Raw genomic sequence first — 143958 nt, 5'->3', positions numbered from 1 at the left:
TTTTTTCAAGAGGCGACTGGACTTTCTGGTTTTTCTTTTGAAGACCTTTCACTTCTCATTCAAGAAGCTTCTTCAGCTCTGACAGGATAGTGGGGAATGGAAGGATTTATACTCCTTACAAACAGCTGGTCATTTGCATCCTTTTTAGAAGGTCCGTTGAAGCACTTGAAGGTTTATCTGTGTCCTGGGGACACCTGAGTAGTGTTTCTGGTTCCTTATTTTAAATTCTTTCTTCTGCATGCCAGAGTGGGGAATTCCCCAAGGTACTTTTTCAAGGGGCAGCTGGACTGCCTGGTTTTTCTTTTGAAGATGTTTAGTTCCCCACCGTCTAGTCAGAGCTGAAGAAGCTTCTTGGATGAGGAGCTAAACATCTTTAAAGCAAAACCAGAAAGTCCAGCTGTCTTTTTTTTGGGGGGGGAAGGCACTTTTGGGGTCATTGGTGCTAATTCAAGTTATCTGAGAGATGCCTAAGGCTATTTAGCTAAGAACCGTATGAATGAGCCCATTGCAACAGCTCTGATCCGTCTTTTTTTTTTTTTTTCCTTTTAAACCGTGCTACCAATTAAAATGCAAACACAAAAAAAGCTTTTCCAACTTTTGAAGCTGGATCCTGAAATTCAGAGTTGCCCCATTCTCGCGGTGGTGAGAATAGGCATGCTGGTTTGTGGGCGGCTGGGCTGCTCAGCCCTCTTTGCAGGCTTTTGCTTTCAGGAATGCTCAAAAGTAGGGAGGAGAAGGTGGAGGAGGAATTGGGCCTGGGCCAACCCTCCCTTCCAGAAGCTTCATCGCCCATTTGCAGGACCATATGGAAAGCGGGTGATCTCAGTTATAAGAAATCTTTCCTAATTTTTGTAAAAAAAAAAAAAAAAAACCAGATTGTTTCTGTCTGCATAACAGAAGCCTGTGTTTAATAATGAGGGTAGTGCTAATTTTTCTGCTGTTCTTATTACTGATCCGGCTCCTGCTGGCAGTTCAAAGGAAGGTGCCTGCACTGAACCATTTCAGGAGGATGGGGGAGATAAACAGCCCATTTAATTATCCCCCCACTGATAGAAATATCCTGGGCCTGGATAGCAAGGAGGAATGGTATCCACACACCAAAAGGGGAAGTTTGTTTTAGGGTAAAAATAATTGTTGTCTGCAGTAGCTCAAATAAATATTGTAGAAGCAAAGAGAAGGGAGCGCGAGAGAAAAGAGGCTGGCGTTCAGACAAGAGACAAAGGAAAGGCGGCCGGGAAAAGCACAGGAAGGAAAGCAATTCTCCGGTCTGGAAAAATAAGAGAGTTTTTAAGCAAACATTGATGTCCGGTTTGGGACCCTGGCAACTTTCAGACTGGTGGACTTCAATTCCCACAATTCTCTAGCCAGAAACTTTCGATTACAATTGAGCCCAACAATTCCGTTGCTGAGCAAGATATTTGTTAAATGAGTTTTGCCCCATTTTTGCCACATTATTAAGGGAATCGTGCAGTCATTAAGCAAATCTGCCCCCCCCCCCGCCGTTGACTTCGCTTGTTGGAAGCCAATTGGGAAGGTTACCAATGGCAATCACAAGGCCACCAAGACAATGCAACTGTCATAGATACATGCCAGTTGCCAAGCGCCCAAATTTTGATTGTGTGACTATGGGGAAGCTGCAGAAGAACAAGAGTTGGAAGGAACCTTGGAGGTCTTCTAGTCCAACCCCCTGCTCAAGCAGGAAACCCTACACCATTTCAGATAAATGGTTGTCCAATCTCTTCTTAAAAACCTCCAGTGATGAAGCACCCACAACATCTGAAGGCAAGTTGTTCCACTGGTTAATTGTTCTCACTGTCCCGAAATTTCTCCTTAGTTGCTTTCAGTTTCCATAAGTCGCTTCTTGTCTTGATTTCAGGTGCTGTGGAAAATAGGTTGACCCCCTCACATATGGGAACACTGCTATTGTGTCAACAATCATAAGTCACTTTTTTCAGTGCGATTGTAACTTCAAACATTCACTAAACAAATGGTTGCAAGTTGAGGACTACCTGTAATGAAAAATGCCAACCAGAAGGCATCAATTTATTATTTTATCCCACAGGTTATATTTATATATCAGGAAGCAAGAGATATATATTCCAAATCATTTGAAGCCTGCACTCAAAAAAAAATCTCACACCACAAGTTGTAGCTCAAACATTGAAACCTGCTTCTATAATGAGCCATTTGAGCCAAGCTGCACTAAGGCCTCAATAGAACAATGAGATACAACAAAAAAAGAAGATATTAGAGACAAAGAACACGAACTCACAGACCAAGACTCACAGATGAGAAAACTGCCCAAATTTAAATCTGAACCACAGTCGCCACAGCGGACACTCATCTAGTTTCGGGTATGTATTCAGCTTTGTTGCATTTTCCACATCATTATAGTTGTGCTTTTAAAGTTGTAGCTTGCAGAATCTCATCTGCCATCATCAGGCTTGTGTATTGTGTTCATCTGTGAGTCAGACTTTCACAGCCGTTTCTGTTTTAAATTTGGGGCTAGCCTACTTCTGTGCCAGAATGGTTTTTTCTTCATCCTGATTGGTTGGGAGTCTTTGTCTGTGTTTATTGGTCTTGGAGTTTGCTGTGTTCTGCTTGATTGGTGTTTCTAATATCTTCTGTCTGTTTTGTTTCGAAAGCACCAGCCTGAAGATAGCGAGTGGGACCTTGTCGAAAAGTCGCCAAGATACTCTCAATCTTACACGGGAAAAGACCCGAACACACCAAAACCTGCACACACACACACACACACACACACACACACACACACACATATTGTCTAAATGGATTTGCAAGAGGAAACCTGTTCCAAACATCTTGATTGTTGAAAAACTAATGGTCTATGTGGCAAAACCTCTGCCTGTCCAGTTTTTCCCTTACAAAAGAAAGCAAGGGTACCTGTTTTACTTTTAGACAGGTGGCTAGTATTCCATTTAATAGCTCACTAAAACATGGTTTCATTAAATTCCTTTCAGCGCCTTACCTTTCGGTGTAGCTGCATTGATTCTCCGCTCCCTTCAACCTCTCCACCGCAAATTTCTCATTACTGTCCTAAGTTCTGTTCGTGTGAGTTTGCTCTTTATGTAGTAATAAAGAGTACGTTCTGTTTCATTTAACTGGTACATAAAACGGAATTCATTTTACACTTTCTACATTTCTGCTCAGCAACCCTAAGTGGCTGCCTTTCCAGATCTCTCCCAGCCCCATTGCTATCTCTTTCACTTGAACTTTGGTGCAATGGGTGAAGCCAGCAGAAATTTTAACATTTGATGTAACTTATTCAGCAAACCATAATTAAAACTATCCATGGCTTCGCCCATGGTATGAATCCAGAAACTGAACCCGTTCCTTATGTTGAATACAATCTCAGGCTGTGATTCTCGTATGCTGCTTTCCAGCTGAATGAAAGCTTTGAAGTTTATTGTGTGTGATTTACATCAAAACACAAAACCAACCATTCTTTTTCTGAAAATTGTTATGACAAAACCAAACGATAAAAAGCTACAAGTGCACTTTAAAAAAACAACGACGTGGTTTTCATATTGTACAGTATGAGCACTGGGTCAACTCATAAAATATGTCTATGGTCGTTTTAGATATTTTTTTGGTTTCCAACAGAAAGGGAGGGGGGAAAGGGGTTTGAAAGAGCAGTGAGGCAACTGGGAAATCGAAAGTGCATTCCATACATAGATTTTCAGAGATAGTAACTAGGTGACTGAAATTTCTGCTGGGCAAAAATCTAACTGGAGAACATGATGGATGACTCTTGGCTATGGATGTGTCTCATTGGAGAATATGAATTACAATACACCCAGGGGGTGGGGGGAAAACCAGGGTCAAGGGTGACAATGAATTATGTGTCTCAGAGTCGGCTACACCCAGACAGTGCCGGATATGTTAACTCCCAATAAATCCTTTTGAAGTTTTGGAAGTTTGGCTTGTGATTTAATTGGGGTAACTTCAGGAATCCTGACACACTGTTGAAATCTTTCTGCAGTACCCAAAATCTAAAACATAGCACACTGGTGGGTCAGTACATATTATTTGCTAGGTGGGGAAATTGGTGGAGACAGCATAGAGTTTAAAAGGAAACGAGTGGATGCAATTTTTCCTAAAAATTCTCATCTTTCACACAAGGCCGTTATAATTGGCATATAAAAACGAAAGTTCACAGATTGATTAAATTTAATACCTATGGTGCCTGCAGTGTTTTAAACTTGAGGATATCTTTAATTAAGCAATTAAGAGCTCCGAACACAAAGCGTGCAATATTAAAAAAAAAAATCCTGAATATAGAACGAAATTTGCACTGAAAAATATCCATTCAAAGTTGCTTTGGAGATATATATGCCTCTCAAGAGACAGGATCATTTTCCTTTCCTAGGAAGACATAAGCAGAATTTACTAGCATCCAATAAATTCTTTTTCAGTGTATATCAGCAGCTAAATATGTCAAGCCGAATTGTGCTCCCTTCCTTGGTCAGTGAAAGAAAGCTGAACAGAAATCAAGCATCTAAAGAAAAATACTTTGCAAACCCCTTTGATATGCAAATTAAATTCTCTTTCTAAATTGGTCAAACATGATGTCCAATCACAATCTACAGCTTAGCAGGATCCAGGCCTTGCATTTAAATGATTGGTAAACATTTCTTGAAACTAATGCAGTCTTTGGTTCTACAAATTCTTCATTTATTAACTGCTCACTGGGGCTGTAATTGTTATTTGGATGAAGGAAGTTCTAGAGGATGAGCTTTAAAACTGTACCATTCATCACTTGTTTGTCATTTTCTTATTGTTTCTGTCTGATTATCTTACCCTTGAAGGAGCATCCATTTAATTCTCTCTGCTTTGGAAAAAGACATATCCAAAGACACGTCTCATTTACCAGGTTTTAAGGGACGCTGATGCAATTTGTTTTTAATTTCTCTCCTTCCCTCTTATATCTCTGTTTGCTTCGACTCTGTGTCCATATTGCTGCTCTTAACACAAGGTATTTTAACAGAATAACAAGAGTTGTGGAAGGGACTTGGAACTCAACCCCATTTCAGATAAATGGTTGTCCAATCTCAAACATCTCCAGTGATGGAGCACCCACAACTACTGGAGTCAAGTCATTCCATTGATTAATTGTTCTCATTGTCCTCTCATTGTCCTTAGTTCTAAGTTGCTTCTCTTCTTGTTTAGTTTCCATCCAGTTGCTTCTTGTCCTGCCTTCAGGTGCTTTGGAGAATACTTGACCCCCCTCTTCTTTATGGCAACCCCTGAGATATTGGAACACTGCTATCATGTCACTCCTAGTCCCTGTTTTCATTGAACTAGAAACACCCAATTCCAGCAACCATTCTTTATATGTTTTAACCTCCAGACCAGAGGTGGTATTCAGCCAGTTCTGACAGGTTCTGGAGAACCAGTAGTGGAAATGTTGAGTAGTTTGCAGAACCAGTAAATACCACCTCTGGTTTGCCCCGGCCCCCATCTATTCGCTGCCTCCTGAGTCCCAGCGGATCGGCAACCATGAACTAGGAAAATGTCTTCCACCAGGTTTAGTTTGGCGTTGACATACCGGGCCTAAGACAAAGCCCTGAGGTACCCCACTGCATAATTCCCTCCATGTAGTTCCATTAAAGACTACATGTTGAATGCGGTTGGTCAGCCAGTTATAAATCCACCTGATGGAGATTCTATCTAGCCCACATTTTTCCATCTTTTATTTATTTATTTATTTATTTATTTATTTATTTTATTTTGATTTGTCAATCGCTTACAAGATAATAGGTATAAGTATATACATAGTTATGAATACATGAAATGGGTACATATAAGAAAAATAAAAGAAAGGGGTGAGGTCAATAGTAGACAGTTTAAGGTTAAAGTTTTTGGGGTTGGGGAAGAAACCACAGAGTCAGGTAGAGTATTCCAGACATTGACCACTCTGTTTCTGAAGTCGTATTTCCTGCAATCAAGTTTGGTGCAGTTAACCTTGAGTTTGTATCTATTGTGTGCTCTTGTGTTGTTATGGTTGAAGCTGAAGTATTCATTGACAGGTAGGACATTGCAATGTATGATTTTATATACCATACTTAGATCAGACCGAAGGCGGCATAGTTCTAGGTTTTCTAGGTCTAGAATTTCAAGTCTGGTGGCATAAAGTATTCTGCAACGAGTAGAGGAGTGGAGAACTCTTCTTGTGAAATATTTCTGGACTTTCTCAACTGTGTTAATATCAGATACGTAATGTGAGTTCCAGACTGATGAGCTGTATTCAAGTATTGGTCTAGCAAATGTTTTGTATGGTCTACTTAGTAGTGTGATATTACCAGAGAAGAAGCTACGTAGGATTAGATTAACAACTCTTAATGCCTTTTTGGCTATGTAGTTACAGTGGGCTCTAGCACTTAGATCATTAGAGATGAGTACTCCAAGGCCCTTTACAGAGCTTGGATCATCAACCAGGTCTTGACTATTCAGCTTGTATTTTATTTTCTGATTTTTTTTGTCAAGTAGTTGGTCTTTTGAAACAGAAAAAGCAGTATCTCAGTTCAGATCAATGCATACTGCAGCACTCATCTTTTTTGTATTTTCTGTGGCTACACTTTTGGGCTGACTACAGCATATTTCTGTTCAGTGTGGAAATGAGTCATTTTTAAGATGATAATCCTAGACCGGGAACCGAAGCAGCTGCCTCATGCATGGTGAGGCATCCACCATTCAGAATGGCCCCAATTCCAGCCATGACTATTAATCATGGAAATACCCAATTCAGAAGACGCACTGCTTCAAATCCTCCCTTCTCTCAAGAAGGGGGAACCCCCCCCATTTCTGTTTTGGGGAACCTGCCATTCCATGAGGTAAGGTAAGAGATGGGGATGTGAAACCAGGAACACATGACAGTTATTCCTCATTTTATGTCCTCCAGTAGAACCAGATGTGAAACCAGGAACACATGACAGTTATTCCTCATTTTATGTCCTCCGGTGGAACCAGAATTTCCGTTGTTAAGTAAGGCAGTTGTTGAGTCACACCCAATTTTTTTTTGCCACGGTTGTTAAGTGAACCACTGCAACTGTTAAGTGAATCATGGTGGTCATTAAGCAAATTATAATGTCAAAACAAAATAGTTACCCTTGAAAACCAAGGACATTTCCACAGGTGGCTGAAGAGAGGAGGAATGAAGTTTCCAAGCAACCAGACAGCACCCTGATTGGACCATGTTGACTGATTGTTTGGGAAAGAAGGGAAAACTTAATTAGATGAAAACCGTGGGAACTTTTAGAGTCGGTTTTCACCAGTCTGTGCCCATGTGATATACCCAATAAAGTTGTTCTTTGAGGAACCTGCTTGCCTCAGAGTTGTGTTTGCTATGGGTGTATTACTTGGAACCCTGACATATAAAACATGTTGAATTTTGCTTTGTTTGGAAGTATGCACACTTGCTCCAAAAAAGAGAACTTCCTGGATTACTGAAAGAATGGTGGGAGGCAGAGGTGGTCTTCAGCAGGTTCTGACCAGTTCTGGAGAACCGGTAGTGGAAATTTTGAGCAGTTCGGAGAAGCGGCAAATACTGCCTCTGACTGGAGATTTTACCATATCCTTCCCCTGCCATGCTCACCAAGCCACGCCCACAGAACCAGTAGTAAAAAAATTGAATCCCACCACTGGTCTTCTGAGTTGTGCCTTTTGAAGCGGCCATCCCATTCTGTGAAACCAACCTTGAACAGCTCCTTCCCTCTGGATTTACATTCCTTGAATACAGCTGGTCATTTACATCCTTTCAGAGGATCATTGAGGCCACCTGGAGGTTTCAACATCATCCTTTCAGAAATTAGAGTGGGCCTCCACTCTTTCGGAAGGCCCTGAGACGTGGTTCCACCAATGGGAGAGGAACCCAGAGTGGGATGGATGGAGCCCATTAAAAGGCAGATATGAGCGTGTGTTGTTGCCAAGAGGGAGCGTGGTTGGGTTATTATTTTATTATGTATTATTCTTTTTATTTCTTACACAGGACATTGTGTTTTTATTTTCTATAAGTAGCCTAGAGTCACCCATGAGCGAGTAGGCGGCTCCATAAATTTTCCGAATAAAATAAATAAAACAGATTTCAAAAGCACCCACCAAGCCAAATGTTTGCTAATTCCTCCATTAAAAGACCTTATTGTAAACCATCCACGACAGATTTAAAAAAAACTCGCTGGTCTCTGGTGATGTTCTCTGCAGCGGGAAATTCATTTGGGCTATAGCTCAACCTTCTTTCCCTCCCACCCACCCCAAAGAACATTAGGACAAGAGCTATAAAAACAAATGAAGCTTTTCTCCTAGATCAGCCTCAAATTTTCACTCAAGTACTTATCTTTCCTCTTGGCAAGGAATATTAATTATATTAGCATTATCAATCAGAAAACATCATTAAGGCAGTTACGGCTGAAGGTCTGGTTTAATAGTCCTCAGCTAATACACTCAAAACTCTTACCTTGCTTAAACCAAAGTACTTCTGTGTATATATGTTCAACAGTACTCTGGTTTTCAGAAGTACTCTGGTTTAAGCAAGGTAAGATTTTATTTACACACACACACATATATGTATGTATGTATGTATATAATCTACATACATGTATACAACATAGGCAAAATGAACTGGAAGAAACAGTTTTTTTATATATATGAAAGAATGTGGCACTCACATACACGCAGACACATACACACATATGCATACATACATGCATACATACACATATATTTATATCTTTTATAAAGAACATTTTTCCTCCCGTTCATTCTGCTGATGCTACATACATATATGTAGATGATGGAGCAGTTATTTGCATCTGACCTTTTGCGGGGGGGAAAAAAACGCTCAAGGAACGTGGGCAGAGCTGGAAACCATTAACATCCATTGCTTCCTATTGCACAGACAATACAGGCGAATATTTTGACTCCTAGTTCACAAGCAGTGGGGTTGCAAGGTGGGTGGATTGATTAATCGGTTCGGTTAGCTAATTAAAAATCTTCTCAGCAGCTAAATATTTTGACTTCTAGTTCAGAAGCCAGGTTGCAGGGCGGGGGATGGGGGGGGAGTAGATTGATTAATCGGCATGATGAGTTAATGAAAATGTGAGTGAATTAACAATGCTTTCAACAGCTAAATAGGAATCACTAACATACATGTGTATGTATGTATGTATGTATGTATGTATGTGTATATATATATATATATATATATATATATATATATATATATATATATATATATATATATATATATATATATATATATATATATATATATATATTTAGAATTTAGAAATTTAGAATTTAGAATTTAGAATTTAGAATAGACCTGGAAGGGACCTCGGAGACCTACTAGTCCAGCCTCTGCTAAAGCATGAGAACCTATACAATCTCAGACAAGTGACTGTCCAATCTCTTCTTAAAACCCTCCAGTGATGGAGCACCCGTGATTTCTGGTGGCAAGCTGTCCCACTGGTTAATTGTCCTCACTGTTATGAATTTTCTCCTTACTTCCAGGTTGCTTCTCTCTTTGATTAGTTTTCAACCATTCTTTCTTGTCCTGCCCTCTGGTGCTTTGGAAAATAATGTGAACCCCCCCCCCCTCTTCTTTGTGGCAGCCCCTCAAATACTGTTGAAGAGGTATTTGTATATCTATATGTATATTGGCAGACTTCAGGAGCAGAAGAAAACAACGATTGCCATACTTCCTGTTCTGGATTGTTGATGTTTTGATGAAATATTATTCCTCCACTAAAGCTCCTCTAGGTAACTCAGGGAGCCTGGCCAACCGAACAGTAAGTCAAAATCATGGAAGGTTGAACATGAGATACATTCCTACTCTGTCTGGAGGGCAGAAGCACAAACCACAATGATGACAGGGGCTACAAACAACCAAGACTGAAGACCTGAACTTGAGACCTCCTTGCCAAAAGCTGGCTAGTGTCAACCCTGAAGCTGAAGGCAACTTGGAACTTCACACTGGAGCGAGGGATAGGGAGGGTGGGGGGGATTAGTGAGATAGCTGGTAGTCCAAATAAAATACTTTCTCAAGACTTTCTCCTGGGAACCAAGGACGTTCTCACACCTGGCCGGAGGAAGGAGGAGTGATGTCACCAGACCAGCAGGGGCTGCCGTGATTTGGGCCATGTGTGACTGATTTGTTTAGGGTTGAGGGAAAAACTTTTATTTTTACTTGGGTGAAAACCAAGGCGCCTCTCAGAGTCGGTTCTCGCCAGATATGTGCCAATATGATGTTTCCAATAATGCTATTCTTTGAGGAATTCACCTGCCTCGGAGTTTTTGCTTACAATGGATCTATTACTTGGAACCTTAACAGATAACAGATAATCAGAGTTGGAAGGGACCTTGTAGGTCATCTAGTCAAACCTCCCGCCCAAGCGGGAGACCCTACACCATTTCTGGCAGTCCAATCTCTTCTTGAAAGTCTCAAGTGATGACGCTCCCACAACTTCCGAGGGCAACCTCTGTTCTGTTGGTTGATGGTTCTCCCTGTCAGTAAATTCCTCCTTATTTCTAGGTTGAATCTCTCCTTGTTCAGTTTCCATCCATTATTCCTTGTCTGGCCTTCAAGTGTTTTGGAAAATAGCTTGACCCCTTCCTCCTCTCTGTGGCAGCCCCTAAAATATTGGAGCACTGCTATCATGTCTCCCCTGGTCCTTCTCTTCACTAGCCTAGCCATGCCCAGTTCCTGTAAACTATGCTTCATATGTTTTAGTCTCCAGTCCCCTAATCATCCTGGTTGCTCTTCTTTGCACTTTTTCTAGAGTCTCAACATCTTTTTTTATAATCTGGTGAACAAAACTGGATGCAGTACTCTAGGTGTGGTCTTACTAAGGCTTTATAGAGCAGTATTAGTACCTCACTTGATCTCGATTGTATCCCTCTGTTAATGCAATTTAGGGTTGCATTGGCTTTTTCGGCTGCTGCTGCACACTGCTGGTTCCTATTTAGCTGGTTGTCCACTAAGACTCCAAGATCCTTGACACTTAGCTCTTGGGCAATTAAAGGTTGGTGGGGTGAGACTCAGAGAGGGGGGAACAAAATGGGACATCTTGGATAGGTTCCTAGAAGATGGTTCCAAAGGTGCTTTTCCAAAAGGGAAAGTGGATATTCATTCACCCTCCCCTCCAAAACATGTTGCTTCCCATCCAAGAACCTTTTTCAGTTCTTCAGTTTCCAAAGGAAAAAAGAATCCAAGAAAGTCCAGCTTGCCTTTTGGAAAAGCACCTTTGGGACAACCATGACCTAGATGATTGAGAATCTCCATAGACATTGTTTCTTGAAGATGATGGACAACTTCAACAGGAGCCTTCCACCCTTCCTTCATGGTGCACACCCCACGGATGTTGCACAGATGGAATGACCCACTCCACAAACACTCCCATCAGCTGTCAAGGATTCTTTTTTTCCTTTTTCAAAATCTGACCTTCTAAAGAGCCAACCTTGATTCAAGAAGGCTTTCTTGCACCTTCAAAGCAGGGTTGCCTGAGATGCATGTGCCCCAGGAAGCCAAGGAGATAGATCCTTCAGAGTGGCTTAGGGGTCTTGACAAATCCTAGCTTTAGGTCTCACTAGGGGGCTTTCGTTTATTATTATATTCAGATTGTAGTACTTTACTGCTTGGCTGTTCTTTGTATTTAGTCAAGCCTGCTTTTTTAAAATAATAATAATAATAATTTATCAGAAGGCTGCTGTAGACGGGTGGAATTCCTGCAGCGCGCCAAAAGAGACAGAAACCAAATCAGAATTAAGAAAATCATTCTGGCGTTTTCTCATGGTTGGGATTTCTTTGAAGCCACACAAGTGGGGTAACTTTATGGGGAAAGGACAGGGGTGGGATATGACAGGGTTAACTACCGGTTCGAGATTTACGAGCTTCCCTGCAGGCTGCGAGCTGCGCGCCTGTAAATCATCATCAGCATTCTGTGTGCAGAGAAGCAGCCTTTGAAACAGTCCTCTTTTCCTGCTTTTTTAACTGCGGCTGTGCCTCGTTTGGCAGCTGAAGTTGAAAAATCAGGAAATAAAGATCAGGTAAGAGCCCGGGTGGGCAGGTGGGCAAAAACATCAGCAGACATAGAACTGGTTCTATGTCTGCTGCTCTTCAGAGCTACCAGTTCTACAGAGGTGGACAGAACTGGTAGAAATTCACCCCTGGAAAAGGAGATATATCGGCTGTTTGTTGTCTCACTTGGCAAGGTGGGTCCTAGCTTCTCCCCAAAGTTTTTAGTCTCAGGAGTGTGATGTGCCAAACACATGCGGCGGTTTGATGATCTCAGTGGGGCTTCCTTTCCGTTAGATCTGCACAGAAAATCACTCCACAGAAATCTCTAAATAGGTGCACAGATAAATCTCCCATGGATAAATACATACACATGATCAGTATAAACTAAAGCACCACAAGCAGAGGTGGTATTCAGCAGGTTCTGACCAGTTCTGGAGAACCGGTAGTGGAAATTTTGAGTAGTTCGGAGAACCGGCAAATCCCACCTCCGACTGGCCCCTCCCCCACCTATTCTCTGCCTCCCATTGAGTCTCAGCTGATCGGCTGGGTCTTCTTTGGTTGCCCTGCACAGGAGAACGGAGCTGGAAAACAGGTTAGTGTGGTGGGGAGCCAAGGTGGGATTCAAATTTTTTTATTACCGGTTCTATGGGCATGGCTTGGTGGGCGTGGTAGGGGAAGGATACTGTAAAATCTCCAGTCAGAGGTGGGATTTGCTGGTTCTGCGCTCTACTCAAAATTTCCGCTACCAGTTCTCCAGAACTGGTCAGAACCTGCTGAATACCACCTCTGGTGGGGAGGGAATGGGGATTTTGCAGTAATGTTCCCCTGCCACATCTACCAAGCCATGCCACATCTACCAAGCCATGCCCACAGAACTGGTACTAAAAAGTTTTTGAATCCCAATATTGAGTCCACAAGGTGCATTATTTCACACCCAGCTACCACAGAGGTGTATTTTTAAAACCTGCATTCTAAATGCAGTCATTTATATCCAGCGTATTTTCAGTCACAGCTACAAGCTATTCTGATTTGTAATTCCGCAGAGGCCAAGGGATTGCAGTGCTCATTTCCATTACAAAGCCAAAGAACCAGCACGGTCCAAAGACGTCTCCGTGGTCATGTGGCCGCCATGACTAAATGCCAAAGGCACACGGAACGCTGTTCTCTTCCCACCAAAGTGGTCCCTATTTTTCTACTTTCATTTTTTACATGCTTTTGAACTGCTAGGTTGGCAGAAGGTGGGACAAGTAACGGGAGCTCACTCCATGACATGGCGCTAGGGATTCGAACAGCCAAACTGCCAACCTTTCTGATTGAACAAACTTAGCCAGTGAGCCACTGCGTCCCTCAACAATACAGGTAGCCCTCAGCAATTCATTTTGTGACCATTCAAAAGTATAACGGCACCGAAAAAAAGTGTAGCATCCCCATAGTCCTGTGATCTAAATTTGGATGCTTGGCAACTGACTCACATTTATGATGGTTGCAGGATCCAAACATGATCCCCTTTTGCGACCTTCTGACAAGCAAAGTCAACAGGGAAGCCAGTTTTATTGAACAACCGTGATTCATTGAACAACGGCGGCAAGTAAGTCGTAAAACGGGGCAAATGTCTCACTTAGCAACGGAAATGTTGGAACTCAGTTTGTGGTTGCACGTCAAGGACTACCTGTGATCAAACTTTCTGTGTTTCTGTTCAGGGTTTATCTTATGACCTTGGAATATTCCTATGCCCAATTTTCCTTTGCTTTCAAGAATAGTTTAAATAGTTCCTCTGAACTCAGTCACCTTACTCTGAAGGTTTAGAAATCATTTACAAGTGTTTAAACTTATGCCTCACAGAAAAGTTTACTCTTTGTAACAAAATGTTTTTTAACTTTTATCCATGGCAAACATTACATCCAACACAATTGCATCCAAAGTTGTTAAAATGTATAAATGTCAGACTGCATAATGTTAAGCTAAGATTTGTAAACACTTCTATGAACAAGGGTGGTGTGATTTTCACTTAGTTCTAAACCACAGGAATTCACACCTTATGCTAAATTAAGAAAGTGAATAAACAGCCTATAAAAAGTATACTATTTATGAATGAGGCCAGGCGCTAGGCAGCTAGGCTCCATTAAATTAAATATAGATGTATGCCACGACTGGGTCACACATCATTCTAAACTACAGTTTGTTTAATCGTTGTTTATGGAATAATTAGCTAAATTCAAGCTATTTTGGTCTAGTGTTACGGTTATGGTCACTGTAGCTTGATAAATAAATACGTGGTTAAAAGTAGAAGCTAGCTAATCCAATCATTAATATAGAGGGTAGTCCTTGATTTACGAACACAAATAGAGCTGCAAATTTTTGTTGGTGAGACATTTATTAAGTGAATTTTACTCCATTTTACAACTCTTCCCTCCGCGGTTGTTAAGCAAACCATTGCAGTTGTTAAATTACTGATATTGAGAGAAGCAACCTGGAATTAAGGAGAAACTTCCTAACAGTGAGGACAATTAACCAATGGAACAGCTTCCCATCAGAAATCGTGGGTGCTCCATCACTGGAGGTTCTTAAGAAGAGACTAGATAGCCACTTATCTGAAATAGTATAAGTTCTCCTGCTTGAGCAGGGGGCTGGACTAGAAGACCTCCAAGGTCCCTTCCAGCTCCTATCCTATCCTATCCTATCCTATCCTATTATTTCCTAATTCTACTCTACTCTACTCTACTCTATTCTATGTTCTATTCTATTCTATTCTATTCTATTCTATTCTATTCTATTCTATTCTATTCTACATTCTATTCTATTCTCCATTCTATCCTGTCCTGTCTCTATCCTATCCTATTTCTGTTCTGTTCTATTCTATTCCTATTCTCTATTCTATTCTATTCTATATTCTATTCTATTCTATTCTATATTCTATTCTATTTTCCATTCTATCCTATCCTATCCTATCCTATCCTATCCTATCCTATCCTATCCTATCCTATCATTTCCTAATTTTACTCTACTCTACTCTACTCTACTCTACTCTACTCTACTCTACTCTATTCTATTCTTTTCCATTCTATCCTATCCTATTCTTTCCTAATTCTACTCTACTCTACTCTACTCTATGTTCTGTTCTATTCTATTCTATTCTATTCTATTCTATATTCTATTCTATTTTCCATTCTATCCTGTCCTATTCTATCCTATTATTTTCTAATTTTACTCTACTCTACTCTACTCTACTCTACTCTATGTTCTATTCTATTCTATTCTATTCTATTCTATTCTATTCTATTCTATTCTATTCTATTCTATTCTATTCTATTCTATTCTGTAAGATGTATTTATAAAATGTCCATCTTCCTTATCTTTAATTTCTATTTTATCATTATTTGTTTCTATTCCACATGAATCATATCCATTCCATTACATTCAATTCCATTCCCCATTTCTAATTCTGTTCTGTTCTGTTCTTATAGACGTCAAGAGGTTAGGGAAGAAGGGTTCATCCGTTGACCAAGAATCATTTTTATGGCAGCCTTACCCCCAATAACCTCCTCAATCTAATATCCTTTTACAATCCCTATTTCAAAATTGGAACTGTCTCGCCTCTTTTTTCTTCTAAAAGAGGTTTGCCGGCTCCACTTCCCAGCCTGCTCCCAGTTACCTATTCCTTATCGCCGCTCAGACCGGAAGCCATCTATGTAAGTAGCAAAAATGGTCCCTGAAGAACCGTCCTCCCAGGATATGGTTCTTCAACAAGTAGCTGTGCTTAGAAGGCCTTTTTGCTAACCTTCCCAGCTACAAAAGACTTCGCACCCAGAAAGAAGAAAAAATACCGAACTTTTTAACACAATACAGTGCCTACATAGGTACGTGGGTGTGTTGTGGTTTCGGGGAAAGCTGAAATGATTCATTTCACCTCACCTTTTTTGGAGGAACTTTCCCATAACCGGAGGGCAAGAAAGCATTGTGTGTGTGTGTGTTTGTGTGTCTGTGTGTGTGTCTGTGTCTGTGTGTCTTCCTGGGAAAAGTCCCCATGCCTGCAGGCAAAAACACCCCGTCATCTGTAACTTCTGGAGGTATATATACAAGCGTCTATGCACATCCATCATGCTATTGCTTGTCAAGGGAGCGGCCTTGGGCAAAGCACAGAAAAGGAGCAAAAATTGTAAGCCCTCAAAAAGTTTAATTTATAGCAGGGAGTTTAGTTTAATTTACTTTTATTGTCATTGCACCTCGTACAACGAAATCAAACACCATCTTCAGTGCACATCATGACCATGACCATGAAAATAAACACAAACACACATCCTTCATCTTTCACACATTGAACTGGAAACCCCCGACACCACACCAACACTGCACTAGACAGCAGAATTCAATAGAGTTACTGCCCTGGGATAGAAGCTGTTTTTCAGCCTATTTGTCCTTGTTTTTATTATCCTGTACCGTCTGCCAGATGGTAATAGTTCAGAAAAAGGGTTCCCAGGATGAGATGGATCTTTGAGAACGTTTTGAACTTTGTTAAGGCAGCGGGAGCTCTAAAGCTCTTCCAAAGAGGGGAGAGAGCAACCTATGATCCTCTGGGCAATGACATTAATTCTTTGGAGTGCTGTCCTATCTGCCACTGTGCAATTGGCAAACCATACAGAGGTGCAGTAAGTTAAGATACTCTCTATGGTGCAGCAGTAGAAGGTCACCAGCAGTTTTTCATGCAGTCGTTGTTTTCTGAGAAGTCTCAGGTAGTCTAATCTCTGCTGGGCCCTTTTGACCAGGGCTGCAATGTGAGCATCCCAGGTCAGGTCCTCTTTTATGGTAACACCCAGAAACTTAAAACTGCCCACTTGCTCCACTTGGTCTCCATTGATAAGCAAGGGCTGGATGTCTGATTTGTTCCTTCTATAATCCACTATAAACTCCTTGGTTTTATTGGTGTTGAGGACCAAGTTATTGTCTCCACACCACAAAAGCAACCGGTCCACCTCATCTCAGTAGGCAGGCTCATTCCCCCGCCACCCCCGGAGATAAATCCCACCACTGTTGTATCATCTGCAAATTTAGCAATAGTATTACTAGCGTGAGTGGGAATGCAGTCATGCACATAAAGAGTATAGAGTAAGGGACTCAACACGCAACCCTGTGGTGTACCAGTGTTAAGAATAAGGGCTGAAGAGGTATGATTACCTAAGCTGACCCACTGTGAGCAGCCAGACAGGAAATCCATAATCCAAAGGCAGATTGAATTAGAAACCCCAAGGTCCAGAAGTTTCTGCCTTTACAACGCCTCCTGTTTCAACCACCTGGTCCATCACTTCATCCATTGGCTCTTCTTCTTTAAAATCTTTTTGGTTTTGATGATCTCTTCAATTCCATCTTGCCATAAATTCATTGATCTTTTTGTCTTCATCCATCCAATATATATATTCATGTAAAAACAAAAGTTGTTTCTCTTTTACAGATCCTCCCTCCCTCCCTCTTTCTTTGTTTCCTTCCTTCCCTCCCTCCCTCATTCTTTCTTCTATCTCTCTCTCTCTCTCTTTCTCAATATACATGAGAAATATTGCTTTATTTCTGATTCTCTGTTTGCATGTTCCAGGGTATTTGTACCAACCACAATCACCAGTAATGGAGTACCCACAGCTCCAGGAAAAATTCATAGCTCCTTCCTTCCTTCCTTCCTTCCTTCCTTCCTTCCTTCCTTCCTTCCTTCCTTCCTTCCTTCCTTCCTTCCTTCCTTCCTTCCTTATTGAAATTCATACTTTCTCTCCCTGATAGGGAAAGACATCCCTGATAGGAATAAATAAAATCAATTTCTCTATTTGAGCTTTGCCCTTAACTTTTCTTGTTTGTACCTGATGTAAGTTTGGGTTTCTACAAAGAGATCTACTCTGTGCCCTGAGTGAGACTCTGACAGTTAACCTATACATGGATGACTGCAATTTTCAGAGTTTATATCTGATGAAACGTAATCTGTTCACAAGCTGCTGGGTTTACACAATGCCCTAAGTTATGCTTGGCTGGGTAACTCAGCTGGTGTGTTTCTGTAATGTGTGTTTCAGTAAGTTATGCAAACTTAGCCTCTACTCTCTGACTCATTTTTTCAGCCCTTTCTTCCCCATTTTATGGACTTTATTGATACAATGTCTTCTGTGTACATGGGTATATATGCAAAAAACTGGGATCCACGGGAAATCTCTGGGTGATCTGCAGTAGGACAGCGAGGGTTGGTTTCCCAGATATCAAAATGACTTTGTTCACACATTATGCAAAGCTGTGACTTAGTTTTCTGACTATACTGTAATTGCTTAAATTTGTATCCAGTAAGCCAAGGTTTACTAATATGTCAATTGTTCTGTACGGTCATTACCATTCTTGTAGAACTGCGCAGTGATTGGCCAAGACGCACGGCGAGCTGATTGGTCGAGCGAGCCGCACTGATTGTCCCGCCGCGAATCTCCCGCGATTGGTGGAAACTAATCGCAGGAGATTCAAAGCGGTGCCATTGGCCGCGGCCGCCGTGGCCAAGGAATAAAAGCCGCCGCTTTTCTTTCGGACCCGGGCCGATCTCGGGAATCAATAAATGAGCTGAACTAAAGTCACTGGTTCCGAGTCTCTTTCCTTGCGACGGACACAACATCAATGAAAATTATAGTCATCCAGGTAGAGTTGTCTGTAAGTTGAATCGTGGCAAGTGGATTTTATTCTTTCTTGATTCAAAATGTTTCACTGTTTTTCCAAGTAGCTTCATGGGGTTCTCCTAACCATCTTACTACTTACTCTTACTCAGACTCAAGTAATAAGCACTTAGATTTACATGCTGCTTCACAGTGCTTTACAGCCCTCTCTAAGCAGTTTACAGAGTCAGCCTCTTGCCCCCAACAATCTACTTCCTCATTTTACCCACCTCGGAAGGATAGAAGGCTGAGTCAACCTTGAGCCTGGTGAGATTCGAACTGCCAGATTGTAGTCAGCCGGCAGTCAGCAGAAGTAGCCTGCAGTACTGCACTCCAATCAATGCACCACCAAAAAGCTATAGTACTGGGATAAGCAGTGAAACATTTCAGACAAAAAAGAAACGAAATCCAGTGAGCATGACTCAACTTCCTGACATGGTTTATCAACTACAGAAGATTCAAACAACACTGGAAGCCGTCAACACAGAAACCATGTTGCCTTTGTAGGTTATATGAATTCAGCAATGGTTCCCTGAAGATTATAGTCTTGAAATGAAGAAATGGAGTGGAAGAGATTGGACCATCCCATCTCTATTCTGATACAGAAAAGAATTTTTTGGTTTTAGTGTCTTCCATTTTACCTTCCTATTTTTTGGTCTCACGCCCAGTGGTGGGATTCAAATTTTTTTACTAAGTTCTGTGGGCGTGGCTTAGTGGGCATGGCTTGGTGGGCGTGGCAGGGGAAGGACATTGTAAAATCCCCATTCCCTCCCCACCCCACTAACCTGCTTTCCAGCTTTGTTCTCCTGTGGAGGGCAACAAAAGAAGACCCAGCCAATCAGCTGGGACTCGGGAGGCAGAGAAGAGATGGGAGTGGGGCCAGTCAGAGGTGGTATTGGCTGGTTCTCTGAACTACTCAAAATTTCCGCTACCGGTTCTCCAGAACTGGTCAGAACTGGCTGAAGACCACCTCTACTCAGACCCCACTGGAACTTCTAACAATCCACCCTCCCAAATCTTCTCATTCCTAATACAATGGGCTACTACACGCCCCCCCCTCCAAGTAGCTTACAGGTTAAATTCAACCTTGCTTGGAGTACAGGGATTGGAAGATGGAGGAGTGTGATGGTAAAAAAGAAAAAGCTATTTTTTTTCATGCATTCATATGCAAAGCGCCCTTCATTCTCTATAACTTTCTATTTCCTGATTATATTATTATAGTGTAACAAATAGAACAAAAGAAAGCTGTTTCTTTTACAGAGGAAGGCTGGTTAGGACATTGCTGGCTAAGTGTTATTTTCACGCTGCATACCTTATGCCCCGGTTCGAAGGCCAGACCCTGGCAGGCTTGCAATGGAAAGCCAGCCCTGGAAGATACATAATGACACACCTATGCTCACCATCCACGCACTCTCCTCTCCATCTCTTAGTGCTTTGGTAGGGGTGGGTGGAGGGGAAGGACTTGCAATTTTGCAGGTAGCTGGAAATAAGAATGAAGTGGATAGGCTGGAAAACGTCTGCTTGCTGAGACAGAACCATCATAATCCATCAATCTAATAGAGAACGTAAGCCACTATTAGACTTTTTTAAAAAAAAATATTTTAATTAAAATACCTGTGTCTGGCATTCTTGGCTTGAAAGCCAGATGGATGGCACATTACGGAGAGGTGGAAGAGCAATACAACGGAAAGGAAGCCGACAAAGGGATGTCTCCACCTGAAGCCTTTTGCCAACCCATCTTCTTGCCTGCTTTGCTCAGCTACTGCCTGAAAGATGGAATAGAATATAGTAACAGAGTTGGAAGGGACCTTGGAGGTCTTCTAGTCCAACCCCCTGCTTAGGCAGGAAACCCTATAGCATTCCAGACAAATGGTTATCCAATCTCTTCTTAAACATTTCAAGTGATGACGTTCCCATAACTTCTGGAAGCAAATTATTCCACTGATTAATTGTTCCCACTGTCAGGAAATTTCTCCTAGGTTGCTTCTCTCCTTGATTAGTTTCCATCCATTATTCCTTGCCCGGCCTTCAGATGCTTTGGAAAACATCTTGTCCCGCTCCTCTCTCTGGCAGCCCCTCAAATATTGGAAGACTGCTATCATGTCTCCCCTGGTCCTTCTCATCACTAGACTAGTCATGCCCAGTTCCTGCAACTGTTCTTGATATGTTTTAGTCTCCAGTCCCCTAATCATCCTGGTTGCTCTTCTCTGCACTTTTACTAGAGTCTTAACATCTTTTTTATATTATGTTGACCAAAACTGGGTGCAAAATTGCACCTATCACCAGGTGAATGTGAGTTCTAGTGCCACCTCAGGCATGAAAGCCACCTGGGTGACTTTGGGCCAATCAGGTCATAAAACATGGCAAAATTTGCTTAACCAACCTCTTGCTTTGCCCAATTTTTGTTGGGCCCAATTTTTGTCATAAATCAAGGACTCCGTAGAGTGCTTTAAGCTCAAATGAGGCTGTTCTAGCTTAGTATAATGCGTATATCAAGCAAATACTCTATAACCTACTCACATATAAAGTGGTCATTAAAAAACCTCTTGGGGTAAACAAGCAACCTTTGCAAAGTTTCAGCTGAAAATTCCAACCCAGCATTTCAGCTGTCCCCATAAATTTACATTTTTATCTGTATCCAAAGCCGCTGTCTCCTCTGGTTAGCTTATCTCCTCCCTTCATGATTAAAAAAAAAAAAAGGTTACAGGGCCGGGTTCAGCTGTGATATTCATTCTCCCCGTGTCCCGAACTGCTTTGCAATTCCTGAGGTCAACGTTGGCTCAGGCTATGAACTATGTAACCCACCTGGATTATTATAAATTGTATATTTTCCCATTTCGATAGTCGGGTGGGAATTCCAATTAAAGCACTCCTAATGTTGTGAAGGTCTGACCGGCCTGCTTCCTTTTCCACTGGAAGGTTTTTCAAGATAAGGTTGCCTATCAGGAATATTTTTCTTTCCATCATTTCCCAGGTATAGACATTTGGGACAAACGTGGGTGCAGAATGACAAAAAAAGCTCATGCATATTTTCAGTTGCCAGGGGCTTCTGTGGGGAGGTATGGTGCAGCACACATCCACTTCTTTACAAATGGAGTTTTCCTTTCCAGATGCCTACAGGGAACACCTGTCCTCTGCAAGGAACTTTTATGGTAACCAAACTGCGGAACCAGTAGAAATTGTCCGTTCAGAGGGAGGAGAGCCGAGTGCAATATTTTCAGAAGTCTACCCACCACCCATCTTTGCAGTCAAGAGAGCAGAGCACGAGAAAGACTAAGCCAGAGGTGGGTAACTTGTCGGACCTGTGGACCAGTGGTGGGATTCAATTTTTTTTACTACCGGTTTGGTGGGCATGGCTTGGTGGCCATGGCAGGGGAAGGATACTGCAAAATCCCCATTCCCCCCCCCCACTCTTGGGGGAAAGTTACTGCAAAATCCCATTCCCGCCCCACCCCACTAACCTGCTTTGCAGCTCCGTTCTCCTATGCAGGGCAACCAAAGAAGACCCAGCCAATCAGCTGGGACTCAAGGGGAGGCAGAGAATAGATGGGGGCGGGGCCAGTCAGAGGTGGGATTTGCCAGTTCTCCAAACTACTCAAAATTTCTGCCACCGGCTCTCCAGAACTGGGAACTTGCTGAATACCACCTCTGCTGTGGACTTCAACTCCCAGAATTCCCCAACGTGGGGAATGCTGGAGTTGAGATCCACAAGTCTTAAAGTTGCCATGTTTGGAGATCCCTGTCCTACAGTAATGCATTTCCCAGTTTATAGGAGCCAACTGAAAACCCTAAAAAAGGCTGTCTTATAAATCCTAAAATTGCCAAGGTTGGATACCCTTCCCATAATATATTCTGGCTGGGGGATTCTGGGAATTGAAGTTGCCAGGGATGGACACCTCTGGTCTAAACCCTAAGAGCAACACAACCACTGCATGTGCCCATCACACTCATTTTTTTCGAAAGGCAGCTGGACTTTGGTTTTCCTTGAAGACTTTTTCGTTTCTCATCCAAGGAACTTCTTCAGTTGCCTTTTGCAAAAGCACCTTTGGCGCAACCATGACCTGGATGACTGACAATCTCCCTAGACATCATACCTAATGGTTCTCTTTTCTTTGGCTTAGCATGTTGTGTGTGCCTAACTACCTGGTTTGTCAACATGGTTGATGGCAGAAAAGTAGACATCCTTGTTGGTCCAAGATCCCAGGAGGCCATTCCAAAAAGTACATACAGGTAGTCCTTGAATTATGACCACAATTGTGACCAGAATTTCCATTCCTAAGCCAGGACTTTGATAAGTCATGCACAATTATATGAGTTTTTTTTGCTATTGCTGTTGTGCGTATCACTGTGGAAGGAAGGAAGGGAAGCAGCTATAGCACTTAGACTTATATACCACTTTGCTGTGCTTTACAGCCCTCTCTAAGCAGTTTACAGAGTCAGCCTCTTAGCCGCAACTATTTTTTATTTATTTATTTATTTTATTTATTTGATTTGCCAATTGTTTACAAGATAATAAGTATAAGTGTATACATAGTTGTGAATACATGTATGATTTTATATACCATGCTTAAATCAGACCGAAGACGGCGTAGTTCAATTTTGGGTCCTCGTTTTATCCACCTTGGAAGGATGGAAGGCTGAGTCAACCTTCGAACCTGGTGAGACTCGAACTGCCAAATTGCAGGCAGGTGGCAGTCAGCAGAAGTAGCCTGCAGTACTGCACTCTAACCACTGCACCACCATGGCAATCATATGACCCCAGGAGATTGCAACTGTTGTAAATACATATTTACTGACAAATGTCAGTAAGTCACTTTTTTTCCAGTGGTGTTTTAACTTTGAATGTTTGCTAAATGAATAGTTGTAAGTCAAAGGTTACCTCTATGCAGAAAGTCAAGAATGGAGAAAGAAGAAAAAGTAAATTTTACGTGCATTGCATTCAAATGAAACGAATCAAAAACACTTGACAGGATGAGGCCATGCATTTAATAACTGTCCTGTTTGTCCTCTTAAAAAAAAATCTTCCCTTTGTTGGGAACACTTGCAGGAACTCAGGGCCGATCCAAGTTGTGAACTTGCTGGCTTGTAGGTTGTGTGAACCTTGTAGTTGTGGTTGACTCAAATAAAAGTAAACAAATGAAAATGAAAGATCAGCTGCTCCTTCTCTTTTTGTTAATGAATGCCTTTGCTTCCAAGCTCTGTCTATGCCCAGCTTTGGTTTTGCAGCTTGGACTCTGACATGCAAACTCTTGGGTCAAGAGGCCTCTCTATCAAGCCAGGTATACTTCCTGGAACTTTGGCCGTGAAGGTGATAAAGAGAACCAAGCATTAAACCTTGAGTCCTGTGCTGCAGGTGAGGTTATCGATTGACTCGGCAAAAGGTTGTCTTTGAAATTCCACCGGAGGGGAAAAAAATCTATAAGTAACTGCATTACAAATTGCAGGGAAAAACCTGCATTTCGGATCAATCCCTAAGGAACTGCATTGTAATTCTTTTATAAAAGGGCTTGTTCTGCAAAATACCTCTGTAGTATTCCCCGAGAACAAAAAACCATGGAATTTCTCTGAAATATGGGACTGAATGGTCCAACATTCTGAAAGGAATATTCTCGTGCTTGAAGCAGATGCCCTGAAAAATTTGAAGTGAGAAAAAAAAATTCTCTGGAGCACCCAAGGAGTTGCATTTCTTGCAAAATTGTTGCCACAGTTAGGAAGTATCTCCTATACAGCTCCTTTGCAACATGGATTGCAACATGACTACATTTTAGGACATTTTTGCTGAAAAGCAACACTTACCGCTAGGTTTGCTTAATGAGTGGCACAAAACAGGTCATAAAATTGGGTCAGTCATGTGACTGACCTGTTTAATGACCATTATAGTATGCAAACACATTGGGCAGGCTCCTTGGTCATTTGTTAAGGACTACCCCTATCTACATGTGAATTTGGGGGAAGGACTTCTGTGTTAAGCATTTTAAATCTTTATCTACATAAGTTTAAGCCACATTTATGTGTTGTCTTGGAGACGAATCTTCCTTCTTTCTGCCAAGGCCACCTTTTATACTCTGTCTATAGACATTGGTTGGCGATGATGGAATTAAGACAGAAGGATGCAGAAAAGGCACTAGATTGGAAACACAGATAATCCTCAATTTACAGTCACACCTGAGATCAAAACCCTAAGCTTTTATAAACTCGTTTAATTTTTCTGAGAAAGATGAAATGATTCAAGCTGCAATAATAAAACACTAATTAGGCCTCAGCCAAGAAAGATGGCACTCTCTCACATCTGCCTTTTAACACGGTTCTGGATTATTGCAACCTACATCAGATAAAAGGGTTTCTCTCGCAACCTTTGAATTCCTTCCAGATAGCTAGCTTAAGCTGTTTTGGTATGAGATGGGCAGCAAATAAATTTGATAAATAAATAAAGTGGGCTATTTGTAGATGCAATTTCAAGCAAGCAAACAAAAACCTTTCCCCAACCCAGCTGTGATTGTATTACCATCTGGGAATGACCTTATGCAAGAAAAGAATGGTTATTCTTTTATTCTTTATTACTGAGGTTGAATGTCTATGGAGATTCTCAGTCATTAAGGTCATAGTTTTCCCATCAGGCTTCTGAATTGTGTTCGTCTGTGAGTCAGACTTTCACAGCCGTTTCAGTTTTAAATTTGGGGCTAGCCTATTGCTGTGCCATGGTTTTTTCTTCATCCTGATTGGTTGGGAATCTTGGTCTGTGTTTATTGGTCTTGGAGTTTGCTGTGTTCTGCTTGATTGGTGTTTCTAATATCTTCTGTCTGTTTTGTGGGTTTTTTTGTGTCTTGGTTGGCTGGCAACATTGTGTTCCTGTATTGGAGGCTTTTAGTGCAGCTTGGCTCCGAGTAAATGGACAGCTATCATTTATTAGGAAGATACACACACACACACACACACACACACACACACACACACACACACATATTCCTTAAGTTTTATGCGGGTACTTACATGTATGGTATTCAGCTTTGTTGAGGTATTTTCCCATCGCATTATAGTTGTGCTTTGAAAGTTGTACCAGCGTTTGGCAGAATCTCATCTGCCATCATCAGGCTTCTTGTATTGTGTTCAAACAGAAGCCTGATGATGGCAGATGAGATTCTGCCGAAACGTTGGTACAACTTTCAAAGCACAACTATAATGACGTGGGAAAATACCCGAACAAAGCTGAATACCATACACACACACACACATGTAAAACCAAAATACCCCTCACGCATCATCACGAAATTTCCAGAACCGCCAAGCCTACAAACTTGAAATTTGGCTCATATGTTCCTGTTGGCTTCTAAGTGCTCACTAAGAAAGGATTTTTCATAATGACCATCAGAGCATTAGTATTGTGTATATTATTATTATTAACATGCTCTGATGCTAAGGAGTTCTACTCCCCCTCCCCACCTGAAAAGAAATCTGCTTCAAATGCAAAACACAAGCCTAGGAGAGGAGTTTCTGTTTCAGAGCAGCAAACAGCTTTAGTGCAGTACAGTTGAGCTAAGCCACGCCCAGGCTCCTTGCTGTCTCCTTCTTGCTCACACAGCAAATACTGTTTCAGTTTCCAAACAGCCCTCAACTCTCTCACACACTGACAGGACACTAGCCAGAGGAATCCCGATGGATGCTGGTAGGCAGAGGCAGAATTTCCCCCCCTTATTTTCCTCCCCATAGTTTCGTAGCGAGTCTATCCAGTGATCAATGAAACCAAAGCTCCAGCTGCGTCCTCGTCCTGTCCTGTTGCGGGGGAAACTCCCCCAAAGTCTCCCTGATTGGTTCCTCTAAATAGGGGCGGGCGTGATTGAAAGAAAGAGGGGGAGGGAAAGCCCCTCATCCTTCGTTGGCTTCTTGGCTGAGCGCACTGTCTGTCTTCTTAGCTCCCGCCTCCGCGTGGCGCGCTTAGCCAACCTAGCGGCGTGGGGGCGGAGCGATCGTCAGGCTCCTCCCCCTCCCGATGACGAAAGCGCGGCTGGTGGCGCCGCCGCGGTCTGCGCGCGGCAGTTGCTCCTGGGCGGCGGTGCGGGATGGAGGCGTTCGGGTTGTCGCGAACGGGAGACGCTCTCCGGGCGTCGGCGATGGGGCGCTGCGGCCGGTCGCTTCTGTGGCTGTTGCTCCTGTGTCTCGGCAACCCCGCGGCCACGCTGGCCGGCTATATCGAGGTAGGCGCGGGGCTACATCGAGGGCGGCGCCGAGACCCCCCTCTCTGCCCGAATGGGCTGCTCAAAGCCTCGCGTCCCGACTTGGAGGGTGCGACCATCACCCGCCGGGAAAGGGGCGGGGGCAGCGAAAGGTCGCTGCGCTGTGCGCTTTCCTCTCCTTGGACGGTCCCACTTTGGGAGGGGGCTCCTTACCTTGCATGGGGGGGTGCGGGTATGATTTGCACGGCTGCCCAAGGACGAGGAACCCACCCACCCCCATTGCTGGCTGCGAGCGAGGGTCTCTCCTCTTTCTGGGTGCCCCGTTGGATGGCGATGAAACCCGGGTCTCTTTTGGACGTCAGTTGGTCCCGGTGCACGGAGCTTCCCAGGAGGCTCGGAGGTGTTTTAAAAACTAGGCTCCCCATTCACACATTTCCCGCCCCCCAAAGCCCTTTCCCGGCTGCTCTTTCCCGATTCTGCAGCGTATTCCTCACCTGCAATCCCAACCCTTTGCTTTTTGCAACCTCTCGCCTCCTGGAACACACAGGCACACTCCGGAGATTGCATATGCACCTGTATATGAATGTATCGGAAGGCGAGTAGGTTGCAAAACTATACATGTATATGTATGTATGTGTGTATGTATGTGTATAGATAGGTAGATTATATATGTGTGTATGTATATATGTATGTATGTGTGTATGTAATGTACATAAATAGAGAGAGGGGAGAGTGAGGGAGAGCATATATAAAGAGATAAATATATACAGATGATTAGTAGATAGATATAGAGGATGGGGATAGAGGAATAGATAGATAGGTTGATAGGTGATAGATATGGATATGGAGAGATAGATGTAGAGTTGCAGATGTATAAAATCAGACAAGGGAGTTGCATGTATATATATCATTTTGCAACCCACTTGCTTGCTGCTTTTTATATGCATATGCGCTTCATCATTTTAGCCATTGACAGGAGAAAAGCCTCCTCTGCATTTTCCAACCAATATGGTCCTGACATATACACATGCACATAGATATGTGCAATGTGTGTGTATGTGCTCAGGAGGTGCCTGTTACAAATCTCTCTTTGTGTGCGTATGGGTATGTGTGTGTATATGGGAGATACATATATGTACGTACATACATACATACATACATATCACACACACACACACACATATCCCCCCCTTCTCACTTGGTGGCTTCTCCATTTGCCTAAAGCCATTTCCCAGCTTCAGCTTTGCACCTTCAGGTGTTTTCCCACCTCCCACCCCCTTCCTCCCACTACAAAGGTGGTTTTATGCCCCCCTTTTCAGGCAGTTCAAAAGAGCCTGAGCAGGAAAAAAGAAGAAGTAGGGGGGAAAAGTCTCCCTTTCCACTCCTTCATCTTTTCACCCTGCTAGTTTCACCAGGCTGTCGGGATGACAGATAAGTGCGAGGCAAAGGTGGGAGGCCCAGATGCTGCGTACACCCGATGGATTCCCTGGTGGGATTTCGCAGGGTAGTGGTGACGAAGAAAAATGCAGTTCAAATGAATGAATCCTTGTTGTTGCGATGAAGAATCATTGTCTTGTGTTGGATGTCTTGGGGCGGAGTTGGGGAGAAGAGAAGTTAACCTGTTTCTGTAACATTTGTAATGTCCTTCCTGACTAACCCAGGCTGAACAATGCTGCAGCATCCATCCTTCTCCCGAAATCTCCTTGAAAAATGTACTTTTCCACTTTCCTGGAGGCAGAATTATTTGCATTTTATTGATCTGCCAGGACTTGTCCCCCTGGTTTGTTCTCTGTGTTTAAACAAATATGATCTTTTTATAGCTCTTTTTTTAAAAAAAACAAACCCAAGTGTTCTATATTTATTCAGAGTTGTTGTGATAATTTAATAAAATAACCCGGCCAAATTCAATTACTGGATTGCACTTAAACTACTGCTGTGGCTGTTCAGTAGAGCAAGCTTGCTTCTGATTTTGGTGGTACTGTTTTTTTCCTTCCCCCCTCGGGCCATTTTATAACCGGATTTTGCCTGTGTTTGTGAAAGCAGTTTAGGGTTTTCTCTCATTACAATGTCCCTGTGGGTCTGTTTTCTTTCGAGATGTATGGAAAAGTCACGGGGCCGTTGTGTGCTTTATAAAGCAAAGGTTGCTGGAATCCTTTCAGGGATGATCCTAATTGGGTGGCTGAATGCAGTGTCCTTTTTTTTTTTTCATAAAGCTTTTTTTAAATCAAGTAGTAGAGCTTAAATCAGCAAAGCTTCAGTGGTGTATGAAGTATGTTGCATTTGCTATCCCGAGATTGGTTACAAGAGTTAATCGCCAAGAGTCTTTTGTTTTACCTTGTATGTATGTGCGGACATATTTATGAGGAGTGACCTCTGCATTCTTGGCACGAGAACAAGAAATCTGGTTTCAGATCAGTCTAGAAGCTTGCATTAGGAAACCGTTCGCAGGGGAAAGCATCTGTTTCATTAACCTGATGTTATCTGGTGAACAGAGCTTGGCTGTTTTCCAGTATCGGCTCTGCCTACCGCATTGGCTTCCAAGCTTCAGATTTACTAAAGAGAATAATTAAGGCATACCAATATCCTTACTCTGATGCTTGGACGCCCTTAAATCTCCCTTAAAGCTTATGGGAGACATTCCTGTGTGGTTAAAATGGCTTTCAGCCCCAAACTGCTTTAGGGATAAAGAAGAAGTAGCAGCCCAATTCTCAAAATGAAACACCTCCCTTAAAATGGAAGCTCTTGCTATTAAAGAGTTCTTCAGAGGGTGTAGAAATAACTTTTTTCCCTCCTCACACCTTGCAGAGCTAATTCTTCATGCCATGTTTGAAATATTCTCGGGAGATTCTGCTTGTGATTATTATCTTACGCAACAGATCTCTGTAGCATATTTGAGCTGAAGATGGGATCCTCTTCATGTTTTGTTCTTTAAGATCCTGTGGCATAGTGTACATAGGCCGGTACGCTGATATTTTTGCATAAATTAATTTCAGCCCCTTTCAGGGTTAATTCTTCATACCATGCTTGAAATATTCTTAGGAGATCCTGCTTATGATTATTGCCTTATGCAATAGATCTCTGTGGAATCTTTGAATTGAAGAGAGGCCCCCCCTCTTCCCACTTTGTTCTTGGAGATCCTGTAGCATGGTGCACATCCTTATAATTTTAGGACGATGGGATTTTATTTTCCCTTTAAAACTTGGCTGGAGAAAGGATTGATTTCCCCAGCATTTGCTTGCAACACGGTGGCGATTCGGTGGTCGTTTGAAGATCACTCTCAAAAATTACTCAGCCAGGTTGATAACGCGGCACGCTGAGAACAGGATGCAGGATTCTAGCAAAAGCCCCTATCGGGTTGCTTGGCACGGGTAACATGCCAATGGAGAGCTGTCCGGCTACTTCCTGATGGGGAGATTAAATCTCAGCACCTGTTAAAACCTTCCAGCGGTCTGGCATTTCCCTTCTTTGAGCAAAACAGCAAGCTCAGCTGCTTGTGCATATCCTGTCTAGATGCCATCTCTCGATTATGAACTGGTGGCCTGAACTCTTATTTCCTTCCTGGGTAGCTTTGATTTAGAAAGAAACTCAAGCTGAGCTTACTTTCATAGGATTGAATAAAGGGGTGCTGTGTTTTTCTCCCCATTAGAGCTCCTTTGATTCACTGATTTGGCCTAAGCATTGTTGGGTAGATTTTTTTCACCTGGTTTTCTCAGCTAAGACGTCTCGCAGCAGGTCGGGCATTAATCTGTTTAACGCTAACACGTCTGTTGCTACTTCATCCTCTGTCTGAAAGTACATGTATGTGAAGCTTAATCCTTCCTGCATAAATATTCATAGCAGACGTTCTTGGTTTTGCTGCTTCGTTTATGAATATTAATAACTATTCCCTCTTTTTTTTTATTGGAATGTTTCTGTTACAGATGCAATGCCCCAGCAAGGTTTACGGGGCCTTATTGCATTTACGGTATTTATATCCTGTTTTCTCTGACAGCCTTCGAACAGGATTATTATTATTTTTTTCTCCTCTTCACCTTTTGAAACATTTTTGTAACATATAGTAGGCTGGGCTGAGTTTTGTGGCCAATTGAGATTCTGATGGGAACTTTTTGGTCACAACTGGACCTTTTGATCACCCTAAACAGTTTTAAAAATGTGATGACAGAGAGCTAGGATGCAGTAAAATGAAATATTACTTATATTTAAAAAAAAACACTGCATTAGGCTGCAATTCTAAATCACTCTGGGCAAAACATCACCTGGATAAAAATAAAGCAGTCCTTTGGCCAGCTCTCTAAACCTGTTGAAGACAATGGATAAGGGGTAAAGTCTTCCATGAAATCAAATAAAATCAAACTGAATTTCTTTTAGTTCATTCAGGAGGAGAGTTGTACTGTTTTTTCCAGAGTTTCTGGTCAATAATTCACAGGTACCTGCCAGTTGGCTTAGCTGGGGGGCTTATGGGAGATGTATATCAGTAGCCAGTGGAAGCATGATAAACCTTATCTCTCCTTCCTTCTGCATTGGTGCTGCCCAAGAAAAGCATTTGCTGTTGCAAACTGAAATACAAGAATAGACCAAATGAACCAAACTGGATGTTTACCAGCTGGGCTATTAATACAGTTTAGAGCTGTCATGAAATGGAGATTAGCTCCCTTGAGACAGATCTTTTATACGTGGAGTGCTTTGAAGAGGTTAAAATCAAATTATTGACCAAGAGTTGCTGTTTTTATTTGGGAGCACATTGTTTTCTGTGCCTGTGGCTTACCCAATGGCCTGCCTCATTTTAATGGGATGCTTGAGAATCTGCAAGATGGCATCCCAGCGAAAGGAGAGAGTCCAAATTGGGGATAGCAGTTCTATTTGGGTGTAGCAATAACTCCACATTGTTTACTTTGACAGCACCGTGCCTAGGCCTTCCCTTGTAGTTACACGTTTCCAGTATGAGCAAGCTGATTATATTGACTTCTGAAGAATGGATGATTCTCCTGGCACACAATGGGCCTAGTTGGGAGGGAGATGCAAGCAGGGAATTAGCTTGGACTCACTGTGTAAACACAAAAGAGGGCAAGGTCTGATCTCTTCCTTGCCACATAATGCCTTTGGGCGTTATCTAGCCTTTCCTAGGTGAAAGTTGCCCATTTGGGGAGATTCCTGTACTATAGGTGGAGAATAATAAAGTACAGATAGTTCTCCATTTACAACAGTTCATTTAGGGACTATTCAAATTTACAAAGGCACTGAAAAAAGTGACTTATAACCCATTTTTCACACTTTTGACCTTTGCAAAAAAAAAAGGTTGTAAAATAGGGCAAAACTCACTTAAACAAATGTCTCACTTAGCAACATAAATTTGAGGCTCAATTGTGGTTGTAAGTCAAGGGCTACCTATATAGCTAGTTTGAACTCTGCACATATAGGTCTGGTCATTCATTCCTGACAGTATCCTTTAGAAATTATATCTTAACCCTCACAGAAATGGTGGTTAATTATTACAGTTTTTAAAAATCCTACCAGTGGAATTAACAGTGTGTTAGCATGATGGACATATTAGCTTCCTGATGAGGGGTTGCTTTTTTGAAAGATGCTGGACAGGTAGAAGATGGATGGCCCATCAAAAACGCGATGTGTAGGTTAAATCGGGCCTTCCAAATCAGAAATGTCAATTTGTTTATGGCCCTTAGCTGCGGTGCTTCAAGCATTCAACCTCTTTTATAACACACAGCTCATTATGTTCAATGGCCTCATAAGTTTTGAGCCAGTAACTTTACCCTTGAAGTATTAACAAGTGATGTACAGCTCTTTGCTACTTCATTATTTCCCTTTTCACGGCATGCATTTAGGTTTAGTCCCCATTCTTAAGAAATTCTCTTTTTTTTCACGTCCTCACTGCATCTTTCGTGCGTTGTGATCCAGAATGGTCCCAGGCAGTCTCCTAAAATACATTTTGTTTCTTACTTGTCTGTTTTCCTGCACTTCGTTGGAGTTTCCATGGCATTATAAAAAGTAAACCAGTCTGCGGGTCTCTAATGCTTCAGTACTTGCCTTATCCTACCATAAATTGTTTGAATTTTTAAGCCAAGAGCCAAGGGTTCTCACCAATGAAAGCTTGAGTTAGGACCAGGGCCAGCATTTTCTGACGCTGAAGTTTTAGAAAAAGTTGAAACAAGCATCCTTTTATTTAAGTGGTGAATAGTATTAACACAAACTGGTTCGGTTCCTCAACAGGCTTAAACAACTTTAATTGTTTAATTGAACGTCTACCACCTGATTTTTTGATACAGCTGTGACGCAGGAGGTTACAGGCATACAATGTCTTCTCGATTTGTTCCCAAGTTCTGCGCTTTGTTGCAAGGGAACAATTCACTGTGAGGAAAGGAGGGTGTTGCATTCTTTAAGGAATTAGTGAAGAAATATTCTTCATATTTTGGTGTCATTACAAAGTGACATTCTTTTGTAATATCGTAGTGGGAGATAGGAGTAACTAGGAAGTTATATGCCCCAACGGATCTTAGTATCACAATAGAAAATGAACGTTATTACATCTGCTAAGATGTTCCATTACTCACCTGATGAACTCTCTCTCCCTCTCTCTCTCTCCTCTCTCCCTCCCTCTCTCCCTCCCTCCTTTCTTTCTTTCTTTCTTTCTTTCTTTCTTTCTTTCTTTCTTTCTTTCTTTCTTTCTTTCTTTCTCTCTCTCTCTCTCTCTCTCTCTCTCTCTCTCTCTCTCTCTCTCTCTTCTTTCTCTCCCCCCTCTTTCCTTTTCTTTCTTTCCCTCCCTCCCTTCCTCTTTCTTTCTCTCTCTCCTTCCTTCCTTCCTTCCTTCCTTCCTTCCTCTCTCTCTCTCTCTCCCTCTTTCTTTCCCCCTCTCTCCCTCTTCTCTCTCTTTCTCTCTCTTCTTTTTTTATCCCTCCCTCCCTCCCTCCCTCCTTCCCTCTCTCTCTCACACTCAACATTGGTTCTAAACAGAACTGTCCAGGATTGCCAAGTAATTTCCAGCTTAGGCCACGGACTACCCTTTCCTGAGGCCCTAGCCATCTTCTTTGTAGTCTTTTGTCTCTGCTTTGGGCTGAAGTACAGTCAGGAGAGCCAATTCCTTTCCCCCAGATTTGCTCAAACCTCTGAAGCGCCTGAGGGTCTCCCCTCACCGTCCTGCTGCTACAGCCATCAAGTTTATTTTTCTGCCCGTCATTGTTTCTCCTTTGCCCTGCGTAGCGTTTGCAGAGCCAGACCCTGTTGAGAGCAGCAGTTGGCTGAGGTCTGAGTGAGATTCTAGGAGCCAAAAAGGATTAGACACAAATCTCTCCAATACCAGAGAACAAGAAGAAAAAGAATAATAACAACATTTGGGATGTATTTTATCAGTGGCTAGATAGAAGAGTAAGAAATTGAAGTAATGATTTGTTATAATTGATTATTTTTTAAAAATAAGTTATATTATGAATATAATTTGGTAAGAATTGAGTTTTGCTTTTAAAGATAGCCTGGAAATGAAACTAAAAATTAAATAATAGAATAATAATGAGATAATAGGATATGGAATGTTGACTAGAATACAATATGAATGTAAAGTTAGGAGGAAAGGATTATAGATATTGTGCATATGATATATGTACCAAACCAACACTGTATAATTGAAAGATGGTTTTGTTCATTATAAAAAATTTTAAAAAAGCTTTTTTTAAAACAAATAAATAAATCCCCCAATAAGTTTCCCCCCACACCTCTCTCACAAGTTGTGAAGGTTTATCTTCTTTATAGAAATCAGAGGTGGCCCATCATATCTGCATCCTTCTACCTGGCATTTACCAGGTATAACCAATTGGAATGGAATGGAATAGAATAACAGAGTTGGAAGGGACCTTGGAGGTCTTCTAGTCCAACCCCCTGCTTAGGCAGGAAACCCTTCACCAGGGATCTCCAACCGTGGCCACTTTAAGCCTGGCGGACTTCCACTCCCAGAATTCCCCAGAAGCTGGCTGGGGAATTCTGGGGGTTGAAGTCCACCAGGCTTAAAGTGGCCAAGGTTGGAGACCCCTGCCCTACACCACGTCAGACAAATGGTTATCAATCTCTTCTTTAAAACTTCCAGTGTTGGAGCATTTACAGAACATTTACAGATTAGAGCAAGGGTCTCCAACCTTGTCAAGACCTGTGGAATTCAACTCCCAGATGGCTGACTGAGGAATTCTGGGAGTTAAAGTCTTAAATTTGCTAAATCTGGACATCCCTGGATTGGAGCGTTTTTCGCCTTTTCAAGCTTTTGGGAAGTGTAGAGAGTTGGAGTGTAACACAACTGGACAAAACTAGGCCCAGATCTTTTGTGTGCAAGAATCTTCATGACTTTATATTGATGTGGACAGAAGTGAGCATTTGAATCTATTTGTGTAACTTACGAGCCCGCAATTTAGGTCCTAAGTCACTACCGTCGTAAATTATGCCTTATTTTACAATCTTTTTTGCTTGTTAAATGAACCCATTATACACTATGGACCATTTGAGAAAGCATGACATATGTGTAAAACTGAATCTATCAACTGCAAAGTAATAGGGTGAATTAGATGATTTTGTTAAAGCAGGAAAACCAATTCTACATTATTGCCAAAACAATACATAGTCGTGGATATGTTCACCAGCGGCTGAGGCTGACCCAGAGAGCTTTTACCTTTAGTTTTTGGGCCCCTGAGTAAAGTAATTTTACTTGCTCCAAGTTGTTTGTCCTAGGAATGATTTTCCAGATTACGTGTAGAAAAGCATGTCTGATTGTGATTTATTGTTTTTGTTTGCTACACGGTGGTGAGATTAGGCATCGTGATAAGCCACATAATACAATTGGTTAGGTTTTGGTTTAGCATTGCTATGCATACCCAACCACCATGGTGTGTATATAAACCAGGTTTTCAGATAGTTTAGACCAGGGGTGTCCACAAGTCTTAAAGTTGCCAAGGTTGGACACCCCTGGTTTAGACTAACCAATACATGGACTCGGAATGGTTAACATTTGTAGGAAATGCTACACTTTTGAACATTGTTGATTGTTAGAGCTTGCTCACCACTATGATTTAGCTGAGAGCAAGCTATGTTAGTGCTAGGTTAGCGCTATGGTTGCTCACGTTTAACACCTTGCCTAAGGAAGCTCCATGGAGGAGAGATTGTATGCCACATTTCACCACCGAATTGACTTGGAGAGGAAATGGGAGGAGACGCTTAAGTTGAGTAAATTAGGATTGCTCTGATTTTCAGAGACAACCCACAAAGCTTCCTCTGTTGAGGGCAAAGCATTAACCAGGCAGCGTAGCGGCTTCTCTTGTTTTCTTTTCCTTTCTAAAGAAATGTCTGCAGTCCCAATACAAAATATGCTGTTCTTCTCATTGGCTACGTCCGCTTCTGCATTTTTGGGCCTGCGTGTTTCATTATTATTTGGTTTCACTGATTGACATCTTACGCTGCTCCCTGTAACTGCTTGGTTTATAATGAAGTTGTTCTTTCCGGTCCTTACACCATCTTAAGGCAGGGGTCCCCAACCACCGGTCCGCGGACCGGTACCGGTCCGTGGAACAAGTCCTACCAGGCCGCTGGTTTGCTGGGCGCCGCCATCTTGTTTTGATGAAAAAGTGCTTCCGGTGAGCTTTTCCGGGTAGAAAGCCATTTCTACCGGAAAAGCTCACCGGCAACGCTAAGCGCCGCCATCTTGTTTTGATGAAAAAGTGCTTCCGGTGAGCTCACCGGAAGCACTTTTTCATCAAAACAAGATGGCGGCGTCCAGCTGATGTCGGTACCGGGCCGCGCCATAAAAAAGGTTGGGGATCACTGATCTTAAGGGATAACAGAACACAAATGCAGAGAGCAAAGTAAAATTAGGTTAGACACAATCAGTATTCAGACTCCTGTTTAGAATTACGAGGTTTTCTCCACTTTATTACAATGGGAAATGGAGATCTTGAACAGGAGATTAATAGCTGCTCGGCAGCAACTGATGTCTGTGTGGCCAGAAAAACAATTAAAGGCACTCCTCATGTACGTAGAACTATTTCAAAAGCCTATTCATAAAGTACTTAACCAACATTTCATGCCATTGTCCAATAGAAATGCGCAACTGGAGATTACATCTGTGCATTTCATTAATCAAGATATCTTGGTGGCCAGTGCCATTTCCCTCTAGGGGATTAGAAATTTGGTAATTTACATGCCAACATGATTCTTGCAAAATTCTTGTGAAATGAAACATAAAAGACATTTAAAAAAAATGTCATTGTTTTATTAGCTTCCTTCCACCTGAGACCTTTAAAAAAAATAATAATTGTGTTGAATCCTGTTAGGGTGACAGTTCTTAATGGTGCTATTATTATTGATACTTGTTTGAAACATGCTTGATATTAAAAAGATGTTTCGTGACTTCAGTAGAATCTACAAATATATATAGGGAAAAAAAAGTCGTGCCTGGCCATACCTGTCTTTTGTTTTGATATTCCTAGAAAGAATGTTCTGAATTTGCTTTAAAATCTCGGTAGCAACAGCACTTGAACAAGTAGTCCTCAACTTAGGACCACAACTTATGAGCCCAACCTTTATGTTGCCAAGCGAGAAATTTGTGAAGTGAGTTTTGCCCCATTTACGACTCTCATTTTCGCTTTCGCTCCGTGAATCAGTACAGCTGTTAAGTTCAGTAACACGGTTGTTAAGGGAACCTGGTTTCTCCAGGTTGACTTGATTTTCAGAAGGTTGCAAAAGGGGATCACATCACACACACACACACACACACACACACACACACACACACCCGGGGACCCTGCAACCGTCGTAAATGTAAGTCAGTTGTCAAGCATCTGAATGTCAATCACGTGACTGTAGGGTTGCTGAAATGGTCATAAGTGTGGAAAAATGGTTATAACTCACTTTTTCCACGGAAAAACCTCTCTCCATGGAACCTGGTGCCCAAAAGGTTGAGGGGGGCTGCTGCTTTACAGCCTTCTCTTGTGATTTACAGTCAGCATCTTGTCCCCAATGATCTTGGTCCGAGGTCTCCAAACTTGGCAACTTTTAAGACTTGTGGAATTCAACTCCCAGAATTCAACTCCCAAAGTGTTAAAAGTTGCCAAGTTGGGGGACCCCGGACCTGGGTCCTCATTTTACCGACCTGGAAAGGATGGCAGACTGAGTCAACCTTGAGCCGGTCAGAATCGAACTCCTGGTTGTAGGTAAAGTTAACTTGCAATACTGCATTCTAAGCAGTGTGCCACCACAGAAAGAACGGGAGGGAGGGAAGGAAGGAACAGCAATAGCATTTAGACTTACATATGCTTCATAGGGCTTTCCAGCCCTCTCTAAGCAGTTTACAGAATCAGCCTCTTGCCCCCCAACAATCTGGGCCCTCATTTTACCCACCTCGGAAGGATGGAAGGCTGAGTCAACTTTGAACCAGTCAGGATCGAACTCCAGGCTGTGGGCAGAGTTAGCCTGCGATACTACATTCTAACCACTGTGCCACCACAGAAAGAAAGGGAGGGAGGGAGGAAAAGAAGGAGGCAGAGGAAGAAAGGAGGGAGGGAAGAACAGCAATAGCACTTATATACCGCTTCATAGTGCTTTTACAGCCCTCTCTAAGCGGTTTACAGAGTCAGCCTCTTGCCCCCCAACAACCTGGGTCCTCATTTTACCCATCTCGGAATGATGGAAGGCTGAGTCAACCTTGGGCTGGTCAGGATCAAACTTCGGGCTGTGGGCAATGAGTTAGTCTGCAATACTGCATTTCCTTCCTTCCTTCCTTCCTTCCTTCCTTCCTTCCTTCCTTCCTTCCTTCCTTCCTTCCTTCCTTCCTTCCTTCCTTCCTTCCTTCCTTCCTTCCTTCCTTCCTTCCTTCCTTTCTTATATACCGCTTCACAGTGATTTTACAGCCCTCTCTAAGCAGTTTACAGAGTCAGCCTCTTGCCCCCCAACCACCTGGGTCCTCATTTTACCCACCTCGGAAGGATGGAAGGCTGAGTCGTCTTTGAGCCGGTCAGGATCGAACTCCAGGCTGTGGGCAGAGTTAGCCTGCCATGCTGCGTTCTAACCACTGGGCCACCAGGGCTCTTGGTACGTGACTCTTTTGTCTCCAGTGAATTGATTTTGCAGAGCAGAGCTCCTGTCTGTTATATTATTTTGTCATAGCCAAAGTAAACATTCCTAGTTGAGCCCATCACTTGTTGCCAGGACTTTAACTCCTGTTATTTCTAAATGCCTGAGCATGGAGAACACACACGGTGTCCTTGTCATCTTTTGATCCAGTGTGGTCAAGCGTAAACATATCAACACTGAAATTTGTTTGATATACTGGTAGTCTTCCGCTTAAAATCACGTGTTCAGTCACCGTTCAAAATCACAACAGCATTGGAAAAAAAAAAAAAACCTGACTTACAACCAGCCTTCACAACTTGCAAACTTCATAATATCCCCCCACAATCATGCGATCAGAATTTGGGTGCTTGGCAACCAGCATGTAGAGGTAGTCCTTGACTTAAAAACAACAGTTCGTTTAGCGACCGAAGTTAACAACGGTACTGGGAAAAGGGACTTACGACCATTTGTTTCACACTTAACAACCGTTGCCGCATGTTTCTGTGAACGTGTAATTTAGAATATCAGAGTTGGAAGGGACCTTGGAGGTCTTCTAGTCCAACTCCCTGCTTAGGGAGGTAACCCTATAGCATTTCGGACAAATGGTTATCCAATCTCTTCTTAAAACATCTCAAGTGATGAAGCTCCCACAACTTCTGGAGGCAAGTTGTTTCACTGATTAATTGCTTTCACTGTCAGGAAATTTCTCCATATTTCTAGGTTGAATCTCTCTCCTTGATCAATTTATTTATTTATTTTTATTTATTTATTTGTCAATATAACAGAAACAATATAACAGAAACAAGAATAAACATAAGTCCCCAATTATTAGTTCTTATTTCTTGTATTTAAACTTATGTTTATTCTTGTTTCTGTTATATTGTAAGCTTTTGACAAATAAATAAAATAAATAAATGAATAAAGTAAGTTTAAATACAAGAAATAGGAACTAATAATTGGGGACAATAGGACAGTGACAGTAGGCACAATTGTGCGCTTATGCATGCCACAATTTCCATCCATTATTTCTTATTTGGCCTTCAAAGGTGCTCTGGAAAATAGCTTGACCCCCCTCTTCTCTATGGCAGCCCCTCAAACATTGGAAGACTGCTATCCTGTCTCCCTTGCTCCAACATCTCCAGTGTTGGAGTATTTACACGTTCTGGAGGCAAGTTGTTCCACTGATTAATTCTTCTAACTATCAGGAAATGTCTTCTTTAGTTTTATATTTGGACGCTTGACAACTGGTTCATATTTATGATGGTTGCAGTGTCCCTTTTGCAACCTTCTGACAAGCCAAGTCAATGGGGAAGCCAGATTCCCTTAACCATCATGTTACTAACTTAACAGCTTCCGTGATTCACTTAACAACTGTGGCAAGAGAGGTCGTAAAATGGGGCAAAAGCTCACTTAACCAATTTCTCACTTAGCAACATAAATTTTGGGCTCAGTTATGGTCGTAAGTGGAGGACTACTTGTATTTACAGCGTTTGCATTGTCCTGGGGTCATGTGATCGTCATTTACAACATTCCCAGATGGCTTCTGACCGAATCTAGGGGGCGGGAGGCTGATTCACTTAACAACCAAATGACTCATTTAACAACTGCAGTGATTTGCCTAGCAATCATGGCCCAAAAGGGTTATAAAATTGGGTGCGACTCACTTAATAACTGCCTTGCAAACTGATGGAAATTCTGGTCCCATTTGTGATCCTATCTATCCGTGGTGATGGGCTGGAATTCACTTCCAGCTGCTCTGTTTATCTTACTGGCATCCATGCAGATGTTTCTCAGTTGTCAGAATGGAATGGAATGGAATGGAAGAATGGAATGGAATGGAATGGAATAGAATAGAATAGAATAGAATAGAATAGAATAGAATAGAATAGAATAGAATAGAATAGAATAAGGAAAAAATAGAGTGGAATAGAATAGAGAATAGAAGAGAGAAGAGAATAGAGAAGAGAAAAGAAGAGAAAAGAGAATAGAATAAGGAAAGATAATAGAATAGAATAGAATAGAATAGAATAGAATAGAATAGAATAGAATAAGGAAAAAATAGAGTGGAATAGAATAGAGAATAGAAGAGAGAAGAGAATAGAGAAGAGAAAAGAGAATAGAATAAGGAAAGAGAATAGAATAGAATAGAATAGAATAGAATAGAATAGAATTCTCTATTGGCCAAGTGTGATTGGACACACAAGGAATTTGTCTTGGTGCAAATGCTCTCAGTATACATAAAAGAAAAGATACATTCGTCAAGAGTCAAGAATCATCAGGTACAACACTTAATGATAGTCGTAGGGTACAATGAGCCATCAAATCATACTAAGGAAACAGTCAATATAAATCGTAAGGATACAAGCAACAAGCAGTATCTAAAGTAATGAGTGTCAGGGTTCCAAGTAACAGACCCAACGCAATCAAACCTCCGAGGCAGCCGTGGGATTCTACCCGTTCCACTACCAGTTTGATGATCACAGGCCCGCGTGCAGCTTTCCCTACACCAGCTGAGGCCTGCAGCACCAATCAGCTGAGGGGATAATGAAGAGAAAAGCGCACGGGCGGGTGGGAGGGCCAATCCTGTGCTTTTTTCTTCTTTCTCCTCTGATCATTGGTGCCTTTTTCTTTCTTTTTTTTTTCCTACCGGTTCAGTTGAACCGGGCCGAACCAGTAGCATACCACCACTGCTCTAAGGCTTAGGTGTTCCTCAGTGCAGATTTATTAGGCACGTCATAGTGGCACATCTGGTGGAAACCCGACCCTGAAGGTCCCATGGTTCCCCCCCAAAAAAAATTAAAAAGTCAAACATTATTTTCCTCAATCCACATGTCCATCACAGGGTCCAATCCAGTCACAGCCCCAATTCCAGTTGGTTTCAGTCTGTGCCTGCCCAGCACCTGGTGAGAACGTCCTTGGTTCTCAGGAGAAAGAATTTTGTTTTGGCTACCCCTCCCCCAGCTACCTCTTATCCCCTCTCTCCCATTCCCACAGCTCCAACCAGGCTTGCTGTGGCAAGAAGATGCTCCAAAATGGCTTCAGGGTTGACAATTAGAGCATCTTTTATACAGGTAGTCCTCCACTTAACGACTGCAACTGAGCCTGAAATTTCTGTGGCTAAATAAAACATTAGTTAAGTGAATTTTGCCCCATTTTACGACTTTTTCTTGCCACAGTTATACCGAATCATTGCGGTTGTTAAGTTAGGAACACTGTTGTTAAATGAATCCGGGTTCCCCATTTGACTTTACTGGTCAGAAGGTCGTAAAACGTGACCCCAGGACACTGCAACCATCCTAAATATGAATCAGTTGCCAAGCATCTGAATTTCAATCACATGATTTTGGGGGGGGTGCTGCAACGAGTGTGAATGAGTGTGAAAAACGGTCATAAGTCACTTGTTTTCAGTGCCGCTGTAATTTTGAACAGTCACTAAATGAACTGTTGTAAGTTGAGGACTACCTGCACCCTTCCAGCTATAAACTGGAAAACCATTTCTTTTTACCACCAGATCTTCATCATTTTTTTTTTTTTTAACGAGAATGATCTTTTTTAAAATGGCTTGGCTGTTTTCGATGCGTGGTCCAGAAATGCTATAGCATTGATCACTGTGCCAGTCAATGTTTTCTGGAGCTAATGGAGATGGGAGTCCACTCACTAGGTTCATTTCTGGGTTTCTTTCAGATGGGGGTGAAAAAAGTTAACTAGCCACGTCTCTAAAAAAAATAAAACCCGTTTTTTAAACTTTTCTTATTGTAGAAGGAGACAGCAGATAGAGAGGGATATCAGGTTGCAAGGTTGTTTGTTGATTATTTTTTTCCGGTTTGGCCAAGGTAGAGGAGGATATACATAAATTTAGGCTGTAGCGAAAATTGCTTCTAGAATTGTCCTGCCAGCAAGCCTTTTTCATGGGGGATAAATGGAGGTTATGGTCAGCAGCTTGGCACTCTGCCTGTGTCGCTTGGTTTCCAAAAAGATGCCCCTGCTTTGCCATGGGAATTCCTCCTGATGTGTCAAAGTGCCTCCTTGAATCTGAAAACCCTACCTAGTTCTAATAAACGGGAAGAAGATCATCCATCTAAGACGGGGGTGGGGGAACTATGGCCCTTCGATGACTTGTGGACTTCCAACTTCCAGAATTCCTGGAAGATTTTCTTGCAATCTTTGAGTGACTCCAGCTTGATCAGTTGGGAAACTCTCTATGCTCTACAGCAGGGGTGTCAAACTCAAGGCCCGCGGTCTGGATTCAGCCCTCAGGATACTTAGATCTGGCCCGTGCGGCCGCCCTGGAAACCACGAAGGACCGGCCCGCGGTGCCTCTGCCAGCGAAAACAGAGCTTGCAAGGGCCATACGCAGCCCTCCCGAGCTTCGTTTTTGCTGGCAGAGGGTTGCAGGAGGCCGTGGCAGCCGAAAATGGAGCTCGGGAGCCTGTTTTCTCTGACAGAGCGCTCACGCCATCGCAACGCTCCCGACACGAGTGACGTCGAGCTGGCAGAGGGCTGCAGGAGGACCCCCCCCCCGAGCCCTGGCCGGGCCACCACAGATGTTCCCTGACACGAGGGAAGTTGGGCTGGCCATACCTACCCCGCCCCCAAGGTCATACATAATCCTGATGCAGCCCTCGATGAAATCAAGTTTGACACCCCTGCTCTACAGTCTACTACACCACAGCCAGGGAAGTCAGTTGACATAACTTCTCAGAAGTTTTTTTATTTTTATATGTGTGTGTGTGTGCGCACACACGCACACACACACACACACACACACACATATACATATACATATACATATACATATACATATATGCATGTGTGTATATAAACCCAAACAGTAGATGACTGAAATTAACATAAAAATGGGACGGTAAAGATTCCTTCTGGGCAAAAACTAGGCTACCAGCAGGAAACGGTAGCCAATCTATTCTGATAATTGGGAATTACCATCAGAAAACAGGGCTGGCTGACCTGTTTTTTTTGCCAGCCAGCAAGGAAAAAAATATGAGTTCCTTTTTACTTGCTGACATCCTGAGCAGGCTTGTAAAGAAAGGCACAAGGATATTATTCAATGGTACAAGTTTGCCATGCTATGTCCTGCTTTGCTAGAGATCCCTTGATGCTGGTTAAGAGTTTCTGTAGATTAGTATTTCTCCACCTCAAAAACTTTTAAGCTATGTGGACTTCAACACCCAGAATTCCCCAGAGAGTCATGCTGCCTGGAGAATTCTGGGAGTTGAAGCCCATTCATTTTTAAGCTGCCATGGTTAAGAAACACTGTTATAAACCATTGCTGGAAGAATAATACAATATATTATGACCTAGAGCGGGTGTCAGCAACCCGCAGCTCTGGAGCCGCATGCGGCTCTTTGGGCCCTCGGCTGTGGCTCCCTGTTGGGTGATCCTACCATTGGCCCATGCCCTCCCAGTCACTCCTCGCCAAGCTTGTGAAGGTAAAACACAAAAAATAGAAATGAGAAGGAGGGAGGGAGAGAAAGAGACCCATTTCCCACAGAAAACACCGGGAGTCACAAACCGTGGCTAGGCGTGTGTGTGTGGGGTCATGTGACCGGGTGGGAGTGACATTGAGTTGGCCATACCCACCCAGGTTTTGTGGCTCCTGGTGTTTTGTTTTCTGTGGGAAGTGGGTCCAAATGGCTCTTTGAGCGTTTAAGGTTACAGACCCCTGACCTAGAGGAACAAAATGTGTTCAAAAATGGGTTTCTATACATTATATATCTATCTATCATTGTCTATTGCATTAAGCCACAGTTGTGGATTACAGTTTGCTGAAGTACAGTTTACAAGCCACAGCAAACAAGCTTATACAACATGCTGAGACAAAACAAGCAATCCACACTAAGGCTTAAATAATATGTAAACCCACTTTATTGTGCCTTGGTTTAAAAAGTGTGGTTTAGTGCAACATAGGAATCTAAACATAATACTATATTTCTACTTGGATCAGGAAATAGCAAGGATTATCTCTGTTTTTCCGGAGAGTTAAACTCAGATTTTATGCTAGTGTTAAGCACTCTATAGTTAATGGGTGTAACGATTACATAAATTACTAAGACCATTTCATTGCACAACTGCTTTGCAGTGATCACACAAGTGTTTATTGAAGACTCTTAAAACTGTTTTTCAAGCAACCAAACAAAATCGGTACAGCTCGTAAAAATGAACTCCCTTTTGCCAAGATTGAGTAAATTCCTTAATTTTGTAATGTCATTAAGCGGTTTTGAAAGCAGAAATTGACATTAGTCTTTGGAGAATCTGTCCTTTAAGTATCACAACAACCCTTTCAGCCTTAGATGGAGCTTCTGATGACATAATTCAAATAATTGTTTCTGGGTTAGCTGTTTAATGTCAAAAATAAAGCTGATGTCCCGAAACTTTTAAGACTTGTTTCTCCCAAGTCCTGGTGCTGATGAATTCATTTGTGTTGGGGAAGAAGAATCTGTGGAACGACGACAGCAATTCTCTCCACTTAATGACATGATAAAATGATTAAAAGCCTATTATAACTATGTCTAAATAGTTAGAATGCGCTAAATTACATGTTCAGCCATGCAGGGAGAACTTCCGTGATAGTTCATTCTGGCATCTATTTTATAGGATCATTTTGGCGTCCCAATTTTATAGATCTAAAATTCAACAAAGATGATTATTTTGTGTTGTGTGAACATCTGCCTCTTTTTAGTGACAAATTGATGGAATTCTGCTTAATTGACAGAGGAGCACTGCCCAAAAGCCATATGACAGAATTTTAAAGGCTTTTGTCTTGAACAAAAATGATTTCACATAATAATTTTGTCTCTGGAAAAGCTCATCTTTTTTGTAGACAGTTGTGCTCTTTTGAAAGTTTCAAGGCCTCTGTCTGGAACAGGAGGACAATAAAAGTGGAAATGGTTTGCTTCTCTGGCTTGTTTCTGTATTTTCTACTGGAATTTTAATTTTGTGAGATGTTCAATAGATATGGGGCTTGTAAATCAGCAAAACAATACGAACCTACCAGGCATAGGGAAGTAAGTGGAGATGCATTTTACTTGATCCCTGAGGTCTCACTTTAGTATTCTTGTTTCCTATATGCTCAAATTCTCATGGACACCATCTCTAAATGAAAGAATTTAGACCTGAAATACGGAGTATCCAATCATGATTACTCACCTTTTGTGAGCAGCTAGGTGAAACAGCTGTGGGAAGGTGCTTAGGCTGAATGATTGTTGAATGCTTTGTGTCATTATTAGGCAAGCTTGTTTGACTTAATGAACAATATAACCACTGTAATTTCTTTCGTGAATTAGTTGTTCACGATTCCCGTAGGAAGACGCGGTGAAGCTGAATGCTAACAATCTACAACGACCTTGATTGAATATTCAGACTTTATAAGTTAATTCAGTAGGTAAACATTGGCTTCAAGAGTTCAAAGTAAATGGCACTTCCAATTCCTTGCCCCAAAGGTCAAGTACAAAAAAAAAAAGAAGAAATAAAGAGAAAAATCAGTAGAGTTGGAAGCTACTGTAAGATTTTGAAGGAGCTGATTGTCAGCAACATGGTTATTATACTGAGATGCTTTAGCTTAAGAGACAATTAAATAAACCAAAACACAATATCTATGAATAATTTGGAGTGCTAAATCAGATTTATAGTGGCATAAGCTTTCATGGACTATAGCTCTCTTCCCCAGATACATACTGATTCTTCCTAATGTATACACGTACAGACAATTTTATATCTCAAAGGTTTATTTTAAAACGAGAGTAATTGTCAGTAGTTGGACAAAACTGTTAAATTACTATACATGTACATTACACAAATTATTCAACCTACAGCTATAATTGAACCTAGAATGATGGTCATATGTAAGCAGATCATTACCTAACTCAGTTTTACAACCTTTTGATTATTATTGTTACCTTTATTGTCAGAGTAGAACATGCGTATAATGAGATTGGCTGAGCATCCCTTCGTGTACCCCCCCCCCCAAACCAAAACAACTTGCAGTGAGGACAGAAGTCCCTAACTCAGTCCCAATCTTATTACACTATGTGACCTTGTTGCACACCACACCGGCCCCACAAGTTTATTGTACTATGTTGACATGAAGTTATTTTCCATTCAGAAGTCTGGCAGCCCAGGAGTAGAAATTGTTCTTCAGCCTGTTGGCGCAGCTGGCTATGCTTCTATATCTCCTACCCAATGGTAGGAGAGTGAAAAAGTGCTGACTGGGGTATGAGTTATCCCTGAGGATTTTCCTTGCTCTTCTAAGGCAGCGAGCCCTAGCAATGTTATCTAGTACAGTGGCCCCCAACCTTTTTTGTGCCGCGGCCCGGTACCGGCATCAGCACGCATGGCAAGGCGAGCCGAGCGACCATCCCCCGCTTCTCCCCGCCACTTTCAACTCCTCCTTTGTACCTTTGTCGATGGGCTTCGGGACGGTCGCTCGGCTCGCCTTGCCTTGGGTGCTGAAAGAATCCTCACGCCTTAGTTTTGTTTGAAGCCGTCCCCCCCTTCGATGAAACTAAGGCGCGAGGATTCCTTCAGGACCCAAACGCCGCTTTCCAATCGGAAAAGCTCACCGGAAGCACTTTCTCATCAAAACAAGATGGCGGCGCCCAGCAAACCGGCGGCCTGGTAGAAAATGTTCCACAGACCTGTACCGGTCTGGGGCCCGGTGCTTGGGGACCCCTGATCTAGTAGTCTCAGGGAACAGCCCACAATGTTTTGTGCTGTGCTCGCCACCCTCTGTAATGTCTTTTTATCCACGGCTATCAAGCCAGCATACCACCCCATAATGCAATATGTGAGGATGCTTTCTATTGTGATGGTGGTCTTTAAGCAAACACCGTAGTTGTTGAGTAAACCCATTGTCCATAATGGGTGGGGTGGTGGTTTCTGGCCAGTAAATAGCAGATCACAGTCATGCGGCTGTAGGATGCTACAAATGGCCATAACTGCAGGTCAGTTGCAGAGTACCCAAAATGAGGTCACGTGATTGTGGGCGGGAGGATAACTTTCAGAACATGCAATCTGGTTTGTGAGTCCCCTTTTTTGGATCCATCCTTAACTTCTGTTGCTAAGCAGCTGTTTGCAAGTCGAGGACTACCCCTAAGGTGGAATGGCTGTACTAAAAGGAAACAAAAGCCTGATGTTAATACTGCCTTGTATATTATATCTTCATCTGTTTTTGTAGTGGAGAAAAAAATTCCATATTGAGGTGTACACCCATCAAAGTGAAGCCTACTAAGAAATGTTGAGTTGTAGTCGCACGACAGTAAGCTTTCATTCATAAAAAAAAAAAAAAATGCCCAGAGACTGTTGTGTTTATCTAAGATTTTCTCTAGAGTACGGTTTCAAACCACATTCAACTCACCCTTGCTGCCCAAGGCTTTAAATTTTAGAATTAATAGCTTTCATTTGCTAGATCCCGCTGCCTTCAGGCTTTCTAAAATTGATCATAAGTGAACCCATAGCGTTAGTAGAGAAATCAAGGGAAGGGATTTTAAAGCAAAGCTCGAGATGACTCATCTGATGTTTGCCATTTAAATTCAGAAGCAAATACTGGCTCGGTGTTATCGGTCTTTTCCAGATCTGACTGCTAATAATAATTCTTCCTTTCTTGGATGGCTTCCCCATGTATCGTATTGTAATTTTCAGTAATGTGGGATTTTTTTTTTAAAAAAAAAGCAATAAAACTTGGATGAACTGTTCATCTGCAGATCCATTGCTTGCTGTGTCGGGCATTAATCAGCCTTCCGGAGTTCAGGGCAGAGCTATCTGTTAAATTAAAAAAAAAAAAAAAAAACAGGAAAAATAGCTAGGAAACCACTACCCAGCCCCTCAAAAAAAAAAAAAAAAAAATACTATGGAACTGTTAAAAGTGCAAGTGAAGCTTTCTTGGAAATTACCAAGCAAGATTCTAAAACTATGGTACTTATCTATTCATACCTTTTACTAAACGGGGTTACTTTAAAAGGATTTGGCAAACTGAACTGAAGCCATAAATCTATTTTTTTTTAAATGTCTTGTGAATGATATGATAGCAGCAGCACTTATATACCACTTCATAGTGCTTTACAGCCCACTCTAAGCAGTTTATAAAGTCATCATCTTGCTCCTAACAATCTGTGTCCTCATTTTATTGACCTCAGAAGGACGGAAGGCTGAGTCAACTTTGAGCTGGTCAGGATTGAGCTGCTGGCAGTGAGCAGAGTTAGCCTAACTAACCATTCTAACCATTGCACAACCGCTATAAACATAAGGGTTGCTTTCTTCTCCTCTACCCTAGTAGGGTAGAGATGGATCATGAAAGCACGGGAATCAGATTTTTGTCTTCTTTGAAGGGATGGGGTGGGAGAAGCTAATGGAAGAATATATCTGGGACTGCCCAAAAGCCTGAATTATGTCAACGTAATAAAGACATTGCTGGATCTTCAGTTTATTGAAATGGATTGACGCTACAGGAATATGTTTAAGTGAGATCTGAAGGTTGTTTGGTTCTTCGAAGAGTCTTGGATTGAACCCAACTGAGTTAAAATTCATGACTTTTTCTCTAAGAGATCTTCAGTACAATTCAATAGTTCAGGAGCATTTCTTGGTACAAAGTCTAATTCAGCTTGGGCTTGTTTTCTGACTCATAAAAGAATGTCTTAACTTGATTAATGCGACAAGAAGGGCTAAAATGAGTTTTGTCTGACCTATCAGTAAATGCTTAGTATAAATTCAAAATCTGTTCTCATCTTGGCTTTGCCTGTTTATAGGTACTCATAGTACGGGTTTTAATATTGTATGGCCTTTCCTCTTTGGTGCCATTATTGCTGCTGCTTTGGGCCCTGAGTCTATCCTCAGATGCCTTCTTTAAATGAGGTACAGTCACTAACTTGCTATCAGTGGTTGCCAACCAGTGGGCTGGGGACCGCTGGTGGTTTGTGAGAAAATTTTGGTGGTCCGCAGAGAAATGGCACCCCCAAAGCACCCCCCAAAAGCAGTTAATCCAGGCTGCACAGGAACACAAGACTGCACCTCCCACATGGCCCACAGGAACACAAGGTTTGCGTCACTTGCATTGCGAACAAGACCCCAGGTAGTGAGGGGAGGGGGGAAAGGGCAGAGGGGGTGAACTTGCACCACTCGCCCCACGCACCTGCCCTGGCCACAGGGCTGCTTCTTTCCGCTTCTTTCTTCTTCTGCTTATGGCTGCACGCAAGGAAATCAGCAAAAGTCTTTCTTTCTCTCCCCCAAACTCCACCAGAAATGAGTCTTTGGGACCCTGCAAGGCATCCCGCTCCAAGAGGCTGTGCCAGCAAAGACTCATTTTGGCGGAGTTTGAGGGAGAGAAAGAAAGACTTCTGCTGCTTTCCTTGCATGAAGCCAAAAGTCTCTCTCTCTCTCTCTCTCTCTCCCCCCCCCCCAGAGAATGGAGCTAGAGACGGTATCGTGCGATCCCAAATAAAGAATGATTAGTTGGTAGGAAAAAGGGGTGGGAAATTTTCCTGCAGACTTTTTTTCCTGCAGCCACCGCCAGTCAAAATTCATATTTGTGGTCCACGGGATTTAAAATTACGAGTTTGATGGTCCCTGAAGTCCAAAAGGTTTGCAACCCCTGTGTTAAAGGGCTTTGTCTGTGTGAGTACCCCTCTGGGGGAATGCAGCGCCCTCTAGAGATGATTAGCTGATATTTCTCTTAATAGCATTTTAGCTGTAGGTTGCTGCTGCTTTTGTGTCGGAAGCAAAAGTGCTTCTGGGCTGAAAGGATTAGCTACATCACCGTTTCCTGGGTGACACCCAATTGGGGGCTCCTTTCATGTCCCCACTAATCAGTCCTAGGTAGCCCCCTTTTCAATTAGGTTGTACAATTTTAGATCTATGAGACACAGTGGCGCAGTGGTTAGAGTGCAGTACTTCAGGCTACTTCTGCTGCCTGCCGGATGCCTGCAATTTGGCAGATCGAATCCAACCAGGCTCAAGGTTGACTCAGCCTTCCTTCTTTCTGAGGTGGGTAAAATGAGGACCCAGATTGTTGGGGGCAAGAGGCTGACTCTGTAAACCACTTAGAGAGGGCTGTAAAGCCACTGCGAAGCAGTATCTAAGTGCTAATGCTATTGTTTCGTGTTCCATTCTTTTACTTGGGATGCCAACACATCTCTATTGTTGCTGTATTGCATTTCTCAATCGTTTTTCTTCTCTAAACATCCAGAGAGCTTGCTGTCAGCCAACTCATAAATAATGTAAATAAGTAGTGACATAGCTACATTTTTCTCAATATAATTCTGATATTTAACCAATTAGAAGATGTCAAATTGAGCATTTGCTTTGACTCTCCTTTTCTTTTGGCAATTTCTCTATGAACTTGCATCCAAGTTCTATTGGAAATGTGACAGCTGAGAAAGAAAACATTGCAATCCTCTGAGCATCTTACTGCTCATATGGGAAAACTACCTTTAAATATAGCATGCTGTACAGATAGCCTCTGATCTGCAATCATTTATTTAATGACCATTTGAAGAGCACTGCAAAAAAATGGCGTATGACCAATTTTCACACTTATTGAAAGCCTCCCTAGGGCCACATGATCAAAATTTGGGGGCTTGACAACTAGCATGTGCTGTATTTATGACAGTTGCACCATCCCATGGCCTCATATGACCACCGTTCGCAATCTTCCCAGTTGGCTTCCAACAAGCAAAGTCGAGGGAAATCCAGATTCGCTTAACAACCGGGGTGATCCACTTAATGGCGGCAAAAAAAGATCATAAAATTGGTCACGTCTCACTTAACTGCATGGCTTAGCAATGGAGGTTCTGCTCCCATCCGTAGTCGTAAATTGAGGATTACATGGGTAGGATTTGGCTTAACCTAATCTCGGTCTAGCCGTTGAAAGAAATTAAAATCAAAGCAGAACCATGATGACTGTGCTAGGGAAAAAAAACTAGTTTTAAAATTCACGTTTAGCTTGACAACTCATAAAATATTTCTATGGTCTTTTTAGAGTTGCCAACAGAAAGGGAGGGGGGAGCAGTGCAACTGCTTGCAAACTGAAACTGCATTCCATAAATGTTTTCTAAGATAGTAACTAGGTGACCGTTTACTATCTAGTAACTAGTTACTAGTTACTAGTTTCTACTGCGCAAAATTCTAACCGGAGAGCATGATTGATGACTCTTGGCTATGGATGTGTCCCATTGGAGAATATGAATTACAATACACCCAGGGGGTGGGGGGAAAACCAGGGTCAAGGGTACACCTAGGCAGTGCCAGATTTGTTAACTCCCAATAAATCCTTTTGAAGTTTTGGAAGTTTGGCTCGAGACTCATGATTTAAATGGGGGTAACTGCTGGAATCCTGACATAGCTTTACTGGTTATTTTCAAGAGCCATATAAAAATAGATGAAACACACATCTATGAATACAATGGACAGGCTAAAACTGTAAGAATATTTGTCAAACAAAAAAGAACAAAACTTAATCGACAGTTACCTCAACCCCTTCTTTTTGAACTGACCGTTCTCCACTGAGCCGAAGGGAGAATCCAGGATGGGTAGTCCATTTTTAATTTTGCATGCTTCTACTATAAATGGCATTGTGATGTAGGTTTCTATTAATTTCCTTATCTCACAGAGCAGCCCTGTATCCCATTCCATTGGAAATTACTCCATTATCTCTTTATAGCTACCACCAAAAATTACCAGCAGATTCAATCATTTTTAGTATCACTGTCAAATAGGTTGCACATCCTTCATTTTTCAGAGTGCGATAAATAATCTAGATCTTACAGTCCAGCAAGAATTGTAAGAAAAGAGCATATGAATTATATTTCTTCTCCCTAAGGGCAGAGCCAATTATTATATGAAATGCACGTAACATATCCAGCTAAAAGAAAGTAGATCTGGTTGTAGAAAAGAGATAGCATAGTTCTTCTAGAGATAATTAACTAGTTTTTCCTAATATGCATGTCTAAAAACCCTCCTCTGCTTTCTCCAGGAGAGAAGCCCTTTGGGACAGGAGGGATTCCAAAGATGTTATGTAGAAAGATGGAATGAAGGTTTTCCATTAGAAAAATCATATAATTGGAGTGTTGTCTGCTTTTCTCATATTTTTATGAGACAAGCTGTTCAAGCAGGAGACTTTCAGACAAATGGCTGTCCAATCTCTTCTTAAAAACCTCCAATGATGGAGCCACCCACAACTTCTGAAGGCAAGCCATTCCAGTGATTAATTATTCTAATTGTCGGGAAATTTCTCCTCATTTCTAAGTTGGTTCCATTGCCTCTTGTCTTACGAATAGGTTGACTCCCTCTTCTTTGTGGCAGCCCCTGAGATATTGCAATCCTGCTATCATGACACCCTTAGTTCTTTTCATTAAAGTAGACATACCCTATTCCTGTAGCTGTTCTTCATACGTTTTAGCCTCCAGTCCCCTAAGCATCTTTATTTAATTCTGGACAAAAATTAAATATTTGCTCTGGCAAAATAATAACTTCATTTCTTTGGTCCAAGAAAGGTCCACAATAATTCATTTGCAATGGGCTACTTTCTTCATGACAGTTAGTTTAGTAACAGTAATAACAAGAATCTTGTTGAAGCATTAATGGAAATAACGTGTTTCTAGAACCAGTAAATCAGTGAAAACTTGTCCAAGCACCCAGAATTAATGGCCTGCTGTAAAACCAGTCCCTTGAAAGCGAAATATTGAAAATAAAATAATCAGAAGTATAACCCAGAGATTCTAGCTCATAAATCGTGAGAAATTTAATTGTAGGCTTTATGAAGGCAATACTTCTGATGCATTTCTTATGTTCAAACACAGGTGGAATAACAGTAAATTAAACAATGCCCTGTATGTACAGCTTGGGCATTGGTTCCACGTATACCTTCATTATGGATGATTCTTCACTCAACAACTCAAAAGCTCTTTTTGATTTCCTTTTTTTTTTTGGGGGGGAATCCAGCAGTGAATGGGGTACCCATGAACCTGTTTGTTCTCTTTAGGTAATTAAAACATCTTGAGGATGAGTGACTACGTTAGCTGATTCACTTGTGAATAAACCTCTAAAAATGTCACTATGGCAACACGTCTCCAATGAGATGCGAACTCTTTGAACAATCTGAGGGAGAATGGTACCTTTCCTTTGGTTTCTGTGGTGATGAGCTGAAGAGAGGCCAAAAATAAACACTACAACTCTAATGTTTAAACATGCAGCATCTTCGTTCAAAAGTGTGTTTGAACAAGGCTTATGTTGGTTCAGAATATATTTTGGAAGAACAGCAAATAGGTCGACTGACTGCTTCGCTTCCTGTTTTTTATTTTACCATGTAGGTAGCACCTTCAGAGAGAAGTAGCATTCTAATGTAGAAAGAAAAAGGACCCTTTGGAATAGAATATATAAACACTGTGCATGCTATAATTCAAAGTCCAGGACTATTTTTGCACAATGCAGCATATGAGTACCAAGGTTAACATTCTGAACACACCCTGTCTCCTGTTTCTGTTGGCACCGAATGCTGTTCCACCCACTCTTTCTAAAACATTTTTATTTGCTTGCTAACATGCTGTGAGGACTGTAGGTGCTTGTGTGCTCTTTGGTGTCTGGATTATTCCAGGTGGTTCTAGGCCTGTACAGCAGTAGAGCAACATATGGAAAGATCCATCTAATAAGCTTTTTTTCTTTTAGAAATATTTTTTATTGTTTTATATCATACATTTCCTTTCTATTTTGAACAATGTGCTTTCTAGGTATCCAAGATTTTGACATACAAACATGCAAACATTGTCATTATGATTTATATATATATATATATATATATATATATATATATATATATATATATATATATATATATATATATATATATATTTATCTATATGTATGGTATTCAGCTTTGTTGGGCATTTTCCACGTCATCGTCATTGTAGTTGTGCTTTTAAGTTGTAGCACACAGAATCTCATCTGCCATCATCAGGCTTCTGTACTGTGTTCGAACAGAAGCCTGATGATGGCAAATGAGATTCTGCCGAAATGTTGCTACAACTTTAAAAGCACAACTACAATGACGTGGGAAAATACCTGAACAAAGCTGAATATCATACATGTAAGTACCCACGAAAACTTAAGAAAACACACACACACACACACACACACACATATAGAGAGAGAGATACACAAACACACACACACACATACTAATATTAATATATAAACTAATATGCAATAACATCAATCATATTATAACATATATTATATCAATTATATACCTGCCAGAAATATTTACTCATCTGTTTTTCTTTCTCCTAATAGACCATATTTCATCTAATTCCACTCCTCTAACCTCAATATCTGTCATTTAACCATTTATAGCAACTTGGCAAGTTTAAGACTTGTGGACTTCCACTCCCAGAATTCCTGAGCTAATACGACTGGAGGAGGAATTCTGGGAGATGAAGTCCACAAGTCTCAAATCTCAAGTTTGAAGACCCCTGATTTATAGAATAATTCCCATGTTATGAGATAGTCCGGAGCTTCTTTACCTTTAATAAGCTTTGAAGGCAGAAATCAGAAGGCTTCTTTCTTCTTTACCGTTACGTTTTGGGGGCAGCTGTTCAAAACTATATTGGAGAATTATAATGGGGAAACTGAGGCCCAGAACAGCAGTCTTCATTTATCATTTTTCGGAATTTGGATTCCTTTTAATCCATAATCCTTAAGGCATCAGAGGAGACATCTAAAGGCTTTTCAGGCATTAAGAAGGGGCTCTTCTAGTCAAGAGTTGGTGAAAAGGGTGGATTGTCCATGGGTAGAGGTTTGCCTGGGTCCAGGGATGGCATTGTCAGCCATTTTTTCTGAGGTTTTTTTTTTTTTTTTTTGCATGGTCATTGCAAAACACAAATGGAAGCCGCAGAACTCAAATCAGCTATAGGGAAGGCAATAATAAATCTAATAATAACATAGTTCCTGGGTAATGCACGTTGTTCTGCTGCTAAATCTCCCATGCCTGGACAATTTTTGCCACTGGGTGGACTTCATCCTGAACCTAAACGCTAACGTTTCTGCATTAAAATGGGAAATTGCAGTTCCCCGAATATACTTTCTGAGCATCATACAAAGAAGGAAAAAAACGAACAATTCTCTGTACCTTTGAGGTTTCTTCACTTCCTTCTTTTCCTCCAATGCAATCTGGGACTGTTTTTCTTGAAATGGTAATTCAAGGATATTCTTGGTGGTGTGGGTTAAAAGCAGATTTCTTCTAATTTAAGAAAATTCGTAGGCAGCCTGAGAAGATTTAGCTTCTGAGAGTCCAAACGGTTTTTTTTTTAAAAAAACCACTAAAGGTTTTAGATTCACGGGCTAAACTGAGATTGATAGTTGCTCATGCATGTGGATCCCCCACATCTGGTAGCAGAATCAACACTTTCACAATCTTGTCTTTTGGGTGTGTCTGTGTGTTCCAAAGGGCAGGTGCAGGCAACAATAGAAAAGATAAATAGATCATATTGGAATAAAATAAACAATTTCCTGTGCATGAATGAGCAATCCAGTGCTTTTCGAGATGAAATAAAGTCTTGGAATCAAAGCTTGTTTGTGTTTGCTGTTGGTTCCACCAGAGACTCCAAGGGTCCTGAAAATGGTAACCTAGGTGGAAAATCCTTTCGTGGTTTACAACCTTCCCTTAAACTACTAAGATGAGCAGACTTGAGTAATTAAAAAAGAGAGGCAGTTTGGGTGGCACGGGGGTGTTAAACTCGATTTCATTGAGGGCCACATCAGGGTTGTGTTTGACCTTGGGGGGGACGATGGGGCATGGCCAGGGTGGCACGACCAGCTTGACATAACTTGTGTCAGGGGGGGCTGCTTGTGGTGGCCCAAATGCTCTGCCAGCAAAAACCGGTTCCCGAACTCCATTTTAGGCTGTGTCCTGCAACCCTCTGCCAGTGAAAACGGAGCTCGGGAGGGCCACACATGGTCCTCCCGAACTCCATTTTTGCTGGTAGAGACATTGTGGGACAGTCCTTCTCTGTTTCCATGGCAGCCCCGTGGGCCAGATCTAAGCACCCCGCAGGCCGAATCTGGCCCCGGGCCTTGAGTTTGACACCCCTTGGTTTAGCACTAGGCTAGTAAGCAGGAGACCATGAGTTCAAGTCCCACCTTAGCCATGAAAGCCAGTTGGGTGACTTTGGTCCAGCCACTGTCTCGTCTGTAAGAAAACAACCAAGCTCAGAAATTACTAAGTTATCCACATACCTGTAAAACACACACACATTTACGTATACACATGGAAGCACATGGAAGCACTTGACAAGACTGGTATTTTTTATTTTTTTTCCAAATAATTTTTATTGTTTTCCACCAGTACACATCTTGATTACATTTTCAACAGTATTTGCATCAACATTTGGTATTAATCCATATTTCCATCATCCGTTTGTACATATTCTTAATAGTTTTTGTCTTTATTTATAATTCTTATTTATTATCTACCTTTATCTATTTTTCTATCTATGTATTGCTTTCTTGAGGTTTCTTCTATACAATCATCTTTATCCATTCTTATTTCTGTTTTCTATCCATATGGCTAGACAAGACTGATATTTTTTAATGTGGGTCCAGACCTCTGTCATCTGCGGGGCACTTCTTCCCGGTTCCAAGTTCAGATACATTTGATATTAGCGATTAGTTCAGCTTTCCGTTCCAGAACCTATCCTATGAAATAAAACTGTTCTTTAGAGACGAACCCGGCCTCTCATTACCATTTAGAAGGGGGGGGTTAGGTTCAAAACTGTATTTATCCCCCCCCCCGGCGTCTTAATGCTACTGTTTGACTGTACTGAATTTTTGTGGTTTTGTGTCTTTGTTTTATAGTTGTCATTTTTAAATGCTGATTTTTTTATGGAAGTTTCAGCTGTATTGTAATCTGCGGGGAGCTGTTAAGGGGAGGGAGCAGTGTATAAATCTGTCCAACAGATCTTTGGAATAAATAAAAATGCTGGATGCTCAGTTTTGATGCAGATGGTGGTTGCATGCATAAGTGCTTTCAGGAGCCCAAAGGCTGAGTCGTTCCGAGCAAGAATTTAGCAGTCAGTACTGTACCCAGATCTAAATCTGATTGTGGTGTTGTAAGCGCTAAGGATGAGGGCATTAACCCTCAGGGTTAAAGGTGAAAGAAATCGTAGAGCTCACCATGTTGAATTGCAAGAAGTTGGCTATGAAATGTGAGACCCTTTTCCTCTGTTTCTGAGGTGGCATTTGTACTCGCTTTACAATGGCAGCTCTGTTCAAGCATCCAAGCCAAAGTTGATCGCTTGCGAATAAAAGAAGGTTTCTTCCTCCCATTTTAGGCACTGGCAGCCAACGGTGGCATTGGGTTTGCTGTGGCCGAGCCTCAGATCGCCATGTTCTGTGGAAAGCTGAATATGCATGTGAATATCCAGACTGGGAAGTGGGAGACCGATCCTTCCGGGACAAAAAGCTGCTTTGGAAGGAAGGAAGAGATTCTGCAGTACTGCCAAGAGGTAAACGACCGTGTCTTTTGCAGCTGGTTTTATCGGAGAAATTTGTGACTTCAGCGCCTACTATTTGGTCTTTTCTGCAGTATGATTCTGAAACATCCACTTGAAAACCCTTTCCGTGTCCTGGACTTAATTCCCTTGCATATGAAAGCATGTATGACCAGGCTGAGCCCAAGGGAGGGGGGCCAAATACATCATCAGTCACAAGTCCCCTTTGCGCCCCCAAGGGATCTAAGTCCAGCCCACCTTAAATTCCATTGACTCTTTATCTGCTGCCAAATTGCTTGGACCATTAATAGTTCAGATTCTTATAGAGAATGGTCCATTGGCCTAGAGGTGCAGTTCTCATCTCACGATCAGGAGGCTGTGAGTTCAATCTTAGGTAGAGGCAGATATTTGTCTCTGTGAGCATACTGAAAATATATCTGCTGGGAAAAAAACCTCCACATTCGTGAAAGGAAGGGCATCCGGCCAGTAAACACTCAGCTCTATTTCAGCTGTCCAGATTCCATCTCGCAAGGGATTATGGGATCGTTAAAAGAGGAGGGTGATTCTTCCAGAGAACTTAAGCTTGTGATATATCTTTATCCCCATTTGAACTGATTGGATCTTCTGGTTTTCCTAGCGCTGGACAGCATTCGTGAGGTGGGACATCTGTGTCCACCTTGGCTAGCGAGTTCTCCATTTAGTGAAAGTTCAGAAGCGTTGGTGGCTTTATTTATAACTCTTCTGAAGCATTTGGCAGGACATTTCTTGGGATCTTAGGTCCCCTGGCTTTGTAGGCTACTTAAGGGTAGTTCCTAAATAAGTAAAACAAACAAACAAAGAGCCAGTTGTTTACAGCTGTGTCTTCTAAGAGCTTAAAAAGGGTGGGCAGATAATGATGGTGCTTTGCTCCCTGTGTTTGACTGGGCTCTTTTCCAGGCATAGCCAGGCCAAGCCCAATAGTATACCGCTCTGGTAACATCAGGCGCAAAAGACCAGATCCACATATGAAGGTCCAATTAAATTGATTTATTACTAAACAGCCTAGGCGCAAGAATCTTCTCAAATAACGGCTAACACTTGCTTGGAGTTAGATAATGGAATTCAAGGCTGGATTTAGTCTGCTTGTGACTACATAGGGATTCTAGGCTGATTCCTTTTTTAACGCCACCCCGAGGTTCGTTCTGCCACTCCTCCTCCTCCTACATCTAGCAGTAATGAGATGAAGTTACTGACTGGGCAATCATCAAGCTTTTATTGAGGCTCTTCTTTTTGCTGCTTCCTTTCTTCTTGCTGGAATCTCTCCCTTCTTCCTTTATTGCCTAGCCTTATTTCATTTCACATTTTTATTTTTAAAATTAGATCTATCCAGACCTTCAGATCACCAACGTGGTCGAAGCCAATGAACCAGTCAACATTAAAAACTGGTGTAAGAAGGGGAAGAAACAGTGCAAGGGCCATACCTATATCGTTGTACCCTTCAAATGCCTTGGTAAGTATTTATTTATATTTATATCAGAGGCTTGGTGGCGCAGTGGTTAGAGTGCAATACTGCAGGCTATTTCTGCTGACAGCCAGCTGCCTGCAATTTGGTAGATCGAATCCCACCAGGCTCAAGGTTGACTCAGCCTTCCATCCTTCTGAGGTGGGTAAAATGAGGACCCAGATTGTTGGGGGCAAGAGGATGACTCTGTAAACCACTTAGAGAGGGCTGTGAAGCACAGTAAAGCAGTATATAAGTCTAAGTGCTATTGCTAGTGCTGTTGCCCTTCCTTCCTTCCTTCCTTCCTTCCTTCCTTCCTTCCTTCCTTCCTTCCTTCCTTCCTTCCTTCCTTCCTTCCTTCCTTCCTTCCTTCCTTCTTTCCAAGGTGTATAGTGGTTAAAATATAGTATTGCAGGCTCTGCCAGCTGCCAGCAGTTCAATTCTGACAGGCTCAAGGTTGACTCAGCCTTCCATCCTTCCAAGGTGGGTAAAATGAGGACCCAGATTGTTGGGGGCAAGAGGCTGACTCTGTAAACCGCTTAGAGAGGGCTGTAAAGCACTATAAAGCGGTGTATAAGTTTAAGTTCTATTGCTATCAATTTATATGGCCACCCATCTCACTAATGCAACACTGACTAGCTAACAAGAATTAAACCACAACATAAATGCAACATACATTTAAGGGGGAAAAGTGACATTCCCAACCAATTAGGCTCCTAAAAACATGAGGTGTACCTGCTTGATTTACTGTTCTGACTTATTTTCATTGCCAACATTTGTACATATAATCCTTGCACCAGCATGATTAGTGCATACTGATCTTTCCAATGGTGTTTCTCTTAACAGAGTTTTGTAAATATTTAAGCACACCATCGGTACTACATCAAATTGGTTTAATTTGTTCTAGCATTGGCAACTGGCATTAATTGCCTATAGGACTTTTTTTTTTGGTTAATAACTCTGTGTGGCTGAATATTGCCTGCCACGGGGATAAACCAGGAAGGCCTAAAATTGTGGGGTGTGTTGCATTCTTACCCATGATCTTTAAAAAAAGTAATAAATAGGAGAAGTTTTTAAAAATGTACGCTTTGATGCCCATAAGGCCAAGTTAACTTTTTTCTGAGAAAAGGATTATCCCCATTTACAACAGTTTTGTCAAAACCTGACATATTTACAGATGGTTTTCCACCTTGCTTGTGGTTTAATGACCTTGGCAGCTGTTTTATGACCACCCCATTTGTTTAAGGACTGCTGCAATAACAACAAAAGATGATAAGAATCAGGTTGGTCATTTGACCACCCAAATTACAACCATCATGACTTACAGCCAGGGTGGACAGGTTGCATTTACAGTCGTAAGTCGAGGAGAGTCATGGTGCAATTTGTCTCCTTAGCTTTCCGAAGAGAGGTGTGTGTGTATTCCCACAAACATAATTTCCCAATACTTAATTAGGCGTCTCCACCTACATAACAGAAAGGAGATTATCAACCTCCACATCTGCTCTAATCCTTTTCCAAGGATATTACTATAGGAAACAAACCTCATGCGCCATGTATTAGCGCAGAAGGAACATCAATGGAAGAAATGCTGTTCTTAGGTATATTGGCAGTATCAAAGAGGAATGGCTGTGCTGTGGTTTTAGAGATTTGTATGCTGTGTTGATGCTTCCTAGCAACCCTCAGAAAGGAACAAAATGTTGCTTTTGAACAGTTTGCAGGCCTCAGGTTTTTCATGTATCTGAATAAGAAAAAAATCTGGTTATTTGTTTTCTCTGTTCTTTTTGGAAACAATTGCTTTCTATTTTCAAAGAGAAACATTTATTGCAATGGTTTCTATCTTGCTTAATCGCATATAAAGCTAGTTTCCTTCCTTCTTTCCTTCCTTCCTTCCTTCCTTCCTTCCTTCCTTCCTTCCTTCCTTCCTTCCTTCCTTCCTTCCTTCCTTCCTTCCTTCCTTCCTTCCTTCCTTTCTTTCTTTCTTTCTCTTTCTGTCTTTCTGTCTCTTTCCTTTCTTTCTCTCTTTCTCTCTTTGTCTCTCTCTTTCTTTGTCTCTTTTCTTCTGTTTCTTTCTGTCCGATCTCCTTCCTTCCTTCCTTCCTTCCTTCCTTCCTTCCTTCCTTCCTTCCTTCCTTCCTTCCTTCCTTCCTTCCTCTCTCCCTCCCTCCCTCCCTCCCTCCCTCCCTCCCTCCCTTCCTTCCCTTCCCTTCCCTTCCCTCATTACTTTTTGAGAGGGAGGGCCAGTTTCCCTAATTTAGTGAATGAATGTATGTTGGTACTGTTGTGTTTACGTTAGTCAGCTTATCCTATTTAAAGGACTGGATTACAAAGCCTGATTGGAAATTGAAAATATTTATTTATTTTTGATCAAGATTTGTAAAAGCCCAACTGAAAATGTTTTCAAGATTGAAAATAGGAAAATAGGAAAAGGAAAGTGTGTTGGGCATGTTTACCTTCTTGAGTTATTTCTAAAACTAGTCATGGTGGGATATAAATACATAAATCACCAGGAAGACTGTGAGATGGGAATTTTTGCTGAATGTTATCAGAAAGGTTTTAAAAAACCTAAAGCTAAAACCTAAACCTGGAGTCTTTAATGTTTAAACCTCCTTATGGAAATTATTACTAAGTTTCTAAATAAAATTCTATTCTGAATAAAATAAATTCCAACTAAAATATTAAATATGGGCAAGGTTTGGGGTTTTTATTTTTGTTTTAGAAAAACCAAATGCCTCAGTATCTTAAAATTCATCGCTTCAAAGCGCATATTCAGGTAGCCATTTTGTGTTTGGGAAAAGAACTGAGGGTTTTAAGATACGCCTAAACGCCTATAAGGTTTGTGCTATTAAAATTTAGAATAGAGGGAGGAATTATTATGCATATTCCTATGAAAGGATCAGAAATTGAAATATTATTGTATTATGTACACTTAAACAACATTAGTTTTGTGTATTAAAATACTGAATAATTAAATGATGAAGGATTTATGATGGAGCAAATATTAAAATGTTAACAATTTTAATTGTACTTTTTATAATGTTATTATGATGTGAGTATGATTAACGTAATTAAGATTATCAAAATTGTCAATATTATCACTATTATTTCGTATCAAAATGAATGATATCCAGATGCCACCCTGTTCATGTATTCAATACTTAAATATATATTAAAATAAAAAAAATATCTATGCAAAAAAAAAAAGTCACACCTAATCTAAAATACGCAGTTGAGATAGAAATAAAACGACAAAAGTTTTGCATTTTAATATTCTGAGGTGTGTTCAAAAATAACAAGGGTACCTTTGCTGAGATGTTAGCATCATCTGTAGCTGGAGAGTGAAAGCTGAGGTCAGTATTTGCAGTAGAAACCATATTTGATGTGCTCTCATATTTATTTATTTTGCAGTGGGTGAGTTTGTCAGTGATGTCCTTTTGGTTCCTGAAAAGTGCCGCTTCTTCCACCGGGAGCGGAAGGACGTGTGCAAAAGTCACCAATATTGGCACACTGTGGCAAAAGAGGTAAGCTTTGGTACCACAAGCACGCCTACCTATCTTCCCAGGAGATACAGTGGGTGGCAAAGCTTGAAAATCACAGTTAGAAACGGTGTCTTTTTCCTTGGAAAGAAATCAGCATTAGCTCTGAAAGATGACTAAAAATAACCCGAAGCCTTTTGAAGTGTGAACACAGGTTCAAATTGCCCCGTCTCGCCTGGTTAATAAGCAAAAATTGCTTATTCAGCTGTTAAGTGTCATGTTTGCTGTAGAGCAATTTGGTTCTCTTTCCATAAGACTCTTTTGTTCCAAGACCAACTGGAATCTAAATCTGGTGATACGGTTTTATCTATGCTTCTTGGAAGGAAGAAGTAACTAAAAAATTAGGAATTGTTATATGACTACCTTCTTTTTCCAGATTTCTACAGTTTCTTTCCAAAACTGTATTTCTAAAACTGCTGATACACATCCCTATATCTTCCTTCCTTCCCTCCCTCCCTCCCTCCCCCTCCCTCCCTCCCTCCCTCCCTCCCTCCCTTCCTCTCTCCCTTCCTTCCTTCCTTTCTCTCTCCCTTCCTTCCTTCCTTCCTTCCTTCCTTCCTTCCTTCCTTCCTTCCTTCCTTCCTTCCTTCCTTCCTTCCTTCCTTCCTTCCTTCCTTCCTTCCTTCCTTCCTTCCTTCCTTCCTTCCTTCCTTCCGCTTTTCTAGTGCAGGTCTGTCTCAACCTTGAATTTACATCCCGTTTCTTGAGCGCCTCTCAATTCCCATTCTTAAGTCAGATTTTTTTCCCCCACCTTCCTGTGTAGCATCTGGTAATTGTAATCTGGGGAAATTATTCTCATTCTTGGCTTTACTGCTTCCTTTAGGCCTGCTTAACCGAGGGCATGATCCTGCACAGTTACGGGATGTTGCTGCCTTGTGGTGTAGACCAGTTCCACGGCACAGAATATGTGTGTTGCCCTCAGGCCAAAATTGTAGATGAAGCTCTCTCTAAGGAGGAGGAGGAAGAGGATGAAGACGAGGAGGAGGAAGACGACAACGATGGTAACAAAAGGTAGCAACAAATAGGGTCAAATATCCATGTTTTATCAAACTCTTTTTTTCATGCTGGGCGGAGCAGAAAAGAGAAGTTGAGTTTAATTAAGAAAAAAATGGTATGATCCATTTGCCATTTCCCCCTTAGAATGAGGCAAATGGACTCTCCTAAATCAGGAATATGGTATCTGGAGTACCATGACCAGCTTTTTGCTTCAAAAGACACTGTTCAGGACACTGTCTTGTTTCAAAAGACACGCAATCCAGTCCATTTTATGAGAAAAACAAGACCCTTAGAATCTGTTCCCTCTTTGATATTTCATTAAAGAAATTGAACTGAAATACTACCTGTCAGGATTCTATCACTTAACCCCATTTAAATCATGAGTCTCAAGCCAAATTTCCAAAACTTCAAAAAGGATTTATTGGGAGTTAAAAAGTCCGGCATTGCCTGGGTGTAGCCGACTCTGAGACACATCATTCATTGTCACCCTTGACCCTGGTTTTTTTTTTTCTCCCCACCCTCTGGGTGTATCATAATTCATATTCTCCAATGGGACACATCCATAGCTAAGAGTCATCAATCATGCTCTCCAGTTAGAATTTTGCGGGTAGAAACTTCAGTCACCTAGTTACTATCTTTCAAAACATTTATGGAATGCAGCTGCCACACTGCTCCCCCCTCCTTTTCTCTAAAAGACCATAGAAATATTTGATGGGTTGACACTACCTCTTTGTAGCTGTTGAATATGCATGGAATTTCAATTCATCTTGTAAAAGTCTTATTTGACCTCATGGTTTAAAAGGCCACTGACTCTAACCTCTAACATAGAGGTTATCAAGCCAACGTTAGACCTGTGGTCAAGATCTCCATCCATGGTTTTGCAGTGCATTTAAACATTTGGGAGAGAGAAAAAATGTTGTTTCATCACATTGCGTTCTCCTCCTGCCTCTCCTAGTGAATTGCCCACCGAAGCAGATACAGATGACTTCACGGTAGGAGTCATGGAGTTGAATGACGACGATGAGGAAGAACAAGAAGAAAACGAAGAAGAGGTGGTAGTAGACCGGGATTATTATTACGATAGCTACAAAGACTACAACGAAGAGCCTCCATCTGCACCAAGTAAGGAGAGAACTTTATCCGAGAAGGAAATCATGAACGACGTGAAAGGTAATTGGTCCCATTGTAGCTTCAATCAGCTTCTGTCTGTCGCAACAATTATCGCTTGATCCTTGCAATCCCTAAGTTGCCTTTCCAGTTTTCCTTCATGGAATGTTTAATTTTCAAGCAGGTCAGCAGATTATAAAATCTTGTCACACTGTTTACTGAAGATAACCCTTTCCTGCTTTGGAGGCAGCTGACTTATAGTTCCTGTTCCCAAAAAGGACTCGTTATCAATTTAGCCCAAGCCCCCTTTTCCTGGGGCTATATAGAAATTACATATTTGTGCAGCCCCATTTTTGCAGAAATGTTACAAATTGGTCCCCTGAAAAGCTGCTCACATTTTCTCCCAGGAAAGGAATGCTAGGAAAAAAACAGCTCTAATAAATGACACACTTTTAAAACTAATCTTGCAGGTCGCCATTGTGCTTCCCAAAGAAATACCTTCAATAGAACGCGTGCTGCTGCTTTTCAACAGATGCTTTTGTTCAATAGCATGTCTGCAAAGAACAAAGTTTATGCTAAACTGCAACTTACATGTTGGCGCTGTTCTTTTAAGAGAGAGCTTAAAAGCTCTCTTTGTTGGGTTTGTCCATTTTTCAAAACCTGCAGGTAGCTTCAGCTGCTGAATAATGGGGAGCTAATTAGAGTGCATTTGTTGCAGTGTGTAGACTTGTCTTTTAAACGGGTTACTCTTTGTCCGTTCCGAATATCAAATTCTGCTACGGAAGCATTCTTCGTTCAACGCAGCAATTCATTAACTAGACTTTAACCTACAACAACAACAACAAAAAGCTGCCTTTTGCTGACTTTAATAGCCGTTTTAATAAATGTTTCCTAGAGAGCCCTTTGAATGCAGTTGAGTTGACCCATTGTGACTGCTTCGGGTGATTAAAATAGGTCTTCTGGTTTCTCGGTATCATTGCATTTCGCTCCCTAAACTGCATGATTTTTTTTCCCTAAAGAAATCATTGCTGGCAGATAGAGGTGGTAAATATCTTAGAGACTTTTGAAAATGAAAACCTAGGTTTTTAGAAAGTTGGATGATCGAAGTGGTCCCCAACTTTCTCTTAGTTGAGAATAAACTAGAAATAATTGTCAGGAAGTCTGTTCTCCTGCATAAAAATGCTTTGTGTGGGAACTGAATGGCTACGCCAGGGGTCGGCAACCTTAAACATTCAAAAAGAGCCACAAATGTCCTAACCAGAACCCTCCCATTCAATTCTGGAGCCAACCAGAAGTCCAGTTCCCCTACCATCGAGTCTCCTAGTGCGGCATTCTTTTTCCCCTGCCAACCGGAAGTCCGGTTTTTACACACACACACACACACACACACACCTACCATAGAGTCTCCTCCTAGTGCGGCGTCCTTTTTCCTTTTACCAATCGGTGACAGGGAGCCGCAGCGGAGGGATAAAAGAGCCACATGCGGCTCCAGAGCCGCGGGTTGCCAACCCCTGGGCTACGCTGAAGCAGTGGGTCTTGTCTGGCTTCAGTGCTGCCCTGCCAACTCTTCCACCCTAACTTTTTGAGAAGTGAAGCAGGTCAGGTTGAGTGAGAGCCAGAGCTGAGTAGAAACCTAGAGATCTTCAGAGCTCCAGGTGAATGTCCACCAAGATTGATCTAAAGCAGTGATGGTGAACCTTTTTGTTGTGGTGTGCCGAAAACACGTGCATGTGCGATAGCGTGTGGGCATGCCAGCACCCACAATGCAATGCATCCTGCCTCCCCTTATCTGCACTGTGCACCCCCTCCCCCTTACCTGCACTGTGCATGCGCACGCCTCTCAACTGATTTTCAGCCTGTCTGAGGCCTTTTTCGCCTTCCCAGAGGTTTGAGGGAAACCTTTGCAGCCTCGGGAGGCCGAAAAACGGGCCTTCCGGAAATACCAGAAGTTCCCATTTTCAGTCTCTGGAGGGCCTCTGGAGCCTGGGGGAGGCCATTTTTGTCCTCCCAAGGGCTTGAGGAAAGCCTCTGGAGCCTTTGGAGGCCGAAAAATGGGCCCGTTTCGGCACGTGCGGGAGGGCGATAAAGGCCTCAAAGGGGCCAAAAATCAGCTGGGAAGCGCGCGTATGCGCAATGCAGGTAAATTTGGCTGGGGCTCGTGTGCCACCTGTGGCATGCGTGCCATAGGTTCGCCATCACGGACCTAAAGCCCCCACTGATGTTGAACTAGCTTAGCAAAGCTTTGCTTGCCACCAGCTGATGCTCTAACCATCTCCACACAGCTGTCTGCTCCCAGGAGGCGATGACCGGTCCCTGCCGGGCTGTGATGCCTCGTTGGTACTTCGACATGTACAAGAAAAAGTGCATTCGCTTTATATATGGAGGCTGCGGAGGCAACCGAAACAATTTTGAGTCAGAGGAGTATTGTATGGCTGTGTGTAAAAAGATGAGTAAGTTCAGCCTCGCCCTGGGTGCTCTTCGAAGCAAGCTTGTTGTTCTGTCTGTCTTCTCCTCCTTGACCAGGTCAAAGGAAGAGTGTGTGTAGCTTTGTCCTATGGATCCTGGTGTCTGCTCCGCATTAGTTCTTTCCTTGTCTTTGTGCTGCTTTGGGCTTTAGGCTCAGCTTCTGCTTCTGCAGCCAGAGGAGCCGGCCTTGTCTCCCTCTCCCGTCTCTTGCCCCGGCTTAGCAAACCCTCTTCTGGGTTCCATGGGAGAGGGTTAAAAGTTTGGGGCTGATCTGCTGTTCCCACTCCAGTCCCTTTCCTTGGCGCCTCTTCGTGGGATTCGTGTATCTCTTCCACCCTTTTCTTCAGTAAAGCTTTTCCCTATGGGTCTTCCTTGCAAACTCCAGGTTCTGCTTCATATTTCTGAGACCGAAATATGGTTCACCGTCTGATGATTCTGTGTGATTTGTCTGAGGTTTTCTCACCGTTTTTACTGACTTTTAGATTACTGTTATGTATTGCTGTTATCATTACTTGTAGGGTTTATATACTGCTGAAGCCTAAGAATGATAAGTGGCACACCTTTAGAACGTCAGCAACAAAATCAAAGAAAAATGATATGTTAAATATGTATCGTATAAATAGGTTTAATGGAAGCAAACTACATTCACAGCAATCCACCTCAGAAGGCTTCCTCCAGTCATTATCTTCAGAAGGCAGAGTGGTGTGATGGCCTAGAGGTGGAGCTCTCGCCTCACAATCAGGAGGCTGTGAGTTCGATCCTAGGTAGAGACAGATATTTCTCTCTCTGGGTACTATGAGAATGTAACTGCTGAACAAAACTCCGCATTGATGACAGGAAGGGGCATCCGGCTACATTCAATTGCCCAGACTCCACCCTGCAAGGGATTATAGGGTCGCTAAAAAGAAGATGATACGTATCTTCAAAAGGCAATTGCTGATTTCCAGTACTTCTATTTTTACTGTTTTAGATCCTTTCTTCCTATTTCTAAAACTGCTGATACACATCTCTAAATCTTCCTTCCTTCCTCCCTTCCTCCCTTCCTTCCTTCCTTCCTTCCTTCCTTCCTCTTACTCTCCTTCGTTTCTTCCCTCCTTCCCTCCCTCCCCATGGCTGGCACTCTGTCTGTACAGCCTTAGTCCTGTGTACAGAATGGGTTCTGTGCAAATGCTTTTGATTGGATTGAACTGATAACAAGGATGAGATTTAAAACTCTGGCTGTTTTGGAGAAAAAGTTTTAGTCCGTCCCCAAAGGATTTGGGGCCGGAATTTACAAGCAAATCTAATTTGTGTTCCTGGTCACAGAGAGAGAAAGCTGCTTTTTCTTTTTTAGGTACAGGGTGTGTCATTTTCCTCTTTAACTCTTTTTTAACATTGGAGTGAAAATATTATGGGTTCAGGCACCAGGTCGAGATTACCATTTGAGCCCCTCATCCAAATTATTATCCAAAAAGTAGCCGGTGCGTTATTATGAATAGAGCGCTCAAATGTTTCCTCCGCTTGAAAGCAGATCAATTTTAACGAAGTAAGTTGACTTACAAAAGAAAAAGAAAAAAGGTTGGTGGTCGTGAAGTGCAGATTAATCTGTGGCATCTGGATTTGTATGGAATCTTTTCTTCCATTAAATTCTAATCCATTACATGGATAACTAGTCAGGATTTCCTCCCCTACCCCAAACTAAAAACCTAAGCCACCTATCCCTTTTTGCTACGTCCCTGCAAGGCAACCAGACCAATAACATTAGCCACTTCTAATGGCATAGGCAGCCGCGGTGGCGCCGTGGTTAGAGTTCAGTACTGCAGGTTACTTCTGCTGACTGCCGGCTGACTGCCGTTTGGCAGTTCAGATCCCACCAGGCTCAAGGTTGTCTCAGCCTTCCATCCTTCCGAGGTGGGTAAAATGAGGACACAAATTTTGGGGGAGCAATATGTTGACTCTGTAAACGGCTTAGAGAGGGCTGTAAAGTGATATATAAGTCTCTTATTGCTATTGCTATAAACGTGCACCAGGCATCTTGATGCTGAAATGGGCTTTCCTGGTAGGCAGCGGCCTCTCAGCTGGAATCTGAAGAGCGCTGCGGTTCTTAATGCTAATTACTCTGAATTTCAGAGTACATGCATGCCTTCAGACCAGATACACCTTATTACAAGCTGGCAAAGGGGTAAGAAAATAACACCGAACCTTCCCGGATGGATAACACAGATTGGCCAGTTGTCATTTAAAAAATTGACGGAGATTTTCCTTCATCCAGGTCACAGTTGTCCCAAACGTGCTTTTTTCCTTCAGAAGAAAAAGTCCACCTGAAAAAGCACCTTTGGGACACCATGACCTGGATCAGGGGTCTCCAAACATGGCTTTGCTTTGCTGGCTGAGGAATTCTGGGAGTTGAAGTCCAGAAGCCTTCAAGTTGCCACATTTGGAGACCTTTGACCTTGATGACTGAGAATCTCCATAGACCTTCAGTGATAGAGCATCCACAACTCCAGGAGACAAGCTATTCCACTGTCAGAAAATGTCTCCTTGCTTCTAGAGAATTCCTTTAACAAGCTTCCAAATATTATGTCTAGTGGAGATTCTCAGTCCAGCTCATGGTGGTCCCAAAGGTCCTTTTTTCAAGAGGTAGCTGGGCTTATTTTTTCTTTGAAGGCCTTTCGCTTCTCATCCAAGAAGCTTCTTCAGCTGCGAAACGTCTTCAAAGGGGGGGAAAAAAAACTAGAAAGTCCAGTTGCTTCTTGAAAAAAAGCACTTTTGGGACCCAAAACCTCCTCACAACACCTTGTTCTGCTTTCTTTTGCCTTCCTGCACCACCTTGTTTGTGTCCCTGTGTGTTAGTCTACCATCACCCGATAAGGCTGTTAGGAAGCCTGAAATACAAAATTTCTTGAGGATTGAACTGTCAAATCCAGTCCATTTTCCTTTTGAGGGTGAGGCGGGTGGGACATTTTAATTGGCTAGCCTGTGCATTGCGGTCCTTAGCAGGGCCCATCTGGGGAAGCAAGAGGGCTGCGTTATCAGCAGCCCCCACTGTTAACTGACCCATCTTCAAGATTGACTACCGTTGGAGAGCGAGAAAGAACTAAGGGACATCTTCCTCTGCCCCCTCCCCAGAAAGTGCATTGGCTCAAGGGTCTTCAAACTTGGCACGTGTGGACTTCCACTCCCAGAATTCCTGAGCTAACATGACAGGAGGAGGAATTCTGGGAGTTGAAAGTCCACAAGTCTTAAAAGCAGCCACGTTTGGAGACCTCTGTTGCAGTTTCATGGGCTTCACAACACTGGCTGAGTTCCAAAGAGGAAGGATGGAAGGTTTTTACTCTCAGATGACAGGTAGCCCTCGACTTACGGCTTCAATTGAGCCCGACATTTCTGAGCGACGGATTAACGACCTTTCGTGCCACCCTTGTTAAGCGAATCCCTGCGGTGGTTCCGTTTCTGAAGCGGATCTGGTTTTCTCCCCCATTGACGCTGGTTATCAGAAAGGTTGCAAAAGGGGAAACTGGGACCCCGTAACCTGTCATAAGTATGAGTCAGTTGCCAAGGGTTGGAATCTTCATCCCCTGACCATGGGGGTGGGATGTTGCAACAGTCGTAAGTGTGAAAAACGGGTCGTACGTCGCTTTTTCCAGTGCCATAACTTGGAATGGTCGCTGTTGTAAGTTGAGGACTACCTGTAGTGAGAATCTTGGCCCAAGCTAAACCAGAAGCAAGCCCAGAAACCAGAACAGGTGATCTAGTGTAGGGGTGTCCAACCTTGGACACTTTCAGACTTGTGGACTGAGGAACTCTGGGAGTTGAAGTCCACAAGTCTGAAAGTGGCCAAGGTTGGAGACCCCTGACCTAATGAGTCCCTCCCTCTTGTCCTCTTCTAGTTCCTCCAACTCCTCTGCCCACCGATGACGTCGACGTCTATTTTGAAACCCCAGCCGATGACAACGAACATGCCCGTTTCCAGAAAGCCAAAGAACAGCTGGAGATCCGACACCGTAACCGCATGGATCGAGTGAGTCCTGTTGGGTTGTAGCTACAATGGGACTCCTCGGCCGCCTCAATCCTGCTGCATTCTTGCCATTTGATTTCATTTGTGGGTTTTCCTGTTGAGCCCGTTTTTTTTCTTCTTTTTGCTGGGGTGTTGTTGTTGTTTTGTCTCCTTATAGCAGTAAAAAGCCACACACACCCTAAGCTGGTTTGCAAAGTTAAATTGCAATTAATTAGGAGTTCTGATCAGGTTTTGTGGAAATTCTGTGGGGGGGGGAAAGGGTATTTGGATTTTGGAGTTGCCACACTCCACGGTCCTTAGTCAAGCAGGCCCACCTGAACTGGGTTTCTGATCTTTCCAAACTCTTTAGGTAAAGAAGGAATGGGAAGAAGCAGAGATCCAAGCTAAGAACCTGCCAAAGGCAGAGAGGCAGGCCCTGATGCAGGTCAGTCACCACCTATCTGTCTGTCTGTCTGTCTGTCTGTCTGTCTGTCTGTCTGTCTATCTAATCTATCTAAAAGCGAAATACCTCTGATGCATCACCACAAAATTTCCAGAAACGTAAAGCCAACAAACTTGAAATTTGGCACGTATGTTCCTCTTGGCTTCTAGGTGCTCACTAAGAAAGGATTTTTCAAAATGACCATCAGAGCTTAGTATTTTGTATATTATTAGTATTTTGTATATTATTATTATTAACATGCTCTGATGCTAAGGAGTTCTACTCCCCCTCCCCACCTGAAAAGAAATCTGTTCCAAATGCAAAACAGAAGCAGAGGAGAGGCGTTTCAGTTTTAGTTTCAGAGCACCAAGCAGCTTTAGTACAGAACAGTTGAGCTAAGCCACGCCCAGGCTCCTTGCTGACTCCTTGCTCACACAGCAAATACTGTTTCAGTTTCCAAGCAGCCCTCAACTTTCCCACACACTGACAGGACGCTAGCCAGAGGAATACCGATGGATGCTGGTAGGCAGAGGCAGAATTTTTTTTTCCCCTCTTATTTTCCTTCCCAAAAACTAAGCCAGACCACATAGTTTCGTAGTGAAGGACGGTTATCGAGCTAGTAGATTTTATAAACTAACAGGAGGAGGCCTTGTGGAAATTGTTTACAACTAGATTAAGGCTCAGAAACTCTGTTTTCACTTAATAGATATTGGACTAAGGACATTTTGTCTCATTAAACCAATCTTTCTCCTTGGCAATTTTAAGATTTGTGGGCTTCCAAGAGTTGAATTGTTATTTAGACACAAACACACACACACACAAACTCAGCAACATAAATTTTGGGCTCCATTGTGGTCGTAACTCGAGAACTACCTGTGCTGTTTTATATACAGTATAAATACTTGTGTTTGACATGTCTGGTTGAAGGCTTCTTTCCTGCCCTCAAACAATAAGGCCGCTGCATGCAAGTCGAGCAGTGAACCTGGTCCACGGAGTGTGTTGTTTCCTGTGCCCGGCCTTAGATCCAACCCGCGGGCCTTCCCTTTTACCTCAGCCCTGCCCCATGGGCGCGCGCACAGGTGACGGCGAGCATGCAAGCGCCGGAGTCCTGGGTGAAAATGCAGCGCTCAGATCGCAGTCAACACAATCCCCGGGGCCACCAGGCCCTCACGTGCTCGTCACCTGTGCATGCGCCCAGGGGGCAGGGCTGGGGCGGCGCCTCATGGGCGCCAGGTCGGCCCTGCGGATCTAACGCTGGCCGCGTTCCGGCTTGGATGGCTGCCAGCAGGTTGTAAATTGGCGCCCGATTGGCCTGCGCTGGGCTGAGGCACTTGTGGGCCAGAACTAACCATTTGGACCTTGAGTTTGACACCCTTGATCTAAGGAGTTCACAGGCCGTACCTTCCGGAGCGCAACTTAAGAAGGATTTCTGTCATTGGACAGGCATTATTGCAATCGATGGATCCCAAAAGCATCTTGAAAGGAACCGATCGCTTTGTCCCCAGCTAATAAAGATCCTTTTCCACACCCATCTTTCTCCAGAGATTCCAGACGATGGCCAAGTCCCTTGAGAAGGAAGCTGCTAGCGAAAAACAGCAACTCGTGGAAACTCACCTGGCCCATGTAGAAGCCATGTTGGATGAGCGCCATCGGGTCGCCCTGGAAAACTACCTTGTGGCTCTGCAGTCCGACCCCCCACGGGTACCGTACCCCACTGTCAGAAGTGGGAACAGGGTTGGGAATGGAGGGGGATTATTACTGGAGATGTCTGTGGAGTTTTGAGTGGGGTGGTGGTGGCTTAGAGGTGGAGCTCTCGCCTCACAATCAGGAGGCTGTGAGTTGGATCCTAGGTAGAGGCAGATAATTCCCTCTCTGGGCACGATGAGAATATATCTGCCGAATATAACTCCACCTTGGCAACAGGAAGGGCATCCGGCCAGTAAACGCTCAGCTCCATTCAGGTGCCCAGACTCCACCCCACAAGGGGTTATGGGGTCATTCAAAGATGATGACGATGATGTCTGTGGAGTTCCTCAATCCTCCAGGTCATGATTATCCCAAAGGTGCTTTTTCCAAAAGGCACCTGGACTTTCTTGCTTCCCCCCTTGAAAACATTTTGCTTCTCATCCAAGAAGCTGCTTCAGTTCTAACTTAACTGTTGGGGAATGGAAAGACTTATATTCTTTGCAGTCATCCGGTCATTCGCACTCTTTAAGAGTCGGTTGTTAGCGTTCTGAGAGTAGTTGAGGCTACTTGCGGGCGGGGGTTATCTGTATCCTTCAGAGTCACCTGAATCAGAGTGCCAACAGGTGTGTGTGTGGGGGGGGAGGGAAACACCTTTGGGATATTATTGGAGATGCTGCAAAGGGAGCCTTAGCGCAATGGGTGTTACATTGCAATAGGACAAGAAGTGCTAAATTTAACCTCGAGATGTGTGACCAAGCACCCTCAGTTTAGCTCAGGACTGCCTGGTTCGTTTCGTCCGGCTTGCCCTGACTTCCCTTTCGTTGAAGAGGGTATCAGGATTCCACAAAATCAAAACTCTTGAGGCCTGGAATTTCCTCAAAGTAAGAATTTATTAGCAGTGCCGTATTGGCGCACGGCTGGTGAAAACCCGACTCTGAAGGCCCCGAGGTTTTCCCTGCCCAAATCAAAGCCCCAAAGTTCATGCCCCCCAGGTCACAGAACCATCGCATGGTCCAATCAGGTCACGGTCCACCTTCCAGCTGCCTTTGGCCCATGCCTTCTGAACACCTGGTAGGGACATCCTTGGCTTCCACGAGAGAGAAAGTTATTTTGGCTACAATCCCCACCCCCCCAAGTTATCTCTTATCTCCCCCCTTACGTTCCCCACAGCAGCAACCGGCTTTGCTCTGGCAGCCCTGGAGATTTCCAAAATGGTTCTAGGTCTGACAGAGCAGTGGTGGGATTCAATTTTTTTTTTACTACTGGTTCTGTGGGCGTGGCTTGGTGGGCGTGGCAGGGGAAGGATACTGTAAAATCCCATTCTCTCCCTGTTCCAGGGGAAGAATGCTACACTGCTCCAAAAAATAAAGGGAACACTTAAACAACACAATGTAACTCCAAGTCAATCACACTTCTGTGAAATCAAACTGTCCACTTAAGTAGCAACACTGATTGACAATCAATTTCACATGCTGTTGTACAAATGGAATAGACAACAGGTGGAAAGCAGAGGCAGTTAGCAAGATATCCCCAATAAAGGAGTGGTTCTGCAGGGGGTGACCACAGACCACTTCTCAGTCCCTATGCTTTCTGGCTGATGGTTTGGTCACTTTTGAATGCTGGTGGTGCTGTCACTCTAGTGGTAGCGTGAGACGGAGTCTACAACCCACACAAGTGGCTCAGGTAGTGCAGCTCATCCAGGATGGAACATCAATGCGAGCTGTGGCAAGAAGGTTTGCTGTGTCTCTCAGCGTAGTGTCCAGAGCATGGAGGCGCTACCAGGAGACAGGCCAGTACATCAGGAGACGTGGAGGAGGCCATAGGAGGGCAACAACCCAGCATCAGGACCGCTCCCTCCACCTTTGTGCAAGGAGGGACAGGAGGAGCACTGCCAGAGCCCTGCAAAATGACCTCCAGTGGGCCACAAATGTGCATGTGGCTGCTCAAACGGTCAGAAACAGACTCCATGAGGTTGGTATGAGGGTCTGACGTCCACAGGTGGGGGTTGTGCTTACAGCCCAACACCGTGCAGGATGTTTGGCATTTGCCAGAGAACACCAAAATTGGCAAATTCGCCATTGGTGCCCTGTGCTCTTCCCAGATGAAAGCAGGTTCACACTGAGCACATATGGCAGGCGTGACAGGGTCTGGAGACGCCGTGGAGAACATTCTTCTGCCTGCAACATCCTCCAGCATGACCAGTTTGGCAGTGGGTCAGTAATGGTATGGGGTGGCATTTTTTTAGGGGGCCGCACAGCCCTCCATGTGCTCGACAGAGGTAGCCTGACTGCCATTAGGTACCAAGATGAGATCCTCAGACCCCTTGTGAGACCATATGCTGGTGTGGTTGGCCCTGGGTTCCTCCTAATGCACGACAATGGTAGACCTCATGTGGCTGGAGTGTGTCAGCAGTTCCTGCAAGCTGAAGGCATTGATGCTATGGACTGGCCCGCCCGTTCCCCAGACCTGAATCCAGTTGAGCACATCTGGGGCATCATGTCTCGCTCCATCCACCAACGCCACGTTGCACCACAGACTGTCCAGGAGTTGGGGGATGCGTTAGTCCAGGTGTGGGAGGAGATCCCTCAGGAGGCCATCCGCCACCTCATCAGGAGCATGCCCAGGCGTTGTTGGGAGGTCATACAGGCATGTGGAGGCCACACACACTACTGAGCCTCATTTTGACTTGTTTTAAGGACATTACATCAAAGTTGGATCAGCCTGTAGTGTTTTTTTCCACTTTAATTTTGAGTGTAACTCCAAATCCAGACCTCCATGGGTTGCTACATCTGATTTCCATTGATCATTTTTGTGTGATTTTGTTGTCAGCACATTCAACTATGTAATGAACAAAGCATTTCATAAGAATATTTCATTCATTCAGATCTAGGATATCTTATTTTTGAGTACCCTTTTATTTTTTTTGAGCAGTGTATAAAATCTCCATTCCCTCCCCATCTCACTAGCCTGCTTTCCAGCTCCGTTCTCCTGTGCAGGGCAACCACAGGAGACCCAGCCAATCAGCTGGGACTTGGGAGGCAGAGAAGAGATGGGGGCGGGGCCAATCAGAGGTGGTATTTGCCGGTTCTCTGAACTACTCAAAATTTCCGCTACCGGTTCTCCAGAACTGGTCAGAACCGGCTGAATCCTACCTTGTGACAGAGGGTGGAATGATCATCAGTCTCGCAAAGATGGGTTTGCGGGGGAAATGATCCGGCTCACCGCTCTGGTTTGCCTTTTGCAGCCCCACCGCATCCTCCAAGCCTTGAAACGGTACATCCGTGCTGAGAACAAAGACAGGCTCCACACAATCCATCACTACCAGCATGTTTTGGCTGTGGATCCAGAAAAGGCTGCTCAGATGAAATCACAGGTATACAAAAAAAAAAAATTCCTCGGACGCATTTTAACCTTGCCTAGGTTCACCATGTCTGTCCCAGTTTGGTTTGTGTGAATTAAGCAAAAATATTGGGAATATTTCAGATATTATCTTTCGAGGTGGCCTAGAGGTGAAGACCTCCCACCCGGAAGGTTGAGAGTTCAATCCTAGGCAACTAGGTAGACGTTTCTCTTATCAGGGCGCATACAGAAAATATCTGCTGTGAACCCGGCCTAGGTGTCAGGAAGGGCATCCGGCCAGTAAACTCTCCGTTTCATTCAGTGTCCCCCAACCCCACCTTGATAAAAGAGACGAAAAGCTTGTTAAAAGTAAACCATAAAAATTCAGATAACCTCTTTAACAACCTCAGAATATTTGCTGTCCAAGGAAGGGACAAGCCTTTTTCTAGAACACCCATGTTGCAGTTCCCTTTTTACTTCTTAAATGTGCACGTTTTAAAACGACTGAGATGTCATTACGAACTGTAAGCTTAGAATTCGGATCTGAGGCAGTAAACCTGCACTCTGGCCTCTCGCAAGGCAGTAAGTGAGTCGTGTCCAATTTTTCAACTTATTTTTTCGGCCACTGCTGTTAAGTGAATTGCTGCATTTGTTAAGTGAATTTTGCAGCCGTTAAGCGGTGGTCATAAGCTTTAGGATCTGCTTGTAAGGTCACTTTTTGCAGTATTGTTGTCCCTAAATGAATGGCTACCCATACTGCTACCGCCTTCACTATCATCAAGTCTATATGTTATGTGAATGTGTAGCACCGTCTGCTGGCCAGATATAGAGTGATAATAAATTTAAGATTGGAAGGCCTTGAGGTATGTGGCTCAGGAGAAAACAGGAATCTGGTTTGTGTGGTTAGGAAACCACACCTAAGGCCTACATCCCAGCAAATTTCTCAGAAAAGAAAAAAAGGAAAAGCCAGCGCTGCTTTTTTAAATAGGCTGTTACTTCCTGTGGCCTGAATATTCCTTGAAAACACCACTTTGCTTTTTTTGTCCTCCTATTATGTGGTGAACTTAAACGCTACTCCCCATGTAATCAAAGCTTGAGCACAGTTCCCAGATCAGTGGTTGGAGACAAAAGCATATTTTTAGAATGTTTCCTTTCTCTCTGAAAGAATAATTATCACTTAGTCTGGAAGATATCTACTGTTAAAGCCCAGATCTCAACTGGGCAAGCAAAATATTTCAGGATAACATCTTAAAAAAGAGAAAAGGTTTGGCTTCCCTCCCCCACATAAACCTGTGTATCATTGCTATCTCTAGAACAAGGGTCTCCAATCTTGGCAACTTTTAAGACTTGTGGACTTCCAACTCCCAGAATTCCTCAGCCAGCGAATTCTGGGAGTTGAAATCCACAAGTCTTAAAGTTGCCACGGTTGGAGACCCCTGCTCTAGAACCAAGTCTTCAATTCTTAAAAAAGGGAAGTTGTTGTAAGCAGAAAACTAATCTCAGTAATGTGTCTACTATACCTAGTCTTTGCCCCCCCCCCCACACACACACACATATACATTATATACCTTATGGTGGATAAACATCAATGAATGAAAACTAAAACACAATATCTTCAGAGCTGACGAAATAATAAGAACACATACTAAACTGGAGACCCACTGCAACAAATCAAGTTGAATCTTACCTTTGTTGGCTTAAAAATTGACCATGAACTTTAGTATGATTCAGATTTATTGACATAAAAGCTGTATGATAGAATTATCTATGGGAGAATTGTGTTTTTGTATAAATATTGTTTATAACATGGGTCCTAAAACACTAAAACCATGACTGATTGGTTGATTTAATTTCTATGGCTACCCATCTCAATCAATGACTTTGGGTGGCGAACATCATAAAAACATTAAACCATAAAAGAATTAAAACATTACAGAATATGTATATGCTGTCACCAAGTAAAACTGTTGCCATACAGCCTATAAATGGGGCCTTTACACACTTTGTATACTGTTTTAATCTAAATAGTGCAGAGGCACACATTATTTGAACTTTGCCCTCTGTTGAAAGGTGATGACACACCTCCGTGTAATAGAGGAGAGGATGAATCAAAGTTTGTCCCTGCTCTACAAAGTACCATACGTGGCTGAAGAAATCCAGAGTGAGATTGGTAAGTGTTTTTGACCTATGGAGTGCTGGTTTCTTGATGGGGTTTTTGTTTCCTGGAATCTGGAACTACCAACCCCAAACAATCAAGCTAACAGTAAATAAACAGCCTAAATCAGGGACCTATCAAGAACACTCCACCAACGCCGACAAAGCAAGATAAACAAAGCGCAAACCCCACTCCCTTCTAGCATTGATGATGTTACTGTCAGATCCTGGGAATCTCTTCTTAGCTACATTCTCGGAGGCGAGGGGAAAATAACATGATTGTTCCTGCGTATTGGTGAAATCCATATTGGACTAAGGGGAGGGGTCCTAACTCACTTTACCTGAGGTGCATGCCTGGAAGGATATCAGACCCTGCTTTGAATGTTGACTTGCTTCCTTCCTTTTGAAATACCCAGTTTTCAAAAGTTCACCCTTATCGTCATTCATCTTTATTGGTTGGTCCTTACAGTTATCTAGTTGGGTAATGAAATACCTGCAAGAAAACCCAGCTCAGAGAGCACCAAGAACTCCACGGTTCTACCCTGACCTAGAAACATTCTCTTCTATCGGTGTTTTTTTTTTTTTTTTACTTCCATTCTCCTCTTGACGAAATCCTTTTTATTAGATTAGTTGAGGTTGGGGTTTGCTCTTGAGGTCTTGTTCACTTCCCCAGCCCTGTCAAGCCTTTTGCCTGTTTGTTTTTAGTGAAAGAAAAGTAATATTCTTAATCGATTGGAAAGGATAACAAATGCAAGAAGTTGAATTAAATTTCTTAGAAGCAACATCTTAAAAAGAAAGGTATTCAATGGGAAGGAAGGAAAGGAAGGAAAGGAAAGGAAAGGAAAGGAAAGGAAAGGAAGGAAGGAAGGGAAGGAAGGAAGGGAAGGAAGGAAAGGAAGGGAAGGAAGGGAAGGAAGGGAAGGGAAGGGAAGGGAAAAAGGAAAGGAAAGGAAAGGAAAGGAAAGGAAAGGAAAGGAAAGGAAAGGAAAGGAAAGGAAAGAAGGATCTATGAATTTTTCCTGGAGTTGTGGGTGCTCCTGTTACTGGAGATTTTATTTAAATCCATTTAAATTTATTTAACACTATTTAATTGAAACCCATCTGGAGTCTTCTGAAGTCAGCCTCTAAATTTAAAACTAAAACTAAGTAAATATCTGTGACAGTATGGTGATTCCTGTTCTGTACAGAGGTTTGATTAGACCTCAAAGGTTCCTTCCAACGCCATGATTCTGTAGTTATCTGGCACTACCAAGATGTTCCCCTTGATTCTCTCTTACAGATGAGCTCCTTCAAGAACAGCGAACCGACATGGACCAGTTTACTTCTTCCATTTCTGAATCCCCGGTGGATGTCCACGTGAGCTCCGAAGAAAGCGAAGAATCTCCGCTCTTCGATGGTAAACCTTTCCGCCCATTCCAGGTGAAAACTTTCCCAGCCTCTCCCAAAAGTGAAGGTACGTCAAAAGTACAGCGCTGTACTGTCTGTATCTGGCCTGAACCAATCAGAGCCAAGCTTACTTAAACAGAATGAACTTGGTCTCAACTTTGCCTCTGAACAAGCCTTTTTTGCCAGAGCTTTTCAGAGTAATTTCTGATGAAGGACCACTTGGTGACTGAGATGATATGAGTTTAGCATTCTGGCTTGAATTTCATGCAAGTCACTATTCTACAAGGATCTGTATTTGTACTTTGTCTAGCTGGCACCCTAAAACACATGGTGGGAATTCAGTTTTTGTCTGCTGATGGTGTTGTAAGCCTATTATAATAAATACATTTTCCTAGTTTCCTGGGGTTCATAAATGGGGATGGCAGAAAGGAAGTCTGAAGCTGCATTTAATCTCTGATGTAAACGTTCTCCAGTATCTAAATCAGAAATCGTACACAAGCCTTTTTTTTTTCTTTTCTCCCCTCCTAATCTCCTTTCTCTCTCTGCTATTTCTTTTGTTTTTGTTCTTGTTTTTCCCTCCTGCTATAGATTCTCAGCCGGATTTGTACCATCCAGTGAAAAAAGGTTGGTTCCACCCTGATCCCTTTTAAATGCACTCTCTATCATTCCCTTCCCCCTTTTGAGTGGATTTTAATCCCTTTTAATTTTATGTTTCATAACTTCAGCTTCACTTCCCTCCCTCCCTCCCGCTTATATAGCCAAGGTTGCCTTAGCTGTCCCTGTTGCCGCAGGAGTCAATTTGGTGGCCCCTGAACTATTAGTGATCACACATTATATGACCACGATAAATGTCATTAGGCTGATGATATATAAGTAATGATTAAAGCCTTCTGAAGTTTTGAAGCAGCTATTTGAGATCAGGTGATAGATGCCGGCTGAATTGGCTTCGAGCAGATACGTGCAGTTCCAAGATTAAAATGCTGATTTTATTACAGCAGCATTTTCCCTCTCTTCTTTGCCATGGGGTAAACTTTGTTAGAATGGTGTTTATAAGGAGGATTTAAACAGGGTTGATATTAAGAACTACTTCTGAAGCGGGGGGAAATCGGTAAGCCTGAGCATAACGACCTTCCTTAGAAATAAATCTATATAAACTAACTTGGAATGAGCAAATATGTGAGAAGCATTAGACATTATCATATGGAATTATAGAAGTAATGTAGATTCTTGACTATTTTAGAATAAGAATTGGATGTTTTTTTTTTAATCTATATCCCAGATATTCTCTCTAGCAAAGAGAATAGGAAGCCATTCTTTTTGATTTTCTTCCTTTGCTTTTTTTTTTCTTCTTTACACTTTTATCTTTCCTCCCCCCCCCCCTTTGCACTTCTGTTTTGCTTTTTGTCTCTTTTCTACCTTTGTTTTTCCTTTGCTTGTTTATTTTTTATTCATGTTTTGGAAATTTAATAAAAAACCGTACTTTAAAAAAAGCATTAGATCAGGGGTGTCAAACTTGATTTCATTGAGGGCCACATTTGGGTTGTATTTGACCTCGAGGTGGCCGGGCTGGGAGTGGCCATGGTATCCGTGGTCAGTATGATGTCTGCAACGGCCTCCTGCAACCCTCTGCCAGTAAAAACTGAGCTTGGGGTGGGGGGCACATGCAGCCCTCACCAGCTCTGTTTTCGGCTGAGATGGCCTCCTGCCATCTCAGCTGGTTCTCTGCCAGCGAAAACTGAGCCCACGAGGGCTTCATGAGCCCCCCAGCCTGAGCTCTGCTTTTTGGCGGCAGAGGCACCGCGGGCTGGTCCTTCGCTGTTTCCATTGGAGAATATGCATCCAAGGGGTGGGGGAAGACCAGGGTCAAGGATGAAATGAATGATGTGTCTCAGAGTCAGATGACTGTCAGGGCTCCAGCATCCATCCATTCGAATCATAAGTCTCTAGCCCAGGGGTGTCCAACCTTGGCAACTTTAAGACTTGTGGACTTCAACTCCCAGAATTCCTCAGCCAGCAAAGCTGGCTGAGGAATTCTGGGAGTTGAAGTCCACAAGTCTTAAAGTTGCCAAGGTTGGACACCCCTGCTCTAGCGGCATCTCTCAGAGTTAAAAGGAAACAAGATTTATTAGGAGTGAACATGCCGGTGCTACCTGGGTGCAGCCGACTCTCAGACACACCATTCATTTCACCCTTGACCCTGGTCTTCCCCCCCACCTCCTGGATGTATACTCTCCACTGGGACACATCCGTAGCCAAAAGTCATCAGTCATGCTCTCCAGTGATAATCTTGCGTGCCAGAAGCTTCTTCCTCCTAGCCATTATCTATGAAGCATTTAAGGAATGCACTACTTCCCGCACTCCCTTTCTGCTGTCAACTCTAAAAGACCAGAGAGATCTTTTTGACTTGACACCAGATCTAAGCACCCCGTGGTCTGGATCCGGCCCGTGGGCCTTGAGTTTGATAACCTCTGCATTAGATGTTATTGAAAGAATGGTGCTGGATTTCATGATTTTCAACCTGTCAGAGAGCATGATTAATATTCTACCATTAAAAAGCTCTTCAGGAAGTTCACTTGTTACTTGTAATGTAGATTAAAAAAAAACAACCCACAGCCTATGAAGGGATCTCTGGAATTAGATGTGTGTCGGGCTTCCCCCACCCATTGTTTTGCATGGATTATATGATTCCCAAATAGCGAATGAAATAATGGTTAGTACAACTAGTATTAGCACAATTGTAGTGAACACAATAGGTACAAAAATACCGACCTGCAGTCTCCGATTCTTGATGGTGCTGTAAGTGGCCATGCTTTCTTACTTTCTCTTGTTCTTGATTTTACTGGATTCTGTTGGAATCAGGTGGATATTTTCATAACAAAAGGTACAACAACATAGCTAAGGGAGAAGTTGATTCTTCTAAACAGGATTTGTGTTTCCAGTCAGAAATTATTGAGTTGACTTTCATGGGAGAATCTGCCAAACATGGTTGTATAGTCGTTTTGATTCTAACAGCCACAAGGATGTAAAATGTGTAAATTGTTAACTTGTGGAACCCAGGGAAATCTATAAGATTAAAAAGCAACATCAGTTGGCTCGTTATTTGCTTCGGGATTAATTAGAAAATGCCAAATTATTAAGACAAACGCAGTGTTCTCCTCCTCTGCCTATTTCTCTGTTGTAAAAACTAGAAGTAATTCCATCCAACTGGCTGATAACAGCAAAAAGGATATTTCCTAGTTTGCTTTAGCTAAAACGGTAGAGCTGCAGCATGTTTCTTCTTTGGTTTTTTTCCACCCCCCTCTGATTTCTTTATCGCTTATTGCTATTTCTTTGTTGGCCTGCTTGGTTTCTAAGAGCTTTCCCTCTGAGCACCAGTCCAATTAAGGCTGGTAAGCCGGTCTAATGGTACCCATTTAGAGTCTTTGCAACAAGCAGATAAAGCTGAATGCTGAGGGTTGATTGTTGGTTGATGGCCTAGGTATTTTCTTTTTTTTTTTTTTTGGAAGCTGGGAATCATTTGACTTTGAGGAGGGGGAATGTGGTTTATTGCAGCCTTGGAAAGCAAGCTGGGCAATTCCGAATATGTTTGGAATCCGAAGGAGTGTTTTTTTTTAGAAACTTCAGAGAGATTTTAAAGGGATAAGCAGTAAACGCAGATGTCCTTGAGACTGCCTTGGCACTTTAAAATAATTAAAAAGAATGGGGGAGGGGAAACACTCCCAAAGACAGCATTATGTCTAATAGATACTGATTGATTGATGCCTTCAGTCTGTGTTGACTCCTGAAATTGCCTGGAGAAAAAACACATAGACACAGACACACACACAGATGGAGCAAGACTTTGATATTCAGGACTGCAAAAATCTGGGATGACTTCTTCTTCTTCTGCCATTAATTTGAATTAATTGTGGAGGTTTGGCTCCTCCGTAATCACAGGTAGAGCTTCAGTGGTGCACAATTGACTGATATCTGGAACTTCATTCTCTCTTCCTGTGAAACCGATTCAGGATTTTATTCAGAAACAAATTAAACTTTTCCAGCAAGCAGCATTTTTAGAATGGCTTCCAGGCTTGTCCTTCAGATAGGCTGATATGGAAGGTGCCTCAAGGGCTGGTACTGCCGTGAATACAGCAAAGGGCAACGTCAAAGGATTGGGCAGGTGGTCCTTGACTTAAGACCTCAGTTGAGCCTGGAATTAAGTTGTTGCGGTCATTAAGTGGATCACTGTAGGAGAAGGAGTGGCAGAACCTTGAGGGCAGGGTCAAAAGAGGGGTCAGCGTAGAATCCCTACATAGCCACAAGTGAACTAAGCCCAATTTCTCTTGAATTCCATTGGTCCTTATCAAAATCCAAGCAGGTACTAAACCCTTTAGTTGAGGCTATTCCTGTGCATAGCATTAGCAATAAATCCGTTTCATTCAGCCTTCACATGTGGACTTAATCTTTTGCGCTTGGTAATTATCACAAGACCGTGACTGATTTTACAATCTTTTTTGCTTGGATCATTAAGCAAACGTGGCGGTTGTTAAGCGAATACAGCAGTCGTTAAGCAAATGCGTTTTATCCAATGGGTGTTTTTTTTTTTGCCAGAGACCAGAAGTAAATGCCAGAAACAGGCAAAAACTTCAAAAATCATGCTCATATGATTGTGGGGTGGCTGTAGAGGCGAGCCTGTTGCCTAAAATGCATTTCATATGACCAGGAGAATTGCAGTGGTTGGAACTTCAAAATCAGGACGTAAATATATTTTGAGGGATCCTTTGTAACTTCAAACAATTGCTAAGGGACTGGCTGTCCTGTTATTAAGTGGCTGGTCATACAGGGAGGACTGTCTGTTTCCTGGTGGCCTAGCAGTGAAGCTAGTTGCCTTCTGTTCGGAAGGTTGAGAGTTCAGTCCTAGGTAGTGACAGGGGGGGGGGGCCCGGGGGGGGGGGGGGGGGGGGGGGGGGGGGGGGGGGGGGGGGGTGGGGGGGGGGGGGGGGGGGGGGGGGGTGGTGTGTTTGGGGGCCCGGGGGGGGGGGGGGGGGGGGGGGGGGGGGGGGGGTTTTCGGGGGGGCGCCGCCCGGGGGGGGGGGGGGGGGGCGGCGGGGGGGGGGGGGGGGGCGGGGGGGGGGGGTGGGTGGTTGTTTTTGTGTGTTTGGGTTGGGGGGGGGCGGGGGGGGGGGGGTTTTGGGGGGGGGGGGGGGGGGTTCTTTGTTTTGGGGTTTGGGGTTGGGTTTTTTTTCACCTTTATTTTTTTCTTTCCCTGGGCACAAAGAAAAAAACTTATCTGCTCCGAATTCCACGTGGTGTCAGGAAGGGCATCCGGCCAGTAAATGCTCAGCTCCATCCAGTCGCCCCGACTCTACCTTGAATTACTTAAGGGGGGAGAGTCGTAAAAGGGGAGAAGAAAGTACAACTTCGACAGAAAAATCAATTTGGACTGTGTAACTAGCTAGTAAGAAACAACACGTATCCTTGAACCTTCTGGGTAGCCTCTCATTTTCATCGTGTAACCTGCTCAACAATCCCCTCGCCATTGTCCATTCTTCGTTTTTCTAGTGTAACATTTGGCATCTCTGTGACATGCGCATTAAGAAAACGGAACCGGCGATTCATGTAGGCGCGTAGTCTGACAAACGATATATATATATATATATATATTTTGCTCTTGCTGGATCTCGTATTTATCTATTTATATCGCGCCTAATTTCTTTCCGGGCAGGATCTGGCCTGGTGGATCTGGACGGGCTGATCGGAGCAGAAGAGAAAGTGATCAACAGCAAGAGCAAGCTGGACGAGAACGTGGTACGGCCCTTTTCGCATGGAAATTTGCAAGGGGAAACTTGGTGCCTGAACCGCCAAGCCTTCCAAGCTTTTCGGGATTTTGCTAAATGCATGGAATGGTCAAGCAGACATCAGGAAGATGTTCGCTTAAAGATAACTTGCCAAAGTAGAAGTCGCTGGCGGAACTAAGTACAAATGCAAAGTATTATGGCTCCTGCCGTTGATAGTGCCTCATAAAATTCTCTCATGATTTTTTTTTCAGGTAATTGATGAGACGCTCGATGTGAAGGAAATGATTTTCAATCCTGAGCGAGTTGGTGGACTGGTGGACGACATTCCGGTATGTCTATTGCCGTCAACATAGATTTACTGTTAGAGCAGGGGTGTCAAACTCAAGGCCCAGGGCTGGAACCGGGTGCTTAGATCTGGCCCGCCCTGAAAACGGGGAAGAACCCAGCCCGCGGTGCCTCTGCATTGAAAATGGAGCTCGGGAGGGGCTCTGTTTTCGGCTGCGACGGCCTCTCACAATCCTCTGCCAGCAGGCTCAGTTTTCAGCCGCAACAGCCTTCTGCAGCCCTCTGCCAGTGAAAGCAGAGCTCCATTTTTGCTGGCAGGGGGCTGCAGGAGGCCAAAAACAGAGCCTCGATGAGTGACATTGAGCTGGCCACGCCCCCTGGCCATGTCACGGCCACGCCCCAGGTCAGACACAACCTTGACGCAACCCTCAATGAAATTGAGTTTTACACCCCCCGTGTTAAGAGGGAACCACATATACCTCTTTGTGAAATCCTTTGTCATGGACATTATTCTTTAATTACACCCAAAACGCGAGAACGATTCAGTGTTGGTTTAATGTCATGGTTCAAAGTAATGCTCCCAACCAATTCAAGATCCTTGAGACCTTGGCTTCCTCAAAAATCCTGTTTATTAGGTACATCCTATCAGCACAGTCAAAGGTGAAACCAGCCCTGAATAATTCCCATGTTTTTGGTATAATTAAATAATAAGATACTGTTCCACCCACCTACCCCTTGTGTCACAGGTCACGTTAGCCAACCAGGCCAGCGGTGAACTTCTCAGCACTCCCTCCTGCTGTTGCTAAGATACATTTCAGGGTTCCAAGTAACACATCCCATTTAATAATTAATTAATTGTATCCTCACGATTTATATTGACTGTTTCCTAGTATGATTTGATTGCTCATTGTACCCTATGACTATCATTAAGTGTTGTACCTGATGATTCTTGACTCTTGACGAATGTATCTTTTATTTTATGTACACTGAGGGCGTTTGCACCCAGACAAATTCCTTGGCCAATAATCACACTTGGCCAATAAAAGAATTCTAATTCTAATAAGAACTCGGAGGCTGGCAAATTCCTCAAAAGAACATTTTATTTGGGGCATGTGAAATGGATATGATCCTGGCTCTTAAGTGCTCCCTGGTTTTTTCACCCAATTAAAAGTCAAAATTTGTCTCTCCCCCCCCTCCCCGAGCCTCCAGTCACATGGTCCAGGCAGCATACAATCCCGTTGCTAACTGACCTCAAGTCTCCCACCATTTGAACGCCTCCACCAACGTCTTTGATTCCCAGGAGAAAGAATTTTATTTAGGCTACAATACCCCCAGCTATCTCTACACCCCTCCTCCCTGGCTCCTCCGCTCCAGGCTGTGTCAACCCTGAAGCAACGAGAAGGGGAACCTCGCTAGGAAATTACAAAAAGGGAAAATGGCCCAAGTTCAGCCAACTGCAGGGTTGACAACATGTTGATTTGGCCTTGGTTCTCAGGAGCCTGATGGTTGTTATGTCCGGCACATTGGAGGAAAACATTCTACATTCCATAAGTGTACGGTTGAAGCAAGAAAAATACAGGTTCAGCTAGAGTCGTTTCGAGGGTTGTCCCCCTTTTTCTCCCGAAGGATATTGGATGTTGTAAAGAAGTACAAGAACTCCTTGACTTACAACAGTTCATTTAGTGACCGTTCCAAGTGATAATGGCACTGTAAAAAAAAGGGGGGGGGCTTATGACCATTTTTCACACCATTGTGGCATCCCCCCCTGGTCACGTGATCAAAATACGGATGCTTGGCAACTGATTCATATTTATGACGGTTGCAGGGCTCTGTGGTTCTCTTTGGCAATCTTCTGACAAGCAAAGTCAGTGGGAAAAGCAGATTCACTGAACAGCCGTGTTACTAATCTTAACAACCTAGACACAAGGAGGAATTTTCTGACAGTGAGAACTGACCAAGGAGAGATTCAACCTGGAAATAAGGAGAAATTTCCGTGCAGTGACAGCAATCAACCCATGGAACAGAAGTTGCCCTCGGAAGTTGTGGGAGCTTCATCCCTGGAGGCTTTCAAGAAGAGACTGGACTCCCATCTGTCAGAAATGGTGTAGGGTCTCCTGTTTGGCCAGGGGGGTGGACTAGATGACCTACAAGGTCCCTTCCAACTCTTTGTCAATCTGTTAAACTACAGCGATTCACTTGACCCAGTGGTGGCTAACCTTTTTTGGGCTCCTGTGCCAAAAATTGTGCGTGCGCTTGCACGCTCGCACTCGCGTCCCAGAACCCAGAAGGCAATGCGCCCCCCATGTCCCCTATGCATGCGCGCTCAATCCCCCACCCCCGCCACCCCCTTACCTGCACTGCACCTCACAGATGATTTTCGGCCCGTTTGAAGGCCTTTTTGGCCTCCCAAAGGCTTGAGGGAGGCTTCTGCAGGCTTCTACAAGCTTTGTAGGCGAAAACTAGCCCCGTTTCTAAAAATACTGGAAGTGACGAACGGGGCTAGTTTTCGGCCTACAAACCTTGTAGAAGCCTGCAGAAGCCTCCCTCAAGCCTTTGGGAGGCCGAAAAAGGCCTCGAACCGGCTGAAAATCAGCTGTGAGGCACGCACATGCGCAGTGAGGTAAGTTTGCCTGTAGCTCACGTGCCGGCACACACATGGCTTTGCGTGCCACCTGTGGCATGCCACCACGGACGTAACCCATGTGGCAAGAAAAGTTGTAAAATGGGTCAAAACTCACTCAGCAACGTAAATTTGGGGCTCAATTGTGGCCGTAAGCTGAGGACTACCTGGATTGAGTGATGAAACTCTTGTCAGAGCAGGAATATGACGTGTTTGTGGCAGTACTGAAACAGGGCTACTTAAGCGTGTATACCCCACGTAGGTGCCCATGCTTCCGCCTCTCCCTCTTAACGTTCTTTCTCCCTCCTGTAGAAAACGGACCGTTCTATGCGCGATGACTTCAGCTTCAGCAGCAGCGCTCTCATCGGCCTTCTGGTGATCGCCGTGGCCATCGCTACGGTTATAGTCATAAGCTTGGTGATGCTGAGGAAGAGGCAGTACGGAGCCATCAGCCACGGGATTGTAGAGGTGAGAAGGGCCTGGAGGCGCATCCCATGAAACCCGGAGGTAGAGCAGAGCCAGGCTGGTGGAGAAAGCGAGTAGAATCTCTTGCTGGAGAATTGTATGATTTAAGGCACCTCTTTTCAAACAGTTGGGACTGGGAAATGGATTTTCAAAATGGAGCCCCTAAGCATATTTTGGTTTGCACGCGCACGGAGCCTGTTTGGGAACTCTGAGCAACAGGAGTCAGTCCTGATGTGATCAGTCCTTACTATGAGTCGTTTCTTTCATTTGTCTAGCCTCTGTATGCAAAAGCAGGTAAACCAGCATTTGGGTTGTACTTTTGGGTTATGGATGCTAAAGCTCTTGTGAGTTGGTCTGGTGCTGTTATAAAAATAGCTTGGTTGTTTCCTTGCAGATGCTTCATTACACAACTAAGATAGTGCTCTGAAGCACTAGTTGAAGCACTCATCATCAACTTCTTCTAACGCCCCTTTAATCCCTTGTGGGATAGAGTCTGGACACCTGAATGGAGCTGAGCGTTTACTGGCCGGATGCCCTTTCCTGTCGCCAGTGCAGAGTTTTGTTCAGCAGATATATTCTCAGTATGCCCAGAGAGAGAGAGATCGGCCTCTACTTAGGATGAAACTCACAGCCTCCTGATTGCGAGGCGAGAGCTCCACCTCTAGGCCACAGCACCATTCCTAGTTGGGTAATGAAACGTCTACAACAGGGGTCTTCAAACTTGACAGCTTTAAGACTTGTGGACTTCAACTCCCAGAATTCCTCCTCTAGTCACATTAGCTCAGGAATTCTGGGAGTTGAAGTCCACAAGTCTTAAACTTGCCAGGTTTGAAGACCCTTGGTCTACAAGACAATCACCAAGCCCAGAGAGCATTCAGGACTCTACAGTTCAACCCTGAGCTAGAAATATTTTCTTGTATGGATACCACTACAAAGACTCTTTGTTACTCAAAATAATCTCTTGTCTGGCTGATAGCTTCTTCTTCTTTTTTCTCTCCCATAAAGGTTGACCCAATGTTAAGTCCCGAGGAAAGGCATCTGAACAAGATGCAGAACCATGGCTATGAGAACCCAACATACAAATATCTGGAGCAGATGCAGATTTAAAGGATGTTGAAATGGTTGCATCCCTGACCAGCAGATGTTTAGGGGAGAAAGGGCCAAAATAGTCCATTGTTTTGGATCAACTACTGACCACCTGTTGTTTGAAGAGGACTTCATCTTACATTCAGAGTTCCTGGGTCATTTAAGACTTAATTACTACTGTAGAATTTCAATTTCCATTCTTTTAAATGGGCGATGAAATGGTAATATAACAATATATGATATATAAAGCGTAAATGGGAAAATGGATCTATTGCAGATATTTGAGATGTAATTTTTTTCCTTTTTTAAGAAACCTAATCTAATGAACAATCCCAATGCTGTTGTATTGTCTAATAACAAGCTCTCAATATACATGAGAAATATTGTTTTATTTCTGATTCTCTGCTTGCATATTCCAGGGTATTTGTACCAACCACATTGTATAAAGAAATAATTTAGTGGCTCTTGGGTCATTCTGGCTTGCAGGGTTGCAAGATTCCTCCCTCCCTCCCTCACCAGAGAAAACAAACGTCATAAACATTATGGAAAACTTAAAATACATTCTTCGATGCCAGTGACCTGTACAAATTGTGCTGCTGTGTGGCTTGGTTCCCCCAAAATCTAGAGCCTCTAAAGACGAGGCGGGAAGTTGCTCTGTCGTTTTAGGATCTTTGTAGTGGAATTATTTGGTCAGGATTTGAGCAGATTAGGATTGCACACTTGCCTTGCTTTCTGAATCCAGTCCCGCTATAGAGTTGGAAGCTTTTGACATTAGGATTCAGCCCTTCCCTTCCAGCGTAACTTCTCCTTTTAGCCTTGCCTAATGTAAGCCAATCTTTCTTGTCAATGTATGCCCCTCCCTCCTCCTCCTCCTCCTCCTCCATTCAGGGTAACTCACAATCATTACAGGTTTGGAAGGCTGATGAGTCTTCCTGAGGAAGTTTGCTGAGGCACTGTACTTAAAACAGATCCATTGTCCTGCCTTGAGGGGGGGAAAAAAAAAGGCAGGCATCTGGAGAAGTGAACAGAGAATGGACCCACAACGTTGGTCGCCGTTGTGTACAGCGTTTACGCACCTCAGGGAGGAATTACGTTTTGAGAAATGGAAGAGGAAGGAATCGCCGGGCACTGACGTGTCCAAAAGAATCACTCCATCAACCATCATGTCTTTGTAATGCCTGTATAGTTGGTGTTAATCCTCACAGCATTAATTTTTTTTAAATATTTCTTGACGTTCCAATAAACCTGTGTTGTATTCCCAACCCCCCTTCTTCTTCTTTTTTTTTTTTTTTTTTGGTAAATTTTCTTTTCAACTTCCACCCCCAAACCCCGTATAATTTCTCTTCCCGCTATGCACAGATTTATTTAACCTGCGAATTCCCTAGTGTGGTCTGTGGGGAATGTAGAAAAAGTTGGAAACTCATCAATAAACTCCTTTAACTTCCCGTTTCTGATTCTAGTATCTATCCCTGTGTGCCAAACTGGAGTTCTCTCCTTCCCTCTCTTTCTCTCCCTCTCCCTGCCTGCCTCTCTCTCTCCTCCCTCCCTCTCCCTGCCTTTCTTCCTCTCTCCCTGCCCCTCTCTCTCCTTTCCTTTCTCTCCTGTCAAGTGTTAGGGCCGTAAATAAAGGGAAGTTAAGCTGCATTATTAGCTCAAACAAACAGGTTTAAAAGCATAACATGAAAAGGATGCCTACCAAGCAAGGTGATACTAAATCTCTTACAAGCTTAGTACGAGCTTAAGGACAGTACAGATAACAGAAACTCCCAACAAACAACAACCCTGCAGGGTTTTTTTTAAAAATCAAATCTTGGTACCGTGACTTCATGGCTCTGCTTCTATGATTACAGGACAGCAAGACTGGACTTTGACTGGGTAGCATGTGACTGGGATGGGAATCGAAACTCTCAGACATTCACAGTGAGAAAAGCTTGGAAGCTACATAAAGATCCTACCTGTCTTGACTCAGTATTCTTTCCTATTTGTTTAAAAACCAAGCAGGTTAGCTCAGGATGATGGGAGCTAAGAAGTGGGCCTTTTCAGTTTGCAGTGCCTGCCCTATGGAATGTCCTACCTCCTGAAGTTTGATTCAGCAGCTACAATATACCACAGATGGGCAAACAGGGCCCCTTTAAGATCTCTGGACTTTTAACCCCAAGGAATTCCTGAACCAGCCTTGGAATTCTGGGAGCTGAAGTCCACAGGTTCGTGAAAGGGGCCGTAGGTACCCACCCCTGAGCTACACTCACTTGGATTTCAGTATTAACAGATTGTGAGGAAGGGTCCATCTGGAACAACTATCAACATCCACAGAACGCCTTTCAAGAGATGTCTTTGTCCTGCCTTCCAATTCTAAATAAAAGAAATTTGAAGGTAGAATAAACAGATCTTGCCCAGAAACCAGCAACATTGTGTTCTGTCACACTACTATGAGGTCCTCAGGTGTACAACCGATCGTGGCACAAAGGACAGGTATGCATATGTGTTATTGTCTGCATGTCACCACAGTCTCAAAGAGCAGAAGCCACCGGATGTCCCTATTGGTTCAGAATGTCTCTGGATCTTGGTGTACCCATGCACAGTCCATTCAATGAATTCCATACTTCACAGCTTTCGTCAGAGCCAGGTGTGAGCTTCTCCGTCTGGTCTCATCCAGAATTGGTTCTCATAGCTTTCCATAGATCCTATCTGCTTTCGAACTCTTCAAAGCCTTCCGATGACGACAAAGGAAGCTTTTCCTGCAGGGGTGGTTGATGTCTTAAGAGAAGACCCCTATCTCCTCCTACATCCTCCTCCTCCACCTTTTTAATTGTAATCTTTACTGTGATTAGAAGCAGATTTTCTTTGTGGTCTTACTAGCTTGGCCACTTGGTCTCCTCTGCAAAGGAGATGGGGCAGCCAACAAATCCAATCAAATCAGTCCTACCAATGCAGCAGGGGCATTAGGTTGGGCAAATTTATGTGGCTTGCATCCACATCAAGCATTCCAATGTGAGGCACCCATAGAGGGGAAAAGCAGGTCTGGTGGAGGCCATAGATGACAGATCCAAGAGAGGACATTCCCCCACATCGCATTCCAGCCAGGGAGGAAGAGTTCATTTCAGCACTTTCTGATACATTAAAGCATCGTCCGCAAGAACTTCAGAGTTATTTTCCCCCTGCTGTGCTTTGTTTGCCAAATAATGTTTGCCTGTGCAAATATTATTGCATCAATTCAAGATGGTACTGACGCAAGGATCTCTATGGTTACCTTCCCTACTTGCTGTTTTGGCATTTCACAAGACCTATTTCCCCTCCCAAATGTTGCTATTTTTCAAGGACAGAAAGCAATAGACTGATGCTCACGCAGGATGGGGAGCGCTGAAGTGTATTAGTTTGCCTCCAGGATCTTCAGGATCTTCAGAAGGTTCTGCGGTGAGACATATTCACTAAATGTAAGCCTGTCAGTGTGTGCTCCATTCAAAATCCAAGAAAGAAATACTCAGACTCCATAGGTTAGAGCAAAGTTTTCCTTTTACTGGAAATCAAAGTGGAAGCTACAGGTTGAATTCTGAATCTAAAGAATTTGGCGCGCAGATCACATATACAAAGGAATGGAATTGTTCCCACCCCCCAAAGTCCAAATGACTCTTCCAATTAAAAGTTCTGAATATGATCATGTGGGCATCTTCAGGTGGTGATGAGGCCTCTGTCCGTTGACCTTGACATATTTTGATAAAACTTCGCAGCTGCGCAAGGGATAGAAAAACTAGGCAAGGAAATAGAAACTTAAGTAGAGGAATTTATACTCCCCTTCCCATTTACAGCATAGGAATGTAACACCTCCAGCTTTCTTCCCTTCCACCCCCCCCTGCTAATGACAGCCGAAAGATGGAGCAGTAAGAAAGATGCAAAGTAAGAAAAATGCAAAGCAGTACATAAGATGTAGAAGGGATCATCTTGAAGGCTGACAAAGCCTTTGCATTTGCTCACTCCGGTTTTTCCTTGAGAACGTAAGGACGTAAATAGTGCCCTCCATGATCAGCCCAAGTAGTCCAAGAGTCTGTTCTCCCAGTGGCCAACCAACTGCACAAGGAAGTCCACCAATCACCCAGTAGATGGTCTCCAGAGGTTGCACCAGCCCAATAGCTGTTAGTCTCCATGGCTTTATTTGCATCTAGTAAAGAAATGTAAAGGTTTCCCTCTCCAGGCGTGTCTCATACTAGTGGGAGAAGTATTCTCTATTTCTAATACATTCCTGGGCTCATGTAGTCAACTCATGAAGTCGAGGTACATGACACTGTTATCTTCCCACCCAAGTGGTACCTATGTATCTACTCACATTTGCATGCTTTTGAACTGTTGGCAGGCAGGAACTAGGGTAAGTTATGGGAGCTCACCCCGTCAGGAGGCACTTGGGTCTCCAACACTGGCTGTCACCTTTCTGGTTGACAAGCTCAGCATCTTTAACCACTGAGCCACCCTGCCCCCTTTGCACCTACTGTAGTAACAGACAATCTGTACACTTTTTTACATCTTGCATTTTAAATTTTAAATTTTTGTCATATAGGGTGCCTTGTTTTAATTGTGATGCTTCTGACACAAACAAGCAAACAATCTACTATTTACATGTTTGAAGCTTGCTCCAACAGTCCCTTTGAGGCTGAAAGCTGGCTCGGTTTGAACACAAGCCACGATTTCCTTCTCCATTCCCATTTTCTCTTAATTTTAAAATACTGGCTTATTTTTTTGTTGCCTTGATATATCTAAAGGGTTTTGAAGCAGTGCTGGAGGCAAGCTGGCTTCCAACCAAAGAAATCACAAGACATCCGAAAACATAATCCACTAGATCAATGCGATAATTTCCCTAAAGAATAAAATTCTAACTATGTGCCTCCTCGCTTTGTTATTTCAGGAAACCTTTCGACCCTTTTCAACTTTTTATTTTTTTTTATTTTTTTTACATTTGGGCAATTAGTCTGCATTGCAAACGATGTTTCCCTCCCAAGAAAGTTTGCTTTATGAATTTAATCAAACTCCTCCAAGCAGCTTCAAAGGATGGTAACGTCTAAAAGGAGGAGAGAATGATTTTGTTTTTCAGAGGGTGATAATTGTGGATCAGACCTAAAACAGAAAGATAGACAGATACACGTAGATTGTTCTGCATCACTTTATTCTATTATTCATTGCTTGACAACAGGAAAGTGGAGTAACCAACTGATGATTAAGGAGATAAAAATAATTCCATTTGTAAAGCGCCAAGATCTAAGTTTAATTACTCATATTGATTAGATAAATATTTGTAGGAGAAGAAAATCACCAGGGTTAAATGCCTATATGGAAATGAGATTCAGTTGTCAGTACTATAAGTACTGATTGGGGTGTGTGTGTGTGTGTGTGTGTGTGTGTGAGTGAGAGAGAGAGAGAGAGAGAGAGAGAGAGAAAGAGAGAGAGAGAGAGAGAATTCTAGACATTTCTCTTCCTGTTCTCATGGAAAATTGGAATTACAAATAACTAACAGAACCATAACATGAAGCAAATTTCTATGACAAGGGGGCTTTAATTGCAGACGGGGAGAACAACCATAAAAAGGCATAACAGTATAATAAACAGAAGTCTTTCTATAAGTCCTGATTTTTCCCTATCCCAAACCTTCTTGCTGGGCTGGGCGTGGAGCTTTAAAAGGTCGGGGGGAACCCGACGGTGGTCACAGGCTCCGAAACGGGGAACGGGCCCAGTCCACAAGGGGGGGGAAATCCACGTCCGGGAGACAGAATACAAGGACAAAACAACGGGAGAACGAGGGGGCTCCGAGCGTCACTACACACACCCGTACACAGAATCTAGGCCTTGGGCGGGCACCCCAGATCCCCCCGAGCAGCCGCAACAGCTCCCCAGCCCACGCAAGACCATTCCCCCCCCCCCCCCCCTGGAAGGCAAGGCAGCCCTGAGCCGCACCCCCCGCAAAAGGGGGGACCAACACCGCGAGCCCGACGCAGAACCACCGCACGCCGAACGGAGAACCGCCCAAGGCTGAGCGCCGCCCGCCGCCGCTCGCCCAGGATGGAGAGGCGCACGTCCGCCCCCCCCCCCTGGCATGGAAGGCGCGGCAAGGCAGGCAGACCGCAGGCTCCCGGCGCCCGCCCCACCCGCCCCGCCCGTGTCACCGCGCCCGCGTCCACGGCCAGCGGGCCCCGCGCCTCCCGCCTCGGCGCAGCGGTCTCCCCTGCGTTGAGGTTGGCCGCCCGCGCCCACCCGTACCCCGGATCCGCCCGCCGCCCAACCGGCCCAATCGGCGGCCAGTTAAAAGACCACTGGCGTGGCCCGTAGTCCCACCCGTTCTATGAGATGACTATTCAGGCCTATTTACTCTGTTTTACTACAAAGCAAACTTAATTAACTAACTGCATGAAATAACCAAGGATGTCATATTATCATTTTAAACTTGGATTGATTTATTCTATGCCTTGGAGAACAATAGGTGCAGTTTCTGGTTTTGGAATGTTAGAATACTGAAATCAAAAGCTTTAGAATGTGATCTTACAGAATGCAAAATATTATAATGTCAGTGACACTCTTGAGTATAGCAAAATAAAAATATAATAATTACAGCACCGGCATTCTGAAACAGAGCAACAGCAACAAAAGTCTGCTCATTTTCTGAAAGAAATCCCCACTTGATTTGGAAGGTGCAAAACATGGGAGATTGGCAGGTGCACTTGAGAAGTGTTTCGTGATAGTTGATGGTTTCACAGGATTGTGCCATACGGCTGGCTTAACTGTCAGACCCCTGGATTTCCATTTGTTCTTCATCTCCATTTCATTTTGTCTTTGCCATCAAGAAGATGGCAGCAATAAAGAGCTCCCATGTTTACAAGATGGGAATTGGTTAGGCTGCAGTCTGAATCTTAACACTTTGCACTTGTCAGCCTTCAAGATTTCTTTCCTTTGCTTTGCATCTTTCGGCTGTCATAAGTAATGGAGGGGAGGGGTGGAATAGTTATGGGAAGCGAGCTGGAGGTTTCAGAGAATAAACTGTATAAGTTGTGGGGGGGAAGTTTCTTGTTTATGCTTCTCTCTTATGCTATGCGCAAGCGCACCTCTTTATCAAAATATGTCAAGGTCAATGGACAGATGCCACATCACCACCTGATGATGCCCACATGACGTTACATACAACCTTTAATTGGATGGACAGTTTGAATTATTGTGGGTGGGAACGTTGCCATCACTTTGTATATGTGATTTACGTGCTCATTTTCTCAGATTCAGAATTTCTTTGATGCTACCACTTGATTTCCAGTAAAATATATATTTTCTCTAATTAATGGAGTCTAAGTATTTCTTTCTTGGATTTTGAATGGAGCACCAGCTGACAGCACTGCTGTTCCATAGTTGCTCTGCCTGCTTTTCTGGAACTGATGTAATACTTCACTTGTGTCTTAGAAGCTGCTTATCTCTAGAACAGAGGTCACTAACCTTTCGGATCTCAGGGGTCACTAAAATCATAATTTTAACTCCCGCGGACCACTAACACGATCTGCCTAATGACGGCTGGGTGGGCGTGGTTAGGTGGTCATATGACTGGGTGGGCATGGCCAACTTAATTTCAGTCATGTCATGGGGCGCCTCGCCGGCTTCTACTCGGTCCTCCCCTCCCAGCAACTCCTCGCCTGCCTGCCCGAGCTCCTTAGGGCCTCAACAGGAAGCAGTTGTTGGAGCTAAGCAGCCACCAGGAGAAAGAGTTGGCAAAATAGCCGGCTCAGTTCAAATGGATCTGACCAAGAAGGAGGCTTAGCAGAAGCACCTCACTGAGGACCACGAACGTAGGCTTTCCAAGCAGAGGGAAGACCTGCGGGAGTCCAAGGCCAGGTACTGGTGCCTGGAGGCTCAGCGGACTGAGATGGTCAGCCAGATCCAGACCATGATGCAGTCCCCACAGGAACAAGGCCCTACCGGCTCTTCGCCACCAGCGGCACTTCCCTCCAGCCTTCGCCCAAAGCCCCACATCAGGAGGCTGAAGCAGACCCCAAGTCGGAATTTCTGGTCCCCTCTGACCTGCACAAAAGTGGGAGACTCTCTGCAGCAACACAAACGTTCACTGCATGTGTGATGACCCGGGGTGTGGCACAAAGGCAACACAGTCAGATAAGCAATAAGAGTCCATTTATTATCTCCAACTTTGCCCTCAATGTCCAGGTTACCTTCTGGCTGAAGAAAAACTCTCCCAGGAACAGCCTTTGACTGGAGAAAATTAAGTCCAAAACATAGTCAACACAAACTGTAACTTTCAATCAAGCCAAACTGAGGTAATTAGTTTGGCAGGGCAGGAGCAAGAATTTCAGACTTGAAGGCACCGCAAAACTCACATGGTTGGGAAGATGCCAGGAACACAGATAAGCCATGACAACACAGGATAAAGTCACGTTTGCTCCCAGCAGCCTGCCACAGGTAGCCTGCCTTTCTTATCAACTGTCTTCCCAGCTGTGGCTAATGAAGGGACTCAGGGCCCTTTTCTCCCCCGTAAGCCATGCAACCCATGTTGTTCTCTTCTCCATTCCTCCCTGCGTGCCCTAGGATGAAAAGTGGGGTGGGTCTAGTTCTTCCTCTGAACTCCCTCTCCCTTGTTCTATCTCTTACCTGCTCTGCCCAGCTGGACTTTGCTCTTCCCCAGCCACACTCCCATTCCCTGTCAACTGTCTGGCTTACTCCTCAGATTCAGACTCTGACAGGGGCATGACAGCATGTATCTGGCCCACAGGGCATAGTTTGAGGACCCTTGATTTAGTGCAATATAAAAAAATTCAAAATTCAATTTTTCTACGGACCACGAAAAATTTTCGTGGACCACCAGTTGGTGACCGCTGCTTGTGAGGTTGGCTGTTGAAATGTCTAGGCCCCCTAGTTTTCTCAACTACCTTATAGGTTGGTAAATAAATGCATATATTAGGAAATGCCTAAAACCTCCTTTCACCAATTTTGAATTTCTTACCATTTGGAGACATTGGTCAGCATCATCAAGATTTGGTAATCAGTTATGCCCTTACAGTCAAAGTTCAATCACTTGAAATAGCATCTACAGACCAAATGTCCAGATAGTGCAAAATTAGAAGGCATATTCATCATAAAGTTGGACATTCTGTATATAACTGAAGATGAGATAGTTTAAAAGTCTTACAGCAAGCAAATCCCAATTAAATTTTGTGACTTCTTTGAGTAATAGTGCAAAATTAAATGATTTTATTCACTGTTGACAAAACATGGTTGGCTTCATAAAAAGAGCACCAAGGTTGAACATGTGGCAATTAGAAGCATTATCAATTCGGTTTCCAGGGATTATAGATAAGGCAAGCCAGAAGATCTGATATGATAATGTAAAGGAAGTGCAGCTACTTGGTCTTCTTAGACAACATTGTTTTGATTTTTCCAGGTGCAATTAATCTTTGCAATATTAAGATTATTTCATTTTCACATTTCCAAATATGAATAAAAGCAACTGAACGATCCATCTGCCTTATTCTTCATCTGATTCATTTATGAGGGGAGCATGTGCATTCTTTTGCTTCCTTATGCCAAGTCCAATTGTAATTTGTGTGTTGCTCCTTTTATAATTGTGGAAGTAGCTGTGGAAAATGATAAGAAATCATTCTAATTAGTTCCAAGATGGTTCTGTTCGGCTGATTACTTATGAGGTCATTTTGGGGGTAGGAAACTGGGAGAAGCTTTCAACTTTCAAAAACCTTTTAGAAAGGACCAGGGTAATTGTCCTTCAAGAATGAGACACTGTTCTCCTCCCCATTGTGTGAGTAAGAAGAGGGGAAAGGGTATATCAGAAAGGGAAGTAACAGGAAGAAAAGAAGTAAGAGAACTCTAGCAGAGAAAGAGAGAGAGAGAGAGAGAGAGAGAGAGAGAAAGGAAGGCCCACTCATTTCTCATTCAAGTCCCCACTGCTATGGGAGTCATCACCCATAGTTTCTCCTGGAAAGAATGTGGCCCTTAATAAATAGGTTCCCCCATTCATATGTTATACCTGACATTTGAGAAATCCACTTTGAAGGAAGTTCTGGAGTTGCCTAATGGAATTCTTAACAGATTAACAGAGTTGGAAGGGACCTTGTAGGTCATCTAGTCCACACAGACCCTGCCCAAGCAGGAGACCCTATACCAGAGGTCCCCAAACTTGGCAACTTTAAGACTTGTGGACTTCAACTCCCAAAATAGCTGGCTGGAGAATTCTGGAAGTTGACATCCACAAGTCTTAAAGTTGCCAAGTTTGGGGACCCCTGCTCTACACCATTTCTGACAGATGGCAATCCAGTCTATTCTCTGTGAGCACAGAGAATAGCACCTCCCCAACACAGCAAGGGCACAGGCCCCAATCCTCCTGCCCCCTCCATCTTCCTCAGGAGTCCACCCACCCCTTATTGGATTCTGGAAACATAAGAACTGAGTAGGTACGTTCTGGAAGGAAATATCCTCTTATTGAACTTCTCAGACTCTGAGGAAACCTTGTCTGATTTCAAATGGTTCCCATTGAAGGAGTGGAAAGAGGTTTCCTTATAGGAAAACTGGCTTCATAAGTCAAATCCTGCTCAAAAGTACCGGTAGGAATTTTGCAAAAGCATCTCCAAGCACCTGCAGCTTTCTATCTCTAAGGTGGTCAAAAGTATTTTGAACTTTGCCGTGTTACATGCTCACATAAGTAATAGTCCAACAAGCAATGTGGTGAACCAGTGGGTCTCAGCTGGTTGACTCACATTTCACATCACACTCTATACAGCAGGGCTGTCCAACCATGGCAGCTTTAAGACTTGTGAACTTCAACTCCCAGACTTCCCCAGCCAGCCATGGAAATTGATTCTGGGAGTTGAAGTCCCCAATTCTGGGAATTGGTCCACAAGTCTTAAGGTTGCTAAAGTTGGACACCCTGTTCTACAGAGTATGGCTTTGGCTGAGAATGTTGAAGGAGCCTGGCTGAAACCCTTGATTTATTCAGTAACCAAGAATTACGAAAACCATGGGTTAGCATAATAAGTGTTTGCATCTGGTTTCTTGGTCTCAACAACTTGTTCCTGGGTCTCTACAAGATGATCTCAATAACTTGATGTATTGAGACACCATGCTGTCTCTGGACAACTACCAGAGGAAGCAACGTTTCTTATATTATTTCACATGTTCTTTTATTCCTTTGGAAATCTCTGCATACCCTTCATTCAAAGACATAATGTTTGTCAGGAACGTATTATTCCAGAATACTTACCAATAGACCAGGGTATAATTCACTGCCGTAATGAGGATTGCAAGGGCAAAATGCCAGCAAAAGCACATGGTGACGAACATTACGTTTCTGTGGTCATTCAGATCCCATTCTGGTCCTCCCCATGGTGGATATAACACAAAACCTATCTGGAATTTTTCAAAAAAAGTGCATTCATGATCTATGCAATTGACAGGCATGTCAAGAGGCAAAGTGTTTGGGTAATGCTTGAATGGCAAACATTCATTTTAGAAGCTGTCCAGCATAAAAATAATTCATTTACACTGTGATGACCCAGGGTGGGACACAAAACAAACACAGTCACAGAAAACAGGTGAAGCCCCTTTTATTCCTTCAATTTGCTTCCATTCTCCAAATATATTTGACGGAAGACAAAAAAAAACCTCCCATGCAAACAGTTACACGAAGAAGGAAAAAAGTAACACAAACCAGGCAAGATAAGGGCTGGAGGATGTCCACAGATAACACACACTGGGAAGGACTCCAAACTCAGAGAGGAACTATAAACTAGAGATATTTACACGCTTTGTTTCCAGCGTTTGCCAGTATGCAGGTCCAAACTCTTATTCACTTGTCTCACTTGCAGCCCATGAAGAGGATCAAGGCCCTCTCCTCCCCAGTAGACCACGTCTCTCCCTTATCCTCTCCTCCCTGCGTGCCCTAGGATGGAGAGGGGATGGGCCTGGGTCCTCCTCTGACTGCTCAGCCGGCCTCTGCCCATTCCCCAGCCTCTTCCGCAACCTCCGGAGCCCCCCTTCCACTCCCTGTCAGCTGTTCCTCCTCTCCCTCGGAGTCAGTCTCCACTAGAGGCATGACATACACCTTATTTAACTATATGTTTCTTTTACCCCACACTTCTCCTTTCCAACAATGTCCAAGTTCTTGTGATACTCTAATAACAAGATGTGAGGCCAGTGAGGCAGTGTTTAAATGGAACTATGATTATATTACTCCTTTGGAACTCTGAATTAGCTAATCCTCGATGCTCAATCAGTTCATATTGGCTGTATATGTATATACCTGCATTGTTGCTGGGATTCAATTTTTTTTTACTACTGGTTCTATGGGCATGGCTTGGTGGGCATGGCAGGGGAAGGATACTGTTAGATCTCCAGTCAGAGGTGGGATTTGCCGGTTCTTTGAACTACTCAAAATGTCTGCTACCGGTTCTCCAAAACTGGGCAGAACCTGCTGAATACATCTCTAACCTGTATATAATATGTTAACAATTAAGAGATAGAGAGATAAAAGCAGAGGTGGTAGCAGGTTCTGAACAGTTCTGGAGAAGCAGTAGTGGAAATTTTGAGTAGTTTGGAGAACCTGCAAATCCCATCTCTGACTGGCCCCGCCCCCATCTCTTCTCTGCCTCCTGAGTCCCAGTTGATTGGCTGGGTCTTCTTTGGTTGCCCTGCACAGGAGAATGGAGCTGGAAAGCAGGTTAGTGGGGTGGGGAGGGAATGGGATTTTGCAGTAACCTTCCCAGGTGTGGGAATAGAGATTTTGCAGTATCCTTCCCCTGCCACGTCCACCAAGCCACACCCACAGAACCGGTAAAAATTTTGAATCCCACCACTGGATAAAAGCCACAACCATAATTTATGTCATTGGCACCAATGCATTACAGCTTGTCCATGTTCACCAAGATGCTAACTCTCAACTTTTTGGTCAGTAACCATCAATTGCTGCACTCCAGGTGGTCATTTGATACTTGTTTGAGGACATGGCCATTCCTCTTCAGATCGGTTCTAAGCTGCCCCACACCTTATATAGTAGATTTATATAGTAGATTCAGTTTTCTGGAACCTTAGCTTCTTGGCCAATAGCAAAACTAATTTAATAAGAAAACAGAAAAGATAACCCACCTGCCAAAACCAGGTTCCTTGCAAGAGGGCCAGGCAGGCTGAAAATAAGTCCAAAATCATATTGTCACGCACAAAGACTTGTATAACGCAGGTAGCAACACCAGCATAGATGGCCGTCAGGAGCATGACATGGATGTGTTGATCAAGCATTGGCCGTTGGCTGACATGATATTGGAAGAGGAAGCCTATTAAAATGCAGAAGTTGTTCAAAGCTACAATCGTTTTCAAGAAAAGTCTTTATACCTTAATATTTTTAAATAGTAATTTCACTAAAGATTACAATCCCCAATAAAAAAATTAATACACATAAAGGAGAATAGAAAGAGAAACTAAAACGTCCAGAAGAAAAATTGGAAAAGGAAGAAAATAAGAGTGTGATATATAAAAAGAAAAGACTTTCCCCCTTATTACAAGTATAATCATTTTGGTTGGACCTTCTCTTAAAATAAAACAAATGGTCTCTTTTTCTCATATCTCAAATGCCACCTATAAACAAATCCATAAAAACCTCAACATTTCAGACCTGATGTCAGCAAAAGTTCATTAAGTGTTAGCAGAGGTGACATTTCTATTGCAGTCTTGATCAAATAAACCAACTTTATATTTCTTCCTTTTACTTTGAACAATCTTGATTTTCAAAGAAATAATGTTCTTTCATTTTTCCTTTGTCCCTTCTCATGAAATTCTTTGTCCTGCTGCCGTTGTTGGCTCTGGGTCTTCAGTTCTCCATTTCTTCATCATTCTTGTGGACCTTGATCCCAAGGTCAGGAGAAGCTAAACTACTAATTCAGGGCCTATATGTGGCGCTCACTAGAAATCATTCATTCATTCATTCATTCATTCATTCATTCATTCATTCAGCCAGCCAGCCAGCCAGCCAGCCAGCCAGCTAGCCAGACAGTCAGTATATTTGTGTGTATGTGCATGTGTGTGTGTGTTAAACCCATCATCCTGAGCCCAACATTTGCGAAGCCAGGCTCTGCCTGTCACAAGTCAGGACAAAGGGGAGGAGTATTACTCCTTAAAAAAACCTTCATCCAGCTGGCCTGGCTGGTAGTGCTTTGTAAGGGTCCCTTTCCAGGGTTACAGAAGTACTAATACCTGGCAACAAGTATAAAATGCCTTCGACTACAGATAGAATGACTTGTTGGTTAGTGTACCTCAGTTGTATCAATGGCAAGGCCTGGTCAAATTTTGGGTCTGAATATAAGGGCATCCCCCACAAGTGATGCATGCTGCCCTCCTGCCCAAGAGACATGGGAAATTTGTGAGGCCTACCCGTCTTTGGACAGGATGGGCTAAAGAAGCTAGTCCATCTACATCAGGGGTGTCCAACCGTGGCAACTTTAAGACTTGTGGACTTCAACTCCCAGAGTTCCTCAGCCAGCAAAGCTGGCTGAGGAACTCTGGGAGTTGAAGTCCACAAGTCTTAAAGTTGCCAAGGTTGGACACCCCTGATCTACATATTCAGGGTTTCCGCCAGTTCTTGGCTTCTCCCGGTCATTGTTCCAGTATTGAGGGTTGCAATATGTAGAAGTCTTGTAAGAAGAACTGTGTGTGTCTTGCATCAAACCATCATCAGTAGCTTCAGTGATGGCATTCTGGTCCTTACAACCCATTCCCCTTGCTTGCGCCCAATCTTCAGTGATGGATGGGTAAAAAAATCACAATTAAAGTTTGAAACAGTTTTATAGATGCTTAAGAAAGTCTTGGCTTCCCAAAGTAAACGCACATGGTTTCTGATCTTCTGGGATGACCCAGAGTATCTCAGAAATATAACAAAAACCAAAACGTAAATAAAAGTCCTTTAATGCCTTCAACTTGGCTTCACTACTTTAATTGTTCACAGCGGAGGAGTAAACTATTTTCAAAACAACATTTCAAAGGCAAGAAACACAGTTCAAATTCAAAGAGCTCATAACGAAGCAAAAAACAAAAACAAACTGCAACAAACCGCATAAAGTTCCTCGACAGACCAGGATAGATAATTGCCAACTTCAGGAAGATAACCAGATATAGTCTGTTGGAAGAATGCCAACCAAGATAAACCTTCTTTAGGAATACAACACTAATTTGTCTCCAGCGTCAGTTAGCACGCAGGTCCAACCTTTTATGCAGATCTCACACCTGCAACCCATGAAGAGGATCATGGCCCTCTCCTCCCGAGTAAACCACATTTTACCCTGATCCTCTCCTCCCTGCGTGCCCTAGGATGGATAGGGGATGGGCCTGGGTCCTCCTCTGATTGCTCAGCCAGCCTCTGCCCTTCCCCAGCCTCCTCCATCACCTCTGGAGTCACACTTCCACTCCCTGTTGGCTGTTCCTCCTCTTCCTCAGAGTCAGTCTCCACCAGAGGCATGGCATCTTCTGCCCCAGAGATTAATGGGATCGGTGTGGTGTTTGAATTGACAAGTCACGTTTTTAGTGGTGAATGTTAAAAGCCTAACCAGGTAAATTGCAGCCCTGGTTTCAGCTATCTGCTAGATACAGTGCAGTTCTTATGGATCGAGTGCAATTTCCTTGCATGATGAGGTGTCTGAGCATCCTGCCTTTTATGTATAAACATGTTTCCCCCATCTTCAGCTTTCCTGCTTTCCCTGCTTTATTTAAACTCATAATGACATTCAGATGGAGGTTCCAGAAGGATGGATAAGATGGATAACCAAAACCAACATTGGTTGCATCCATCAGCATCACCAATAACCAGATAAGCTCACAGGGACTTCAAGAGGATTTTGAAAGCCAATCCTGCAGCATCCTTACAATAAAGTAGAATAATGGAAGACTCACTAGTAAAGGAAATACATTTTGAGGAAGTGTTTTGGAAGAGTACTGTGTAAAGCACCAGTTTAATCCCTTCCCTGGGGCAAAAGAAAAAAGAAAAAAAAACAGAAGGAATGCCTTGTGTCTTGAGCCACTACTCCATGAAGCTAACTACCAAATAAAACCATAAGAATAATGAAAACGCATTAACCTGTAACATAGGCAGAACATAGGCAGAAACTGGAAGTAAAGCAAACAAAAAAAGATTTAACAAGCAAAATAGAGCAATTGGATCAACATACAGAATTCTGAATAACAGAGCTGGAAGAGAAATAGAATAGAAAGGAATAGGAATAGAAATAGGAACCAGAACAGAACTTTGAGTTGGAAGGGACTTTGGAAGTCCTCTAATCCAACCCGCTGCTTAGGCCGGAAACCATATACCATTTCAGACAAATGGTTGTCCAATCTCTTCTTAAAAACCTCCAGTGTTGGAGCCTTTATAACTTCCGGAGGCAAGTTGTTCCACTGGTGAATTGTTCTAACTGTCAGGAAATTTCTCCTTAGTTCTAGGTTGCTTCTCTTCTAGATTACTTTTCATCCATAGCTTCTTGTCCTGCCTTCTGGTGCTTTGGAGAATAGCTTGACTCCCTCTTCTTTGTGGCAGACCTTGGAGGTCTTCTAGTCCAACTCCTTGCTCGAGCAGGAGATCCTATACAAAGGGTCCCCAATCTGTAAGCTCAGCCCACAAATGGGCCCATGAGGGGTTTGCAATGGGGCCATGGATCATACATGCACACGTATCCTCACTTGAGTGAGCAGTTGGGCGAGCATGTGCGTGCATGCTCCATTTGTATGAGTGGCAGTGTGTGTGCACACCGCTCGCAGAATTGGAGCTGTGCACAAACCATCCACTGCTTGTGTAAATCACTCACACCCCATGTTGGTATGCCAAGCCAGAAATGTTGGGGAACTCTGTCCTATACCATTTCAGACAAATGGTTGTCCAATCTTTTCTTTAAAACCTCCAGTGATGGAGTCCCCTCAATAACCAGTTAGTTAGTCAGTTAGTTAGAATGCAGTATTGCGGGGAAACTCTGCCCACAGGCTGGAATTCGATTCTGATGGAGCTCAAGGTTGACTTAGCCTTCTACTCTTTCGGAGTCAATAAAATGAGGACCCTGATTGTGATGCTGACGTTCCAAAGTGCCCAGAGAGTGTGGTAAAGCATTATGGGGCAGTACATGAACCTAAATACTATGGTTATTGCTATAATCAGAGAGAAGGGAGACATCTAAGCTGAGAGAACCGGATAGTTATGCAGCAGTCAGGGTGAAGGTTTTACTTGAGACTCTTGCTTTGTGAGATTCTTAGAAAGGCTTCTTTAAGGAGCAAACATATAGACACAAATGATTTCCAAGTGGTGGGAAACTCTCGTAAACATTGATCCTTGAGCGCAACAAAAATGGTAGCTAGAACTTCCCAAATGCCTGACAAAGATGCTTCCCATGTATAGATAATCCTTGATTTATGGCCACAATTGAGTCCAACATTTCTGTGAAACATTTGTTAAATGAGTTAGGCTGCATTTTATGACCTTTCTTGCCAACAGTTGTTAAGTGAACCGTTGCAGCTGATAAGTGAGTAGCATAGTTGTTAAGTAAATCTGTCTTCCCCAATGAAGATGGGATGAAGGATAGCAGTCTTCCAATATTTGAGGGGCTGCCACAGAAAGGAGGGGGGGGGGGGGGGTCAACCTGTTTTTCAAAGCGCCTGAAGGCCAGATAAGAAATAAAGGATGGAAATTGAACAAGGAGAGATTCAACCTGGAAATAAGGAGGAATTTTCTGACAGGGAGAACCATCAACCCATGGAACAAAATTTGCCTTCGGAAGTTGTAGGGGCTTCATCACTGGAAGCTTTCAAGAAGAGACTGGACTGCCACCTGTCAGGAATGGTGTAGGGTCTCCTGCTTGGGCAGGAGGTTGGGTTAGATGACCTACAAGGTCCCTTCCAACTCTGTTAATCTGTTCTGTTATTCTGGTCATAAGAGTGAGGGTCAGCTGTAGTCATTTTTTTCCTTGTGGTTATAACTTCAAGTGGTTCCTAAATGAATGATTATAAATTTAGAACTACCTGTACTCAACAAGAGGCCAGAAACACAATCTAGAGACAATGTGCTTGACGTTCTTTCCATAATTTGATTTCCTTCAATATCAGTTGCCAAGCATCTGAATTTTGATCACATGAACGTAGGGATGCTACAAAGATTGCAAGTTGAAAAGCGGTGTGATGACCCCGGGGTGTGGCACAAAGGCAACACAGTCACATAAGTAAGAAAAGTCCCTTTAATACCTCCAACTTTGCCCCCAATGTCCAGTTACCTTCGACTGGAGAAAATATTCTCCCAAGAACAGTCTTTAAGATAATACACAATTTGATTCCAACAAGTTGCTGTGCGCAAACTCCCTTTTTAAACACTGTGTTTCCAGCTGCAGCTATTGAAGGGAATCAGGGCCCTTTCCTTCACCATAAGCCACGCAACTTACGTTGCTCCCTTCTCCGTTCCTCCCTGTGTGCCCTAGGATGAAGAGAGGGTAGGCCTGGGTCTTCCTCTGAACTCCCTCTCCCTTGCTCTACCTTTTCCCTGCTCTGCCCTGCCAGATTGTGCCCTTCCCCAGTTTCTTCCACAGCCAACGGAGCCACACTCCCACTCCCTGTCAGCTGCTCGGCCTCCCCCTCAGAATCAGATTCTGACAGGGGTATGAGAAGCAGTCATAAGTCACTTTTTCCCCCATTGCCATTGTAACTCAAAACAGTCACTAAAGGAGCTATTGTAAGTTGAGGACTACCTGCACTTACTGTCTCTCAATTTATGCCTACCTTCCACAAAGACTGCAATACCCAGCATGAAGCGATCCAGCCCAAGAGGCAATAAGGTCGTGGAATAGGTGATTATATCCACTGCTCCAGAGATCAAAAAGAATAAATACATGGTGGAATGTTGCCAGTTCATCAACTTCACCCAACTTCGTGGTTGTCCGCTGTAGAGATAGAGGTGGGGTCCATCGGGGACAAACTGCTCAGCAAGAATCCCTGTTCAACAGAGACCAAAGTTGAATAGATCTGTTAGGGAAGGTTCATCCAAAGGGAAAGAAACAGGGTAGAGCCCAGCAGTGTCACAGGGTGTACCCCAAAGGTGCTCTTTCAAGAGGCAATTGGCCTTTCTGGTTTTTCTTTGAAAACATTTCGCTTCTCATTCTGAAGAAACTTCTTGGATGAGAAGCAAAATGCCTTCAAAGAAAAACCAGAAAGTTCACTTGCCTCTAGAAAAAGCACCTTTGGGACAATCATGACTTGGATGATGGAGAATCTCCATAGATGTCGCAGGGTAGAGTTAAAAAAAAATTCGAGGTGTGACACACATCCAAAACAGGTAGAGCTTCTATCACCTTTGTTGGCACTAACCTGGACATTTTTTAAAGCACCCTGTAAATACCACCAGCAAAACTAAAGTAGCGCTGTGAGTATGTAGCAGGAACTGCTGTAATTTTCCCATGATTTGAGAATGCTTTTCCAGTGACACCCCAGGTTTCAACCTGTTCTTTCTAACTGCTTCCGTTTGACTGCAAAACTTTATACCCCATCTTCAGCTAAAGAAGAAAGCAAGCCTTGCCATCTATATGCTCAATACGTTTTCTTTTAAAATCTAAAATATTGACACGAAATAATTTTAAAAAGCAACAGTAATGACCAGGGGAGGAAAAAGGGCAAAACTCATAAATTGCAGCAAATAACTCCAAGTCTATTTCAGATGATAAATCTAAGTGGATCTTGAAAAAACGGTGCAGTTAAGGATATAATTTGGCTGCTTAATTGGTTAGATATATTCATTAAAACAATTGTTTGATTGTTGCCAAAGAATTAAATAGCAGAATTTATAACATTAATTCAACTGGGGATCAAAACTGCATATGGCAAAAGCCCACTTCCTTTGTACATGTCTTATTTAATTTCTGTTTAGTGGTACGTTTAATATCTCATTAGAAATAAATCCTACACAGCTTGACCTCCTTGGTTGTGAAATTCCACGAGATACAGTTCCACCAAATTTGAAGAGTGTTGGATTAGGATGGTTGATTTTGCGCTGTGGTGAATTATGCAAATAATCTCATTTACCTTCCAGATTTCTTTGATGTGGGTCAAGGGGTCTCCAACTTTGGCAACTCTAAGACTTATGGACCTCAACTCCCAGAAACCCTCAGCCAGAATTCTGAGGGTTGAAGACCACAAGTCTGAAAGTTGCCAAAGGGGGAAACCTGTGATGTAGGCTAGTGATCCCCAACCTTTTTGGCGCTTGCGACCCGGTACCGGCATCAGCTGGGCGCCGCCATCTTTTTGATGAAAACGTGCTTCCGGTGAGCTTTCTACCCGGAAAAGCTCACCGGAAGCACTTTTTCATCAAAAAAAGATGGCGGCGCCTAGCAAGCCAGCGGCCCGGTAGGAGTTGTTCCGCGGACTGGGACCGATCCGCGGACTGGTGGTTGGGGACCCCTGATGTAGGCAATTGGTTTGCTTAAAAGGCACATCCTTTCTAGAAGGATTTGAAATGTGGATTTACAGATGGCTGTTACGTATAAACTGGGTTGACAAAATCAGAAAGGAGGAGGTGATAAGCTGCCTGGGAATGCCAAGGGAACTCATCAAAACCATAAAAAGCAATTATTATTATCTATTTCAGACATGTGATGCAACACCTGGAATAATATGGCATACTTCACTTAATCTTTCAAATGAAGAACATCATGGCTTTAAAATCTAAGGGACTGGTTTGGACAAAACTCAGCAGCACTTTTTCATGTGACTGTTTATAACAATAAAATCACCAACATGATTGCCAACACCCAATGATGGATAGAAGAAAAGGCACAAACTCAAATCAAGGAGAGTGATAAGCAGCTACCCTCAAACGCCTTAAATCAGTTGTTGAATTCTGAATCTTACCTACTAATGTAAAGACAACTTTGACTGCCCCTTCGATGATCTCCACGTGTTTGAAGTTCCTCTGGACATGGTTATTCTTCTTTGGTGTCCTGCTAACATGTTTCAGTGAGTATTTCACTGACCACCAGAGACCAAACAATATAAAGAAACTCCCTGGGAGAGCGTGGCCCTTAAAATTTGCCATTCCTGTCCAGTCACCTCCGGAAGAAAAGAATATCCTGTTGTTAGAATCATTCGGAGAAGTATTAATGTGTGAATGCAGGACACAGTCCAGGACAACTGAGATTGTGAGCCCAATACAACTATTTATGAAGAAATAATAGCTTCTGGAAAGAAGAGAGACTGGAATAACTGGTTTCTCTTTGGAATAAATTCTTCCCCTTCAGGTTTGAAGTTCTGATCTTATTACCATCTACCGGTTTGAGATGTTTTTCTTTTCTTCTTCCTTTTAATTTGCTATGTGGAATTATAGATGAGCTACACCAGGTCAAGAATCTCCCTAATTTTGGAAGCCCATATCAATACAGTATTTGAACAGCCCATCCATGACCTTTACTGGCCTCTTTTAAATCCGTTCTGAGTCTTGGGTTCTTTTAAATATACTGAATTTAGGGGGATCCAATAATACAAGTCCCCAGACAAGGCACACAAACAAGTATTCATTTTATTTATTTATTTTTGTCAATTGCTTACAAGATAATAGGTATAAGTAAAAGCATAGTTATGAATACATGGATACATATAAGAATAAAATAAAAATAAAAGAAACAATAGGACAGGGACTGTAGGCATGTTGGTGCGCTTATGCACACCCCCTACAGACCTCTTAGGAAAGGGGTGAGGTCAATAGTAGACAGTCTAAAGTTAAAGTTTTTGGGGTTTTGGGAAAAAACCACAGAGTCAGATAGAGTATTCCAGACATTGACTACTCTGTTGCTGAAGTCGTATTTCCTGCAATCAAGTTTGGTGCGATTAACCTTGAGTTTGTATCTATTGTGTGCTCTTGTGTTGTTATGGTTGAAACTGAAGTATTCATTGACAGGTAGGACATTGCAATGTATGGTTTTATATGCTATACTTAGATCGGACCAAAGGCAGCGTAGTTCTAGGTTTTCTAGGTCTAGAATTTCGAGTCTGGTGGCATAAGGTATTCTGCAACGAGTAGAGGAGTGGAGAACTCTTCTTGTGAAATATTTCTGGACTTTCTCAACTGTGCTAATATCAGATATGTAATGTGGGTTCCAGACCGATGAGCTGTATTCGAGTATTGGTCTAGCAAATGTTTTGTATGCTTTAGATAGTAGTGTAATATTACCAGAGAAAAAGCTACGTAAGATTGGGTTAACAACTCTTAATGCCTTTTTGGCTATGTAGTTACAGTGGGCTCTAGCACTTAGGTCATTAGAGATGAGAACTCCAAGATCCTTGACAGAGTTTGGATCATCAACAAGGTCTTGACTATTCAGCCTGTATTTTACTACTCCACTCTTCCCCACTGCCATTCCTCCTCCTCCTCCAACTCCTCCTCTTAATCCTTGTGAATACAGTTTTGCTAGAGAAAATTATCTTTCTAACAGTTCAGGCTGTTTTATTTCCGCACATGAACACATCTCCCTCCCTCCCTCCCTCCCTCCTTCTTCCTCCCCCTCCCCTGCCCTCTCCCCCCTCTATACACACACACACACACACACACACACACACACACACACTCATGTGTACACATGAAATATTGTTTTATTTCTGATTCTCTGCTTGCATATTCCAGGGTATTTGTACCAACCACATTGTATAAAGAAATAATTTGGTAGATAAAGTCATTTTGGCTTGCAGGGTTGCTGTCCCATAGTCTTCCGCCACTTTTTCAAGGCCAGAGCTAAATTCCCCTACATATTACTATTTTATCACTGATTCCTTAGGAAACCCTCTCTGTATCATAGAAAGACAAGCTTCTGGTCATGGCAGCCATCTCCAATCTAATCTGCCCTCTCTTAAACTTCCAGAATAGGCAGCCAAAATATGTCCATAGTTGGCATATATTTTCCCTGTACACACATCAAACAACAGAAAACTGACTCAAGCTAAATATTTATGTATCATAAATACTAGAGAAACTGAGGCCAATGATGGTTTGAGGCTAAAGTAAATCTTTCTATGAACAAACTGAACATGTTGAATGCTCTTTTGAACTAAAAAGTGAAAGGCAGAGGATAACATGGGCCTGCTGGAAAAAAAATCTCAAGGTTCTCTAGGTTTGCACAAATAAAATATCCAGATCCCTAAATTCAGGAACACAATAAGGGAGATTTTCTTATATTATTCTGTATTATGGCACAAGGTATCTGCTCCCTGTTTATTTTATACATTTTTTTTATATTTTAAGAAAAAATGAAATGCAAAATAACAACAAAAAAGAGTGAGTTGAATTTAAAAAATGAAAAGGGGAAAAACGGGAGAGAGATGAGTAGACTATTCTGGGAAGTTTTATATCAAAATCTATTTTAACGAATCCACAATGGACCGACAGTAAGCATCTCCGCTAGATAATTAATAGACAAGCTGAAACTAAGTTGATCTAGTAAAAATAGCAAATGGGGAAAAAATATTTTCCTCAAACCCCTCAATAAGTTACCCAAACCTACTTCACATCTCAAAGGAGAATGTCTATAAGCACAAATAGTTAGTTAAAATGGACTCCTAGCAGAACTGGGAATAAACATCATAGACAGGGGTGGGCTTCAAAAATATCAGCAACCAGTTCTCTGCTCAGTTGCTGGGTGGGCGTGGCCATGGTGGGCGTGGCCTAGTTGGCCTCCTGCACCCTGGGTGGGGTTGTTTTCAGCCTCCCCAGGCTCCTAAGGCTTTTCTTGAGCCTCCGGGAGGGCGAAAACGGCCTCACCCGGACTCCGGAGGCCCTTCGGAGGCCAGAAACGGACCCGTTTCCGGCCTTCTGGAACTTCCAGGAGGCCTGTTTTTCACCCTCTCCGAGCCTCCGCCCAGGCCCTGCACTTACCTGGCATCCAAATGGGCCACTCGGGGACTCCTGGGAGGGGAGGGGCAGGGTTGGCAGGGCCAATGGAACAGAAGTTGTCTTTGGAAGTTGTGGGAACTTCATCACAGGAGGCTTTCAAGAAGAGATTGGACTGCCATCTGTCAGAAATGGCATAGGTCTCCTGCTTGGGTGGGATGTTGGACTAGATTACAAGACCACCAAGGTCTGTTCTATTCTATTCTATTCTATTCTATTCTATTCTATTCTATTCTATTCTATTCTATCCTTTCCATGTTCTATTCTATTCTATTCTATTCTATTCTATTCTATTCTATTCTATTCTATTCTATTCTATTCTATTCTATTCTATTCTATTCTATTCTATTTGTTGTGAATCAATAAAAGTAACTAAGCCAAATGCAAAGCAGGTTTTGAAAGCCTGCACACTTGATTGGTCCTTAAACAACGAACAAGGATTGGTCCATAACAAACCCCTGATTGGCCACATTTAGGACACTTCTTATTGGTTATTAGTTGAACTTGATGCACTTATTATTGGTTAATAGGGTAGCAGCCAACCCTATAAAAGGGTTACTGCTGCCCATAGCCTTGCTCTGTTCTGTACTATCTACTGTTATTAAAGAGTTGAAGTCACTGGTCAGATGTCTGGTCTCCATTATTCTCCAAACTTAACACTATTCTATCCTTTCCATGTTCTATTCTATTCTATTCTATTCTATTCTATTCTATTCTATTCTATTCTATTCTATTCTATTCTATTCTATTCTATTCTATTCTATAATGTAAGATGTATTTATAAAATGGCCATCTTCCTTATCTTTAATTTCTATTTTATCTTTTATTTTTTTTTATTCCAAATGAATCATATCAAATTGATTTTCCAATAATTTTTCAATTTTCTCAAACTTTTGGTTCTAAGGATCATAACAATTTTTTCAAGTAGAAATTCCATCTCTGAGAATATATGGTGTTCGTCTTTCATCATATTAAACACCACACTCTAGTGGCCAAAAAGAATAATCATAGTTTATGATTTCTTGGTGAAAGTAAAGAGGAAGGTTGGACATAGAGAGAGCTCTTCCAATATTTGTTGTTAGAGCCAAAGCAATCAGCACTAAGCTAAGTAAAAAACACAGAAACATTCACACAAAAGGCTAAAAGAAGTTTGTTAAAGGGAGATCCAATCTAGAACTAAGGAGAAATTTCTCGACAGTGAGAACAGCTTGCCTTCCACATGTACCACCTTGTTCAATCACGTAATAATTTACCTTTTATAATAATAATAATACTTTATTGTCATTGTACATATATACACAGTATACACATATGACAAAATTCACATAACACCCAGAGACTAGATCTATCCAGAATTTTATATTACCCAGAATTTTATATTTGTTCCAAACAATTCCAATTAGGCTTGGAAAAGATTATTTTGAAGATTTAAATAAAATTGTGTTGAAATGTATATGGCAAGGTAAGAAAGCGAGAATAAAGTTAAAACTTTTGCAAGATGCCAGAATAAGAGGAGGATTTGGTTTGCCTAATTGGGAGTTGTATTACCAAGCTACAAATTTGATGTGGGTTAAGGAATGGATAACATTAAGAAATACTAGATTGTTGACATTAGAAGGACATGATCTGTTGTTGGGGTGGCATGCTTTTCTATGGTATAAAGGAACTAAAACACAAGGGTATTTTAGAAGACATTATATACGGGAGTCTCTGTGGTTAAACTGGGAGAAGATTAAAAGACAATGTTATTTGAAAATTCCAGTCTGGTTATCGACTGTTGAAGCATTTTCTTATCCTATAATATACAAAAAGGAACAAACAGTTAGATATGGTGAAATATTGAATGAAAAGGGTGAACTCAAATCTATACAAAAACTAGAGGAACAAGGTATAAAGATGAATTGGTTTTCATATGCGCAAATACATTCAAGGTATGATAAAGATTCTAAAATGGAAGGTTTCTATGATAAACTGACTGATTTAGATAAGATTTTGACAGGTACTGATGAAAAGGTGATTAAAAAATTATATGGGTATTTATTAGAAATTAAACTAGAAGAAGAACAAGTTAAAGAAACAATGATGGCTTGGGGGAAGAATTTTGGATATGGGATCAATTTAGAGAAATGGCAAAAATTGTGGTCTCAAAATTATAAAATGACAATGTCAACAGCATATAAAGAAAATTTGTATAAGATGTTTTACAGGTGGCATTTTCCCCCAACAAGAATAGCAAGAATGTTCAAGAACAAATCTGAAAAATGTTGGAAATGTCATCAGACACCTGGCTCATATTACCATATGTGATGGACTTGTGCGGATGCTAAAAAATATTGGACTAAAATCCACACATGGTTGGAAAAAATGACAAAAAGGCATATAGACTTGAAACCAGATATATTTTTACTGGGAATTTTACCTGAAATATATAGTAAAGAATTGAAATAATTGATTGTAAATGTATTAACAGCGGCTAGGATTGTATTTGCCAAAAACTGGAAAAATGAGAAAATACCATCACAGGAGGAAATCATTAAGAAAATATTGGAATGTGCTGAAATGAGTATTGACATTTGAAATCAGAGAACAAGATGATAAACAATTTTATAAAATTTGGGATCTATTCTATCAATGGTTAGACAATAAAACATGGTAATGAAATATGTAGATTCTTAGAAAATAATAAATATATAAAGATGTATTCTTTTCTTTTCTTTTTTTTTTAAACAAATTTTATTAATTTTAAAGACAAACAAATCATCATTAACCATTACATACTTAAACCTTTTTCCATTGTAAATTTTACAAGTCAAATAAAACCTTATTTTATACAATATAATTCTATTTTAACCCATTTCCATATGAGCATACAAATACCTCTTATCCAATTTCTCTTTACTTCTCTTTACTCTTATTCAATTTCACTATTATTATTTCATCTATTTCTTTCTGACTTGATTACCATTATTCTCATTCTATATTTTATTTATTTATTTATTTATTTATTTTATTTATTTATTTGATTTGCCAATTGTTTACAAGATAATAAGTATAAGTGTATACATAGTTGTGAATACATGAAATGGGTACATATAAGAAAAATAAAAGAAGAATAAGAGAAACAATAGGCACATTTCTGCAAGGTTTTATTAATTCTCCCAGAAACATAAACACACAATACACAAACATATAAAAAATCTTTTAGGAAAGTAACTTGGCCCCAGGTACCTCTCTCTACATGGACTTCAATTATATTCATGCTCATCTTACATGTCATTACCTATTTTATTTACCATTCTATGTCTTCTATATTAGCTTCTCCACACATTTCACTCTTCTTAATTCTATCTTATTTAATCCATCTTAATTTGAGTCATTATATTTGTATCTTTTGTCCATTCTTTATTATCCCTCTGTCTCATTCCTTATAATAAAAAAAAAGAATTTCTCCTGAAATCACTAATCGGAGTATGATGCCTTTCTGTCTTCCCCCTAAATTAATTAGATTAACATTTAAAATAACACCTAATACCCAATCTGATTCTGCTTGGTACATTCTATCTACTAATTTTTTATTTTAAATAAAAGAAAAATAACAAATCCAAAATGATTAAATACATAGTTAAATAATAGATCTAAATATTGAATCTTATAACATTCCCATAGCCTTTTCCAAAGACAAATGCTACAATAATAATTTTATAATAACATCAATACCATAGTCATGTTAAACTCTTTAATTAAAACTCAATATTCTAAACATTCCCTTTAATATTTTATTAAATTTTAAAATCAATCATTACTAAACATTTCAACATTTTAATCTCTTATTAACTCTTAAACCATTTTAATTTTCTATTTCTGATACAAATGCTACAATACCATCTTATGTACCTTGCAAAATCTTTTTAAAGAAATTGTACTTTACCCTTTGTCCCTAAAAAGATTCCTCTTTTCCCATCTAATTTCAAAACTTTGTGGCTTTTCTCCACCTTTTCCCTTTCTTTCTTCCCCCAGCAGACCTTTCTACCCCCTTCTCCTAGCCTCTGCCTTACTGGCTTCCCTTCTCTGTTGTGTTCCTTTTTCTTTGTTTACTATCATTATATTGATTTTGCACCTTATTTTTCTCTTTCTTGAGTGTTTTTTTAAATCTTAAGTCCTTCATTTCCCTTTCTTTCTTTCTTCCTTCTTTCTTAGTTAAATTTTGAAATTCATTAAAGATGGCTTCTTCTCTTCTTCTTCTTTCTTCTTCTTCTTCTTCTTCTTCTTCTTCTTCTTCTTCTTCTTCTTCTTCTTCTTCTTCTTCTTCTTCTTCTTCTTCTTCTTCTTCTTCTTCTTCTTCTTCTTCTTCTGCCTCCATCTGTTGTAGTGTTTGTTGATAGTTAGCAAGCGCCATTTCTAAAAAAAGGAAGGCTTCTTTCACACCATCTTTGCCATCTGTTTTTGTTTGCTCATATTCTTTTCTCAGTTCCTCAGCAAAAAAGCCATTATAAATCTTTTCTTTTCTTTTTTTCCCCCTCTTTCTTCTTGCACCAACCAAGATATTTCAAAAAAATAGAACAATCCCAAAGTCCTCAATCAATCCAAGCCAAGACAAAGTTCTCACTTTCTCTTCCTGGGGTAGTATCAATCAAAAAAAAAAAAAAAAGAAAGTCCAAATCTGTATCTTAAAGCCTTATTAGAATATATTTCAGTCTTCAAATCCTTAAGGCATCACCTCCAACAAAATCTTAAAATATAAATATATTTTTTGTCCTCTCCCTTCCCACTTATCACATAAAGCTGGTTTTTACCTGAAAAAGACAGGTTTCTCAGTATCCACTTGTTGATTCCGTAGGGAAGGAGAGTAAACTTTCCTTTCAGCACCTCAAAATTGCCGCTTTTTTTCTCTTCTGGAAAGAATCATTCAAAAAGCCATAATTTCCAGGAATTGTGTTAAATATGTCTTAGAGTCCTGGGTCAACCAAGAAAACTTTCACTCTCAAAAGGCTTTCTCCTCTTCCTCCTACGCATTCTTACCCAGCTGCCGGCTTCTTTGTGGCGGCCATTACAGACCGCCGCTGCACCGTCTTGGGAAAAGGGGGTTCTGCCGGCTGGGGAGGGGGTCTACAACACCCCAAACCCCTCTCTGGATCCCCCTATCTTCAGCCGCCCCTGCAGGGCAGCCTAGCTCCGAACCCGTCCGGATCGGAGCACCAAAAACGGCTAGCGCAGCAGGGATCGCGCAGTATCGCGAATCCCTGCGGCTCGCGAAGCCGACAAACCGGAAGCCTAGATGTATTCTTTTCTTATTATATCTACAAAATGATTGTAGGATAGATTTGAGATGATAATATGAACTGTCATAAAACAAATTAAGTAAAATATGGATTATTTAGTAAAACATGAATGAATAAAAGTATAGTCAAATGATTGATTAACAATGATATTAATGTATTTAATATTTGATTGAAAATATGAGAATATATACAATGTAATTATAATTGAAGACTACGAAATGGAAGCACAAAACAATTTGTAAACCAACCGACACATTGTATGTATATATATATGGAAGATGGCTTGATGTTTTTATGTTTTGTTTGTCTATGTTTGTCTTAAAAACCAATAAAAATTAAAAAATAATAATAATAATACTTTATTGTCATTGTACATATATACACAGTATACACATAAAACAAAATTCACATAACACCCAGAGACTAGACCTAACACGCATGCACACATGACAATCCCCAAACACACCCCACTCGCCAAAATTCCCCATCCCTTAAAAACACACAAGCATCCACACAACAGACCAAGCAATATTGTCCAACAGCTCACTGATGGTGGTCCTTAAGTTCATTGTTAAGTGCAATTACAGCTCTGGGACAAAAACTATTCAGAAAACATGTGGTATTGACTCTGCTGGTTCTGTTTGGGCTGTAGTTAGATGCACTTCCCTTTTAATTTTGAAATAAATCCTTCTGGATTTTCTTTCCCCAAAATAATTGCTTGGGAATTGAGGACAAGAGGCTCTTACATTAGGAAATGTTTCTAGTAAGGAGACTACCCAATCTAAACCCCAGAGCTGCACGAAATCTAGGTAGGATTTCTGGTTTTTCAAAAAACAAGCTCAATATTTCTGTGACGTAAGCTTTCGTCAAGGTGAATTCCCAAGGAAATGCATAGTTAATTATTCATATATTAACAGCAGCTAGAATTGTATTTGCACAAAACTGGAAAAGTGAAGAGATACCCACAGATGAAAATGTGATCAGGAAAATATTAAAATGTGCAGAAATGAATAGATTAGCACTTGCAATTAAGGAGAAAGAGCAAACTGAATATTATATGGCATGGGATTTATTTTATCAATGGTCAAATAACAAAAATGGATGTTATAAACAGGGAAACAAAAGATTCGTGAAATAAAGAAGATACATTAAGAGAGATAAGCAAATATTGTGATTAGTATCTTGAATATTATTATTTTAATATTATAGAATCAATAGTAATGTAATGAATAATGTTGTAAATTGTGATTATTATTTTACAAAGATATTTGTACCTGGACGACACACAGTTCAATTGAAGATGGAATTATTATATTAATTTTTTTTTTTTAAAAAAAGATGAATTCCCAAGGCAATGCCCAGTTCTATAATTTTTGAATGTAAGATAGGGTTGTCTCATAAGTTCTGGCATTTGAGAATATCCAGCAACATTATTATTAAAAGTAAGAAAATGAGACCTGCCCATGTTGGAACTGATTCTGAAAAAAAGGTTATAGAATGGACTTTGTTCTATAGAAAAAGGCTTGGTTCCAACATGGAAAGGTTTGATTTCCTATTCTCCTTTACTAGCAGAAAAATAGATTATCTCTGACCATCACTAAAGCCTGCTGAGGCCTTAATAATGTTGCTGGATATTCTCAAATGCTTTCTGTCAGATCTTATGAGACACCCTCCTATTTTAATAATTTTATTACAAGTTGGGCTTGTATGTGCATTTCCAAAGTTTAAAAAAAACCTCTGTCAAAGGATTTCCTCAATCGTAGTAATAGTCTCATTGCTTTATCAAAAAATAAGTTTAACGGGGATGAGAAAGAATTTAGCCCAAAATATACTTCCACTTGTCAAGAATGTAAGATTCAAAAAGTTCAGACGTTGTGGTAGCATATTAAAATGCCTCCCTAGTTGCTTTAACTATTTAGCTAAATTTGAAAACTTGAACAAGCAATTTAAGCATTTCCGTAAATGCAAAGTTTGAACCACACTCAGGGTTCTTTGAAGTGAGGTGTAGGGATCAGCATTTATTTTGTGGTTTTCTTAAGGCTGCTCAAATATCTCTATACATGCTAGAATGCCATCCTGTCATTTACTTGACGTCTCCTTTATCTGCAGGGAAATATTGCAAATTAAATTTTAGGGATAGGCTTCTTTTGTCCGATGCTGTGGCATCACCTCATTTCACACCCTTTCAGAGGTAAGGACTGTATTTAACTTTTTCAATCCATGTTCACCTTCAAGTCAAAGATCACAGCAGAACTTGCTTAAACTAGCATAAATGTTTATCTCTTTTCAGGTTACCAGCTTAGAAGGTTATTATTATTATTTTATTTACATGTTGCCCTGCCAACTGCCAAACCCTTTCCCACATTTATAGAAATTGAACAAATTGAACAAACAAACAAACAAACAAATAGAATGGTTTCAACAAAAATCCTGTGTGTACATATTATACTATATATATATATATATAATATATATATATATATATATATATATATATATATATATATATATATATATATATATATTTTTAATATAATCTTTAGTTGTTTATGAATTCCAAAAGTTAGGAGGACGGTTAGAGTTGGCAAAGGAGAAGGAGAAAGAAAAGGAGGAGGAGGAGAAGGAGAAAAAAGGAGGAGGAGGAAAAGAAGAATAAGAAGAGGAGGAGGAGGAGGGGAGGTTAGAGTTGGTGAAAGAGAAGGAGGAGGAGGAGGAGAAGAGGAGGAGGGTTAGAGTTGGCGAAGGAGAAGAAGAAGAAGGAGGAGAAAGAAAAGTAGAATGAAAAGGAGGAGGAGGAGGAGGAGAAGAAGAAGAAGATAGTTTTTACCTGGATCAAGTGATTTAATTCTTATTTCCAGTTGTTGTAGAACTCAAAGTCCAGCTGTTCGCTTAGTAGTAAGGCTGCTAGTGGCAAAGCTTTGGAGTCTCTGTGGAAGGCAACAGCATATAAAGTAGTTCATGCCACACCCTCTATAGAAACGGAAGGAGATATTTACTTCCAGTAGTAGATTTCAAAGTCTACCTATTCAGGTTGAGGTGAAGGAGCAACAGGAGGCTAAGTATTCTAGCCCACATTTTTTGGAGACAGAGGAGGGAGGGAGGGAGAGAGAAAGAGAGAGGGGGGGCAGGTTGATGTGAACTCACTATCCATTACATCTCTCTTCACGAGAAAGCAATCACTAAGGTATGAATGGATGTCTTGCTAATTTTACAATCAGGGTATATATATTTGTGAAGTTCTTCCTCCTCCCTCTTCACAGAGATTTACATAATTTTTCCCCTTCCTTTCATTCAGCCAAATCTTATCAGGCATATTTTCTTTCAAGTTTGCATTCCTGGGTAAAGACAGCTCACCTGGTCATCTCTGTTCTGTCGCGGGAAAAGATCAGACTCGAGACCGGAGTTGAATTCAGCTCTTTATTAACTGTCAGTAACTTCAACTAAACCAGAGCCGTGGCAGCCTCTTTTATAGCGGCTGCTCGTGGCCCGCGGCCAATGGCATCTATTTAAACATCCCGCCGTCAGGCGGACCAATCGCAGCAGTTGTTAACAACCAATCGATAGGCAGCAGTGATAGTGCAATCAGAACGTAGTATTACAAGTATGCAAATGTCTATATACAACACCCCTCCCCTTTTGGTTCGGTCCAATTCTACGTTACGTAGTCACGTAAGTAGGCGGGGCTTTTATGGTTCCTACTTGACCTGCTCAGTTCAGTCTTGGCGTTGTCTTCGGTCGGTTCGGACGGAATCGCTGTCTCTCCTGTCCTTCTTCGTGGAACCTCCTGGAAAGGTGAGTCAGCCATGCCGCTCCCACCTGGTCTCTTCGGGCTGGTTGAGTCGGCTTTGCCACTCCCTCCTGGTTTACCTGGGCTGGTTCAGTCGGCTTGGCTGCTTCTTCCAGGGGTGGCTTCGTGTTGTTTTTCCGCTGCCAGCTCCTTTCTTCCGAACTCGCCTGCAGGTAAGTAGTTTTTATTTTTTGGTGGGCTTCCTGGTACTGGTTGGTGATTCGTTTTTTGTTCTGTTAGTGGAGGGTCTTCCCTCCCCTTTTTATTGTTTGAGGGTTCCCCCCCTCTCTGGTTTTATTATTATCTATTTGATTTGGTGTTTGTGCATGTTCTATGCATCGAGGGTTGTCGGTGTTTCGTTCTAGAGTTCGAGACCGTAGTTGGTCTATGTGTCTCTTCTAGGTTCTGCCGTCCTCCATTTTGAGTCAGTATGACCGGGGTCCCATTATTTGTGTTATTGTGGCCGGTAGCCACAATGGGTCCCCAGTAAGATTTTTGGCATAGACAAGGTCACCTGGTATAAATGTGCAGTACTTACTGGAGGAGTCTGGTGGCTTTTCAGGGTTGTAGGTCGGGTGCAATCTATCCAAATGTGTCCGCAATTTTCTGCCCATTAGAAGTTCAGCTGGACTCTTGTTAGTTGATGTGCTCGGTGTTATATGTTGGATGTTGAGCATTTTATTGATTTTGTCTTGGATGTCACCTGTGTCTAGTTTTTCTAATGCCTCTTTCGTATATCGAACCATGCGTTCCGCCCATCCATTTGAAGCCGGGTGAGCGGGCACTGTTAGGGCATGTTGTATGCCCTGTTCTGTGAGGAATTGTTCAAAAGATAAGGCTGTGAACTGTGGGCCATTGTCCGAGACTAACAAGTCTGGTAACCCATGCGTTGTGAAGAGTTTTCTTAGTTGTTTGGTGATGGCTTCAGTCGTTGTGGAATTCATGACGCTGACCTCCAGCCAGTTTGAGTAGGCATCGACAATGATTAAAAATGTATATCCTTTTGTGGATCCGGCGAAATCTATATGGATTCTCGTCCAGGGGCCTCTGGGTGTCTCCCAGTCGAGGACCGGTGCTGGAGCGGGGGGTAGGTCTGGACTTCTGGCATTTATTGCATGTTGTCACCCATGTTTCAATGTCTTTGTCCATCCCTGGCCACCAGACGTAGCTTCTGGCCAGGGATTTCATTTTTACGATACCCGGGTGTCCTTCATGTAACATGCACAGCACTTCTTCCTGTAGTTTTTCAGGAATGACAACTCTATCCCCCCACAGTATACATCCCTTTGCAATTGACAGTTCAGTTTGCCGGGTTCGGAAAGGTTTAAAAGTCTTGTTCTTATTGTTTTCCGGCCAGCCCCTCCCTACCCAGTTTAGGATCCGGGCCATCAGTGCATCTTTAGTGGTTTCTTTTGCGATGTCTGATGCAGTGATAGGCAGGTTCGGTAATGTTTCAATTTGTAGAGTGGACGTGGTAGGAGCCGGGTCATCATCCAGGTCTGGTAGGGGTGAGTGGCTCAGCGCGTCGGCATGGGTTATGGCTTTTCCTGGTCGGTGGACGAGCTTGTAGTTGTAGGCTGCGAGGAATTCTGACCACCGTGTCATCCTTGGCGACAGGATGTTGGGGGTGGCTTTGTTCCCCACCAGGATTCCCAACAGTGGCTTGTGGTCAGTAATTAAGGAAAATGTCCTACCGTAAAGGTATTCATGGAAACGTTTGACCCCCGTTATAGCGGCTAGGGCTTCTCTATCCAGTTGGCTGTAGTTTCTTTCAGCTTTTGACAGCGTTTGGAGTAAAAGGCGACTGATGCCTCTCTGCCATCGGGTAGTGTGTGGCTAAGTATGGCGCCTACACCGAATGGTGATGCATCGCAGGTGACCTGTATTGGATTAATACAGATTCGGACGTCAATAAGTCTTTAACTCCCTGGAATGCGGCTTCTTCTTGTTGGCCCCAGGCCCAGGTAGCTTTCTTATCGAGTAATCTGTGCAGTGGCTCCACTATTATTGCCTTCTGCGGCAAAAAGACATTGTAAAAGTTAATGAGTCCCAAAAATGCCTGTAAGCCTGTTTTATTTTTGGGTCTGGGTGCTTCTTTGATAGCTCTTATTTTTTTTCTGGTGGGGTGCATCCCTGCTTCATCAATGAGGTATCCCAGGAACTTGACCTGATTTGTGGCAAGTTGGCATTTTTCTTTTTTGACGTTGAGTCCTGCTTCTCTAAATCTTCGCAAGACTTCCCTCAGCCGGTCTTTTAATTGCTTTTTGTTTCTGGCGGATACCAATACATCATCAAAATAAGGGACCACCCCTTTTAGTCCTTGCAGAAGGCACTCCATCAGGCTTTGGAAAATGCCTGGGGCTACACTGACACCAAATTGCAGTCTGTTGCATTTAAATGCCCCCCCTATGCGTTACAATAGTCTGTGCCTCTGCCGTCTCGGGGTCAACCGGTAATTGTTGATATGCTTGCGCGAGATCGAGCTTTGCAAAAACTTTTCCTCTCCCCAATGAGTGCAAAAGGTGCTGGACTACTGGAACGGGGTATGCGCTTTGTTGCAGTGCGTGGTTGAGGCTGGCCTTATAGTCTCCACAGATGCGCACGGACCCATCTGGTTTCACGGGGGTCACAATCGGGGTTTCTCATCTTGCATGATCGATGGGCTCTAGTACCCCTTGTGCGATGAGTTTGTTCAGTTGCTCATCGATTTTTGGCTTTAAGGCAAAGGGAACGCGTCTGGCCTTTAGCCGGATGGGGGCTATATTCGGGTTCAGACTAAATGATATAGGGGTCCCACGGTACTTGCCTAGCGTCCCATCGAATACGTCCTGGAACTCCTTCATCAGGCTTTCCTCCCAGTCCGTCTCGGTGACACTGTTGATTCCTGTCACCTCGATTCCTAGGGGTGCAAACCATTCGAGCCCAAGCAGTCTAGGGCAATCTCGGTCGACGATTGTCAATGGAAGGACCTCAGTATGTCTTTTGAAATTTATTTTGAAGTGTCCAAGTCCAACTACCGGAATCCTGTTTCCTTGGTAGTCTTTTAACGTCAGGCTTTGCTCTTCGAGTTCTTTTCTTTGCATATCTGGTATCAGGTTCTTTATGGTGTTCCATGATACCATTGACAGATATGAGCCGGAGTCTACTTCCATCTCACATGGCTGTCCTTCTATTTTAACATTTATGTGAACCTTTCTTGCATCAGTTGCACTGGCATTTCCGATGATGATTGTTTGGTGTGTTTCTTCTTTTTTGTTGATTCGCTTACTTCTGTTTTCTCAGCTCCAGCGACTCCCGGTCTGTCTCTCTCTGGTTCGGGGGGTGCTGCCTCGTCTTTTAGGACTATAGCTCTTTTTGTTTCGGCAGACTCTTGCAATGTGCCCCCACTTTTCACAGTGTCTGCAGATGGCGTCCAAGAAACGGCACTCAGAACGCGGGTGGTCTCCTCCGCATCCGGCACACTGGAACTCAGGCTTCCTTTCTCTTTTTCCTTGCTGGTTTTGTTCCGACTGGAGCCTATGTATTTCTTCATCCTCGTCATCGGTGTTGGGCGAGGAATCGATGTCTTCATGGTGGGTAGTTGCGGTAGTGTGTTTCTGAGTACCTTCTGCTTTCTTTTCTCAGGCTTGGCTTGGGCTGCTCTGCGTTTCTCGGGTAGCTGTATTCATTTGTTGCATGGTGGCCACTGATTTCTTTGCTGCTTCAGCTGTGGTGGCTTCAGTGATAGCCTCGTTCACGGTGATGTTGGGTCGGTTCAGTAATTTGCTTTGTAGAGTAGTGTCTCTCAATCCAAGGACCACGCGGTCTCTCATGGCTTCGTCCATGTTGAGAAATTCGCATGCTCCTCCAATGTCCCTTAGGGCTGCTACGAAATCCCCGATGCTCTAGCCTTCCCATTGATCTCGTTTATAAAATTTGTGTCTTCGGATAAGGTTGGATACAACTGGCGCGTAATGGGCTCTCAGCATCTGGTTCAAATCTGGCCACGCCATCTGCTTAATGTCCTGGGGTTTGGCCAATGCCTTGGCCATTTTGAAAATAGTGGGGCTGCAGTGCATTAGGAATACGGCTCTCTTCCTTTGGTCAGTGATTCCTTGCAGTTCATTACTCTCAAGGAACATGAGGAACCTGTCGATATATGACTCCCAGTCCTCTTCGGCTGGGTTGAACGGTGCAGGTGGCGAGTTGTTACCGGCCATCTTGTTGGTTGCTCGGTTCTCGTTGCCACGTGCTTACAGTCTCTTTTTCTTAGAATCCCATCCTCGTTGCCAGTGTTCTGTCACGGGAAAAGATCAGACTTGAGACCGGAGTTGAATTCAGCTCTTTATTAACTGTCAGTAACTTCAACTAAACCAGAGCCACAGCAGCCTCTTTTATAGCAGCTGCTCGCGGCTCGTGGCCAATGGCATCTATTTAAGTGTGCCGCCGTTAGGCGGACCAATCGCAGCAGTTGTTAACAACCAATCGATAGGCGGCAGTGATAGTCCAATCAGAATGTAGTATTACGAGTATGCAAATGTCTATATACAACAAAGTCTGTTTAGCAGTCTCAGGATAAGAATCAGCAAACTTCCTTCTTTTCATTGTGTGTTGGCCACACAGGTTTTTTTTTGAATTCACAAGTATGCCCAATGAGAAACAAATCACCAAAGTTTCAGGGACACTGCTCAACAAATCTACACTGAATAACCAGATTTATATCTGAGAACGTTGCAGGATGTTTGCTTTTGCAGACGACCTGGTATTCTTCATAGAAGACCCATTGGAGACAGGAAATATTTTAATTCGAGAATTAGAAAAGTATCAGGTCTTAAAATTAATAGAGAAAAGACTAAAATGTTAATTAAGAATTTAACGGAAGAACAGAAAAGAGAATTAGAAAGGGTAATGGGACTCCAAATTGTAAAGAAAGTTAAATACTTAGGAATATGGTTAACTGTGAGATGTTCAATGATAAAAGAAAAGAAGTATATGAAATTATTGAAACAAATAAAGAAAGATTTGGAATCATGGGGGGAAACTACAATTATCGTTATTAGGGAGAGTCACCATGATTAAAATGAATATTTTACCCAAATTATTATACTTATTTCAAACAATCCCCATAAAATTAGACAACTTTTTTTCATGGAACTGAACTAAATTACATTAAAATTTATATGGTTAGAAAAGAAAGCCAGAATAAAATTAATAGCGTTACAAGATAGTAGAAGTAGAGGTGGCTTTGGGCTCCCAGACTGGGAACTCTATTATAATGCAGCAGCATTGATATGGATCAAGGAATGGATCAATTTGAGTAATAAAAGGATATTAACTCTGGAGGGTCATGATCTACAGATGGGGTGGCACAGCTTTCTATGGGAAAATAAAAGTAAGAAGTAAACATATGTTTATAGACATTATATAAGAGATTCATTGATACAGATTTGGGGAAAAAATTAGGAGAAAACATTTTATGAAAATACTGGCCTGGTTATCCACTATGGAAGCGATGATATATCCCAACACATTGGATTTAGGCAAAATGTCAGATACAAAGAAATATTAGATAATCAGCAAAAATTAAAAACAAATCAGGAATTAAAAAAGCAGGGTATAAGCATAGAATGGTGGCCATATCTCCAAAAGATGTAGAAGAATTTGGAATTCATACTGAATTGCAACAATTAGATACAATTTTAATAGGCCCCGAAGAGAAATACATAACAAAGATGTACAATTACTTATTAAAAGTTGCTTTGGAAGAAGTAGTACTAAAAGGCTGTATGATAGCATGGGCAAAAAATATGGGACATAATATGGATTTAGCAGATTGGGAAAATATTTGGAAAAAAAATTACACATTAACAAGATCAGCGGCCTATAAAGAAAATATGTACAAGATGTTTTATCATTGGCATTTGCCACCAATGAGATTGGCCAAAATGTACCCTAACATAAATCCAACATGTTGGAAATGCAAATAAAACCAAGGTACCTTCTCTTATATGTGGTGGTTATGCCCAGAAGCGCAAAAATACTGGATCAAAAAACGGAGATGGATACAAGAAATAGTGGAAGATCGAATAGAGTTTAAACCAGAGTTGTTTCTGTTGGGAATAATTAAAGGGAAATATAGGAAAGAGATTAAATACATTTTACTACATGTTGACAGCAACAAGGATAGTATATGCACAATGCTGGAAACAAAATAATACGCCCTCAGAGGAATTAGTAATTCAAAATTTTTTTGGAAGTGCTAAAATGGATAAATTGACATTAAAATTAAAAGATAAAGAAGAGTCAGAATATTACAAAATTTGGGACAATTGGTATAAATGGTTGAACAATAGAAATAAAGATAACGGAGATAAGAAAATTATAAATAAATGTATATGAATGTATATAAATGTAGATATTTACATGAGATTGCTTTATATAATAATGATGGCATAGTACTGTTAATATTAAAGTTAAAACCTGTCAAAGTTGAAAAAGAACAATAAAAATTATTGGAAAAAAAAAAAACGAGAGAGAGAAACAATTCACCAAAGTTGCAGGGACACTGTTCAACGAATCTACACCGAGTCGCCAGATTTATATCTGAGACCTTTGTGGAAAGGAAACTTCACGAGGACAGTGGTGTCATCCAAGCAGGAAAAGCCCAAAGGGAACATCAAGCATAAAACAAACTTGCACAAGAAAAGGAATCAAATAAAAGGTATTAAAGAAGCCCCTTAGACAAAAGCCCAAATAATTAAGAAAACTAGGGACACAAGAAAAGAAAACCCTTCCAAATCAGCAAAACAAACAGACAAAAGACACAAAATATATTGCAAAGGAGACAGACAGGAGATTGCCACAAAACAAATATAAGAAAACATTAGGACGAAACGAAACTGATAATCCAATCAAACCACCCCGCGGAGTTTACCCTCCGGCGAAAATGAAGACAACCCCTGACAGGATTTAAAACATTAAGAAATACAAACACAAGCACTCACACACAAAAGGAGAAAAAAAGTATAAAAATCAGGGGCTTATCATACAAAGCTAGCTAGTCCCAGGAATGCAGATTTCTTGCTATCTCTCGCTTTCCTGAAAATAAAAAGATCCAGCTTTCAAGCAGTTGTCTGTATCCTTGCACCGGAGCTCTCCCAGCAGGAAAATCGAATCCTCAGAAGAAAGGCATTTTCCAAGCCTTTCAACACCTTTGCAGGATGTTTGCTTTCCTTCTGTATTTTGTGGGAATGGCATTCTAGATGTTAACTTTGGCCCAGTCCCTGTCAATATTTGTCACATTGCAAAGGTTACTGGGAATTACAGTCGAAGTATTTGCAGCAATAAAGTGATGGCTTCGAATGATGGCTTCTTGCCTTGGGAGGGGGCTTTGAAAGTTATGGGAACTGTAGTCCAACACCCTAGTAGAGCTGCTCTTCGGGGGGGGTTGCAAAATTTTGGATAACCATTAGATGGCAACAAAGACATGCAAAACCTAAACTTTTCCAATGGTTCTCTAGAATTTTGCATCCAAAATATGGTAGTCCTAATTTCTGAAGGACATTAATTGAGGAAAGACTGCCTTATATGTGTGAAGAAGATTCCGTAGGGATAAGAGAAATCCCTCCTCTGAATGGTTCATTGCTGGTTTAGCTCGAAAAACTTTGTCTCCCTTCATAAAATACTACTTATCCATTCACAAAAACTATGTTTCCATTCAGGAAAATATCTAATGCAGTGAATGGCTAAAAGTCCAAACTGGCTTTACAAAGGACTGAAATGGACAGAAACGGATCACCCAGGCAAAAAATAAAAATAAAAAGATAAAAACACCGATACACAGACTTCCTCCAGCTGCAAGAACCATCAACTCATTTTTTGCACCTGTCTTTACATAAAAGGAAGAAAACAGTCCAACCTATCAAAAACCATACAGTAACAAACAGATTAGGAATACAAATTAAAACAGGCAAAGAAATGATAAGAGAGCGTTTGTCTACCCTAGATGAGTTCAAATCACCAGATGGATTATACTCCAAGGTTCTGAAGGAACTGGCAGATGTGATCTCAGAACCGTTGAACCATATCTTTCAAAGATTCTGGAGCACCGAGGAACTACCAGATGATTGAAAAAGAGCTGATGTGGTTCTTATTTTTTTAAAAAAAAAAAAGTGGGGGGGAAGGTTCCAGGAATCTACAGACCTATCAGCCTGACATCAATACCTGGAAAGATACTGGAAAAAGATCAAGCAATGAATATCCAAATGCCTAAAGTCATAACCAAATGCCAACATGGGTTTGTCAAAAACAGATCACTCCAGACCAATCTTATTGCATTCTTTGACAAAGTGACAAAATTCGTGGACCAGAGAAATGCCGTGGATATCATTTACTTGGCCTTCAGTAAGGCATTTGATCAAGTAGACCACAATCTACTATTTGATAACAGATAACAGATAATCAGTTGGAAGGGACCTTGTAGGTCATCTAGTCCAACCCCCCCACCCAAGCGGGAGACCCTACACCATTTCTGACAAATGGCAGTCCAATCTCTTCTTGAAAGTCTCAAGTGATGGCACTCCCACAACTTCCGAGGGCAAGCTGTTCCATTGGTTGATTGTTCTCACTGTCAAAAGTTTCTCCTTATTTTCAGCTTAAATCTCCTTGTTCAATTTCCACCCATTATTCCTTGTCTGGCCTACAGGCGCTTTAGAAAATAGCTTGACCCCCTCCTCTCTGTGGTAGCCCCTCAGATATTGGAACACTGCTATCATGTCTCCCCTGGTCCTTCTCTTTACTAGACTAGCCAAGCCCAGCTCCTGCAACCGTTCGTTGTATGTTTTAGTCTCCAGTCCCCTAATCATCCTGGTTGCTCTTCTCTGTACTTTTTCTAGAGTCTCAACGTCTTTTTTATAATGTGGTGAGCAGAACTGGATGCACTACTCTAGGTGTGGTCATACTAAGGATTTATAGAGTGTTATTAGTACTTCCGTTGATGTTGATTATATCCCTCTGTTAATATAATTTAGGATTGCATTAGCTTTTTTGGCTGCTGCTGCACACTGCTGGCTCATATTTAGCTGGTTGTCCACTAAGACTCCAAGATCCTTCTCACAGCTACTGCTATTGAGCCTGTTTTCACCCAGTCTATATGTGTACTTTTGGTTTAGTGTAGGACTTTACTTTTCTCTTCATTGAATTTCATTTTATTTCATTTTATTTCATTTGATAAGACAGAAAAATGTGGGTTAGATGGCGTCACCACCAGATGGATTCATAATTGGCTGGCCAAATGCACACTCAACGTGTATTCCTCGAGGGAACTGCATCTGCATGGAAGGAAGGATGCAGCGAGATACCCCAAGGCAAAGGGATGACCCCAGATGCTTTTAGAGGCAGGGGTTGCCTATGCCCACTTAGACATTAACAAGTTCAGTGGATTTGGGCCTCCTTCTTTATGGAGCCATCTGCCAATGACAGCAGGAACCATTCCCATGGGATCATGTCCAACTGGTCATCTTTGGAAATCCCAGAATCACGCAGGACAGTCAACTTTGTGTTTGGTCAGAGAGGAAAATGGAAGAAGAAAGGGAAAGAAGGGAGGCAGAAAAGGAAAGAGGACTTTAAAATGGCTCTATGGAATGATCAACAGTGCCCAAACCACTGAGCTCCCAACCAGTGATTGCATTATTTTCAATGTGAGGAGAAGGAATATTTCAAAAGTACGATGTAAAGAATTCCACACTGCCTGGCCTCAAAACTACTATGGTTCAGTACCATTTCTAAAGAAAGTCAAGACTAGTACTGATGATGTTACCTAGTTTGTTACTGAAATGACTACAAGAAAACAACCAAGCTCAAAGAGCACCAAGGATCCCTTGAGTACAAATCCTATTTCTTTTCCAAGAAAATAGGAGCTGCTGCCTGTTTCACTCTGGGGCCCATGCAGTCACGCAGCTTTGTGTATTATTTGCCAACGGTCATTGCTGTTAGCGACCAAAGAGATCACACATGGTATTGTTTAGTTAAGCTGCCACTCCTGAGTTAAGTCAACCAGCAATTCAACAACTACAAAAAAAAAAATGTCATTAAGATGTTAATCTCTGTTGTTTACTTTCTTTAGTGCTTTTGCATTTGTGTGTGCTTGAGTGTGCATGTGTGTATCTATCTCTGTATAAAAGAAAGGAAAATTGGACCTTCTAGTCTGGATGTTAACTCCTGGTGCCTGCCTAGGCCCTGCTATTTTCCTGGAAGTCATATTTGGAAGTGGTTTGCTCTTGCTTTGGGTGTGTGTGTGTGTAAGTGTGTGTGTAAGTGTGTGTGTGTTTGTGTGCATGCGTGCCAAATGTAGGACTAGAACTCACAGTTCCTTGGCTTTCAGCCTGGTGCCTTAACCAGTGCTGTGTTTGTTTGTGAGTGTCTTGCAATCTTTGTCTCTGGACTGTCTGTACTATGAAAGTCCCTGAACTTCTCTCTATTGCTATGAATTCAGGACTGCTAAGGATTTATGTCAGTGTGGTGTAGTGGTTAAGGCATTAGTCTATAAACCAGGAGAGCTCAATTCTAATCCCACCTTTAGACTAGGGGTGGGATTCAATTTTTTTAACAACCAGTTCTGTGGGTGTGGCTAGGTGGGCATGGTCATGTGACTGGATGGGTGTGGCTTCTTCTTTTTTTGCAGCAAACCTCCCCCCCCCAATTTTTTGACCTTCTGGGACTTAGGGAGGCCTCTTGGAGGGGTGTTTTTGCTCCCATAAGGCTTCCCTGGGGCCCAGGAAGGCAAAAAATTGAGTTTTTTGGGGGTGGGTGGGGCTGAGTAGCAACCTCCTGCGCTCCATTTTTGGTCCTCCTGGGCCTCAGGAAAGCCTCCTGGGCAAAGCAGTAAGACAACGAGGGCGATCCTGGCACAGCTGATCATTGGAACAGCTGATCGTCGGGAGGGGGGAAAATACCTTAAGGAGTGACTGGGCAGAGAAGAATGCAGTCAGTGATGTCGGGCATGCATGCAATGTCGTGCATGCGCGTTAAGGACTGACTGGGCAGTGAGGGGAGGGGCCAGCCAGGGGCACGATTTGCCGGTTCTCCAAACCGTGCAGAATCATAACAACCAGTTCTGTAGAACCGGTCCGAACTGGTAGAATCCCACCCCTGCTTTAAACACAATGTCATTTTGCTGACCTTGGGCCAGTCACGTTCTCGCAGCCCTGGGAAGCAGGCAAGGGCAAAGCACTCCTGATATCTTGCCAAGAAAACTGCAGAGACTAGAAGTCTACGAAAGGAGAAGTTAAGAGACCCTAAGGCAGAGGTCTCCAAACTTGGCAACTTTAAGACCTGTGGACTTCAACTCCCAAATCCTCCAAGTGGGAGTTGAAGTCCACAAGTCTTAAAGTTGCCAAGTTTGGGGACCCCTGCCCTAAGGATTGGCCTTGCCTTGATGTTTCTTGATCTTTTTTAAAACAATCTTTACCTGCCCATCTCCCTTCTGTCTCCTCCTGCCTGCTTTCCACCCCGCCTTGCTTGCATGCCAGTTGAGTGTCTATGGAGATTCTCATTCATCCATGTCATGGTTGTTCCCAAGGGGCTTTTCAAAAGGCAACTGGACTTCCTTGTTTCCCCCTCCCTCCTTGAAAATGTATTTATTTTATTTATTTGATTTGTCAATCGCTTACAAGATAATGGGTATAAGTATAAACATAGTTATGAATACATGAAATGGAAACATATAAGAAAAATAAAAAGAGTCAACAAGACAGGAATGATAGGCACATTGGTGCGCTTATACACGCCCCTTACAGACTTCTTAGGAAAGGGGTGAGGTCAATAGTAGACAGTCTAAGGTTAAAGTTTTTGGGGTTTGGAGGAGAAACCACAGAGTAAGGTAGAGTATTCCAGACATTGAACACTCTGTTTCTAAAGTCGTATCCTGCAATCAAGTTTGGTGCGGTTAACCTTGAGTTTGTATCTATTGTGTGCTCTTGTGTTGTTATGGGTGAAGCTGAAGTATTCATTGACAGGTAAGTCATTGCAATATATGATTTTATATACCATACTTAGATCAGACCGAAGGTGGCATAGTTCTAGGTTTTCTAGGTCTAGAATTTCAAGTCTGGTGGCATAAGGTATTCTGCAACGAGTAGAGGAGTGGAGAACTCTTCTTGTGAAATATTTCTGGACTTTCTCAACTGTGCTAATATCAGATACGTAATGTGGGTTCCAGACTGATGAGCTGTATTCGAGTATTGGTCTAGCAAATGTTTTGTATGCTCTAGTTAGTAGTGTGATATTACCAGAGAAGAAGCTACGTAGGATTAGGTTAACAACTCTTAATGCCTTTTTGGCCATGTAGTTACAGTGGACTCTAGCACTTAGGTCATTAGAGATGAGTATTCCATGGTCTTTGACAGAGTTTGGAACATCAACAATGTTTTGATTCTCATCCAAGAAGCTTCTTCCGTCCTGAAGAACTGAAACTGAGAAATGAAGATGCTTCTTGGATGAGAAGCAAAACATTTTCAAGGAAGAAAAGGAAGGGGATAGACAGTCACTTGTCTGAAATGGCACAAGTTCTCCTGCTTGAGCATGGGGCTGAGCTAGAAGACCTCCAAAGTCCCTTCTAGCTTTATTCTATTTTAAATTCTATTCTAAAAATTTCAAGGGGGAAAAAAAAACCTAAGAAAGTCCAGTTGCCTTTTGAAAAGCACCTTCAGGACATTCCAGCTGATTATTCTGTAGGGATTGATTTCAAAGAGAATGAGGGGTGCAGTGGTCTAGAGGGGGAGCTCAAACCTCGCAATCAGGTAGCTGTGAGTTCAATCCTAGGTAGAGGCAGATATTTTTTTCTCTCTGGGCACAATGAGAATATATCTGCTGACTATAACTCTGCACTGGCGACAGGAAGGGCATCCAGCCAGTAAACAGTCAGCTCCTTCAGTTGCCCTAACTCCACCTCGCAAGGGATTATGGGGTCATTAAAAGATTTTTTAAAAAATGCATGTTATGCAGTGGTGACTCTGTCCCACTAGCAGCAGAAGTTACGGTTTTGTTAAAGACCTTAGAATTGAGTGAAAAATGATAAAGCAACAACATAGATTTGAAACCTGAAATATTTTTTATTAGGGATGGTACCTGAAGATTACAGTAAAGAAAAAAAAAATATTTAATTATTCATGTATTAACAGCAGCTAGAATTGTATTTGCTCAGAATTGGAAAAGTGATAAGATACCAAGAGAGGGAAAAGTAATTGAGAAAATATTTGAATGTGCAGGATGCCTAGATTAACACTGGCAATTAAAGAAAAAGAAGAAACAGAACATTACATGGTATGGCATTTATTTTGTCAATGGTTGAAAAATAAAACGTTAAAATGGAGTAGATGAATAGAGAGAGAAATAAGTTAAGATTGTTTTACAATAACAGATATAAGAAATAATGGTTATAAAGAAAATGTGATTATTGTTGTATTGGTAAGAAAAGTATTAATTATAATGATTAGCACAAGACATATGTTCCCAGTTGACACACTCTTGAAATGAATGACGGAATTACTGTAAATATAAAATAAAAATGTAATTAAAAAAAAGAATTGAGTAAACATTCTGTAACTGAGAATTTACAACAATGTTTTTCAACTTCAGTGTTTTCAATGTTTTAAGACTTGTGGTCTTCAACTCTCAGAATTCTCCAGCCAGCACTGCATGGGAGTCGAAGTCTACACATCTTATTAGTTGCCAAGGTTTGAAAACTCTGCTTTACACAGATTTTTTTTTTAAAAAGAAATAAACTAGTAGAGAGTTATGTGTGTGCTATAAGCACCACCTAATGGTCAGAAGGAAAAGTAAATCTTTAGCCGTTGCATTTTAAGATTATTATTATTTTTCATTTTGCACACAGGGGCAGCACCCTGAGCTCCAAAACTAAGCAAAACTTAATCTAATCATTAATTTTCATGGGCACCAGACAGGGCAATAAACTAGATGGGCAAGTTGAACAACAACAACAACAACAACAACAACAACAACAAAAAAGCATCCTGGAAGAAAAGACAAGAAACAAACTCTCTTCCTCTGGGTTCAAGGTTTTTCTGTGAATGTCCATGTTTGCATCTTTCTGAAATCATAAGAAAATCCTTTGAAGAAAAGTCTTGCTCTGTATGTCTATGGCAATCCTCAGTCATCCAGGTCATGGTTGTCCCAAAGGTGCTTTTTCAAGAGGCAGCTGGACTTTCTGGTTTTTCTTGGAAGACCTTTCGCTTCTCGTCCAAGTCAGAGCTGAAGAAGCTTCCTGGATGAGAAGGGAAACGTCTTCAAAGAAAAACCAGGAAGTCCAGCTGCTTCTTGCAAAAGCACCTTTGGGTCTCGCTCTCTATATAATCTTAACGTTTGCAAAAACTTGAGCTTTCGGATGCTAAATTGGTGTGTAGACGCTAGGTGGCGCTTGATATTCACACATGTTTCCAGGGGTGTGAGAACGAGGTTGAGACTGATTGGAAGCGGTTAGTAAAATTCTACCACAGAATATTGTACAGATTAACAAGAGTTGGAAGGGGCCTCGGAGGTCTTCTAGTCCACCCCCTGCTCAAGCAGGAGATCCTGTGAGATCTGCTATAACCTTATAAGATCTCACCTCCATCCCGTTTACACATTGCTCCCTTTTTATCCAGCTCTTGGTTAATGTTAACGTTTTAATTCTCAATGTTGAGTGCTTTTAATCGTTTAAATTTCCTGTCATTTTAATGTTACATTTGCATATTGTTGTAAGCCATCCAGACTCCCTTTACAGTACGGTGGGCAGCATGTACATTTAATAAATAAATAAATAAATAAATAAATTGCTGGTGGAAAAAAAAGTTAGAGGATTCATGTTGCAATTTCAAAATTGACCTTTAGCAGATCAAGAGAGTTGGAAGGGACCTTGTAGGGTCATCTAGTCCAACCTCCCACCCAAGCAGGAGGCCCTACACCATTTCTGACAGATGGGAGTCCAGTCTCTTCTTGAAAGCTTCCAGGGATGAAAGTCGCACAACATCTGAAGGCAACTTCTGTTCCATGGGGTTGATTGCTCTCACTGTCAGAAAATTTGGGGAGGTGTTTCTTTTCCCAAAATGTGACGGGTTGCGTGTTGGGCACAATCATGTTGAAGCCCCTCTACTCAGGGCTGGGCTGCTGGGGGTCCTCAGGGGTTTGGGAGAGCCCCTAGCTAAAATTCTGTGCAGCTGGGACAACCCCCATATCCCACTCCTGGCTGGCCCCACCCACCCCTCCCCGGCCCCCTGAGGAATTCCAACATGGCCTGTTTTAGATGCAGGTAAGTGGAGGATGTACGCGGAGGCTCAGGGAGGGCAAAAAACAGGCCGCCTGGAAGTTTGGGTAGGCACGTTTCCAGCTTCCAGAGAGCCTCCAGAGCCCGGGGAAGCCATTTTCATGCTCCTGGAGGCTCGAGGAAAGCCTTCGGAGTACGGGGAGGACAACAATGCACTTCCCGCTTGTTCTATATTAACATACTCGAAATACCCTTGTCTGATTGGTCCACAAATACTGCAAGCTGATTGGTTCAATGAATTGCTATGATTGGCTCAATACGAATCAACCGCGATTGGCCCGGGCCATTGTGGGAGATTCAAAGAGCCGTCATTGGCTGCGAGCCGCGGGCAATCCCTATATGAAGGGCTGCCGTGACTCCAAGATCTTGTACAGATCTATACATTAAATAAAGAGCTGAAAAGTCACACTGGTCTCGAGTCTCCTTTCCCACCATCTAACACTGCTGTGGTGCAGAAGGCCAACTAGGCCACGCCCACCATGGCCACGCCTACCCAGCAACTGGGCAGAGAACCCTTTGCTAAATTTTTTGAAGCACACCCCTGCCTCGTTCCTCTCAACCTGCATGCCTAGCTATGAGTTATGAGGAGCCAAAGGCAACATTATGATGACAGTTTGATCCAGTAGTTAAGGTCTAGTAGTTAGAAGCCAGGAGCCTGTGAGGAACATCTAGTCCAGAGATGGTATTCTGGTTCTGACCAGTTCTGGAAAACCGGTAGTGGAAATTTTGAGTAGTTTGGAGAACCAGCAAATGCCACCTCTGACTGGAGATTTTACAGTATCCTTCCCTTGTCATGCCCACCAAGCCACACTCACAGAACCGGTAGTAAAAAACATTTGAATCCCACCATTGATCTAGTCCTACTTTAGACATGGAAGGAAGCTGGCTGGTTTTGGGCCAATCACCTGGAGACGGTGAATTCTAGTTCTGTCTTAGCCATGAAAGCCAACTGGACCAGTCACTCTCTGTCTCAGCCCAACCCAGCTTACAGGGTTGTTACTGAGGAGAAAATAGGAGGAGAAAGGGATATTGTATATGTTAACCACCTTGGTCTATTTCTAAAATGAATAAAGGCAGGCTATAAACAAACAGATGAAAATTGGTGAAAAATAGATAGTTATTGGGCTGTGTTCATGCCACGAAGAAGGGAAAATGAGCAGACCTTTTAGTCTGTGTGCTAAATCAGTCACTGATCATTAACTACATCAGGTTTTATTATATGCTGACTGGTTTCCCCCCCACATTTCCATATTTGATTAGTTTATAGAATAAAATACAAAAATACAAAAGCAAATGGTAGGACACAAAGAGAAGGGGGAGGGGAAAAGAGAAGGGGGAGGGTGGGGGAAAAAAAGGTGTTGACTTCTGACTCCCTTTTTTTGCAGTAGAATAAAGCATTAATGTTGAGCCTCAGCTTTTTCCTTTTCCACAATAGTATAAATCAGCCATTTCTATAACAAGAAATCAATCTAATCGGTAAAACCCAAAACCAAAGTTTCATTCCCCCCCCCCACCTCAAGCACAAAGTCCAGAAGTGGTTTCCAAGTAGAAACAAGTAGTGTACCACTCTTTTGAGGAAGGCTGGAAAAAAAATCTCTATTCTGAAATCCTGGAGTGTCTTTACCAGACAGCATAAAAGCCAATATTATACGCTGACTGCTAAAGATCCTCCAGGATTTCAGAATAAATATTTTTCCAGCCTTCCTCAAAAACAGTGCTGTGCTCTTTATTTCTACTTGGAAACCGTCCTGGACTTTGTGCTTGAGATGGGGGAAAAAAATGAAATGTTGATTTTGCTACCCCAATCCCAACTGCGATCCACTAGCACAAACACTTCCCATTTCTCCTTTGCAATAGTGGCAAATATCTGTAGCTATAGGATGAAGTTCATTCTCTGAGTTTGTGGGTTGGTTTCCAAATGTTTCATTACCAGATTGGGTAACATCTTCAGCAGAGTTTAGGGGAAACCAGTGTCAGTATTCTTCTGCTTTAAAAGACAGAGGTGGTATTCAGCAGGTTCTGACCAGTTCCGACAACCGGTAGCGGAAATTTTGAGTAGTTCGGAGAACCAGCAAACACCACCTCTGACTGGAGATTTTACAGTATCCTTCTCCTGCCACGCCCACCAAGCCACGCCCACAGAACTGATAGTAAAAAAGTTTGAATCCCACCACGGTTATAAAAGCTTCAGGTGTGGGTGTGTCAGATGAAGTTCTTGTGACAGGTCTTGTGATGAGTCAGCTGTGAGACGTCAGTGAGAGTCTTATGATGAGTCTTGTGATAGGGAGTCCCAAAGGTGCTTTTTTTTTTTTCCAACAGGCAGCTGGACTTTCTGGTTTTTCTTTGAAGACGTTTCGCTTCTCATCCAAGAAGCATCTTCAGCTCATCATTCTTCTTGGGTGAGAAGGGAAACGTCTTCAAAGAAAAACCAGAAAGTCCAGTTGCCCCTTGAAAAAAATAGCACCTTTGGGACAACCATGACCTGGATGACTGAGAATCTCCGTAGCAGAGGTGGTATTCAGCAGGTTCTGACCAGTTCTGGAGGACCGGGAGCAGAGTTTGAGTAATTCAGAGAACCGGCAAAGACCACCTCTGACTAGCTCTGCCCCCATCTATTCTCTGCCTCTCGAGTCCCAGTTGATTGGCTGAGTCTTCTTTTGTTGCCCTGCACAGGAGAATGGAGCTGGAAAGCAGGTTAGTGGAGTGGGGAGGGAATAGGGATTTTGCAGTAACCTTCCCCTGTCATGCCCACCAAGCCACACCCACAGAACCCGTAGTAAAAAAAATTGAATCCCACCACTGCTCCATAGTCATTTGTGATAAGGAGGTTACATCAGGTCAGGGTCTTTGGGAGGTGAGATGCTGATGGGGAGGCTTGCATGGGTTGGATGAGGGTCAGTGCTGTCTCTAGTTGGCTGTGCAGTTGATTTGGATTCTGAGGGCTTTGTAGGCTGGTTAGACTTAGAAAAACTTTATTGTTCACTTTAAATGTGCACTAATCAGCATACGTTAAAATGAAATTTCATTGCATACAGTTCTCAAAGGGTCACCACCTCCAATATACACTCCATAACCATGACAAAAATGTAAATAAATTATGCATGTATCCACACATGTTATATGACATGGAGAAACAACACAGTATAGTCCGGATGTATACATGTAAATGGCGAGAAAAATAAATCCTACAAGTTTATGGATGGCACAGGGAACAAAGCTGTTACAGAATCTGGAAGTCCTGCTAGAAATAGTTTGAAACCTCCTCCCAGAGGGGAGCATCAGAAACAGACCATGAAGTGGGTGTGTGGGGTCTCTAACAATGCTTTCAGCTCTAAGCACACAGAGCTTATAAACAGTATCCTGAATAACGGGAAGCGAACTTCCTGTAATCTTCTCCACTGTCCTCACCACTCTCTGTAGGGACTTTCTACTTGAGGCGCTGCTGCCACCAAACCAAACAGGGATGCAGTTTGTTAAAACACTCTCCATTGTGCCTCTGAAAAGGGTGGCCAGGACAGAAGGAGAAAGATGTGGTCTCTTCATCTGACGCAGGAAAGGCAGACGCTGGTTTGCATGAATTGTGAAGAGACGATTCAGATTCTTAGTTATCTGCAACCCCCCAGGTTGTAGGTCAATGTGTCTGTTGATGGAATTGCTTGTGGAGAGCCAGGCTTCGATGAACTTGTGACAGGTGGTAGCATGGCTGATGATTTTTTTTTTCAAATGAAACATTTGGAAACCAACTCACAAGCTTGGAGAATGAGCTTCATTCTCCATTTCTCCTTCCCCAAGGAGCTCCGCTTATCGCATGAGTTGGAGAAACCACATTGCAAATAAGGATACAGTTGTCACCTATTGTTGTGTGTGCAAAGGTCTATTTTAAAACCTCCATTTATCCCCAAGGTCCAAGAGCAGAGGGGGAAAAGAGGAGGGTGGGTGGGCAAAGCCCAGCTGTCTGAACCCAACGCAAATGGGCTCTTCAAAGAAGGAAGCCGGGTGTCTCAGCGCCAGCCTGTCCTGGCTGGACGGCTGGGGTGGAGGCATCTCCATGCAGCGGCAGACAAAGCTTGCTAATGGTGTTTTGACGTGTTGCTTCAAGCACAATTTGTGCGGCTCTCAGATGGGCTCAGAAACAGCTGTTCGGAACCTGATGCTGGATGATGGAAGAGAGAGGGGTGAAACGGAGGTGGCAGGGTAGAGTGGCGGTGAAGGGGGGGGGGGAGACAAGGCCCAGAGATTAATGGGAGAGCCAATGTCTGCCCTGGGTTCTTCAGCAAGTGAACCTGACATTCTTTTCTCCAATTCACAGCTTCTCCTTTGGAAAGGAACCCATCAGTGGGAAGAAAGCTGGAATGGAGCATTGGACTAAAAGCGAGCGTGGAGATCTGGGTTTGAGGTCATCCTTCCTGGAAGACCTTGGGGATGGTCACTCTTGCCC

At 42.4% G+C, this 143958-nt stretch overlaps 2 protein-coding genes across 6 annotated transcripts; one reads left to right on the top strand and one right to left on the bottom strand.

Annotated features, from left to right (window-relative positions):
• Positions 1–26719: 26719 nt before the first annotated feature.
• On the top strand, positions 26720–92459 carry APLP2 (amyloid beta precursor like protein 2). 4 transcript variants are annotated; one of them, XM_026678617.2, is made up of 18 exons: positions 26720–26888; positions 58289–58462; positions 59807–59936; positions 63333–63445; positions 64284–64471; positions 65412–65626; positions 67846–68013; positions 71899–72029; positions 72376–72450; positions 73990–74148; positions 77378–77506; positions 79543–79642; positions 80906–81079; positions 81601–81636; positions 86717–86799; positions 87041–87118; positions 90007–90162; positions 91165–92459. In XM_026678617.2, exons 1-18 carry the CDS (start codon positions 26754–26756, stop codon positions 91264–91266), a joined length of 2346 nt encoding a protein of 781 aa, XP_026534402.1. In that variant the 5' UTR covers positions 26720–26753; the 3' UTR covers positions 91267–92459. The 4 variants fall into 4 exon arrangements, with proteins under 4 accessions (XP_026534402.1, XP_026534404.1, XP_026534403.1 ...); XM_026678619.2 differs by lacking the exon at positions 67846–68013; XM_026678618.2 differs by lacking the exon at positions 81601–81636.
• A 6914-nt stretch (positions 92460–99373) lies between these two features.
• Positions 99374–123371, bottom strand: TMEM45B (transmembrane protein 45B). Of its 2 annotated transcripts, none has more exons than XM_087970088.1 (6): positions 123263–123371; positions 112132–112329; positions 110011–110223; positions 104365–104549; positions 102485–102630; positions 99374–100847 (listed from the first exon to the last, which is right to left on the bottom strand). In XM_087970088.1, the coding sequence occupies exons 2-6, from the start codon at positions 112313–112315 to the stop codon at positions 100739–100741; spliced, it is 837 nt and encodes a 278-aa protein (XP_087826214.1). In that variant the 5' UTR covers positions 112316–112329; positions 123263–123371; the 3' UTR covers positions 99374–100738. The 2 variants fall into 2 exon arrangements, with proteins under 2 accessions (XP_087826214.1, XP_087826213.1); XM_087970087.1 differs by having other exon boundaries at positions 100609–100847; positions 112132–112324; positions 123256–123365.
• Positions 123372–143958: the final 20587 nt, after the last annotated feature.

The sequence above is a fragment of the Notechis scutatus genome, chromosome 7 (assembly GCF_049901735.1).
Source record: "Notechis scutatus isolate UNSWTSFEM ecotype Mainland chromosome 7, rNotScu1.2, whole genome shotgun sequence".
Taxonomy (NCBI): domain Eukaryota; kingdom Metazoa; phylum Chordata; class Lepidosauria; order Squamata; family Elapidae; genus Notechis; species Notechis scutatus.
This window is presented reverse-complemented; position numbering and strand designations above follow the sequence as displayed.

What these genes read in the sequence shown, in the direction of transcription:
- APLP2 (XM_026678617.2), top strand. Translation starts at nt 26,754, where the DNA reads ATGGAGGCGTTCGGGTTGTCGCGAACGGGAGACGCTCTCCGGGCGTCG. An exon ending in CTGCTCAGATGAAATCACAG is followed by an intron (nt 77,507 to 79,542) that starts GTATACAAAAAA and finishes CTCTGTTGAAAG; the next exon opens with GTGATGACACACCTCCGTGT. An exon ending in TCAGCCACGGGATTGTAGAG is followed by an intron (nt 90,163 to 91,164) that starts GTGAGAAGGGCC and finishes TCTCCCATAAAG; the next exon opens with GTTGACCCAATGTTAAGTCC.
- TMEM45B (XM_087970088.1), bottom strand. Translation starts at nt 112,315, where the DNA reads ATGGCAAATTTTAAGGGCCACGCTCTCCCAGGGAGTTTCTTTATATTG. An exon ending in AGTTGTCTTTACATTAGTAG is followed by an intron (nt 110,224 to 112,131) that starts GTAAGATTCAGA and finishes TCTGTTGAACAG; the next exon opens with GGATTCTTGCTGAGCAGTTT. An exon ending in TATTGCAGTCTTTGTGGAAG is followed by an intron (nt 104,550 to 110,010) that starts GTAGGCATAAAT and finishes GCATTTTAATAG; the next exon opens with GCTTCCTCTTCCAATATCAT.